Source organism: Leptinotarsa decemlineata, unplaced genomic scaffold (assembly GCF_025532065.1).
Source record: "Leptinotarsa decemlineata unplaced genomic scaffold, Ldec_3_MD MMD2_tig00001719_RagTag_RagTag, whole genome shotgun sequence".
NCBI classification, from domain to species: domain Eukaryota; kingdom Metazoa; phylum Arthropoda; class Insecta; order Coleoptera; family Chrysomelidae; genus Leptinotarsa; species Leptinotarsa decemlineata.
In genome coordinates this window covers 12,602,144-12,746,322 of record NW_027412569.1, presented here as the reverse complement: position 1 = coordinate 12,746,322, position 144,179 = coordinate 12,602,144, and the positions used below count along the sequence as shown (strand labels likewise).

At 35.8% G+C, this 144,179-nt stretch overlaps 1 protein-coding gene across 1 annotated transcript; it reads left to right on the top strand.

Moving 5' to 3' along the window:
* Positions 1-38,077: 38,077 nt before the first annotated feature.
* On the top strand, positions 38,078-96,461 carry mirr (iroquois-class homeodomain protein mirror). Its single transcript, XM_023163067.2, has 5 exons — positions 38,078-38,637; positions 65,770-66,084; positions 72,844-72,953; positions 92,886-93,190; positions 95,318-96,461. Exons 1-5 carry the CDS (start codon positions 38,599-38,601, stop codon positions 96,025-96,027), a joined length of 1,479 nt encoding a protein of 492 aa, XP_023018835.2. The 5' UTR covers positions 38,078-38,598; the 3' UTR covers positions 96,028-96,461.
* Positions 96,462-144,179: the final 47,718 nt, after the last annotated feature.

Genomic DNA, 144,179 nt, shown 5'->3' with positions numbered 1-144,179 from the left:
GATTCGAAGAGCATTCCTTATACTGTCCTGATTCCACGTAGAGGGGACTGTATACTTCACTAATGAATCAGAAATACCTTCAGGTCTTAGACAAAGGAAAAAAAACAGAGGAAATGACCTGCCTAGGATTCTGTACGACTGAATTTCAGGCAGATATCTACAAAATTCTAGAAATACATTTCGGCTCGAAGGTTTCCTTATACTGTCCTGATTTTACATAGAGGTGACTGTATACTTCGTGAGAGACACACTGAAAGCAGATACAGGTTGCATGGTTCACTAATAGATCATAAATACCTTCAGATTCTGGGATATGTATATGTAGCAGCAGAAAAAAAAACAGCATTGATTCAGTTGTCACTGAAAGTCACAGTATGGAGAGATTGAAGATGACCTATTCCATACTTCATCAAACTGTGAAAGTACAGAATTGCCGAGTATTCAAACCTTGAATATTTATATGTTCTTAAACAGTTCTCATGAACAATGCCGCTTCATTGAGTTTGATGTGGGTCTAACTTATTTTCCCCGTTCATTGAAGTTTGATATCGACTGTTATTGATGAGAATTATTGAAAGTTTAGCTACAGTTACATTTACATTGACAAAACAAATCATCTATCCTGGCTTGGGATATTGAACTAATCGGTAAGCTAGTATCACCATTCCAATATTGAGAATGGTTCTCCCGCAGAATTACAGACATCATCATTGATGTAATTGAGAGAAATTCACCGATCATGGAGAAGGTTTTTGATCAATTGAAATCAGAGCTGAATACAAAGCATTTGAGACTGAACACCAGAACTGTTCAGACCTTTGACTGTGTTTGACAAGGTGATGACATGTCCTCCAACAGATATGCCATCTATAGAATCGACAAAAGAATTGAAACAAGAATATTAATGATGTAAGAGTCTCGTATAAACCATTTGCTGTGAATTGAAGCTCTGACATCGGTCGTCGAATGAAATTCGTCTTCTGTCTTCAAGGTCTCCATTGGAAAACCCTATACTTAACTGCACATGAAAACTTACATTTTCATTCACAGATATGAATAAACAAATACATCTGAAACGTCATGACAAATTTGTTGTCTACACAATATAGACCCAAAGTTTTTCTGTTCTATATTTATAAATCACCCAGCTGTGTTGAAGAATCCGAAACATTCACAAAATTGCCAACAGCCGTTACTATTTCAAAACAAAACAATTAATTTTGATGATATTCTGCTGATCGCAAGAAGTTTATACTCTATAAATATGTTGTTCATCTTTTTGAAACATCAAAGCCAGCTGAGGAGATTAATGGATTAGTTTCCACATATGTGAATGAGAAGAAATGTATTTATTTCTAGTGTAGTTCAGTGAATAATAGCTTAGACTATTTTTGAATAACACGAAGCATTATTGTTTCAAATTCTGAGGTGAAAAATAATGAAAAAAAATATTTTCCAAGCGCTATGAAATCAAGTACAGGAGAGTAAGTGTTCTGAACTACTTGCAACGAATATACATCACAGAAAATGTATAAAAAACCAAAGCTGACTATGCTTGAGTTTAGGAATATGATCATTTCTACAATTGATTGGTTCTTCTGTCTTCAGTCTGTATCTCCAAATAGGAGTTTGGACCCTGTACCATAACACAGGCCAACGATGAAAAAACTTTTTTACTCAAAACACTTCACTATCCTGTTTTTAGGGTGCTAAATTCAAATATGACACTCATTTAGCCGTATCACCTACAATTTTTTCACATTTGCACATCAATATATTGATTTTTTTTATTTATTACAGAAGTTAACAACTTTTATATACTACAAATAAAATTGTGAAATTATTTGTGCTGGATGTAGAAGAGTTGGCAGTACATTTACTGTCAAGAAAAAATGGAATTATATTGTTCTGTTCACAGCTGATGTTTTGTTTACTGTCAACCTAACCTAACTGCCCGGTTTCCAGTACATGTGCTCATTAAAATGTCTAATCGCAGTTGTAAGAACTCTGCTGACAGTTCTTGTTATATTTGTGGTGAGTTTGTTATTGAAAAACATCAAAGAAACATTATAGACTTAGTGAAAAAGGTTTATTGTGCATATTAAATTTGGTGATCAGCATAAGTCTTGGGCCCTGTTTAAGGTATGTTATGTTTGTGTGGAAGATCTTAGAAAATGGTCAAAAAAGGAAAAAAAAAACCTTCAATTACGTTGTTCCTATGGTAAGGAGGGAACCTAGAAACCACACTGATGATTGCAACTTTGGTAGAATTATTATTACTGGCCATAACTCGAAAAACAAGAAGGTAATAAGCTACCCTAACCTAATTTTCGCCATCCGATCAGTAGGGCTCGATGTAGATTTGCCGGTTTCAGAACCTCCAGATGATTTCAATTCTGTTCAAACTGAAATGTTTTCTGATGAACTGTCAGATATAGATGAGCAGAAGTGCTACAGCAAATAAAGAGCCTAAACTGTTTACTCAGATCGAGCTTAACGACTTAGTTAGGAATCTTGGGTTGCCAGTAGAGCAAATGATCAACATTGGTGCAGAAAAAACTGGCCTGTGAGGGAGTCTTCAAAACCCGACGAGAAGAACATTCTCCGCAAAAACCTCGTAGATCCTAGAAACCATTCTCTTACCATCTCTGCATATGAAGTTAGGCCTCATGAAACAGTTTGTAAAGGCATTGCCTGAAGATGGACCTTGCTTCAAGTATATTTGTCAGAGATTTTCAAACCTTTCAGATGCTATACTTACAGAAGGCGTCTTTGTAGGACCCGACATTCTAAAAATGATGTTCGACGTAAACTTTGAAACCACAATGACCATACATGAGAAAGAGCATTTTCACCAAGTTATTGAATTGATGGAAAAACGTCACCAGGGCCGCTGGAACATCAACATGATGGAGGACTACTGTTGGTCACTTCACCCTAAAGCTCAATAAGCGACTCATCGCAGGAAAAGCTACACAAGAAACTTCAAAGAAAAAAAAGGAAGTATAAACCAATTCCATCTGTTCAAGAACAAAGACCATATTTGGATTCAGCACACAAAAATCTATTGAAATCAGCTCTTGAAGTTTTGAAAACAAATTTTTGTTGGTCTGTGTAATCATTCGCTTTTTTCTCTCACAATTCCATACAGAACTGAATTTTCCCTTCTATGGAAATTTCTCACGGTTGTTGGTATGAAGATAGAGGAGTGGAAAGCCAAAGCTTGGAAATATTCGGACTACTCACTTACATAATTTTAATTAAAAAAGTATTGTATCATTCTGAATGATTCTAAAAATGTCTAGTGGAACTTTTGAACTGGAATTCTAGAAAGTTCAGCTCTGTAACTACTACTTCCTTTCCAGAGTTTTTCATCCTGGATAACAACTTCATCGAAATTGTTGTTTACTCTGGCCCAACGTGGAAGATCATGGCCTTGGTAAACTCCTCACTTCGTGGGTTTGACCAGAACCTGTATACATACCTCGTATTATCCTGAGGAACACAAGGAAAAATCCTGAGGACCCACAGTGTTCCTTGGGATGTTCTACAATAACAAACTATATCGGAATTGAAATATTTTGCAGATCTCATTTGGACATTAGAAAAATATATTCCAGGAAGAAGCTGAAGTCGTCCTCCAGGATGTTCTGCGGATATCCTGTGAACCTTTATGGGATTATCCACAAGAATTCTTGAAGTACAAATGGATGATGGAACTGGAATATCCTGAGGATTGTATGTGCTAGTTTGGCAGCTATCTGTGCATCAAAGGAGGAGATCTACTGTCACTTCATCACTTCATTTGTGAAAAATGGTCCTGGTCGACACGTACATAACCTTAGATTTTAAACTTCATTATACAATGAAGAGTTTTCAAAAAAAAACATGCTCTCCTCCCTTTGTACAATGATGCGAATCTTCAGTTCGGAAAAAAATGTAATGAAATTGAGCGGAAAACAAAATGGATCCTGAACTCTCAATTGCCGCTCTGTCCGTAATTCGAACAAAACTAACTAGATCAACGGTAAGCAGATAAATCTGGCGAGACTTAAGACTTGAAATTCCCACTTTCGAGTCACATGATTGTTGATAAACCCACGTTATTGGATAAGACCGGTTGACAAGAACTTAACCAAGTGAGCTCGTGCATAAATTCCCGCAATTGCACCAGCCATCGATGTTCACTTGTTTATTACCTCGAGTTTTATTTAGCGATGATCTTTATAGGTGGCTCCACGTACTTTGTCAAGTTGACGAGCATTTTGATAGATGTAGCATGAGATTATGTGCGGTAATATTCATGATATCAGTATCTGTTTCAAGGCTTTGACACACTTGTACATATTACAAAACGTTAACAAAGTTCATACTTGTGGGGTTATGGACAAATTCTCTACTACTTCTTCTATCACTCTGAATTCGTCATTACACAAATCATTCAAATAACAGGTTGAATCCAAGTGTAATACTCGTTTCTCCAACCAAGTTGTCACCTGCTACTTCTGAATTGAAATGATAATCAGAATCTGAATAAACTCGGTTCTCACTCACTCGGTTCATACAAATCACTTGAACCCGATTCAAAATCAAACGGATTGTCGTTTTCCGATAATTCATCATTATCATAAACTGAAGTGTTTTGTTGAGAACCTAGAACGAAATCATAACCGTAATAACGGAATATTCAAATAGTTGAAGAAAAATGTCTTTCAGTACTTGCAAAAGACGTTGACGCTTCTGTATTTGTTACTATAGCCATTTCCAACATTTTCTTTCCTTTTGAAAGCATTTTAGATTGAAGAATACACCACATTAACCACTTAACGTAAGGGAACAATTAGTGAGGTTATGACTGCTTACTGTCACTAAATAAAGAACACAAATGTTGTAAGCGATTACCTATCACAAGTGCGTATCTAACTACATCCTTACTTATCACAGGTGTCAATGGCACTTATCACGATTGTGAGTCTATTTATAGGTACTTAACACTTTTAATCAACTCGACCACGATGACTTTGGCTTTGTAAACAATTACCACATTCGGGCACAACAAAGATACATCAACTATGTACTCAGAGACGCACTTAAAACAGTTTACCCCCAGACTTGTACTTAACACATCTGTGAGCTAAACCATCGATATATTTGTCAAACTCAGGTATATGGTAAATAATGAAGGACCCAACACTGATCTCTGAGGAATACCGTATGAAACAGGTTTCAACTTTGATGAGAAATTACTTAAGGCCACTGCTTGCAAATGATTTTTTCATATTAAATCATATTTGAAGGTATTCCGCGTAGTCCATCTGGAGATTCTTCGAGATCCTAGAGAAGAACGTATAATTTCAGTATGTCCTACTTTAATGCACTCGATCATGTCAGTAACAATATTCAAACAGCATCAAGCAATGAGTGATAGAACTGTGTTTCACTGGAATTTTTTTTCCAAAATATGAATACGATGTGTTTTAGTATGACTTCAATAACTTCAGACTTCAGTAGTTACACCATTTTGATCCACTAATGAGCTGTGTTAGAATCACTGCTTCTCCTCATTTTTGAATAAATATATTATTTTTGAAATTCGAGCATTCCATTCTACATCAATCCTCCAATATTGATCCACTGTTTGGTACAGTCGTCAATTAGAGATAAACTACAGATCAGTTGATACATTTACTGATTTTTCGAAGACTGACAGATTTTTCTCCCTCATATTGCACGTCTACAGCGAAATTTCAAACCTACACGGATAGTTGTAGTGTGCTTTTATCTAGTTATGATTAACAAGCGATTTATTGAAAACATAATCTCCATTTCAGTATTGATTCAATTTGAGTCCAATTATTGGAATTCAAAATGTGGTTTCGTATAATGGAAATTCCATGTGCAACTTATATGAAATAATAATATAACTTCACTTGGCATTTGCCATTGAAATTAAAGCTGTGCTCAGATTTACATTCAATCAATATTGCATATAGAGTAATACAGTCAGTTGTCAAAATGGGTTGAACAACTTCATTTAACGGATCGCATATTCTATATAAGTGAGCTTGCAATGTTCGCGTGATGATTATAATAATAATATTTATAATTCAGACTGGCAGAGCTACCGGATTTCATGATTAACTGTATTTCAATATAACAGGCTGAAATTATTATAACAATTATTATAATAATTATTTGAATATTGAAATATTTCTCCTGTCACTATGTATTCGGAAAACCTTTCAGTGAAATGAGGATAACGGGGAAATTTTAGAATGAAGATATAACAATTAAATGCAATAAAAATGGTGGGTTAGGTCAGGTAAGGTCAAATGTGAGTGGGTTTAAATCCTCCACCGCAACCCGCAAGGGTTTATTGTGGCCCACCCTACTTCCATTCGACCAAATAAACCAAGCTTCTTAACGAAGTCGATTAGCTGAAAATCTGATTAGGTCCCCAGCGAGGCAGGCACAAAGTATGTGCTCTGCTGTTTCCTCATTTTCCAAACAGAGGCGACACATACTGTCTTGGGGAGACAGTCCGAGTCTTTGTACATATGCCATATTTTCGAAATGAAGCTTGGAGAATTATGGTACAATCGATGTTAGTTACACAAATATGAAAATGTCCATATTATTTATACAAGGTGTCTTAGTTGGAAAATATATTTTGAGAGATATGCTGATCCTTCTAGTCATCTTCATTCCACAGTATGATTTTTATTTCCTTTGTCAATATGGAGCCCACAAAGTATGAGTAGAAGCCCTCAGAGAGATAATAGATGGATCCAAGTGTTTACTGTCGTTGTTAGATGACAGTTGAAATTACTGCTAGGGCTACGTATGGTATAGTCAGATTTCTGCAGAGAAGGTTAATATAATTCTCTTGTTGAGATTCAAGAGAAGGAAATACATCAGTATTCTCTATTTGGAAGAAACACGCACATCTGGTCGCTGGTAAAATCCGGCTCGAAGGACCATAATCATGTTGACTATCGATTTACGTGGACTATGTGTTCTGCGATATGAATTTGAATATTGTGCTTTTGCGTGATTTTGGCAAATAAAGGGAGTAAATATTTTGAAATGACTCCATCTGCACGTAGCTTGAGAATGTGAGCTACTTGTTTCTTCTCTCACACTACCAACCATTTTTGATGGAATATTGTATATTTACAAACCGTAACAAGGAAGACGTCCATGTTAAATTAAAAACAAATATATATATAAATATAAAACAACAAAACACGACAGATACTAAACTGTACTTATGAAGGTAATTAACAGTTTTTTAATCGAGAGTAATTGATAAAACTCGTTAACGGTGTAGCAGTTTTTTTCGATGAAATATTTTTTCAATTGTTTTTCGAAAATGCAGATGCTCAAGCTTGTTATACAGTTTGGGTCCAAGGTATAGGTGACTATTCTGATAGAGGGAGGTTCGGTGAGGATTCGCTATCAACAACGTAGAGACACATCTCATATGCAAAAGCTAATGTATCTCTGCAAAAGCTAATGTATTACAATCAGTGACCAAAACATTTGTATCGTCTGCATATGCAACTATATGTACCTTTGAAAGACTATTCAGGTATTGTATCAAGTCGTTCGCATAAATAAGAAAAAGTAATGGTCCGAGTATCGACCCCTGTGGAACTTCTTGCTTGCAGGCCAAGGACTGACTGTGAACACCTTAAATTATCACTGTTTGTGACCTGTTCTCTAGATAGGACCTCATCCCATCTTGGGCAGCTCCACGAACCCCATAGCGATGCATTTTCTGGATTAGTACATAGTGATCCACACAGTCAAATGTTCTAGAAAAATCGATGAACAAACCACAAATTTGTAGTTTGTTATCCAAGGCTGTTACTACGTGTTCTATGAAATCATACAAAGCTGTTTCCGTGCTTTCATTTTGCATGAAATCATGCTGGTTTGTCGAAAGTAATTCATTTTTACTCCAATTCTACTCCATTCCACTCCAATTCTACTACATTTTCACTCCAATTCTTTGGAATATTATTCACATGTATGGAGCTCCACCCCTAAGCATTACCTGAAGCTGCTGGATTCCATCTATCTATCCGCCTAATTGGAGACACCAACCTCAATTGCAATCTTGATAGTCTGAAACATTGAATATAGGTTGGAGATGTGTCTCACTCTTATGGATACTCTATCTATATCAGAAATATTTCTGTTTGAGAACTCATTCATTTGTAGAACTTCGTTTATATGGAATAACCTTCATAAGAACTTTTTTCCAAATGAATTTGATCTCCAACGATTCAAATCTATTGTGAATCGCTACTTCCGCACTGGCACCGCTCGTAGAGTGCATTAAGGATTTTTCTGTAGTGCTTGTGTTGTGTCTACAAAAAAGGAAATTAGAAAACCAACATGGCTGACATTCCTTGGCGTCCGAATTTACACAACGAAATAATTTGAGATGAATCGTTATCAATCCTACGCAACAACACATAAAATTACCATTTTGTGGAAACACCTGTCCCCAGCTGAGATTATCATCAATTAACGAAAACTAATGGCTCTTAATATATTAATATATTCACTGTTAGAGAACGAGAAGATATTCTCCAGAGAACAACATTTTATTGAAAAAGAATTAGTGAATATTATTTATCACTGTTATTAGCATTCAAACCAACGCCATAAATCGTCATTTCCGACAGGCAGACATGAAAATATTTTGTATCGTTTCGAGTATTCTGACTGAAATATCACCCAAAATACTAAATTATTTATATCGCCACCTGCCACTGTTTATTCAAAAACTAGTGTGATCATAATAAGATATATAAATCATTTGCCTCACCGGCAGAAAATATGATAAAAGCGATAAAAACATAGTGGGAGACGAAACCTGAATCACTCAGTATTTATCGATCTAGATAAGCTTCAAGGTGCGATTTTGTACTCTGGTATGGCATGATCATTCATCTATGAACCTTTAAGAAGAAAAACGAAACTTTGTTTTGAAGAAGATCTCTTCGAAACATTCACTGATATTCGGTGGAACTGTTGAATTCCTTTGCATTTTTTTTTGTTTTTGTAATCAGAGCACGTCGGTTTTTTATCTTCTCCTCTTGTGAAGGGATTCAGGCATTGTACCACACTCAGTTTGTTAATACCTTAGAGTGTGAAGAAAGAAAAATTTCAAAAGTAAATGACGGTTACTGATAAGTATCCAGATAATTCTACAATATTCTAGTATTCATTTTCAAATATGTCAGCTAGAACTTGTCTCTTCGGTCTCTGAATTGTTTCTTCGTTCATCTTTGTCAAGACTTGTGTAGCTTTCTCAGTGATTCTATGCAAAAAAAAATATTTCCACTGAGTTTGAATACTTACGACCCATTAGTGTACTTCCGACTGTATCTAAAATACTAGGGAAAGCTATAGGAGTACAACTCGTGGAGTACATTTCAGAATTCAACATTTTACCATCATCAGTAAATTGTTGTAGATAACATTGTCAGAGCTTCAGATAGAGGACATTTTACAGCTCTAGTACTAGTTACAGTTTACAGTCTAGTAATTTTACATTACGTTGGTCTGTCAACTTCAGCTATCACTTTGCTTGTCAATTATCTTGATGGAAGAAATCAAAGAGTTACGTTTGATGTAACTTTTTCATCTTCCCTGTCTCTTCAGCGCGGAGTTCCGCAAAGCTATATACTTGGGCCGATCTTGTTTGCTCTTTACTTCTCCAATCTAAAGTTGAATCACTGCAAAGTGCACTTCTATGCGGATGACATCCAAATTTATTATAGTGTCCCCCTCTGAATGTGAATGATTTTTGCACGATACTTAATAAATACTTGGATAATTTTTATAGGGCTGCAACAGAACACTGTTCACTCCTGAACTCTCAAAAATCAAATGTTCTATTATTTGGACCAAAGTCCAAACGATCTGATATTTTAGAGTACCTAAACATATCAATCAATGGCGTGAATATCGAGTGGGTAAAAAAAGCGAAGGATTTTGGAGTCATCCTTGAACACACTCTCGGATTCGAAAAGAACTTGAATAACTTAGTGCGACGTGCATACTCTTCTTTAAAATTGATATATGGAGTTAGGCAGTATCTCCCACTAGAATTGAAATTAGTATTATGTGAAGCAGTGGTGTTATCATATTTAAACTATGCTAATACTGTCTATAGACCACATTTGAGTGAGCAGTATAAAAGTAAAATTCGAAAAGTACAAAACTCGTGCTTGAGTTTTGTACTTTGTACCATAAAATTATTCTTTCCAGAAGGCCTTCCTATCTTCATAGCAAAATTTATTTTCAAAAGGATGTTCATAACCTCAATATCAGGTTCAGCGGAACACTTACTCCATCTTCTTTCAAAACGGAATTTTTCCGCAGTTGTTTCAGTTATCAAATATGCAATATGATGATTGAGCTTCTCCTCGAATTTCGTACAGCTGGGTTCCAAATATTCAAGTAAAATCTATATAACCATTTATTCAATACACGTCAGTGATATGATTTCAGAACTTCACATCGTTTTGCTCCTACTTCTGTAAACTTACTTGTCGTAGTGTGGGCGAATTTGTATATTTTTTTTGTTTCTGTATCATTTAAAGAAAATTCAATAAAGAGGTATTTTTTAGGGTTAAGTGGAAGAACACTTCAGTTATTGAATTTATTCAGGAACTGAACGGAATTTCGCCATTTATTAAAACAAATTCTGTTGATGTATTTTCTCAATCTTGTTTTTTTATATATATTTTTTGAAAATGATAAAGGCGATTATTATTATTATTCACTTCCTGTCAACTTCCCGAAAAAATCTGCGTTACGTGACACATAGTTTGGTTAGATAGTTGGATTTGACCCTCTATCACCACTTTGTACAATGAATCTACCGATCATAGTCCTTTGTTCCTTTGATCGAAGCATTATGTGCCTCCTCAACTTGCACATACTTATCGTTTGAACAAAAATATGCTCTGTCAACCCAAACATTCAATTCATGATGGAACGAGAAATCCAAAGGACTCTAGTATCCCAGAAAAACAGCACACACAGGCAGGTAGCTGAACCAAAAACTCAACAGAAAGAGGGGTAATCGAAACGTTGATTGAGAGAGAACAACGTAATGTGAACGTGAAACTCTTCCTACGGAAAGCAATCACCTAAAGACGGTCTTCAAAGGAAATAGGTAGAGCGAAAGAGAATTCGAGCGGGCCATACGGCTGGTCAAGGGGAAAGCTATCCTTCCCTATGTTGAAAATGTTACAGACCAGATTGGGAAACTCAGAGAAACACGACCTGAAACCAATATTGAGGCCAACAGAAACAACTACAAAAAAATTTAGGTCGGCTAAGAACCCCAGGGAATCTTTAGCAACACCCCGAGCATACCAGATTCCTTCTAGCTGCGGGTCGGTCTACATTGGAACCAGCACAAGAGAGATTGCTCGCAACAAATGGACTCACAATTATCCCAATCGAGATACTGTTGTATAGTTCTTCAGTTTGTTTCCAAAGATGTTAAATAAATGAACAAGGTTATAGCTGGAGCTAACAGTGACACACTGAAGGTAAATTGCGACGTCTCTAACACAACTGTCCCTAGATAGATCAACGCTTCGTGATTTGTATTCGACGCTTATTTCCGCTTTGAGAGGCATGCTTGACACGTCGTGTACCGCTAGGTGTTACTACCACCGGACATATGTAGCACTCACTTCCGTCGATTTCTTTGTATTAATATTTCGAAGGTGTTTTATAGGTATACAGTTACCGTGTTAATGTGCTCCTCGAAACTCATGTCTTGAATGAGGCAAAGAATAAAGAGTTGTATGACGCTTTAATGTTTATGATTGTGAATGGATATGGGCAGTAATGTCTGATTCTATTGTACTAGTTGTCGATGGTGGTAGTGGCTGAACTGAAACTGTTGAAGACCCAACTCAACCACTTTTACCAACCCACATAAACTAAAAATAATTGAAAATGGTTGAAGAATAAGAATTTTGTAGCATTATATTTTGTTTCTCTCATTGTGCATGGTTACCAGTCAGAGCCTGTTGTTACTACATCAGGTGTGCCACAGGGAAGTCACTCGAGACCATTTTACACAAACTGTAGTTATCAAAACCCTCAAAAATCACAACTTCAATATCGAACAGTAAAGATAATGATATGTCTTTGAAGGTTGACTGCGAAAGGTTCGAAATCTTGATACATTCACCAGGAACTGAAGGAACAACGTCGTTATCAAAAAAATATGGACTGATTTTGTCGCCAGCACAAAATTCACATCGAACAGTGATTTTCTCTATGTTGGAAGACTCTGCATGGTATGCAATTCCTCAGCTACGAATTGAAAGTGTTCCACAAGGTTCACCTTCCATTACTTGAATGTAATTGACTTTTATTGTGAATGTTTCAATGAAACCAGTAAGAGACTCACATTCCCAGGACAATAAAAAAACAATTATTATAACTAATTTTCCAATGGAGAGAAAACTTCCTTTTGTTTCGTCCTCCACTGCCAAACCCTGCCACCCTACAAAACAATGCAAGCCGCGCTCCTTCGTTGACATGTGCGCTAGTGAAATATAACATTCCAGTCACAGGACCAAGAAATATTAAGAAATATAAACGTCTACTAATTTAGTGAATCATTGGATCCCGGCAGGTGGCATACACTCACGAAGCATTTCGAGATATTAATTCCGAATACGTAAGCCGAGTTACACCCTTTATTCGGCAGCAGGCGGTCCTTTTGGCAGAGATAAGTTGTTGTCTTTCGGGTTTGGAGTTACACGACAGGATGCGACCTCGTTTCTTAAGAAAGACTTTGCCAATGAAATACTTGTCATGAATGCAAATTTTTCTAAGAACCCGGTGTTGAAAATGACCAAAACACGTCTAATGGTGTACAAAATTCACTATGGTGTTTGATTTTTTTTCAAATGTCTTTCTGCTTCTCCAGGAATACATATAATACAAATAAATGGAAAGCCAATAACTTCTCATTCTGATTCCAAATTACTGATGAAGCCAAGTTAGTGAAGCATGAGTCAGTTCTGGTGATTGAGAACACATTGAAGTGTGTTTTTTGAATTTGAAGTCTTGTTGCTGCAGCAGGATTTGGTGTGATAATCTATCCTGCACGTAAAAACAATCCCTAACTTGTTATCTCTGACTGATAGACTCACTCACTGACTGACACACGGACTGATCCACTGACTGACTCACTGAATGACTTGTAGACTGACTCGTTCACTGACTCTTTGACTGACTCACCGACAAACTGACTGATTCATATACTAACTCACCGACAGACTAACTGACTGATTCACTGATCGCCCGACTAATTGACTGATTGATTCGCTGACTCACTGACTGACTGACCAACAGACTGATCAACTGATTGAACGACCGACTGACTGACTGGCCGAATGACTGACTTACCGAATGACCAACTGACTTACCGACTTACTCACTGACTGACTGATTGACCGACCGACAGACCCGTTGACTGATTACCCGAATGACTCATCGACTAACTCGCTGATTCACCTACGCACTGACTGACTCATCGACTCAATGACTGACTCACTGATTTACCGACTGACTCATAGACTGACTCGCTGACTTTCCTTACGGATGTAAGGACTATGTACGGACTATGTACGATGTACATAGTCCGCAAAATTTGAACATTCGTCTAATTTTTTGAACATTCATCGTATTGTAATGCCACATCTAGTCAAATCAAGCTTCTCACATCATATTGGACACAATTATTGTTTGATGTTTCATATTTTGATTGAAATACCTGTCAAATCTTCATTTCTCGATGAAAATTTTTGTAATGCAAAAGATGGTTACCATAAAATAATTAATTTTAGCTTAGATTTCGCAAAAAGTATGATTTCTCGCTAGCAACAACAATAGATACTTTGCATATTCCACAATTGAAGTGATTGTTATTCTTTTCATTCGTTAACGCCATTGCCTTCCGACAAATTGGCATTAAAAACTTTCACGATTCCAAACTAATGACAAAATTCAAAAGGCACGTTAATGTCCCGACTGATAAGTGAAATATCCTTTCATTTCCTAGTAAAACACGAATTCCATTCGCTTTTTTTAACCACTCCTACATAAATTATGGCACCAAACTGTCAGCCGCAACACGAAATTTATTACAATTTTCGTGTAGTCGAAACAATTTCAAGATTGTACACATAATTTTTTTCCTACGGAACATATGCTCTAACAATGTATCATTTTCTGGGGTCCCTAAGACTATGGGATTCTTGAGCGGTTCTTCTTGGCTTTTTACCAGCAGAGAAGTGGATTGAAACATTCTTATAAACATGCTGGTGACTTCGTATGGTGACAGAATTATGACGTTTTGTAAAAGAGAGGTAAGACAGTGGTAGCGATGAATAAACTTCATTCTGTTTCCAAATAGTTGAAAGTAATAAATGCAAAACGTTAATAGCAAGCTCAAACTGAGTTTGTGATTTTGTTATGATTTGACACAGCTAATACAGGTGGGTTTATAATACCTCACCAGGTCGACTCCATGTTTATATCGAAAATGGCTGGCAAATAAAATAGTTTTTACCAATCGGGTCGTTTTATATCTGCAGAGGCGTACGTTTGAAACTAACTTATCGAAACTAATAACCATAATTATTCATTTATAAACAATTTATAATTCAGAATATTTACAGAATAATAAATTGTTATGCATATTGGAGAAGATACTAGTTATAAGCAGAAATTGTGTTGTGTAATCATCAGATGATTCCGATGAATCTTCTTCATCCACAATTTCCTCTACTAAATGATCTAGTTTTCACGTGTTCCTTTTCGATCATTATTTCAAATGATATGTTCTTCCGTCGATACTCAATGATGTCAGGTGTTCTCCGTGCATAGGTTGGTATTTGGTTAACTTTTCAGTTATGAGAACTTGCATTATCCATCACAATCATAGAGCTGGGTGGAATGGGGTCTAATATTTGCTGAAAATAGTCTTTAAACTCATCGTTGTTCATGTCTTCATGATAATTGTCAGGAAGTTTCCACTCAAACATCATTAAACTGCCCTCAACCAATGTGCTAATCCATGGCTTGAGGAACTAGACTATGAGTACATTTCTAGTATCTGCAGTGGTTACTGCGGATACCAGAGAAGCTTCCAACTTTCCCAATCTGAAAAAAATTGTAATGCAGACCTTCATGCAGGAGTGAAAAGGGTATTGTGCTTCAATTAAATATAGTTTTGCTTATAAATGTTGCTTCTGGAAACTATTGTATATCATAAAAAACTGAGAATGTCATGATTCTTCACCTCAACATATCAAAGCTTTCTTGCGGGTTTTCAACCTGCAACTTTCCATGCCTAATATTTCGTCTACAATTGGGGTAGACATCATCGAAGGTGACGAGACAATGCCCGAAGTGCTCTATTCGTTTCCACAGAACTTAAACATCATTCAAGGCTCAGGACTCGAATTTATTTCATCGTTCATAGGCTAGATTTATTTCCTGATACGTGTACGATTCAGTGGAGCTTCATTTATATATATTATTCGTTTCTTTCGGCTGAAATTACCTTCTGGTTTCTAAATCTCCCTTGTCTTTCTATATAGTATAAGTTCGATAGAGCACTTGGGCTCATGAGTTCCTGAGGACACGTTTTGCTAAAGCCGATTTGTTGGTATCCTCTTGAAGAGATAATTTTTCTCTATCGTATTGACAGAGCCGTATATTCATACTCAGTTTCGTGATTTAAATCCAGATCGATCTACTGCTACAACAGTTTCAGTTCATCCCCTGGTGTTGCTGGAGGCTCTCTGGGGTTCTGAGCTGTCAGATACCTCTTTGCTGGTTTTGCTGAAGGTTCTCTGGGGTTAGCAGACCTATGCCCCTCTCCTGGTATTGCTGAAAGTTCTTTGGGATTTGAAGTTGACCAATACACCTCTGGTGTTGCTGGAAGATCTCTGGGTTTTTCAGCTGTCAGATAACTCTCCCTGGTATTGCTGAAAGTTCTCTGGGGATAGCTGATCTATGACTCTCTCCTGGTGTTGCTGAGGGCTCTCTGGGATTCTGAGCTGACCTATGACTCTCCTCGGACGTTGTTGAAGGTTCTCTGGGGTTGTGAGCTGTCAGATAACTTTCCCTGGTGTCGCTGAAGGCTCTCTGAGGTAAGCGGACCTATGACTGGCTCCTAGTGTTGCTGAAGGCTCTATGGGGTTTTCAGCTGACTTACGGCTCCCAGCATTTTGATTGGCGTAGATATCGATTTCAGGTGTGTTTTTTCGAAATCCTACCAGCAGTAAAGCAGTGAAAATCAGGCAAGAATTTTTCCCTGATAGACCTATCTAGACTCACCTTGTCATTATATCTACTAGGTCATATTGCACGCTCAACTTCGATAGACACTGTGGAACCATTTCGTTGAGTTTAAAAAAAAATATGTTTTTCCGTTAATCAGCTGCCGACCCCATACGAACGACAACTCTCAGAAGTTGAGAAACTTGTGAGAGCTAAAGACTAATGAGGTCTTACCTTTTAACGTGTGATTCCTAACACGGTTATGAAGATACTTCGAGGGATGACCGTACGTAAAGAACATGTCACTGAATCCCTTTCAAATTGAACTCAGTATGGAACGGGAAACCCAAGGAACAATAGCCTTCATAGATTTACTAGTAAACAGATAGGAATATGGGACATTGAGTCATGAAATGTGAAAAATGTAGATGCAACCACATGAAAAACAACCACCAGCCACAATTGAAACATTAGTTGGGGGAGCCCCACGCTTCTGTGACCTGGGAATGCTTTCTGTGTCCTCTATATAATTCAGTTATCAGTTATGGTTTGTTCTGACTGGGATGCATTGTATAGTACAAGCTACAGCATTACCTATAACGAAATATCACCCAGTATAAGATCACTTCGTAAACTGTGCCCTGCAACCCTTACGGAGAAGGCATCAAAGTTCATAAATATGTATGACCTGGGAAATTATACGTGTAGATGTGCGACAGATATCAATATGCATGTAAACATTCTGCACCCTATGTCGGCCATGAGTTATTGGACTGCTAGATCTCTGAGTAATTTTCTGAATAGCTATCTCACTTGTTTCATCACAGTGTTACACAAAAATTTCGTTCAAAGAATATTTAGAATATATAATAATAATAATAATAATAATAATAGTAATGATAATAATCATCTTTATTGTTTCTCAGCTGTAGTTACATACAAATATTTAGATAAATTACCGTGCTAATTGCTGATGAAACAAAAGGCGAAGTCTGTTCTAAGAATGGTATTTTTTCCTTAAAAATCCTTATCCTACAACTTTTTCTGGAAGAAAGTTTCTCAAAGAACCGAGTAATCAACCGAAATGTCGATTAGCAAATGGGTGAACATTAAAAAACATTTTTCACTGCTTAGCCATTCTAAATTCCTCTTAAAAGAAGCTAGCTTTCGAATGAAGTTTTCCTTTGCAGCCTTGGCAAAGATCACAGAATGGATATTTGTTCATATTGTGTTCAAAGAATGTGAAACAGATGTTTTTCACCGAAAAAAATACATAGAGAGAGGTCTATCTCTGGGAGTTATGTCTTACCTGAATCATTGATGATTGTACTTGTTGTTTCTATTGGTAGTAGCTTTTAACAGAATCGGAATTTTGAAAAAAATGCACCAAGTTACATGAATATATTGCCATTATTACCGTTTCGAATGAAATTCAATGGTAACAGAATGGTAATATTCTATATTCTCTTTTATTTTTCTAAGAAAACGATTATAATCATTGCTCATTCTACGTTTTCATACTCAAGGAGGGAGCTTCAAAAAAATAAATCCGGCCCTTACTATTCACGTATCCGGGTTTATCGAGGAAATAAATAATGGTTATTAACATACGCGATACTATCAAAGTTATTCTCGAGTGTATAAATTTCATATTATTCCAGGTGTAGTTAGTGATATAATTGTTCTCGAAGAATTGTGACCAACGGAAATAGTGTTTTACAGATGTAAACATACTGACAATAGTCCTTAAGCAGGAAGTCACATCATTCACAGGAGCGGAAGGAGCACCTTAACGGAAGATTTGCACACTTGATAGAGTCACTTCGCGTATTTTATTGTGTTTAATGTGACTTGAATGTTGTTGTAATAAATAAAGCATAGTTATCAATGAACAAATCAGTGCTTTTAATCAAAAATAACTTTGTTGATATATGATGGAATTGGCTGGTACTTGATGAAAATCCATAACTGACATTTTCAAAAAGTACTTCATTGTGAGATTCCGACTAAATAGTTCTACAAAAAGGCAACACGTGTTTCGCCATACAATGGCTTCTACGGGCGTGTCTTTAATAACTTTATTATACATATTCAATGCCCAATATACCTAATTTTACAATTTGAAGGACCTACATTTCAAATACCTGAGTTTTATCTGAGTTTATAGTGAATTTAATTACCTGAGCTCATGTGCCTGTTTCAATATTTGAAAAAATATTTAGCAACGGAAAGTTATTCAATTCTAATTGAAAACACAGTAAATTACCCGAATTCCTGAATCTATTGATTTCTAAACGATTACAAAAGTGGAATTGGTCTTTCTATTTACAAAACTACTTTAATGCTTTTTAATTCTTGAGAAAAATGTTTCACTTGTTTCGCCAATATACAGTTTTGGGCAAGAGCCACAAGTCAGCTTATATACTCCTGATCTATTTGCCCCGAAGTCTTTATTGTTTTCAATAAATTTTCTTAGACTATTATTCATTTTGTGAGCTACGTTTACGCATTCTTTCTTCATAAAAGGGCTGTATTATTGGTTGATTCACCCAAATATGACAATGTACATCAACTGACGTTATCGCATCATGAATTTGGGTAGATCTGGTACATGGCTTGCTTTTGTAGGATTTTGGAAGAATATCTACCTCAAAACCGTTGTTGACCACGATTCGTTTGATCAAAGTCAGCTCCCTCTGAAAATTACATCAACCTTTCCGGAGTCGTTGATATGCGATAAGTCATGAGAAGTTATTGAAAAAAAATCAACATTCATAGGCTGGAAAAGAGTGTGAATGGTCAACAAAACAGCTGCTTCTTTGCTCATTTCCTTTTCTTTCTTCATATTTTTCTTCTACGCCACTGAGTATTGAAATCACTCCATAATATGCTTTGGTTCAATTAAGTAATCCCACGTGACTCCTGCTGGAGAGAATGATACCCATCACCCACAAAATATTCATCCTTACATCCTTACAAGAGACTCCATTGATAAGAACTATTTATGCCTTGGTTCCATCTTGTTCTAGTTCAATCTAGGGTATATAATACCTGTACCTCACAAATTATCACTCGGAAAGTTCTTAGCCTTGCATCTATGCAAGAGAACTCATTGATAAGGTCAACTGCTGATCCCATACCCATGAAAACTGAATGGATCACGGGAATGGATCACAGGAACGACTTCTTCCCTAGCAAAGAATAGTATCAGTCAATAAAGTGAGAGAAAAATCCATTTTATTCTCATACAGTTCACAAATGAGCAATTTTGGGATAAGTGGAGATATAAGAACGTGCATCATTATTCCTCAATGAATGGATAAACTGCCGTTGGGCAACTTGCGTTTCACAGACTAGACGACGGTGAAACTGAAGATGGTGAGCAAGAACCTAGACAAATCATCTTTGAATCGGCGTATTTCCGTTACAATGAGTAGGTATGTAGAAGAACTAATGAGTTGGCAGATCATAGCTCATGATTGGCAGACCTCTATGGTGGATGCTGATCATTGGAAGAAATAATTATCAACCACATTTTATTGTGGTTACCAGCTCAGACATTTTGGACTTACGAAATGAACTGACCTTCATGAACAAGAGGCGATTTCAAAACGGTAGGAATCACACTTATGAGTAAGTATGTTTGGTTCGGAAAATTTGAAATACAATGATCTGCTATCTCGATGATATCTTAATATCCATATATCAGAATCCATGAGAATTGCTGGAAAACAAACTAGGAGATCTATGAGGCAAATTTGGAAAAAAAGAATATACTCTAGGAAACCATCTCCCGATGTCACTAATGCAATAAGAATTGTTCAGAAGAATATGACTAACATCAAACAAGGACCTGTGCAAGGTGAAGCAGAGAACAAGATTATTTGAATAGCTGTTATAAGAAGCTGTGAGGAAAAACACCTGAAAGATGCGCTAAAAATGAAGCTCAACTTGTTGAACTGCACTTTAGAATGGTGGCCACTTGCAGAAATGGATGGAAGAAAATTACTAATGATAGTTTCACCCACACAGGCCCGGATATGTTTCATAGAAACTAGTTCTTTCTTTGTGAGGTTTGGTGGCTAAAAGAGAATATGGAACAAACAAATGAGAGATACCGAAACGACTCACATCTTAAACTCTTCGAGTGTGTCATACTTCCAGCAGTCCATCAGTCAATGCATATCAGTTTCCTTCTTCAAGCAGCATCAGTCCCTCATCATGACACTTCGAGATACAATCGTAGAATCTGCATATAGAAGAACTGAAGCCAGATGACAAAGAATTATTCACAAACAAATTTGTTTCAAAGAAGAACCAATAAGAATACCTAATCGGGTCCGGAGTCTTTGAAGAAATGGACAAATCAGACAGCTCCAAAGTGAGTAAATGTTGGAAGAATAATTTCAGCTACTGCTTCAAGGGTTGTTTCAAATCCTCAGAGCTCTAGGATAGATATTTCCCCAACAAAGACGCAATTTATTGCGTTTTATTCAACGAACATTGCATCAAGAAGCACTGAGAGCAGAGAAAACGAGTACTACGTTTAATAAAATAAATAGGAGTATACCAATGTTAGTTGTTTTCTCTTGAAACTTCAGCAAGACGGATTTATCCTCAAGAAATAACTTCTTTCCGTTTGGGAGTGTTATTGAGAAACATCCTGTGATGCCAAAAAGTATCACTCCACGAATATGAACGACTATTATTTCCTCATTTGATCCCTACATTCCTCCAGTCGACAAACCCCGACATCCCTATTTCGAAAACTCGCAAGGGTGGCAACACTTGCCTCAATCATTATTAGCTCCCGTTTAATTAATGCGTTTATGCGTTGATGTATATTAATTAGTGTAACTTATTGCTACTCCGGAGACGGAGTTCGAAGTACTCCTCGACTGCGTCGCCCCAACTTACAACTCCTCCGTCTCGCTACGCCTGCTTGATTTCCAACAAGTAAACGTAAAGTTGTCGTAAGTTTTACTTCTCGCACTATGGCAATATGTCTCGAGCGAACTTCACTGAATTAACAAGTTGTTTTAATAAAATCCAACCCTTCTTCGCGCTCTGCAGAATTGTCGCGCTGGGGAAATCTTTGGCATAAATCAAAACTTGGCCTCTACCGTCTGTTTCTTGTTTTGCTTATGAATTTGTTTAACTTTATGGAATATTAAATTTAATAACTTTCACCTAATGTGTCGCCTTCTGATACGAGAATTGTAACTTTGCCGTCTGGAAATCGTAATTAGTTTTGCTGGCGCCGTAATAATCCAGTATGTATGGGGTAGTATGCGTAAATCCGGTAGTTCTCATTTTTTGCAGACTTGTTCGTGATGTTGGCCTAATTAATAATCCGAGTTTGTGACCTCAGGCGCCAAAAATCAAGAAAAACATGGCACTGGTTCCTCAAGAGAAACTCTTGTCAAATGACAAAAACAAGATTCGTTTCATAAAGCTGCTGACAAATAAAAATGGGAAATAACATCATTCAAGTATTCCAAGCAGAGGAAGGTGCTGATAGGCTCATCATTACTACAGCTGTAACTGTCGCTTCGACCTATGATATAGTGGTAGTCGTTGGTGAGGACATTGACTTGCTAATCATCCTTACTGCGATCCCAAACTAACGTGAAATTTTTTACAATAAATGTGGAAGAGACAAAGTATCAGATGTCATGTATTCCAGCATCACTTTTTCAAAATCCTCTTTGAAACCAAAGCTTTTACTCTTCATCCATGCCTTCAGTGGACTAGACATCCTGTTTCTTTGGCTAAGGGAAGATGCAAATTATGTCTATAATCGAAAAAAATCTGGACGTTGCAAAGTAGTCTGCGATTTTTCTCGACACCAACTCTACACCTGACGAGATAGGAGTAGCAGGAGAGCGAGTTATAATTGCTCTATACAGAAGCGAGCTAAGATACGAAATATTTGCCAGGGCTGCGACGAAAATCAGCTTCAGTCTAGCCAGGTTACCTTCTATACAAGATTCTGCTCGATTTCACTCCTTGCGGACATATTTTTCCTTGCATCAGTTACATATCATTCATCATTTTCTATTCTCGTGTCACACTGAAACCTCTCTCTTGCGGCTGCAGAAAGGCAAGATTGAAATGTTCATCAGTCTGTAGGCACTGCATCGGGGCATCACCATCCCAATACGTCAATCTAGACAAGGTCCTCAACTGGGACCTTCAAAGAGGGCTAAATTAATGTATTTTTTTGACTTTTTACCCAACTGATTTACTTTTTTGATTTACTACTAATTTGATTTATTACTCAATTTGATTTATTTTTAATATTACTCAATTTCCTACAAATAAATTCATTAACTTTTGTTGTACTTATCTTTTTTTACTTCATTATTCGTAGCTTGATGAATAATAGACCAAAATAAAGATGAAATTGTTCAATTTCAGAATTGACTTTTATTTTTAAAATATGTGTTTCATTACATAAATAAGAATTTATCAATTCTTCTACGTTTCTCTCCTTTTCTCTTGACTTAAGTTGTTCATTTCAATGTCTTCCCAGTTCATTCTTCACTCTTAAACATCACCGTTCACACTTCTCATTTTTTTATCATCTCATCATAAAAAGATTCGGTGGTATAATCAGGGTGAAAATTAAATTAATCAGATAGACAGAATTGCAAAAAATTACGAAATTTGAAAAAAAAAAATGATAAACTTTGAAAGGCTTATTCTCGGAAACTATTGCGGGTCTACAGAGACGGTTCTAGTATGATATTGTAGCAAATTAATTCTAACTTTAAAAACTTACGAAGCATGTTTTTTCAAAAATTAATCTTTCAGGATTTTAATCGCCAACATTTGAAAAAACACACTTGGTTTATTCATTAGGCCAACATTATTAGCAAGTCAGCAAAAAAATCGGAACTACCAGATTAGACGTATGCTGTGATGTATAAAGTTACTGGACTATAATAGAATTGAGAATAAGGAGCTCGTTTGCTGACGGATTAGAGGAAATCGTTGTTTCATTTTATGAAAGAAAAAATTCACAAAAATACGTCGCGAAAACCTATACACGGGCGTTTCTGTCGACCAAGCTCGTCTTCTACCCTTTCAGCTGGCTTTTTTGTCGAGGAAACACTTGAGATCATACAGAGTGATCTTCCAGTGAGAATCTGCAAGATGGAACAGTTATCATAAAGAAGTTATCATAAAAGTACTAGGCAGTCGATTTCGCGTCGCTCACAGGATTTATTGTCCAAGAAAATATAATCTCATACAAGCTTTTGGAAAAATCTGGTATATATAGCACTTCAAAGAATAAATTAAAAAGAAACAAGTCAAAAACACGAATACCCAGAAACATAATTTGAGCAAAACCAAGTTCATATATCTTATAGTTAAATATAACCATTGAAAATGAAATTCAACAAAGTTAGTAGACAAAAAATTATGTATACAGAGTCTTTCAAACAATTTTGACATTTGAACATAAGTTCACATGTCATGGCAATAAAATAAGATATATCTCAGTATAAAATTCAATTTAAAATATAGGTGTCAATATAACCTCTTCGGTCCCACAGAAAAAATCTCTTTCAAATTTCTTTTTTCTGTATTATTCCCTCAAGAAATAATAATTGTCAATTGGAAAATATGAAGCAAAAAATCAAATGTTATTTTCACAAAAATTAACGAAGTCCAGCTAGCTGAACACCAGGGTCCAGTCTGACAATTATTATAGCTTCCTGTGTGACAAATGAGCAATACAAAACATCTTAAGAATGAAATTCATGAAAACATTGACGTTGTGGTTGAAACACAGAAACACATTACATGTACTACATATTTTTGTCTTCTACAGCACATATTGGTAAATGCTTGTTCGACGACTTCCTAACGTCAGCTGGAGGAATAGGTTCAGGCCTAGATGCGTTTTTTGATTGGAGATATATCGGTGGTACGTAATCAATGTCAATTTGATTGCTTATTGGAGAATCTGCATCCATGGCCAGACATTCACCTATGTAAATTTTAAATGCCAGTAGATCCATGATGTTGCGGTATTCTATTCAGTATCTATTCGGTATTCTAACTAGGAATCAACAGTGACCAAATCGATACAGTGAAAAATGAAACGGATTGGCCATTTTTTTGTTCTTTGTCACATTCTGTAGTAAGATACCATCTTGTCATTCAGATCGACCCCTCACATTACTCTATTGTATGCACCAACACAGTTTGGGCGAGAATTTGTTATGTATCGTTTGTTTATTTTGTCCCAACGTTGAATATCGGTAATTGGCGAACTTCATCACTCACTCACATCAACACTGATCTATTATCTATCCATTTGGCAATTGTAAGTCGTCCTTCACGCCTTACTATTTCTTGAAAAGCACCTCTACCCTCTTTCCTTAGATCCTTGTCAGACCGAATTATATTTTTGCCGAAGCAGGATATCTCTTATTCATGAGAGTTCCAACTGCATGAATGTCTCTGTCTTCCAAATAACCGAAGAGAGGACACGAAGTGGAATATCTATCTATGAAAATTATACTTCCAGGATTCACATTTTGAGTCAATCGTTTCACAATACTTCCGCCAATACCTAATTCTGGTTCAGGTTTACCGGCAGGCCATGTGCTAGCACCTTGGTAAACGAAGAAATCCAAGTCCCTGAGGAGTAGCCAAAACAAAAATTTTCAAGCCCGCTGGATTGAGCTTGTTTTTCACGTACTGCATCAAAACAGATTTTTCTATACTGAGGTACTTTTTATGCGGAAGTGTATTGCACTTTCTTTTTATTGCATCAATTATTGGTTGGACTTTCCATAACTTATTATTCCTTTCAGTTTCAGCAGTAATTTCTAAGTAATTCACCAAATGCATGTAATTACGGAGTTTGAATAGTCTATCACGTGGTAATACTGTCGCTACAGGTATTTTCAACGTATTTTTGTAGTACCTACGCACCCTAGGCATTTTGAAGCAACCCATTATGATACAAGGTAAATTATCTTGCAGCGCTCGAATATTGTTCTGATCTGCCATCAAGCTCCAAAATTCCTCTATTTCATCATCGGTGCTGAGGTCCACATCGCTTTTATCCCATATTCACCTTAGTTTCTCGTCAGTCAATGGTTTTTTCAAGTAAGCAGCAGTAATTTCTAAGTAATTCACCAAATGCATGTAATTACGGAGTTTGAATAGTCTATCACGTGGTAATACTGTCGCTACAGGTATTTTCAACGTATTTTTGTAGTACCTACGCACCCTAGGCATTTTGAAGCAACCCATTATGATACAAGGTAAATTATCTTGCAGCGCTCGAATATTGTTCTGATCTGCCATCAAGCTCCAAAATTCCTCTATTTCATCATCGGTGCTGAGGTCCACATCGCTTTTATCCCATATTCACCTTAGTTTCTCGTCAGTCAATGGTTTTTTCAAGTAAGCAGCACTGTCTGTGAAGTAAAATAAAATTACGCTTACCACACTGAAAACGATAGTCCAGCCGGCGGAATCACAAAATAAATAAGATTTCACCAAGAAAATACGTAGCTGTCAACATTACAACTACGTCTACCAACTCCAGAAAGCATGAATTTCACTACTTGTTACTCTTCACATTTGATTTTTATTAAAAACCAAACAAATCGTTACTTATATTTCGAGTTGCTGGGGTTCGCCATAACCTCACTTTGCATTCATGAAAGCCGATAACAATGTGCTGTTAACGGCACTGATTGCGGTGTAATCCCAAGTACATGGGTTCAGTATGCTGGACAGGTGGATTCGAACATCACAAATTATATACATTTTGTATTAGACCCAAATTAAAATGTGTCCAGTAGGCTGCAAAGATCCATTGTAATACTCATCAACATAGTAGTACGCTTTAGTTGCAAGGGCACCTTTAACAAGATTTCTGAACTTCTTATAGCTTTTTTACTTTCTGATTTCATAAGGTATGTGATTATACAGCTTCTCACTTTCATAAATTAAAGAATACTTTGTCTGGCTTCTTTCTGGAACAGGAAGATGTATTTTATTTTCTGTTACTGGCTGGGTTATGTAATTTATATGTTCCGGAGTTCCAACCCTATTATTTTTTTTGTAAATCAGGCAAACAGTTTCAAGTATGAGAATACAAGTAACAGTGAGCATTTTCTCTCTCAAACATTATGGTCTGCTTGACTAACGCACTCCCACCTTGCGTAAGTATCTAACCGCTCGCTTTTGCAAAACAAACACTCAATGAAAAAGACGTTTACTGCAAAATCCCCAGAAGACAACACCATATCTCAGATGGACTCAATCAGGGAATGATATACCATTTTTGTTGTTCATTTGAAAATATTTGAAGTGCATAACATCCTGATGCAAATTTTTTATTCAAAGCTGAAATATGTTGATCAAATTTCAGTTTGTTATCCAAGAAGATTCCCAGGAATTTGGATTGGATTTTATTCCCAAGAATTTGTCCGTTCGAGTATAATTTGTTAATATTACAGCTGAAGGTGAGTAGGTTTGTTTTTTTATTATTCACGCACAAGTAGTTTGCATCACACCATTTCTTCACAACTTCTAAATCACTAGAGATAGTTTCTTTCATATTAGATGTATTTTTTTCATGCCAACGAAGCGTAGTGTCATCCGCAGAACTCGTAAAAATTCCTTGAATTGAAAGAGTAACAAGGTCATTTACATAAATAAGGAAAAGAATCGGGCCCAGTACTGATCCTTGTGGAATGCCTCATAAGATATCCTTACTGTGTAATAGTTTTTCGTTTGATCTAACTAACTAAGTAACCAACTAACTTAAGTGAAACCTGAACCAATCATTACTCACTCCTTTAAACCTAAATTGGCCAATACTTGTTTGAAATCTACAACATATACAAGAAAACATTTACTTGTGAGATTTCCACTAAACAGGTTCACAGAAACGCAACACGTTTCGCTATACAATATCTTCTTCAGGTGTGTCTATATTGACTGACTGAAAAATATGAATTTCAAAAATTGTGTTATTCGGGAATTGAGTTCTGCAGAGTTCCAATCATGATCGTGACCCGTGGAACTGTTAGGCAACCCTCCACACAAAATACAGCACATCGTGGAATCTCCAGCATCAGACAAGAGATCGGAAAACCGGATTAGATGGACTGGTCTAAGATACTCTGAAATTTCCGGCGCTCTCTCCAGGTGATCAGTCACACCTGACGTGCGATCATGAAGAGGCGTACACAGAAAATGCATCCTAACGAGATGATACCTCCCATAATCCTACGCAACTTCGCGATTGGTCCGCAGAGATGCTGAGTAACTTTGAAAAAATTAACTCGTGCAGCTTTTACCATGTTAGGAACGTCGGGTTCGCGACATGGGCGTACCAACGATGTTGTTGGTTTTCGTGATCAAATTTCAGTGAGAGAACAGAGGCGTGGAAGGGCCAAGTTTTGAGAGAACCATCTTCAGTCTCTAACACGCTTTTATCAGCTTCACTTGTTTGTTTGTGACCGACTCCTTTGGACTCGATTTTGACTAACATAAAATACAATTATTTCATATGTTTATCTCATTATCCTGATCAGGATCGCCAGGATTGGATAATTTGTTTACACAATCTTTGTGTGAGAGTAATTGAGACAACCACATTGTCTGCGAATTCGTATATATTTCATATTGAAACAAGTGTGCATGAAAAAGCTAGTCAAACTAAAAAATGGAAATAAATGATACTTCAATCAGATAAAAATACACGCTCTATTAACAACGCAAACTAAACAATAATAAATATAGTTTTCAAAACTGAAAAACACGCTTTTAATGAACATCGAACTGAAAAGTTAGAGGGTTAGAAATAAAAAAATCCTTTTTTCAAATGGAAACATGTAAAATGAGTTCGAACCATATCAAGGAGGTTACTTACAGCGCCATCTGCCCGCGAATAGATCAAGTAGTCGAGCATGAGGGTTACATACAAACAAACATATATACATACATATGAGTGAAGCTAATAAAAGCGTAGTAAAAAATAATTCTAAACTGATTTAAAATTTTGTTCAACATCGATAATAATTTCTATGGCTACATGTGAATAATGACTTTCAAAAAGTTTCAAATTAGAACAAATCTTCTTACAAAAAAATGGTGGAAATGCTCAATATCCATTGTTGTTGAATACTTGGCTAGGAACTAATTTCCAGATTGGAGCCATAATGACAATAAAGTTCAACGCATTCCACGTTTTTCTACAACAAAATTGTTTTTTTAGAAAATTGATTCATTCTGTCATTATTAAGAGTCATTGGTTACATCAAGCCATAGGACTTATTATATATATGTTGAATAAAACTTCAAATCAGTTTCGAGTTATTTCTCATTCTTTAGTTTATGTTGTTATCAAAGCCTATTTTCTCAGTAAACTTCAACTATTATTTATTCCGTAGTTCCAGAGTATACCGTAATGAAGTCTTCATTATGAGCGTTTATTTTTTGATCATAAACCGTACTGACTTCATTCAATTTCGATACTTTTTCCCCCTTCCAAGTAGCCCCCCTCAGATATAATACACTCGTGTCAGCGTTTTTTCCAATCCTCCAAGCACTTTCTAAGCTTTCTTACCAATCGGATTTTATCTCCACAATCGTCACGAAACACCGTCCTTCCAGGGATCTCCTCAATCGTGGGAACAGAAAAAAGTCGCACTGAACCAAATCTGGTGAATACGGTGGCTGGGGCATAATTACGGTGTTGTTCTGCATTTTGTGGAGGAGACGTGGCTCCCCAGCTCGAGGTGCAGGAGACTTAGGAGCTCTGGTCTCCCGAGACGTGGCGGCTCCCTCTCTACGTCTGAAAGCTCCATTGGACTGGTGCAATTTGGCCTAAGAGCCTTTGTTCCTATCAGGAGCGAGAGACGTGAAGCTCTCCGTGTGAAAGTGCGCTTAGGAACCAGGTTATGTTTTGGTAATCAAAATCTTAGGAGCTGATGAGTCAACCGTTGCTTCAATGACATTTTGAAATTTCTTCAACGTCAGTATCAGGATATATGGCGACGAATTTGTTCTCCATCAATGCTTTTTGTATTTTCCAGAGTGGATTTCAAAGACTTTCCAACCAGAAATCGTTTACCAGAATCTCTTGGATCAGTACATAGTCCAGAATGGATAACTGTACGATGTTTCTGGAAAATCCAGATGTATGTGAATACGCCTGGCGGTCGGTAGCCAGGCGGTTCGACGTGGGTGCTTTTTGTCACTCACACGAATTGACTGCCGTGTTGGTCGGTGGTTCAAGCCCTAGTCTGAACGATCGATTTTCACTTCCCATCATCCAACCCGTGTTAGGAATCACACGTTGAAAGGTAAGACCCCGTTAATCCTTAGCTCGCACAATTTTCGACTTCCGAGGGTTGTCGACAGCTAGTTAACGAAAAAACAGATTTCTCTTTGAACATCCTAAGATAACTACTGATATCAATGAAGAATCCCTTGTCTAATCAGAATAGTAATTTTTGTAGTCTTTCTTTTTTCGCCTAACATAACCCGTCACTTGTTTTTCTGCGTTGAATCTATCATGATCATAACTGTCACGAAATTAATAGTCTTTTACACCTTGAAAAATCTATTTGAAAGTTGAAATAACTATCAAATGTTGATCAGATGTTTTTCTGGTACGCTATATTTAGAGATATCTCTGAGAATTTTTGTCACCATTTTGGGTCATCCATGGTCTCATTGAAAAACTTGTTATGGCCAGACTCGAACGGATAGAATCAACAACTTCAACCGATATAAGCAGAAATAATGAAAATGAGTCAACTGTTTAACAGTATAGTATATGAAAAACAACTCGACAAAAATCTCGTATATGGCGACCTGCGAAAATAATGGTTTCCGGTCATATCTACAACCTACTTTCCATGATATATCTTTTTCTGCTGATACAAAAAAAATCCCAAATACAATGTAAACAATAAAAAAAATTACAAAACTCATCACTTATTATTTGAAATTTGCAGTTGAATCTTAGCATTCCAAAACACTCGACTCAACATTTGATATGGAAGGATTTTATTGATGAAGCTGTTCCATTTGGAATCCCTGGACATGAGATCATAGTTTGAGAAAAAGCAAAAGAACTTTATTTTGTTCCACGCTAGCACAGAAACTGAAATTACTGAATACAATTTTTCACTTTCATTAAAATGATACAGAGTTCCCCTTAGTGATAACTCTCTTCTGATATTATATGCTTGCTAGTGCTTCTGATATCGGTTTTCCCATCGCTTTCAATTCAATTACACCTTCAATAACCCTTTCAATCGCCTTTTTGTCCACTTTCCCATATAACTCACGTCAATCAAGCCTACTTTATATCACACTAATTGATATAGTGAGGTTTCTTCCATAGAATAGTTGTGAGATAAATTTACAGTGACACCAATGCTTTCATTCAAGAAACTGTAAAGAGGTTTTATACAGATATTTATTGTATGCATAACTACCGTTGGACTCGATATTGAAGTGAGATAACGTTTGTCGATTGTAAATGTTTGGTTGTATTGAAATATTATGTTTATTGATTGAACTATAATCTAAACCACAGATATGTTAACTTTAACATATTTTTTCACGTTTATTTTTCGAATAAAATGCGTAATATTTCAATGAATTATTATAATACCATTTCCATCTTCTGCACTCTGTCTATGAATATTGAAACTAGCCCCTACTTTGTTACCAGCTGACAGGCTTACATTTTTTTATTGAAATGCTTCATTATATCGTATTTGAAGCATGGAATCGCTCGTTGACTCGGACTGATTTTAACATAAATGAAATGAACAAATGAACGTTTTTCTGACAATAGTGATTTGAGAAACAATTCCAGAAAATACTGTTTTTTTATGAGTAGACAACATTCTGGGACGACCCGTAGGCGGGCATGGAATTAACACCCTCTTCCCTCACAACTAGCTCAAATTTTTGAAAAAAAATCCTGTTGAATTTTCAGCATTATCAAATAAAAATCATCTGGTCCGGAGATTTTTCAGGATTTATAATAATTCATTTCTAATATTTATTACTCCCTGCACTTGAACTTGAATAAAATTCGCAATTATTTTGTGCTTTGGAATAATTGAGGTTTGGAAAATATTGGTAAATAGACAGATCCACGTTGAGATTCACTTTTTCACATATTTGCAGTAGTTATTCAAATGAAATGTATTTTTTAAGATTATTGGCTGTAAAAATGCATATCCTTATATCTACATGGTTGAGCTGTATTATTGAATATGTATTAGTATGTAATGAACCTGATGAAACTATACTAGATGAAGATGCAACACCTGCGAGGCGATATTTAAAATAGTAGTTCTTTCACATATTGTGACTTTGTAATACTGGACAACACAAATTGCTAAACTTATTACTATTTAGATTGATAGTCAGTCCATCAACTTTGTCTCTCATTTCATAATTCCTTCAGTTCAGTAAAATTCCATGATAGTCTCAATACCCGATTCAGGTCCAAAAATAATACAAGGAAATATTTGTTTCTTATTTTCAATGTGTTAGGTGTATAACAGTGAAGCTGATTTAATATTATGGCGAAGGTGTCGGTAACCAATAAAATAAAAATCAATACAGACTCTTTCAAAGCGATTCCATTTTTGAATTACTTCAGAAATTTTCTGTCTCTTAAAAGGAGTGGAAAGATTTTCCAACAGTTGGACTTTTAACATTTATTACTTATAGTACTGATTGCAACATTGTCATATTTTTTACATTTTATTCTCAATAACTATGAATTCAAAATACTGAATTTGGGAAAAGAGGTATAAGGTCTTATTTTAGACCATATTTTGATGATGCCTGCTTGGTTGAAGAACCGCAGATCAGCAAGAGTGATACAGTTCTGGTGTATACGGGAAATATTATTGTTGAACTTGAAATGAAAACATTCTAAATTATTGTTTGGGATGCAGATTATCATATATTTAGGAAAATTAATCCATTTGACTACACTTTCAGTTATATACTTTATTTGGGTGAACCTTTCAAAACATTTTAAGTAATAATTTATGTCATCAGTTATATGGATTTCACTCCTTTCTATATACATAATTTGGTTTTGCACATGTCATATGTTTTGCACATATACTGAATATTTAAATGAACCAGAATTAACCAAAAAACTGAGGTATCAAAAACAATCTGAATTTATGTATTTTAGGATTTCAATACAACTCTTTTTTTGTGATCAACATGCAAGGCCTTGTTGATGTTCAACTTGACTTTCAAGCTTCTTTTTCGTAATTCGTTGAATACAGAATAATTGAATACAGATGACCGTCTGATAGCTTCTCTAAATTATTATATGCATCATTTTCATTCGATGCAGTAAATGTGTTATTCAATTTTTGATTCACGGAATAATGACCAATATATATGTTATTGTTTTTCATCAACAGAACTGAACCTAAACAAATAATCTTTGGTGTAATATAAATCCTTTGAAAGGAAAATATATTTTATGAGAAAACCATTCATAAAACTATTAAAAAAGTAGTTTGCTCTACTGGTAATATTGCGAAGGTGTTTGATGATATAACAATATCATCAAACACCAAAACTTTAAAAGTACTTTTTAAAAGGTAAGACCTCGTTAATCCTTAGCTCGCACAAGTTTCGACTTCTAAGGGTTGTTATTCGTAGGGGTGCGACAGCTGGTTAACGGAAAAACAGATTTTAAAACAGACTTTTTTTTTGAAACAATATAATTGTAAAAAGTACTTTTACCATCCTCTAAAAAAATGTTTGTTTTTTCAGAGGCCATTATTGCTCTTAACATCTTACAAAAAAAAATCGAAATTTTGAATTGTATTGTAGATTTGTCGTATTTCCTTTGAAAAACAATACCACAAGATAATAAACTCTAAATAGGTTTTCCATATAGAAAATTTTAAATGAAATATTTCAGATTGGGCATTTGTATTATTAATAATATGCATAAGGGTCTCGAAATCGTCACAGCAGGCCCTGTATATTGTGTCAGGAACCTCAATAACCATCACGCGACTGCGGTGGACTAAGGTCCATCTTGGCATGCCAAGATGAACCCCTCAGTTTCCGACTTCAGCCCACTTGACCTGAGGAAAGCAAAAGTCAGGCGCTTTGATGAGCCAAGGTCTCCAATGTTATTGAAGAAGACCCCATGCATTGGCTTATCCTTGTGTTTCCGCAGAAGTAAGGTAATCTCTGCGGCTTTCATCTGAACTTTTTGCTGAACAGGTTCCAACTCGGTGACAGAGTTGTGGTCACCTCGTTCAGTGTCAAGAACAATATCGAGTTCATCAGCTGCTCGGGCAGCTACCCTGAAGAGAAATTCTCCAATTCCTGCTCTACAGGCCATATCCAGTACCATTCTGTCATGTAGACACTCCAAACTCGAAATTCCACGACCTCCCTGTTGTTGGGGGAAGTACAACCGTGGAACGGACGATTTGGGATGCAAACCCCATTTAGATAAACATCATTTTTTGAATCTACGTCGAGTTGATATAGCTCTTCCTGAGTCCACTTCACTACTCCAAACGAGTAGAGTAAGATTGGATTATTATTACTACTATCATCACTAATACCAAATCATTATATGATTTCTCAGGGCCGGATTCGGAAGTCTTAAGGCCCTGGGGCAACAAAGGAATGGGGGCCACTAATTTTTTTTGTAGAAAAGAATACTTGTGATGCAGTGTTTGGAACTTCTGGTGTAGTAATGAATATCACTGTAGTTCCATCCCAACACCACACCGGGTTTTTTTAATACCTCGACACGTGTTTCGATCACCAAGTGATCATCTTCAAGATGTGTCGAGATGTTGAAAATGACGGTTTGGAGTTGGGAGAACATTCCAGTAATATTTATAGAAAAGAGTAGTTGTTCAAAACATATACATAAGAGAAAGGGAACACGATGGGCCTTTTAGATTTTTTTATAAAAGTTGAATTCCCAACTTCCCGTTAAAAAAAATCAATAAAAGATTGCTACTGAATGGGTTTTCTGATAAGTATATTGATAACAATATTATTATGTTTGTGTCAGTATTCTTAGTGGAACTGCAGAATGGTGTTTGGAAGGAAAGTAAAAGTTGTTGACCTGTCAAAATTTGGATATGTTTTTTATCTTTATTGTGGGGGCCCCAATTTTGTTCAGGCCCGGGGTAGTAGCACCGCCTGCTCTCCACTAAATCCGGCCCCGTGATTTGTCATGTTAGTTGATCTGCTAGTAAAAATATCATTTAGTGACGCAGTGAATGAAGAACCATCTAACTAACTATTTTGGGCTAATTTCGAACAGAGCTAACTCCTTTTCTTAAAGAAAAAATACTGAATACATCACGTTATTCGTTGACGTCACTTACATTGTATTCAGTTTTTCCTTTTTCCCCTAAAACTTTGGAAAACCAATTCAAGCATAGTGACGCCAGGTTTCTTGCAGCCCAACAATAAATACATTAGCAGAATCACTAAGTAATAGACACTTTCATTCAATCTCATCATCATCACTAATTTTAGAAAGCGTACAATGGAAGCTTTTTCCAAATGCTCTATTTCTTCATGAATTTCTCTACTCAGTGATTCTACTCATGTACTTACTGAAGTTGAACTGAACCTGTAAACATCAAAAACACCACCAATTTTTTCCCAGGTGCAAAATTCAGCTCCTATCCCTCCAACCAACCCAAAACGACTGACACTGCCCCAATTGTAACAACTAGATGAGGTGAAAAAGGAGAAAGAATCAGACACTGGATCCCCACCTCGGCAATTTTTTATCCCTACTCCAAAGGTGAGCCTCAAACGTTCGTTTGTACGGTGCTGCTATCGGCGAACGATTATCGCGGAATTATTTCGAACCTCGGAAAAAGCTCTGACAGAATTTTAACGTTTTGAGTCAGCTTCACACGTTATTCATGGCTAAATTTCGTTTGCGTGCTAGTCAGGCAAAATAGGTAAAGGAGGTAGAACTATTAGTGAGCTGATATTTTCAGAGACTTGAAACTGTGCTCAATGAATGTAATAATAGTAATAATGGTGGATGATAATCTTTGATGCCGAACCATATTATACAGATACAGATTTATGCTGTTCATTTCCTTTGAAACGATAAAATGATGAAAAAATTGAAGGTTAGAGCACCAAACTATAGTTTTATGACGATAAAACTAACAGTCATGAAATCACTATCTTATCTTTTAGCTCTCTCAGTCAAACGCCATTCTCTCATGGGTCTCTTCAGTGCTGGGAACAGAAAAAAGTCGCAGGGTGGCAAGTCTGGTGAATACGGTAGCTGAGGCATGAGTGCGGTGTTGATTTTGAACTAAAAATTAGGAACGAGCAATAAAGAATGAGCAGCAATGCACAGAAGCCAAAATGACTCTTAGGGCCCACGTATTATTCTCACTATTTCAATCATTGCCACTGTCCTAATCAATTTGAACCAATTGAATCAAATATTCCATGACGATTGAGATTGAATATTACAATTTTGCAGTCTCAACACATTTTCGTTGATGATTTTTGACCTTAGTTATAGTTCCAACACAAAAAACTCCTTTTTGGTGAGTAACTTCATCATTACTTTTCACAGCATAAAAATACGATAATAGTAATGAAATTTGTGGAATGTTCTTTAAAATTCATTGTTACAGAGTCCTGAATACGATATCAATGAAATACGAAACGTTGCGTTGGCAAGAAAACAATCGTTTCTCTTAGATACTTTGATCTGTAACTCAAAAAACTTACTGGGAATAATCTAAATGGATTACTAGACCATTCAACCAATAGACTATGAAATCAATCGTCAACATACAGTTGTTGAATGAAATCATCCTGAGACTTTTAAAGTTTTTGATCCAAAATTTGGGTCGCTGAGTTTGACAACAGGACCACATTGTTTATTGAGTTTTCGTTAACAAAAAAAAAAGATGCATCAGGAATAATTTGACTATGGTCAATGATTTGCAATATTCAAATCACTGTGAACTTATTTTGCTTACAATACTGTATACTGGTGAAATTTGGAATAAAACAATAATGAATGCAAATTTTGTCGAAAACTGATCCATGTTCAAGAATTTTGGCAAGGTTAAATACGACGAAAACAATGTAGCTACTCAATATTTCATTCAATATTAACTAGGTGTCTGGAAATGACGATTTCGATTGTAATTTGTTTTTCGAGCTGTTAATGATAATACCAAAAAGTCAATATTTTCAAGGGCATTTGAGTAATCCAACTGAATTTTTACTGTTCCAGCGAGTCTCTTTAAAAGTTGTGAAGCCACACTCTCTTTATGATTTGATATTTTCATGATTGTGTTTTGAATTTTTTGTTTAGCTACAATTGCGAAATAAAGTCAAGATCTCCTGAAGAGACAAGAATTCGATATAAAAAACTTGAGATGTGATGGAAAAAAATGTAACCTTCCAAGGCTTCAAGTTTTGGTTTTCAGTCAATACCATGAGGTTTGTCATACAACTTTGTGCTCATAACCATGAGGTTTGTCATACAACTTTGTGCTCATAACAATTAAAGGAGAAACGTGAAGAGTAGGAGCTCAAAAAGTTATTTGAATTCGGAAAAAATCCCCAAACTATGTATGTATACAGTTGATCGATAGGTTTTCATATCAACAAAATGATATTACCACATTTAAACACAAAAAATACAAGATTATTGAAATGAACACAGAAAAATTTCACAAACATTTCTATTTAGGAGTGTCAATAATAAATACAGTGCTTTCCATTCAAAACGAGTCACGCTGAATAACTTTTGGTACAATGATTCGCAGAAGAAATTAAAAAAAAAAAGTCAGCCATAGTCTACAGGAAAACACATTTCGATATATTTATATTTGATCCCTATCGCACCCCCAGGGCATGTCACCATTTTTTTATGGATCACCCTACATTGTTTCGCAAATCTTCTCAGGATCCTTCATAAGTACTAATTGCATCCATATAAGATTAGACTAGTTCATGAATTTAACGAAGAGGATTTCGATAGACGTATTGAGTTTTGTGAAAGTTTCATTGGACGGAACAACTTGCATCACAATTTCTTGAATAAAATTTGTTTTTCGGATGAATGTACATTTAGACTGAATGGAGAGGAGAATCGACTGATTTGTCGATATAAACATGACAGGAACGGATGCCAATTTTATTGCTTATCAGCATGAATTTGCAAATGCCGTATATCCGTATAGTAGTTCCATTTTCGAGAATCCCCCTGTATAAATGATTTTCCTCAAGCAAGGGCAGTTGCATAGATCCACATTCGTGACGCGCCCTGTAGAAGAGAGCACAGTTCAATTAATCGCAGTTATCAATGGCCAGAGTTTTCTAACTGTCGCGACATCATCAATAGCGTAAAGCAGAGTAGCGCTGTAAAGTAGAGCGGTGAGCTAAAGCGGGGACATTTAGACAAGAGAGCACCGGTTAACAAGCGACGAGCGGACAGAAGAAAGAAAAAGAGCGATAGAAGCGGTGAATAGCGCTACGGTGGCCCGTCCGTGTCTGTAGGTGCGAACACAGTTCGGCGGTTAGCTGTCTACACGCGGCCGATCCATCACGATTGGGCGAACCCGGTGGGCGGGGCGAGTCGCTCTGCCGCGGGCCTGCCCTCGCAGGGGAAAAATGCGCCGCGGGAGGGGACGGAAAAAGAAGTAGGGCGCATTTTTAGTGGTGGTGGATCGATCGGTCCGCCGAGGGGAGGCCGCAAAAATGTATCTCAGAAAGAGCGACACGGTCCCAGGAGAAAAGTTCCCCGCCACTACGCGCGATACGACGATTTTTTACGGATCGCCGCGACTACTGCGCTTGTGTTGTGTGATCGCGACAATTTGTCGCCGTTAAAAGAATTCCGTGACATCAGTAGTCGCGTTCTGTCGGTGGCAAAAACAGGACTCGTTCGGGACTAAGCTCTGACCACAGGGCCCCCTCCCACCACCCCACTCCGCTCCACCCACTGGGCAGACTCGCAAAAATCAGGCCGCCAGAAAGAAGCGCACGAGGAAGGCGACCGCAATTATCACCTGGTGCTCGACGTTTCGAACCGCTTCCGAATTTCTCGCGCTGCTGGCCACGTGGCCCTTCTCTGTGACAAGTGTGACTTGACGTGCGGGTGTGCAGGAAGCCATGCTTCCTTTGGCGACGACTCAGTGAGTGCAGCAGGGACTGGTACAAGCCATGTCCCAGTTTGGCTTCCGAACATCTCCGAATACTCAGGTACTGTACCGTTTGTACTCTTTTCCAGTACTGCGTACTGTTTCTCCGGCGATCCTGCGCGGTCTTCTGGAACGGTCAGGATCATTTCCGGCGTTACTGCCCTTTTGTAGAATTCGAAAAACTAGAACTTCTTGTTTAATGACCATCATACAGCAACTTTGTTGAACTCCTTCAACGGTATGTTTGGGGATTTAGGATTCATAACGAAAATTATTCTACATTGAATTGATACATTCAACAAGATTTGATACAATTTTGCTAACTTTACTTTGAGTGAACGATTGTCGATCAATGCGGACAATATTGAAAAGGTTATCTATTTTGATTTGGATTCGCCCCAGCTATAAAGAAAATTCCACTTTTAACGCTTTTCAAGGCATTTTGAAAATGACAACAGTAATGTAGTACACAGGGAAGTAATTCAGTTCAAAACCAAGTACCTCATCGTCAATTTTAGTAGTCCAAATAAAAAGACCATTTTTTTCAGTATAAGATCATTGCCATCTTTCATATTTTATCGGGGTGACAAGTTTGATAATTGTAAACTAAAAGAATTGAACATGCTTTGCATTCAGTTGAAATTATGATATTCGAAACAGATGTAACTCGTTGGGGACGTCAAATATCTTCGTACTTCCCTTTCCATTCTTCCCATATAATAATAATAATGATAATAACAATAATACGTCATCATTCATTTTAACAAACTGAAATTAATAGGCATTGATGTAGAGGTGAAAAAGCGGGGTATTAGTCGAGGCTGTTTTTCAACTCAACCATCACTGAAATGTGATGAAAACACAATTATGATATAATTACTTTACTAATTAGTAGGTCTCGTCCTACAGGAAATTACTTTTTTTGAAATTCAATGAAAAAATATTGATTCAAGATAAACGTTATATGAAGACTAGAAAGTTACTCATAAAATCTTTGGAGTTGTCGGTGTTGAAAATATTAATTTCATACATCTTCTTTGAAAATATTCATCAGAATGAAATGTGTTACTTTTTGGGAAGTTTGTTGTTGTTTACTGGTCTGGATGAAACATTATTTGTAAGGTTGTTTGATACATTTTCTGTAAAGCATCAGGACAATATTGCTTATTACCTATACAGTCGTCTTTTTTATTGCTTCGAGTATTTTATGAATATTGATCGTTGTGTCTTACTTTCGAATTAATTTTTTCATCCCACGAAAAATTTTGTGTTTATTACCTATTTTTTGTCATTGATTTGTCTTCATTTCTAGCATCTTTTGAAATAGAACCTAGATATTTGAATTTGTTTTCATTTTGTGCTGCTGTCATTCCATTATTACAATTTTTGTGTTCTTGCCGATCATACATTGTGATTAAACTGGAGAAATATCAACAGAGACTGCAGGAATGAAAATGTGCGAAGGTAGTTTTTGAAATTATTCATATCCTCTCAAGATTTTCCCTGCTCCATGGGAGAATATGATGCTACACTTCATTTTTGAATGTTTCTGTAATATTTCTCTTTACCCTTGCGATTCATTGTTGATTTTTTTCAGTAGATATACCCAATATCCCAAATATCCACAATAAAAGCTTGATGTTACAAAAATCCTCGAAAAAATCACATCATATGGATTACCTGTTGATAAAATAATGTACCAAAGTAGAGATTTTCGTGTTGTGTTCGTAGATAGATTTGTTTAAATCAAACCCATTATAGATATAGTCACAAATAATATTTTCGGGGTTTGCATAGATTGAATGAGTCAAGATCTGTATAGCTTTTGTTAATGATCGATTAACTCTAACAATAGTTCAGTTGATCCATGCGGCAGATGTTCATTATTATCACGAAATAATGAAACAAGCTCGTGTCTCAATACGTGGTTTTCTTTTTCTAAATCTATGATAAAGTGGGTTTCTATCAACTCTATAAATTTCCTGGTAGTTGTTTATGTCAAGTTCGATTAGTACCTGTTTTATCGATATCAACTGATATATTCATAACCGGACCTGATAGTTTGAATAAACAGTTAATTATTATTCTGTCAACTAAGATATCTACATAACGGTTTCATACCATTTATTCAAGTACTCGATATTGCATAATATTAATATATAGTGGTATCGACTCCAATTAAGACTTATTCGAAATCCAGTTCTTCGGAAATTCCATTCCTTCCATCTCCGAAAAAAAGCGAACGTACAATATCTGGTAATATGCAAATGTGTGCAAACTAGGACTCACTTTTGCTCATTTTAGATTCAATATTCGTCTTATATACGTCACATATTGAAGAAGGTGCTAAGGTGTTTAGGAAGATACATCTGATTACATTTGGGATATTCGATGAAAGCACATGTAGAATATAACTACAACATAACACAAATCCACTTGTTAATGAATATAGGCTCAGAAAGGTTTAAATGACTCTTAATTTTTCTGAAGTCACCTTTGATATATGATTTTCGTCTCCTAAGTTAAGTATAATTTTCCAAATATCATTTCATCATTATTTATGAAGCAATTTGTTTTGAAACATTTCATAGTATCAGTGCAATTTAATAACAGGAAATGTATGAAACATGATACTTAACAAAGCCTTCAATTAATTTGTAGGCGGTTGGTTGGAATTTGTATTCAACTGACTCATCAGTTACTCCATTCATTCAGAGCTGATGAATGTAAGTATTACCACCCACGTCCCGTTTCAACTAGCGTCAGCTGTTTCACCTTCATTGATGGATTTGTTGAATATTCTAGGAAAAATATTATTTCCAAGTTTAGCTTTTATATGTTGTGGCTATTTCATTAGGATCTGGTTAATGTGGAGCTAATTTTAGCAAAAGCTTCGATACAAGTTGGTGTAAGGCCTTCAATATCTGTTACTCAGGACGAAGTCAATTTTCGGTTTTGCTATTTTGAATATGATCAGGTAAAAACTTTTGAATCTTATGGAAACCAATGCTACAAGGTTTTTGCAGTATTTCATGAGCATGCTAATGGAACAGGAAAATTATTTTCAAGTCATTGCATTTGAAATGAAGCCAATGGCTTCAAAACTGCTGAAGTTGTTTTAGTTTCAAGCCACACATCTATTTGGTCATTGCAAGAGTAATTAACGATTTGTTCCTTGCTTGAACTATTTTTCATGAACTTGTATATCTTTTTCCTCCTATCTAGTACAAAATCATTACAGTTATTTCAGATAGATAATTTTTTCTCGTTCAAATATGAATATTACCTGAACACATTTTGAAAGTATATTGTACTGATTGATTTTTTTCTAATTTATTTTGCAAATTTTGAGATTTGCATTACTTAAAGAGAACGGCAAAAGCAACTTCTAAGGAGGTTTTGTATTCCTGAAAATCAATTTATTGTGACTCTACAACACCGCAGCAAATCATAGAGAGTGAAATTTATTATTTTGATAGTTTCATTAGTTATGAGGTTGTTTATCAAATCAGTTGGAATAAAGGACATGGCAGACTTTTATATTTTCATGAATCTAGATCAAAAGATTAAAGGGAGCCTTTTGAATATTTGAATCTCAAAATAACCTCAAATTGTAGTTCTATGTTTTCAAAAGACGAAACTTTGCCTCTTTCTGTTACGAGCTCAAGTACTAAAAAAAAATGATATTTAGATTTTTCTGTACATATTTCATATATATGAATCATTTCGAATGTTCTTGTCATTTGTAGACAACTTTGACAAATTATTAAATAAATAATTCATTCATTATAAAAATGTATTTACAAAAATGTTATAGGTATATAAAAAGTAAAAATAAAGAAGGAAAAGAAAAAGAAAAAATTCTTCATTTTGACCGATTTTTGGGATGAATTGAAAAAAAATGACAAAAAGTGTTTTTTTTTCATTCAGTTTTTCTAATGAGGTATTTAAAAAAAAAATAAAAAATTTAAAAGCAGAAAAATGCAAAATTTGGGGGAATAAAAATATTTATTAGAAATTTTCAATGTAGAAAACAATTAAGATTTAAAAATTTTGGTAAAAAATTTTAAAAAGGAATTGATAGAAAACTACTGAAAATTGAAATTTGGAGAAATTTTTCATTTATTAGTATGAAAATCTAAATTATTAGGGGAGTTTCTTTTTAAAGTAAGAATTGATAGAAAATTACCGAGAATGAAAATTTGGGGAAATTTTTATTCATTGGTATAAAAATCGAAATTATTAGGGGAGATACTTTTTAAAGTAGAAATTGATAAAAAATTACTGAAAATAGAAATTCGGGGAAATTCGTATTTATTGGTATAAAAATCGAAATTATTAGGGGAGATACTTTTAAAAGTAAGAATTGAAAGAAAATTACTGAAAATAGAAATTCGGGGAAATTTGTATTTATTGGTATAAAAATCGAAATTATTAGGGGAGATACTTTTAAAAGTAAAAATTGAAAGAAAATTACTGAAAATAGAATTTTGTCAACTTTAATCCTCATCTTGTTTGATCACCAATTTTGACAATCTGTCAATTGAAAAACGAACTGTTGCTAAAGTTGCAATAAGTTTTGAAAACTGTAAATCATTGATGGATAAAAATATGCAATATTCCAATATCCTTGCCAACTTATAATATGGGTGACAATCTGACTATTCTAGAAGGTGTCGAAAACATTTCGATATAATTCTGAATATTTTTGACACTATTACCATGTTTGAATTATCTTCCATTGTTGTATATGGGTATTATGAATATTCGTTGCTTACGGTTTCGGTTTGTTCCTCATGAAACTAGTATATCTTATCATCGAATGTTTCGCAAACCAGAACTTGGCGAGTTTTGCGTCCTGATTTGAACTTGCACCTGTACCAAATTCAACTGAACCAGGAACTGAAGGTAAACGACCATATACAATGAAGTATTTTTGCTAAATGTGCTCTGGAGCAGTTGGCAACTGAAAAAGTCGGTTGTATAATTTTTTGTTGAAAAGATTTCATAACGAATAGAGTAGGAGTGATACCAAAAAGAAATGGAGAAACATATTGAGCAAAAGAATAAAATTGTCGACTTCAAAATAGATGAGTGAAATACAAAAACGAATGTAAGGTATCTAAAGAAAAACTCCAGAATAAGTCAAACTCGAAGTGTAACTGTGATAGTATCGACTTATTTGTGAAGCTCATTTTCAAAATGAGTAGACTCTTTGTGGTTTCATTGTTTTTGTCAAGTATAACCACCAAATCTCAAATCATTGTTCGAGATATTCAAAACGTGTGGAAAAAAAAACAATTAATCTTCGAACTGGCCGTTTGCTATAAAAAACATAACCTAAAATTCAGTGAATGTTACTCACTCGAAATTATGCTTTCGAGAACAATTTTCAAAGAAGATATATCATCAATTTTGTCACATAAACAAAACATGTATCTCATTCTTCCAGAGAAATATAATTTTATGTGTCGCATCGAAATTCAACGACTTACAACCTATAAAAAGAAATCTACTAGACAATTGTTTGTTCAAATTAACATATTTGAATATTTTGTAAGACCATGAAACTATAATTAAAACCTGGTTTTGAAGTTATTCATAGATGATAACTGGTGTCCCAGAAAATGGTACCAAGATAATGATGATGATATTACTTTGCTATTCGACAGCATAATTAATTTTTGATTTGGTCTATTTGTCTATTTGCAAATCCAACATTGCGTACAAAGGGTTACCTGCAGTGTTACGTACTTGCTTTTATTAAACGTTTCTCTCACTTGTCAGTGAAATTTATCTCAACTGTGAGGATTATCACTATCATTTTTGAAGTATAGATCTTCTGTTATACTCCCAGCAATATTCCCAAAGTTTTTTTATCCGCTTTTATTGTATAAACCGACCGAGTTCTTTGGTATATGTCACTATGATTTCGATATCTCCTTCATCAACCAATTCGTCACCATATAACAAAGTCACTGATAGGAAGATTGTGAAATACATTTTTTATTTTAGTGACTTTCAACAACTGACTTGGAAGTCCTGATATAGTTTTCGGGTCTGAAAATGAGTTTTAGACTTCCCTCGCCTCTTTTTGTATAGATTTTGTCTGCCGAATTTTTCCAAATATATTTCATTGTTTTCGTTCATTGTTTTCATTGTTTTTTTAAATGTTTTCATTGAGTGCCCAAACCATTTCGTTGTTGTTGTTAGATATTGTCGAAAATTGATTGTAATTTGTGTTCGTTTCTTATTGTTCCATTTGTCTTGTTATATCTTTGATATTTCATTCGGTTGATCCTGTTTGGCTATTTTCATTTTTTGCAAAAATGCCAGTTACTTTTTCTGTTTTATCTACTCATGATCTACTACATGGGATTTCATATAGTTTCGTACTTCCACTTTGTGTGAGTGTTTGTGGTTGAAGGATTTGTTTGTTATCGTGTTATTCATTATACGGAAATTGATAGATCTTCAATAGTTCACTTTGATTTTCAATCATTCATTCCACAATGCCACATATAACTGGAAAATAATTAACAGCTCATAACTTTATTATCGTTCCATTTTAAAACGATAATAACACAACTATGAAACTCAGTATCACGCCACTACATGCAAGAAACATAGGAACACCCATGTAGTTGGTTGATAAAATATATAAATGGTAGAACAATTAGGTCTAATACAAGTAAACAAAAGAATATTGACAAGGCCAATGCATTTATGCTCGTAATAATTTCTTGGTCCTGGCTTATCTCTAACAGTACAGGCTTTTAACTTGTACCTAGTTGTTGCCGTTTTGTTGAGGTGTATTATTTACAGTAGTTTAGATAGCTTTTGCAGTGATGATAATGAAACGAAGAACTTGACGGATAGTACAAAATATATTTGTTCGGCTGAAGACCTATTTATTTTGTAGAAATTCATACTGTAGGTATATAGAAAGAAAAAATTATTTTGGTTTCACTTCTACTGAGTTTTTCATTCGTTACGACCAGTTTCGATGTCTTTAATCATTTTCAAGTAAACTCTTATACATTTAGTCACAACAAACTATATTAATTCACTTGTCCATTCCTTCAACGCTATTTTGATCATCTCCGATGCAGGAACATGCAGCTTCACAGTGTCTCACATTCCCTTCTTCAATAAAAATTGTCTCCACGTATAAAATCAATTACGAGCGCATAAAATGTCGTTTGAGGTTCAATTATTTTTCACGAAAGTAACACATAACGCCAGCTGTCTGCCATCTCGAATTTCACCTGAAGTAGTTCTTTGTTACATGGTGAATATGATTATGAAGCACTTCCTGTGACTTTTAGATTTATGATAACTGAACGCACTATGTATTTTTATGAATATCTTAGCAGGGTTGGTTTACTCTGGTACTCGTTTTTGTTTTCTACAATGATGTTCTTTACAGTATTGTGTGAGAATATCATTGATAAATACTGAATGGATGAAATGTGCGATATGCTGCTGAAACAGCATACTTACATTTCCAAAATTTCCACACAATTCAATTGAAGCATCCTCTTTTGACGCCAAATTGATTTTAATCAAATCTAGACTTATAAATGCGAACATCATCAAACTCAACACTCACTCATTGATCTTTGTTTCTTCGTACGAGTAAGTCAGAGAAAGCTAAAATTTAGTATATTGGTGCTTATTAGGTCTTAAAATCGCTGTAAGAAAAAAAAATTCAAATACTTCAATAAGGGATCCCCACGTGGGGGCACCATTACCTATGAAAATTAGCTTTACATCACTATTTCTCTGTACCGCTATATTTTCGGAGGCTAAAATTTTTGAATGTAGGTTCGTTGTATGATGTAGATGTGCAATATGGAAATATTTTTGAATATTCCAACTGAGGCGTCTCCTGGGTATGAAAGGGGCACGTTTACATATGGAAATTACCTTTTCATTACCGTTTCTCCTTACCAGCATACTTTCGAGAGCTGAATTTTTGTATGTACGTTCCTTATATGTTGTAGACGTACAATATGAATGGATTTTCATGTATTCCAACTGAGGCGCCCCCTTATATGTAATTGATGTGCAATATACACAGATTTTTGAATATTATAACTGAGGCTCCTCCTGGGTATGAATGGGGCGCGTTTTCATATGGAAATTACCTTCTTGTCATCGTTTCTCCTCACCACCATACTTTAGAAAGTTGAAATTTTGTATGTAGGTTCCTAATATGTTATTGATGTGCAATACGAACGGATTTTTGAATATTCCAACTGAGGCGCCTTCTGGGTATGAAAGGGGATCGTTTACATATGGAAATTACCTTTTCATTACCGTTTCTCCTTACCAGCATACTTTCGAGAGCTGAATTTTTGTATGTAGGTTCCTGATATGTTGTAGACGTACAATATGAATGGATTTTCAAGTATTTCAACTGAGGCGCCCCCTTATATGTTATTGATGTGCAATATGCACGGATTTTTGAATATTCCAACTGAGGCGCCTCCTGGGTATGAAAGGGGCGCGTTTACATATGGAAATTACCTTTTCATTACCGTTTCTCCTTACCAGCATACTTTCGAGAGCTGAATTTTTGTATGTACGTTCCTTATATGTTGTAGACGTACAATATGAATGGATTTTCAAGTATTCTAACTGAGGCGCCCCCTTATATGTTAATGATGTGCAATATGCACGGATTTTTGAATATTATAACTGAGGCGCCTCCTGGGTATGAAAGGGGCGCGTTTACATATGGAAATTACCTTTTCATTACCGTTTCTCCTTACCAGCATACTTTCGAGAGCTGAATTTTTGTATGTAGGTTCCTGATATGTTGTAGACGTACAATATGAATGGATTTTCAAGTATTTCAACTGAGGCGCCCCCTTATATGTTATTGATGTGCAATATGCACTGATTTTTTAATATTCCCACTGAGGCGCCTCCTGGGTATAAAAGGGGCGCGTTTACATATGGAGATTACCTTTTCATTACCGTTTCTCCTTACCAGCATACTTTCGAGAGCTGAATTTTTGTATGTAGGTTCCTTATATGTTGTAGACGTACAATATGAATGGATTTTCAAATATTCCAACTGAGGCGCCCCCTTATATGTTATTGATGTGCAATATGCAAGGATTTTTGAATATTCCAACTGAGGCGCCTCCTGGGTATGAAAGGGGCGCCTTTACATATGGAAATTACCTTTTCATTACCGTTTCTCCTTACCAGCATACTTTCGAGAGCTGAATTTCTATATGTAGGTTCCTTATATGTTGTAGACGTACAATATGAATGGATTTTCGAGTATTCCAACTGAGGAATCCCCTTATATGTTATATATGTGCAATATGCACGGATTTTTCAATATTCCAACTGAGGGGCCTCTTGGGTATGAAAGGGGCGCGTTTACATATGTAAATTACCTTCTTGTCACCGTTTCTCCTCACCACAATACTTTAGAAAGTTGAAATTTTGTATGTAGGTTCCTAATATGTTATTGATGTGCAATACGCACGGATTTTTGAATATTCCAACTGAGGCGCCTCCTGGGTATGAAAGGGGAGCGTTTACATATGGAAATCACCTTTTCATCACAAATTCTCCTCACCACCATACTTTCAAGAGCTGAAATTTTGTATGTAGGTATGTTATATGTTGTAGATGTACAATATGCATGGATTTTTGAGTATTCCAACCAAGGCATCCCCTGGGGTTAAAAGGGGCGCGTTTACATATGAAAATTATTTTTTCATCACCCTTTCCACATGCCTGTATATATTCGGAGGCTGGAATGTTTTCTGTAGGTTCATTTTATATTGTGGATGTGCAATAAAAAAGGATTTTCAAATATTCCAAGTGGGGAATCAGCCATGGGAGAAAAAGACGCTTCCATTAAACAAAATTACATTTTCATCACTGTTCCTCCATGTCCTCAAATTTTCGGTGAGTGAATTTATATTTATGATCAGCATTGCACATGTGCAGAGCCGGAGCGGCTCGATATTAGGTTGTACTTGAATTTTTTCTACTGCAGTTATCAAAGTATACCTCAAGAAAACGGTGTTATCGGAGACAAATCATTCATTTGGTGACTTATCAAAGTGTATATTCACCTAAATGTCACTAAATATAGAAGCTCATACTGACTTGATACTGACATATCAATCGGTCCCAGCTGAAAACCAAGTGAAAAGCTGATCTATCATGAAAGTATCACTACTAGGTTCGTGTGACAAAAGGTCCAGAAGTTCCACTTTGAAAACGACACCATGTTTGTTTGGAATTATTGTTTTAGCCAATACTGAAGTGAAGAATCACTTGAATTTCACTAGTTTTTGACCAATTTCAAGATACTTTTTGTCCTCAACTTGGGGGTTGAATTTTCTAAGTATTACAATTTTCAACGTGTACCATCATGCATCTATTGTTCTCCACATGCGTGAATATTAGGTAAATAAAACATGAATTAATTTTCCTACAGAAGTGGGGTAATTTTGATTCCAATATAAGTTGGGAAGTATTTTATTCCAGGGCAAAAAATTTTTGGTGTCCTTTAAATACTCACACACGAAGCCTTTGTAATTGAAAGATACAGTAGTATTCTTTGACAATTTCGGAGAGTGTTAAATGGTTTGAAGATATATTGAGCCTCCAAAAAACTCATAGAGAGAAGCTGTTGGTGGTTGTGGTTAACATAATGAAAAATATTGAAATTTCTCTCAGAATACGTATTAATTCATCGAGATAGGCAGCAATTATACAATTCACAATGGTCATCTGCAGATCATCCATTCACGGTATTTCTATAAATACCTCATCTTGATGTTGAAAACTGCTCAAAAGATTACTGAACTTTTCACGAACAAACTTGTCCTTGGTTTTTCATTTTCTTCACTGAAAAACGGAAAGCTTACGTGTGCAGCAAAATAATCACGAAGATGTAAAAAAAACTGTTGGAAATTTACACTTTCAGTGGTATGTAGTATTCGAAAAAATCTCGGAGTTATTCACCATGGAAATATCAATGATAAAAAGTTAAGGAATATATGGAATTCTCATGATATGCATTGGAATGTTAAGAGTTTTTTAGAAATCAAGTAGGTATGTCCATATTGCTTGCAATACGACCTTGACAATAAAATATTTTGGTTTGATTGGTGAATGTAGTGTTGAAAATTCCAATTTCAAAATAGTATCACCATGATAAGTATTAAATTGCACCTGCCTAATTGTTTCTGGTTGTCAAAGTAGTGGAATGGTTGCTAGAGCTTGTAGAGGAAAATATTTATGATAGTATCTCTCATAGGAGAGATGCTGTGACTGTGACTGATAATGGTAAAAAAGTTCTGTAACTCATCTTCAAGTTATGCTTGAAGCATAGCTATTGTATAGCGAAATTCGTGACGCGGTTTTTGTAAAATCCTCATAGAGAAAATCATAGAATAAACTCTATTGACTAGTTTTTTGAAAATACATATTACAAGACAGAAAGTTTTCTAGCGCTTTTGACACATGAAAGACGGACCACAAGTACCTGTTTCTGCTCAGTTGGACCTCTTTAGGTTGTTTTTGATCGGACTACTCCATTTGAAGAACCAGAACGGTAGCAGTATTACATTTGTTGAATGATTCACTGGCCATGCATGTTCATTTATGGACAAGACCACCAATTATGAGAAATGAATCCAGATCTTCAGCTCTGAATTTGTAATTCGAGAAATGCAAGAAAGTCTGTAGCAATTAATGTAACATTCGTCTTCACCACTACGGGACAAACGAGTCATCACTAACATTATATCACGTAGCAAGTTTTTAAATTCAAGTCAATCGTATAAATTTCTCGTTATCATTAATTAAACCTCAAAAATTACTCATAAGGAGGTTTAAATATTAATGAAAGTATACAAGACGCGATATGTTTTGTGCAGATGTTTCTCTGCTGAAACAATGTTCTACGTATCTCATACTATTTATTACATATATAGATGTTGGAAGCTTGTTGAATAATTCATTCTTTCATCGTCATCGTTGCTTCCAAATATTGGTGCTGATGGCAGCGATGACCTTGAAATCAAGTGGTTTACATAACTGAGACCGTTAAGGAAACCCATTCGAGAGCTAAATTCACGACGAAGGTGAATATGCGACTACAGGCTAACCACATGATTAACATATGTACATCTATACACCAGTTGAGTTCGTTTGGAAACTGTTCAAAGAAATGCATGAGGTTAACAGAGACAAAACTAGTGAGTCAAGGAAAAATACTGTATGGGAGCAAATGAAATTCGATTACGATTTATATTGAGCCAGTGGCCCAATTGATAAATTTCCGTCTTCTTTCTAACATACAAAAATACAGAATCACTGTTCACTGTACTTTATAGTGTTCTTCGAGACTGAATTGAATGTTCTCATGAAAACTCTCATCTAGGTTTAATCCTTTTCTGCCAGTCTTCTTCGGTAATATTAGATACTTCTTCCTTAAATGTGTTCATGAGGTTTGTTCTTGACTAGTTTCAGATCATCAGCATATAAAAGGAAATATACATCTACAATATCGTTAATGAAGATATTAAGAGCAGCGGTCCCAGATTTGACCCTTGTGAAACACCGGAAAAAGCACTATATTCGGTAGATTTGAAACCATTGAGCTGAACATATTGTTTTCGATCTCGTAGATAGGACTGAAAGAGAGCGATGAAGGATGGAGATAATCCAAAGGCTACTAGTTTGTTTAGTAGAATGCCATGGTCAAGCCTGTCGAAGGCCTTAGAAAAGTCTGTGTAAATAACATCAGTTTGGGCCCTATTGTCAATAGATTCAGCAATATGTTGGGTAACAGTCAGAAGGTTGCTGACCGTTGAACGATTTTTCATAAAACCGTGTTGGTTTATACCTATATTGCAACTTACATGCTGATATATAACCCGCTCCAGAAGAATCTCAAAAACCTTTGCAAAGTTGCAGATAATAGAGATAGGCCGATAATTTGAAATATCTCGTCTATCTCCTTTCTATACAATATTGGTAAAAGAATTGGGAAAATACACAAGTCCATTCAACGCAGGTTATTTACATACCACGGAAATAGTACAGGCTTCAGGTTTGATCCTCGAGGAGCACCTGAATCTACCTTCAAAATATTCTGACAGGAAAACAAGGTATTTCATCAATGCAAATATTAATGGATCTCGCAAATATTTAATTTTTTGAACATATCATATCCGCTCATTTTGATTGATGGATCTGAGGGAGATAGCGTGACAGACACAGTTAAAAAACACAAGGCCTGTCTGTTTCTCTCTTTCTTCAAATTTGTTCCGGTTGAAGTACCAAATACTTACCGTAGAGCAAACAGAAGTTCAAACCTAATTCTAAAATGTTCACATGTATTTTTTCCCAATTATCCTTATCAAATCCTCTCGAATTTGCATCAGAAAACAATTAATTAAAAAAAAGGAACCCAACCAACCCACATCGAAAATTTTCATAAATTACAATAACCTGCCCGTAGGCCGTGACGTATCGATACAAAACTCATTGAACATATAAATAACTGACAATTTTTTCGATAGTGCGAATAGTGGTTGAGCGTGTTATGTGTTCTGTATGAAAATTAAATATTACATATTCGAAAATATGTATGAATATGTTATTTGGGTCTATTAGTAGAAAATTTTCAAATGTTTTAGATAGGCATGGAAATTTTTGGTGGTGCATATTTTAGCCATTCATTTCGGAAAAGTAATTGGGGTCCTTGGAAACTTGTGATTTCGTTGACAAAATACAAAATGGCAGTTATATAATACTATTCAACTAATTTTCTTCGCTTACCAACTTTTTCTGATGAGTCCCTGTAAAGGGTGGTTGTAGGAGTGTCATAATTCAATTGCATTAAACAATGGCATACCCCAAGGTTCAGTATTTGCTCCGAACCTATCATTAACTCAAATAAAGGTGGCCTCAATACAACAGTACATTTCCTACTGTCTGGATGTCAAAAACTTCACCACCTACGCACCTTTCAACTAGACCAAGCAATACAACAAATTTAACCGTATCAACTAGAGGGGTTTTATCAAATTTGTGAGTGATGAAGATCACAAAACACCAGATGAACCAAAAAAAGCAAAATCACCCATAGCTTGATATTGGTTGTATTGCTCGATAATGAGTTTTGGGCCTTCAGACTACAAGTTTTCCAAAATATTTCACAAAATGTGAAGGGACACAAATTTTTGAAATTCACGGTGCTAAAGTTTGATAATTGATAATATTTGCAATACAAGACAACTTTAGATGAACAAAACAATTTTTTATTCTTTCCAGCGACATGCATTTAAGATTTGTAATGAATAATTTGTTTGTGAGTCAAAGAAACAAAAAATCAAAGGACCAGATTTGCTCAGAAAGAAATGAGAAATTTCAAAATGATTTTCAAATCAGGAATGACCACTAGTCTCATTGAAGTGATTTAGTCCAAATCCCGTTCACACTCAATTTCAAGAAAAAACAAATGATGTTCAGAAGGAAATTATTCTTTATTTTAGGAGATGTATATTACGCCTCACAAAATTTTAAAAATATGGTAGTTTAAATGTTGAAGAATTCAGGACATTTGTTCATAGGAATTGTTTCCTCCAAAACAACCCAAAAATAATCTAGAATATTATCAAGGACAATTCAAAAGAAACCATAAACTCAGTCGAATACAACACAAAACAGAAAAGTTGAGAAAAGAATAAAAAAGATGAAAAGGATGAAAATTCTAACATATATGTACACTGACAATAGTAATAAAGGAATTCCCTGAACATAATGCATGTATCCATGTATACATACACAGGCAGACGCACATATATACATATACACAATATAACTATGCATTCAAAAATTTGTTGCATCTGATATACCAGGTAAATATCAATTTTGTTGTAATACATCAAAAAATAACATTTTTCCACTTCAAAATCTGTTGACAAAAATCTGTTTAAAATATGTTTTTCCGTTAATCAGCTGTCGCCCCCGTACGAAAGACAACTCTCAGAAGTTGAGAAACTTGTGCGAGCTAAGGACTAACGAGGTCTTACCTTTTAACGTGTGATTCCTGTGTTTAATAAAAAGGTTTTGGAACATTTTTTGAGTGGACGGTAAAAATTTATGGGGTGAATGTATATTTTGTACATTTCTGGTAGAAAATTTGAAATTTTGAGTGGCTCAATAATTTTTTGGTTTTGTTAATTTTGACATATTCGTTAAACTTTGATCAACATATTAACATATGAACTTGGGATAACAAATAATACAATTTTTTAATGAAAAACCGTTTTCACTTTTCGAATTTATAGAAAAGTATCCCAATTCCACGATTTTGTATAAATTTCGAGTATTTCGTCAGCTTTTTATTCATGAGTTCGTCAATATATTATATCTAGCATTCCATATTCCAAGTCCGATATCTGTCAATGCAAATATGAGGAAAATTAGGGGAAAATTAGGCAGTCATTTGCGATAGGTCATCAAAATTCATAATCACGATGTAACATTTACTTTTACAAAAATACGAAATGATCGCAGAAAAAACAGAAATATTCTTTTCAATGACAATGTGTATTTTATATTAGTAGTTTGAGAAAAAAGACATAACAAAACATATATCAGTCAGAAGATGAACCTGAACAAAGTTTTCAATGGAAAAACGTCAATTGTTTTGAAAATCTAAGAAACTATCGATGAATAAAAAGTCTCTGCAATTGAACGCAAACATTTTGTTTTGTAGAAAGAAAAAGCTTCATAAAACTGAATTTCATCGCAAATTTCATTATTAATGCATGTGTATATTCATATTCAGAGCCCACATTCTTTAGCACTCTTCCCAAGGAGTTTTGGAACTTCTCTTTATATAATTTCAAGAGGAATTTGAAAATCTTACTTCAGTCAATGTAGATTTGCTTTTGAGACGGACCTGTTCATGATAATCATTTACGCTATAGCTACAAATGAGGTGAAAATCTTTGAGAAATTTAGACACCGATTTTATTTAATTTACATACTTTTATAATAACACTAGTATAAATTGTTCTAAAACAAGTAGATCGAGTATTTTTCAGTATTTTTGATTCCATATACGCTAATTCTGAAATATTCCTTGTCTAGTTTTCTCTGATTCATTTATTTTGTTCGCTAGGTTGAGTTGAAAAGCAGCCTAGGCTGATACTTCGCCTTTTCGTCGATACTTAATTATTGTTCTGAATTGTTGTATTTCATTTTCATTATGTTGATGAATAAAGATGCTTATTATTATCATTATTATTCTCTCATTGCCACGACTGTACCTGTTAAAAAACCAGCTAAATTCACATCGACTGTGACATTTACATTTAACGGTCGTACATTCAAGTTCTACTCAATATTTCAGTGTTGAATCGCTCACGGAAATCTATAAATCCAAACATTAAAACACCATTCTTCCCTCTGAAACGGAAGCGTCCATCCGTGTCCCAAAGCCATAACATTAAACAATTATTATAAACAGAATTAATTTACCATAATGGGGATGTAAATAAACACAAATCGAATTCTCTTCCGCAAAATAAGTCTGAAAACAATTCAGTAGCTTCGACCGTCCAACCGTAACGTATCTCTCAGTCCTCTCTTGTGCGCCCTTTTGATTTATAACGATTTAATATTTATTTTGATAGGTGAAATTCGGCGTTACTAACGCTCAGGGGAGGGTTCAACCATCTGCTGAATTATATTAGGCCTTGAGGGGAAAGTAGCCTACAGTCAGGGGTTTGTAGAGGACGAATTCGCTCGAGCTTGTGCGCGGAGACTAATACAAAAAGGTATATAGGCTTCAGCTTTTGTCATCTGGATTGGGTTTTTACTGCTATTCTATGAGACAGTAAAAGATACCCTTACGATTTTCTTAAATATATCAATGTAAGGGGTGTGAACACGCAATTTATTGGCACATTAGGGGATTAACAGTGAAAGGGAAAGTAAGATGTAAAAAATGTGAGACAGTCAATAACAATTCGCATATTAATTGCGTCTTCCGGAGTATTGATAAAGAAAAATAAATTGGATGGATGTAGCCGTTATTACTCATGAAAGTGAGAAATAAAACTTTCTATGAATATTACTGCAGTTAGTTACAAATACAAGTGATGAAAGTTTTATTTGTCAATTTTCATGATAAAGAAGAGATTATCAAAATGAATGTTATAATCGATAAATACTATGAATTGAATGACAGTACAGAAGATATCTAAACAGTGAGAGATGGAAATTCGATCATACATCATACCTTGAAAAATACAACCTAGGTCTTAAGAAAAAGAAATGAAATATGAACGAATTTAATAGTAGTAATTATTATCGAAGGATTTGCCAGAGAAAATTCTTCAGTATTTACGAAACTAATAACATATTGGATTTATGTTGCCTGCTTTTCAGAACATGAATCTCATTTTCTCAGAAACTCTGTACACTTAGAAAAGATAAATTCATTTACAGCATGGAAACAACTACAGATGATCTTTTCCCAATAATATATATATCAAAAGGTTGTGGTCCAAACAGAACTAGCTGGTATCTCAATCGCTACAAAAGAAATAAACAGGAAAGGAATCTCTGGCACAAACATAACGATTTGCACTGACAGCAAACAAGCCCTAATAGCCTTCGACAGACAATGTGGTACCTCAGGGCTAGTACTAGAGTGCCACCAAGAAGTTTCTCAACTTCTGAGAGTTGTCCTTCTTATGGGGGCGATAGCTGATTAATGGAAAACAGACAGACAGACAAATATGGGGTGTATAAAAGCAATGTATTGGTATATTCGAGGATTTAGAGCAAACATAAACTCATACATGGTGTAGAATAGGATATGAAATAGTGATTATTAATGAGACTTTTTCAGATATCAAGATGTAAATATATTATAGCAGATATATTTTCTTCTTCAAATTCAGGATGTACATTTTTTACAAACATTCAACAATGAAACACATGTTTGACACATTTATCATCGTGGGGCCCTAATATAGAGTAAAATACCAAAATGACGATATTGAATAGCAAATACACAGGGCTATTGAAATTCAACTCTGTGCGTGGGGATGTCATAGACTCAGAGAAAAAAAAATCAGTTATGTTTTGGTGAAGTGGAGAGTACCAGTAAAAAGAAGAAAATTTCAAACACTTTTTTCGTCCTCATCTTCCTCATTCGCAGATATATTTCAAATTTGTTCACACTTTGCTGCGAGATCTTTCAATAGGCCACCAGGAAATAAAAAAATAGACTACACCTACATTTTGAATAAGAACTTAAATTGTCACAAATTTGTGATCTGCATTTTTTCCATTTCATTATTTCATATCTAACAGCAGCTTTCGTTATCGCCCTATGGTGTCACTTTGTTCATGTTGATGACATCATGAGATAGTATCCATATAATGAAACTGTTTTGTTCACCTATGGATATATGACGTTGAAGGATTACTTGACTTTTGCTAACTTTGAACCATTATCGAGGCAATACGAAAGTGATCCTAGAAGTTCTACGCTTGGAAAATATTACTGTGTCAGGAAGTAAACAATCTTCAAAGCATATGTTTAGAATTTGAAGACGCTGCGTTTAATCCAGTCATTTAAGCTTAAATTAGGAAATAATCTCGGAATTCGAGATACTCAACTGTAAGTCTGTAAATACTTGTATATTGACACCCTAAAAGTTGTCTCAAAGCCTACATATGGTAGGGTGTAAGCAACTATTAAATTTCAAGGTCAAAGATCACAAAAATCGGTTTTTTGCGCTTCTTTTGGAAATATCTCATTTCCTATGGGTTTTTTGCTAATTGTATTTATTATCAATATTGTAGAATACAAAATTCTCTACAAATTTTGTTTGAAAAAATTTTTTATACGGTGAACCGTTTTCGAAATAGAGGGCGGAGAGCGCGTGGTCACAGCATCACTTCAGGTCAACCGCTGCCTCCGGTCGAAAACGCGCCATATATAGATGCAGATGTTCCTATTGTTGAAACTGCAATTGAAGAATCAAAGTCTTAAAAAACTGCAGTTATAATAGGACAAGATATTGATTTACTTGTCATTTTAATTGGGCGTACACTGTCTTACGAACAAGAAATTTTCTTTAAAAAAGTTGGGAAAGGTAATGTAAAAACGGAGATATACTCCACTAAAAGTTTTGATAATTATCCTCATTCTAAAAAACATATTTTATTTCTGCACGCATTAAGTGGCTGTGACACAACTTCTGCGCTTTTTAAAAAGGGAAAAAAATCATTTTTAAAAGTTTTTGAGAAACTGACAAATTTTGATGAACTAGCTGCAGCATTTGAGGAAGAAAATTGTTCGGTCCAGAGATTATTAGAGAGTGAAACTCAAACCTTATTGGCAGTCTATAATGCTCCGAAATCTGTGAAAAGTCTCGATCATCTTCGTTATATGCATTACGTCAAGTCTACAAAACTCAATAAACCTGTGCAGCTGCTCATCAACATTTCAACCGTGTATATTATCAAGTTCAAACTTGGTTAGGACATGATTTGGAACCCCAGGTATGGGGTTGAGCAATGCGAAACGATTTTCTGGAGCATATCATGACAATTTTACCACCTGCTCCAGAAGATTTGCTAAATACAATTTTCTGCAACTGCAAGAGTGGTTGTGGTTCGCGATGCGGATGCAGGAAGGCGGGCTTGCGATGTTCTTTAGCTTGTGGCCAATGTAATGGGCAAGCTTGTCTCAATGCTCTACCATATCAGAGCGACATTAACGAAGATGGAACCTTTGACCCCGAAATCATGGAAGAACTTGAGACAAATGTCGTTGAAGACGATAATGAAGACCAGTTTGAAATTCACCAGCAGCCAGAAGACGACGATGAAGAGGAAGAAGATGATTAAAATTATAAATTGAAGTTTTTGTACCCTTTATTCCATTTCTTTACTTTCAATAAAAATAAATGTATTCAATGATATTTTTTAATAAAAAGATTAATTCATAATTTATTTGTTTTTTTTTCATCATGTAAGAAGTTATGAATATTAATTAGGTTAAAATTCAGATATAATTCCTATATTTTCAATAACAATTCTGCAAATACATGGGCAGGTAAGTGTTGTTAAATAAATTAATACTGAATAAAAAGTGGATAAGTTACGAAAAAAATGATAAAATATAATATAATAGTTAATAAAAATTGACAAATATTTATAATCATTGATTTATCGATAGTTCATCAACTATATATGACGCGTTTTCGACCGGAGGCACCGGTTGACCTGAAGTGATGCTGTGACCGCGTGCTCTCCGCCCTCTATTTCGAAAACGGTTCACCTTATTAAAAATTTTTTTTAACTAGCTGGACTAGTTGTTTAGTATTCGTTTGGCAGCCATCAATAACCAAAATTTCCGGTGAAGTTGTGAAAATGGAGAAAATTGGTAATCGTTATGTGGTCAATACTTTTATTTGAAAGGTCACAGCCCAACCAATATAAAAGCTGAACAGGATTCCACTCTGGGTGAGTCTGCTCCTTCAGTTACAACAGTAGCAGAGTTCAAATGAGGCCATACGAGCTGCCAAAAGGTGTAAATGAGGTGGCGATTCCAAGAACTGTATATCGTACATCATATGAAAATTTGGACACGAGAAAGCTGTGTGCAAGATGGGTGCCGCGGTTGCTCATACTCGAGCAAAAACAGTGTTGAAGATGTTTCAATGGAGTGTGAGGTATAATTTTCATTGACTATCTTAAAAGAGGTAAAACTATCAACGTGATACTCATCAATATCATTAACCTAGTGGTGGAAATGCCCTCATGTCCCAATTTTCGACGCTTCATCTACTTGGTGAATATGAGGTGGATATAACGTAGAAATGTCTTCTTCAGGAAAGTTCGCCTATCTAAGCGAAGATCAAAGTAACGTAGTTCTACCTGAAAACAGTAGTTGGGCAGTTATACCCTCACAAAACGCAGCAAATATATACGGAAGCTTCAAGAGAACTTCACCATACCCCTCGCTTCTCATGCATTTCAATTAATTCGCATATAACCCCGAAAATTTGCGTGAAGGGCGTGCGAGCAAAAGTACATTCCTTCTCGATTGCCGAGCAGAAGCTACCCCAATTCTCCCTTCACACCTATCATTATCTACCCTCAAACATCTTACCCAACTGTACGAGAGAAGACGTAAAATTATCTAAAATTACGCTGATGTGTCGGCCGCGTTTTCATCCTTACGCTAATCCACTTAGGGGTGAAAACCCCGTGCTGCTGCTTTGCCGTTGCCAGTAGTTGCATTTCGGAGTGAAATTCGCTGAACTGTAATAACAGCATTATTTATTTACCCCAGAGATGTGCAGTGGTGCGATCAACTATTCGTCCGCCATTATTAAAAATAAATCTGCTTCTCGAGTTCGCGTTATGCTTTACAGTTTTCTCCCTTTTACGGAAGCTGGCTGTTTTTAATCCTGGCGAGCCTCGTAGGATTGTTTCAATCAATTCCATATTCTATAGCTTCTGTAGAACTGGTCACAACGTAGAAGTAAGTTAGAAATAATAAGAATAATGATTACAATAATAATAATATAATAATAGTTGCTCATTCATTATTAACCACTCATGCTATCACCTATCCTTCTTTCGTTTAATGAACACAATAAAAAAATAGAAAAATGTTAACTAATAATATTGGCCTACAAAACGATAATGAAAACTAGTAAAGAAACAGAAAAATGTTGGCTAATTATTTCACCTAGAAACAAATATTTGCATGTATATACACATAGGCATTCATATACACACATATACAGGCTGATTCACGATGGATGGCACATTAGACGTTTCTGGTGAACCAGACAACGGATCACTTTGAAAATTTAATGGAGGGCATATTCGGACATTCCCTAGCCAACTAAAATATTTTCGAGAATGCGGTTTTGCCGCTTCTATTAGAAAACAGTAGCAACTTTGATTTTTCAAATGGAACACTCTGTATATAATATTAGTTTTGGAATCTCCAACAATTGCCCGACAACTTTTCTTGATATTTCCCTATACCTATCTGTTACCGTTTTCGAAATAAAAATTAATTTCAATTTTTTTCTTCGAAAATCATGACTTCTAAAAATGCCGATATCTTTTAGTTAAGAAGTACTATGATATCGAAATTTGGTTTGGAGTTAGGTGATACTTGGACACTTCCCACACGTCAGCCTAATCTCCGTTACTTCAATACAGGGTGGTAAAAAAATACAGTTTTTTCGTTTGTTTGAAAAAGTTGCTGAAATTTGATTATTTCAAATGGAACACCCTGTATATTATTGAAAATTCGGAAAGCTGCTGAAATTTGCTTTCTTTCTATGTATATCATACCTATACCTAACTAGTCAAGTTTCGGACTTATGAACATTTATTTGTGAAAATGTCCCTTCAGAATGGTATTTCCATTCGGTATTTGGTAAGCAGGCCATGATTACTATTTGACAGTAGCGTTGTGACATTCTCCTAATAATATCGACATTTTCGTCACTTCAGAAGTTGCAAATACCTTCAAAACGATGGAACAAAACTATTCAAACGAAGTTCTTATGAATTTGTTTACTATTTTTGGACAGTGTGACAAAATTATCAGCAGAACATGTAGAAAGTTCGATGAAATGTATCCGAATCTACCGCCAATGAACCTCAAGAAATTTATACGAATTCAGAACAATTTCAATGCATTTGGATCAACTTTAAAAGCACCAAGAAACTTGCCTCGACCCGTAACTTTCGAAGACAACCAGATTAATGTCTTAGCATATTATCACGCATTTCCCGAGTCATCGATAAGAAGTGCTGAAGAAGATTTGGGTATAAAATATTCATCGGTTCAAAGAATCTTGCGAAGACATAAAATGCATGATTATAAATTCACCAAAATTCAAGCAATGAAGCCTCAAGATCCTCAACAGAGAGTAGAATTTTGTGAAATGTTGTTGACACGCATTCAAGAAAATCCACTTTTTTTAAATAAAATTATTTGGACTGATGAATCGAAATTTTCGAGAGAAGGGATTTTCAATAGAAAAAATCGTCATTATTGGTCCAGTGAAAATCCTCACGTCACAAAAGAAGCCGGATTTCAAGAAAAATTTAGTTTTAATGTCTTCTGCATGTTGATGGACAACAAATTGAGGTACGTGATATACGAGGAGTCATTAACATCCAGAAGCTACCTGAATATTTTGGAGAATACTGTAGACAGTTTCGTGGATAATCTGCCACTCGAAGATTATCGAAACTGTTGGTACCAACTAGACGGAGCTCCTGCACATTGCACAAGAGAAGTGAGCGCAGAACTGGATAGACTATTTGACGATCGGTGGATGAGGCGCTTGGGACCATGGAATTGGCCAGCGAGATCACCCGATCTTAATCCATTAGATTTTTATTTGTGGGGAATGTTTAAAGAAAAAGTTAATAAAATACCCGTGCGTTCGAGAGATGAATTGTTAGAAAGGATTGCCCAAACATTTGAAGATTTGGATCCCAATGAAATCAGATCTGCCACCACGAAAGCAGTCAACACCCGCATTTTAAAGTGCTTGGAAGTGAACGGCCAGCGATTCGAACGTATTTTGAAATATTCCACATGATTGTTTTACTTTTTTATAATTATTCATATCAATATTTCCAATTTCAAGTTTCTTGGTGCTTTTTTAAAGTTTATCCAAACATATTGAAATTGTTCTGAATTCGTATAAATTTCTTGAGGTTCATTGGCGGTAGATTCGGATACATTTCATTGAACTTTCTACATGTTCTGCTGATAATTTTGTCACACTGTCCAAATTCATAAGAACTTCGTTTGAATAATTTTGTTCCATCGTTTTGAAGGTATTTGCAACTTCTGAAGTGACGAAAATGTCGATATTATTAGGAGAATGTTACAACGCTACTGTCAAATAGTAATCATGGCCTGCTTACCAAATACCGAATGGAAATACCATTCTGAAGGGACATTTTCACAAATAAATGTTCATAAGTCCGAAACTTGACTAGTTAGGTATAGTTATGATATACATAGAACGAAAGCAAATTTCAGCAGCTTTCCGAATTTTCAATAATATATAGGGTGTTCTATTTAAAATAATCAAATTTCAGCAACTTTTTGAAGCAAACGAAAAAACTGTATTTTTTTACCACCCTGTATTGAAGTAACGGAGATTAGGCTGACGTGTGGGAAGTGTCTAAGTATCACCTAACTCCAAACCAAATTTCGATATCATAGTACTTCTTAACTAAAAGATATCGGCATTTTTAGAAGTCATGATTTTCGAAGAAAAAAATTGAAATTAATTTTTATTTCGAAAACGGTAACAGATAGGTATAGGGAAATATCAAGAAAAGTTGTCGGGCAATTGTTGGAGATGCCAAAAATAATATTATATACAGAGTGTTCCATTTGAAAAATCAAAGTTGCTACTGCTTTCTAATAGAAGCGGTAACACCGCATTGTCGAAAATATTTTAGTTGGCTAGAGAATGTCCGAATATGCCCTCCATCAAATTTTCAAAGTGATCCGTTGTCTGGTTCACCAGAAACGTCTAATGTGCCATCCACCGTGAATCAGCCTGTATAAGTGGATCATTATTTACAGCTAGACAATAAATTTAGTAGAAGAAATTCATTCAAAAGTAAATCATCTTTCAGCTTATTTCTGAATTTTGCAAGCGACTGTGACTTCAATGAGTCAGGGAGTCGATTATACAGCCGAGATATATTACATGAAAAGGAGCTCAAAATAATGGAGTTTTCTAGAATGGAGTGGCTAAATGATGTTTGAATCTCAAGTTCAGGTGATGAACATTGGTGCGGAAGCTGATCTTTTCATAAAGATAACGCGGTACTTTCGTAGAGATTAGCATTAATCGGGATAACATTACAAAATGAAGCTTGTGAAGGCATGGTTAAACACCTACAGCATTTTTGTAACCCTGTTTAGTGAAAATCTCACATCATATATCATGAGCGTAGGTATATTCTCCTATTATTGTTCAATTCCTCAAATAGGGCTGTACAAGTTTCAAAATTGTCAAGTGATTCTCACAAAATGCTGTCCTGCCAAGGTTATGACTCCTCCAATATAACCTCTAGAAGGACCGTAAAACATCAACAGTGGTCTGGAGCAGAAGAAAAACCCAAAACCAGAAAAAACTCCTGCACTGAATGCATTACACCGTTTTCCCACAAGTCACGCATCGTGAAATGATTTCTGCTTTCGAAAACCGCAGAAAAAGTTGTTCCTAAAAGCGGCTATAATTCATGATACACGTATAAATTTAGCTATGGAAAAGCGATTCAAACCTCAGATCAAACGGTAGCAATGACGGCGCATGATTTATGGCAGGATTATACAGAAGGCTATGCCCTGAACGATAGTCGCTTATTTCGATTTCACAAGGCTTCGAAAAAACTGACTCCCGGTAATATGACATGCGATGATTTAGGATCAGCAGGATTCTTGCTACGACTGAAGCTTGTCTGAGATTTCGTCAAAGATTTTTTTGTTAATTGATGTCAGATTTTCAAGTTGAACTTGAACGAAGAGGTAGCGTTATTTCTGTTTTTTCAGATATATTTGCGAAACGAATTTTTCATTATTTATGTGGCGGAATTATTGTTCGAGAGAAATGAATATTTGCTCCAATACTGGGATTTCTGATTCATCGTCAGTCAAGGGAACTTTTCTTATTTGAAACTTCAGTTGGGCTTGGATATACCCAGAGAGGATTTGTTCATGAAAGAATACCGTATCAGAGCTGCCTTTATAGTACCGACTTTATTCATTACATTCTGAAATTTTTTTTTTCAAGTGTCTGTATCCAAAGGAATTAGTTTGTATTTTTCAAAACGTTTGTATCAATAATGTGTTATACCAATTCAGTGAAGGTGTCAACTATGCTCAAATTGCTGAAAAAAGAAATGAAATGCCCACTTTATCGTGACTTAACCGCCAAAAATTCGTTTTTTCTATGATAATAATCATCAATCAAAATGTTGAAAATATCATTTTCTTTTTTACACTTTGATTCACGCATAATATTCGTTCTTTCAAAAATCGCAGTTGGCAAATTCAATCAAATATTTCTCACAGTTGAGTGTAAATAGCGTGGGGTCCAGAACCGTACCTTGAGGTATGCTATATTCAATTTCTCTTTGATTTCTCTTCATTTCGTTGATTGAGTCAAACCTGCTCATAAAAAATATTTTCTTGCTCATAAGTAATTTATACTTGAGAAATAACGAGATAAATGAAACATCTTAAATTGATGTGGAATTCTTTCTTTTTACAATATATACATCTGATTGATGACTTGATTCTTCATCAAATACATACATACAATAACCTCCAAGAGAGACTGCATCGCTCATGCGTTAAACTGGGAATCAACATTCCAAACAGTCAGTTGAAAGAAATGGTTTTAGAATCGATTTTGCTTACATGGATTCAATTGAATAAAAGAAATAAATTTGTTATCCTAGATACAGCGTTGCCTTGAAGGAGGTTCTTTGAAGTATACTACTGGAATATCCTTAAGAAACTTACATATTGGGATAATTAGTTATGAAAACACCTTTTTATTGCAGACAATGAAATTTCTGATATTTCCACCACTTTTGTGAAATCAACTGATTTTTTTCTGTCTTCATGGAGAAGCTTTGAGGTGAGCTGATTTCACCATTATTGAATGTAGGAGTATATTGATGAATATGCAACTTCTGTCTAGGCTAAGAGGCTTGTCAAAAGACTCACTTCAGCATAAAAAGCTGGAAGAATATACTTTGAATGTTGTTTTCCATAATTAATAGATTCTGTTGAATATATCTTGCTTCAAACCAAATTCAAACCTAATCTAACCTAACCAAACCTAAACTAACATAACCTAAGGTGAACTAGATATAACCTAACCTAGCATAACCCAACTCAACTTTACCTAACCCAACGTAACCTAAAGTAACCTAACCTAACATAACATAACCTAACCTAATCTGAACTAACCTAACTTAACTAATCTATCCTAACCCAACCTAACCTGAGCTAACATAACCTAACATAACCTGACCAAACCTGTATTCCCATTTTCTAGCCATTTAACTGACGACTTTTTTTTTCCAGAGCGCAGTATCTTCGGGTCCTGGTCAGTCGTCCTCTCCCCCAACAAGTATGGCAGTTACATCTTCAGCACCAGCGGGCAGCCCCCCAACTCCATCTCAGAGGTGTTGCGACACCGGAAGGCCCATTTTTACCGATCCGATCACAGGTCAAAGTGTTTGCTCATGCCAATACGAACTATTAGGTTATCAAAGGCTCGCAGGAGCAGGTGTTCCTGGACTTCCCGCGCTTTCCATGTACAGCGCCCCCTATCCCGAAGGGATGGCGGCGTATTTTCCCGCCCTTGGAGCTGATCAGGCGCCGTTTTATACGTCGACGGTGAGTAGTGCTTTTTTTGGAATATTCAATTAGGGGATTTTATGTCGCTGTTAGGATTTTAGTGACAGTATATAGGTCAAACGTGAACTCGATCCAAAAATCGTAATGAAGAACATATGAAAGAAATATTTTTATTTTTTGAGGCAACGTTTAAAACATCATTATAAAAACCGTTACCCCTCTGAAAGGTAGAAATACATGAATACGTCTTTCGAAGGTTCAAACTTTCAAAATCAACCTCCTAATTTTTGAGCATGGTAGGTCAGGGTATACATCTTTCATGATTCAAAAAATTTTTGGGGAATAGCTATGACTGTCCCGAAATATCTCTAATAATATGAAGAAAGGTTTCCTTGTATGGAACTCCACTACATGACTTTTTGTTGTAATATCAATAAAATAGAAGAGAAACTATTTGTTGCTTGCGGTTTGAAAAATCTTCAAAAGAACAGATCTCTTAACCTCAATTATATGGCTCGCTTTGGCCTCTGTTCAGGATAGATTTTCGACGCCTTCTCGATGTCAAGTTGGGCAAGACAAACTTGAGATGTGTTTGCTTCATTTCTAGATGTTGTGGTTCTTGTCACCAGAACTTCCAGAAATGCTGATTGTCGTGAACTGTATATTTGGGTGTTGACCATTCAGATATACTGGGAAAGCAATTGACTTTCCTCTCTGCAAAATAAAATAAATTCGGAAAGGCAATAGAGACTTGTCAGAACGACTTGACAGACAACCGATCAACTGCAATAATTTGGCTTCACTGTATTGAAAGAAAAAAATAATATTTCAACAACTCTGCTTGTGAAATATTCAAATTTCAGTATTTATTGAGGGTTAAACAACTGTTTTTAAATAAATAATCATACGTAGTAGAAGAAAGTGGACATATAGCTATTGAGTATGCAAATTATAGGTGTTATTATTTTGAATAAGTGGAAAAAGTTTCACATCTATAAATATAAAAAACGGCTTCTTCACTGATATTTTTTGATATTGTTTTCTCAGAAGCTCTATTTCAAACTATCGTTTTCATCAAGTCAATAGTTTTCTGGTAGATTTACAATCCAAGGCTCATTAGTGAACTTATACAGGGTATTTTTTGAATCATTTCGGGATATTGTAGGCTTCATCTCATTGAAACATTTGATTCGATTTCCTCTCAACTTATTAATTGTTAGTCATCATCATAATTTGAAATTTGTTGAATAGTACACAGAAGGAGAAAAATTATTCGCATATTGTAGATAGAAGAATAATTGACGCAATAATTAGACGGTTATTATTTGAAACACAGCTAATGAAGCTAATTAGGAAAATAAACACGTGCATTGTGAATTATTGCCAATTTATCAGGTTTTCCTTTTGTTATGGTATCTTGTTAACACTATCTAATACAGTTACTGTCAGTTTCAGAAAAGTGTAATTATGTGTTTTTCTTTGTAACGGGGTTGTCCTCAAAGTTTGAAGTTACAAAGTTCAAAAGATTACATCTTACAATTTTCCTCTCGACAGTGTGTTGTATAACCATTCAATAATTTGTTTCGCGGAAGGAATGAGTTTATGAATGGAGGGAGATTTTCACTTTCCACTGTCAAAAAAGTGAAAATTGCAATGGAGAATCATATAGAGGAAATGTGTCATTTGAAATTCTTACCTCTGATGCAAAACTACTACTTGGGAAAGGACTTACTCCATCAGTAAAGCCAAAAATAATTAATATCTGGCGATTAAGCCAGATGGAAGAATTACTATTAAAACTGAAAATTGGATTGGGGTGAAAACTATTCATGTTCAGTTTTTGTGATAGATAAATCACGTCTTATCAAAAAATTTGGCTGAAATTTCATTCCAAAACGATATAAGAGACAAGCAGGCAAAATTCCAGCGAATGCAGACACTTTGGAAACGCGTGTAAATTAAACGGAACATTCGGATAATTTGGCATCACTTCAGCACATAAAAGTGATAATTAAGATCTCTGAATGGGATCCTGTGGTATGCTCGGCTATATCACTCCAGCAACATGACAGTTAAAATTTAATAACGTGGCACAAGGCTTTATGAATATGAATGTGGCCATTGTCGATGGTCGACTGCAGCTTGGACTTAAAAGAGACTTGTATATATTTATACACGCAAGATTATTCAAAAATGAATTTGTCCGACCATAAATCAGGATAGAGACGTGTTTCTATAACTTCATTATGGATTATCGGTTTAATCGTGGTTATGACCCCTACAATAAATCTGACAGGCCAGGATATTTTATGAGATGTCCGAGGTATATTTCATTAAATGATATGTACAGCATGTTGGGAAGAAGTTTCAAAATTTATAGTTAGATCCGTGAATTGTATAAAAATTAAACTGAAGCAAACGTTAAAAACGAAGTAAACTCAAAATTATTATTGACAGGGTTGCAGTTAAATGAAAATTTCAAATGAGTTTGTCTGCTAACAGTTCACAAACTTTGTTAGGCTCTATTTATTTTTTTATGCTTTTGATCCATTTGTTTCAACGAACGAAAATCGCTAAGCACACGTTTAGCCTGCTGGAAATTGTATCATACTTCAGTGGCAAGACCAAGTCAATAAAAAAAAATGACAAGCGTACTCACTAAACCCCATAAATTTGAAAATTCCCTTCATTTTCAGACCATACCCCGTATATTTAAAAACGTATCAATCAGTGACTTTAGATATGAAAAAAATACATAACATCCCTGGTTCCTTCTCACTAACATTAGGAATCATTTCGACAGAATTCAGTTCAGCAATTACGAGTATGAAACTAATCTACAAAGTTTTGAGTGGTTCAGAGGACAAATGCAGCGACCGCAACAACTAATGTTAAGTAATGTTATGTAACTTTATGTGGGATAAAGCAATTTCAGATTCTCATGTTTACATGTGTTGTCTGCTTCAGTGAAACTTTCATATGAAGACGCACACAATAGATTATTTGTAACGCGATGCGGGGTCTTGTATTTCGAGTTGCGGTGAAGAATTTGCCTCATTTTTACTTTCATATGAAATTGTAATTGAGGACATAAATATCAAAAACGATTCTAGTTTACTGAGCTGGAAAATGCCAGCATATGAACTCAACAGACTCTCCAATATCTACAATGAGAAAAAGCTTTTTTCAATGTGAAATTTGTTAATGATGAATTTCATTAACAGATTTCTTCATTCCATAATCTTCAATAGTGAAGAAAATGTTGGTTATCGACGTTAATTATTGAATATATCAAAAACGATTCTAGTTTACTGAGCTGGAAAATGCCAGCATATGAACTTAACAGACTCTCCAATATCTACAATGAGAAAAAGCTTTTTTCAATGTGAAATTTGTTAATGATGAATTTCATTAACAGATTTCTTCATTCCATAATCTTCAATAGTGAAGAAAATGTTGGTTATCGACGTTAATTATTGAATATTTTGATGAGTAAATAATATTGAACTGATATGAAGTAATCGTATGCAAGTAACTGTAACTTTGAATGAACAATACATTCTTTAATGATGAATGAATAAAAAATTCTCAGGTTTGAACCATTCACTTGAGGGCACTTGAAACTGGTGAAAAATTAGTAAAATCAAGTAATTTTTCACTTCCCCAATATATATTTGCACTATAGATGAACATAGAGGTTTCATTAAAGAGATACATTCTACTTCAGACTCTTGTAATTTCGTAAACATGAAGACAGCGTTGGTCTACGATTGTAATAATTGACAGTAGCTATGAAATAATGACACTAAAATTGCTTACACATATACTTTCTTCCTAAAGAGTTTTCTTCGCGACATACATTTTATGTGATTCAATTTGGAAATTGATAGCATTCATAATTTCGCTGCCAAAAGTAATATTTTCAAATGATGTATCATTCAATATCATTCATAACAAATACTTTAGTAGACCAGAAAGTAGAAATATTCCCAACTGAATCTTTTGGAATAATAATGTGTATGCAAATAAGTTGATAACTATAATTATTGGACCTTTTCATGACCGTTTTGTTTCCTGACCATGAGGATTTATATTTAGTTTCATTTAGGTGAAAATTCACTTCGAAAGAATACCAAAGAAATGCATGAGCTCTGATGTCATCAAAGAGGTCAACCAAGTTTGTTCTTGCCAAAATAATTTTTCTCACGGAAGTTTATGGAATTTAAAGCTGATTCGTAGACATGTGTAACAATTGAAATGGTACATTTGGAGCAACTCTTTTTCATGTTGATTCATGAAGATTCTCATTTCATGAAATGAAGTAAATTGAAAGGGTTTATTTTCAGCAGAGAATAATTTTTGTGTAAGAAGGTTTTGGCGTTTTAGTTCTCCATTTGGATACAACTCTATACAAATATGTATAGATCATGCAAAAAAGTTACTTTCAGACACATCAACTTTGAATCACACGGAGAAACTGTTCGTTATGGAATCGAATCAGATATCATACAAAGGATGCCTACAAATCTCCGTATAGAGTTATTCTTTTGAAATTATTTGCTTTTTTCCTTTCTTTGGAAGATTACCACATTTTTGTATGAAAATGGAGAAGTAGAAATTCAAAACCATTTTTCTCATGCAATTAATTACTTTTATTGATTTCGTTACTGTATCAAGTAATGTTTCATTAATGTAACATTGAAGGAGCCTCAATTGTCACCGAAACGTTAGTATTATAAGTGTAAACACGCAGTACCGCTTTTGAAATGTTCAATTTTTTGAATGAAAATATGTAGCAACGTAATTTGATTCGACTCATTACAATGTAACAAACTCTTGACTTTTAACCCGTGTTTATTGAATTGCATTCAACAACAAATCGGAACATTGTCATAGGTTAACACGTGTAATAGAATTTGCATTGAATTGACCATTCATTCGTTTTTTTGATTCCGAACAAGTCTGAGGGGTCACAGGAAAGAGAACTCTAATTTTCTTTGTATACTGTTTACATTACCTTGTGGTCAATAACTTCAGTGAGAATTGGTCGAACTCACAAACAAAGGAAATTCGGTCGAAAATTATCATGTTCAATCAATAATAATAATGATGATAATGATAATACGATAATAAGTACGATGAAACTGGCAACTCAGCTTCAAGGTGAATGAGGAGTATCTTCTTCTACTTCTACAACAACAATACGCTCAACGATAACAAAAAAAAACAAAGTAACAGAGTTACTGTGATGACAAGATCAGCAAATCAGTTTATGCATCCGCTGTAGAAAATTCTTTGGTATTGCCAAGGTCGGGAACGGACAAGAGACTAGACAGCTAAGTTAGTCTCAAGTTTTTTTGAAGATTTTGATTGTAAGAAATCGAAACTCACAGGATAGTTGTCTACAATGTTTGGATGCATTATATGAGAAGCAGCGAATGAAAATGGAAGATGACTCAAAGTGAAACTGATAATTGTTGGGAAGTTTCTCCAGTGAATAATAATATTGACGAGATATCAGCACTTTATGTTTGTTGATGAATTAATGCAGTGTTCTGAGCTTCTCAACTTCAAACCATCATGATTCTTGCATGGCTGAGATTCATATTTCCAGATACAAAACAAGAAACTTAGACAATTACGAGTAATGAATACTCGTAATTCATGGTTCATGAATACTGTTGCTGAGCAAAATACGACTTGAAAACAGCTGCCTGAGAACGTTATAAGAAAATTGATTCATTCTTCCAAACGTGTTGCAGATTCATTAGAATTGAGCTTGAGCTTATTGGCTGTGAAAATATCAGAGATCGCTAGAAGATCGTTATTCGTTTATGACTGAACACATGTGGGATCGACAAAAAGAGAAATATAACTGCCTGTCATCTGCATAGTGATGTTTATTGTATTTTTTCACAAACATACATACAAGCTAAATAACAAGGACCCGAGGATAGATCCCTGTTGCATTTCTTTTGCTACCGGTGGAGCATCCACAACAACTGTTCGAGAACGATTCTTCAGATAGTTTCCTAAGAAAAACCAAAGTGGACAAGTTTGTCACACAATATCTCGTGAACAATAGAGTCAAAGGCTTTGCTATAATTCAGAAGTACTGAACACCTCAAATTCTCATCATCTATGGCTCCACAAATGTCGTCGGTAATCGACAGAATAGCCGTGGTGCTAGTACCAAATTATGTATGTTAAAATCAAATCTTATTCATAAATGTGATGCTGAGAAAACCTTCTTTTCAACTGTATTCTCTTCTATTTCCTATTTCTACCATTTGCCCCCTTGTTTATTTTCTTCATAATTTTCAGTATTTTGTTTCATGTACATTTTTTTCATTATTTCCCAACGGTGTTTCACATTTCTCATTAAAAAAAGTCTTGTATCTTGTTTGACCAATGTAATTTTTAATGGGTTCATTCATTGGGGCCGTTTACAGTATTATGTAAGCAAATACTTCACAATTATTCACCCCCTATCCCCCTGGTCAGTAAAACTAGACCAACAAACACCAACTGGACCCCCCCGCCCCCCATGCCCTCAAAAATAACCGCAGCAAAACCCCTCCCGCCCTCTATAGTGCTTACATTATACTTGAAAGGCCACATATACGTTTTTTGTAATGTGGATGTTTCATTTACATTGTTTTTATTTCATTGTATTGTGTTTTATTGTATGTTATTGTATTTTATTTCATTTTATGTTATTGCATTTTATTGTATTTTGATTGATGTATGTTTTTCGTAATCCTGAATGAATAAAGATCTTCTCAATATTTTTTGCAGGCTGCCGGTTTGGACCTGAAAGAAAATTTAGCGGCCGGCGCAGCTGGATGGCCCTACCCCTCCGTTTATCACCCCTACGATACGGCCTTCGCAGGATATCCATTTAATGGGTGAGTTCACTTTGTTATTATATCGTAAGTGTCTCTTATCCCGCAATAAATTACTAGAAAAAGTAATATCCTACGTGCGGGTCGGCGCAGTGATTCGATTGTTTTTTCGGTGACGAAAGTACAGTTTGTCACATCGGCTTTGAATACGGAATACTGTGAGTGGATTACAGGGAGGGGAGATAGGGGGGTTTTGCCAGTAACTATGGGTCTAGGAGTCTGAATATATGTCTAAAGCTTTCCCTCTTTTGAAAAGATTATTGTATTTTATGGACACATGTTTGAAATGGTTGTTCAACTAAGCCACAATACAATCCTTAGAATGGTACCATTTACTCAATAGTTACCACCACAAATTCTATAATTTGAAACTGAATTATATAATAAGAAACAAATACAAATTATCTAAAATATCGTCTTATCAAAATTTGTACTACTAAAATTGAATGTCATTTATGTTATGTACAAATGGATTGGAAAATGGGAGAAAAACAATATAAAATAAACAAATAAATAAAAAATATAAATAAATGAAAAAATACAGAAAAAAAAGTAACAAAAACCGCATAGAACGCAAAAAGGAATTAACAAAAAGAAAAAACACTCAATTAAAAAGAAAAAATTAAAACAAATAGAAATGAAAATGCAAAAAAGGAAATCAAATTATCTAAAAAATCGTCTTATAAAAATTAGTACTACTAAAATTGAATGTCATTTATGTTATGTACAAATGAATTGGAAAATGGGAGAAAAACAATATAAAATAAACAAATAAATAAAAAATATAGATAAATAAAAAAATACAGAAAAAAGTAACAAAAACCGCATAGAACGCAAAAAGGAATTAACAAAAAGAAAAAACACTCAATTAAAAAGAAAAAATTAAAACAAATAGAAATGAAAATGCAAAAAAGGAAAAAAAGGAAATCAAATTATCTAAAAGATCGTCTTATCAAAATTAGTACTACTAAAATTGAATGTCATTTATGTTATGTACAAATGAATTGGAAAATGGGAGAAAAACAATATAAAATAAACAAATAAATAAAAAATATAAATAAATAACAAAAATACAGAAGAAAAGTAACAAAAACCGCATTGAACGCAAAAAGGAATTACCAAAAAGAAAAAACACTCAAATAAAAAGAAAAAATTGAAACATATAGAAATGAAAATGCAAAACAGGAAAAAAAGGAAATCAAATTATCTAAAAGATCGTCTTATCAAAATTAGTACTACTAAAATTTAATGTCATTTATGTTATGTACGAATGGATTGGAAAATGGGAGAAAAACAATATAAAATAAACAAATAAATAAAAAATATAAATAAATAAAAAAAATACAGAAAAAAAAGTAACAAAAACCGCAAAGAACGCAAAAAGAAATTGGACAAAAAGAAAAAACACTCAATTGAAAAGAAAAAATTAAAACAAATAGAGATGAAAAGGCAAAAAAGAAATCAAAGTCAAAAATGAAAATGCAAAAAGAAGAGAAATTCAAAAATAGAAGAATTTCAATGTTAGAGCTATTGAACAATGTTACTTTCAAATGGATTTTTATTGACACAATCTGGCTAATTGGTTCTCCAAAAGGGAAAAAATCCAAACCACACATACACACACACACAAATACAAAAAATGATTTCATCGACAGAAGGAATAATATCAATAAAGAACAGTAAGTAATATCGATAACTCTTATGAAGAAAAGAAAAACATATACCACAAGCCTATCACTAGCAGAGATAATGATTTGAGCTGATCCTCAATCTCGATTGGACGTTTCTGAATGCGTTTCGCAATGCAGATGATGCCTGTCTTCACTTTTATGCAAAATTATAGAGTGTATTTGAGCGCTGCGTGCCAGAATTCTCGATAAAATCTAAAAATAATTTTCCAGCCTACTTTGATGGTGCATCGATAAAGAAAATTCGAAGTGGAGCAAAATACAACATAAACGGCAACATTCACACTTTTCATGAATTCAAACGTCTTCAGGCAGAATAGCTTATAAAAAATTCATTCAGAAAACTGAGAGCGAGGTTATCCATAACCCCAATAAGTTTTGGTTATTCATTAACAGGTCAAAACATACGAATGGAATCGGAATGTTACATGAAGGCAAGCTACTCGATAATCCCTCAGATATTCTTGATGGTTTTGCAGATTTGTTCAGTGGTTCTTATATAGTGTCAACATCAAATGACCATGCGAACAACAGTAGTGATATTCTCAGCTTGGTAATCAAAAACTTTATTATTGAAGATGTTTATCATACCCTAAAAAAATTAAAACCTACATTTACTGCAAGACCTGATCATATTCCAGCATTCATCATTAAAAATTGTGCCTCACTTCTGGTTGAATCACTAACAACTCTAATTAATAAAAAATTACAGACCAATTCCTATCATATGCAACTTTCGTGAAGTGTTTGTGATGCTTGAGAAGATAATCTACTGTCATGTTAGCAACATTATTAGCCCCAATCAACACGGTTTCATGAAAGGACGTTCAACCACCACCAATCTTGTAACAATCACTAAATGTATTGCAGAGGGTATTGTCAGCATCAGACTGATGTCATCTCCACTGATTTTCCTGAAGCGTTCGACATAGGTGACCAAGCTTTCTACTTTTGGGATATCCAATGAATTAATCACCCTCTCCAAATCGTATTTTTACAACCGTGAGCAGTCCGTCCAACTCAAAGGCCTCAAGTCTATCGAATATATAGCCACATCTGTTGTACCACAAGGATCAAATCTAGGACCCCTACTGTTCGATATGTTCATTAATGATATCGGAGGTGAGATACGCAGATGACTTGAAACTCTATCACTATTCAACATGTTCTATGGTTTGCGAACGTCTCGCCCTGAATTTGAATCGCGTTGCTACATGGTGTCGGAAGAATAATCTATCTGTCAACATATCCAACTGTAATGTAATGTCTTACTCACACTTCTTAGTTAGAAATACAAAAGACTTCGAAAAAGCTTCAACATTGCAATCACAGAAACAATTCTTTCACTTGGAACTCAATGAAACAGGCACTGTTGAACAACGTTGTTATTTCAAACTACGATTCTGAAATAACAATTTTGTTCACTTGTAACATGAAACTGCTTATCTATGATGAATATTATCCGCTGAAAAAATACCACAAACGTCAACATTACTGTACTATCTCGATGTAAGTGAAATGAAAATTATAGTCTACTCGTATAACCCCAAAAATATCCCCCGACGTCCGAAAGTTAATGCGGTTCACCGATCAGTCGGACTTGGTTAAAAGGGCTCGCGTCCTGAAGGACTCGCATCCTGACGAGACGTCATTTATTATTTAGAGCGATAACGAGCTGGGACACCCTCGCCATGATAGCCCCTCTCGAAATCTCTGGGGGTACTTAGAGCGACACTTATTCACTTGAATAAAACATCAGATATAGACTTTTAATTGAAATGCAACCTCTGTACTTTTCAATCCTCTCTGGCGGAGTGTTTCGTTTAAAAGAACAGGGTTGTAGCGGAGGAAAATTTTATCCCTGTAATTTTATGTTTTTGACCAAGGAAAAATGGTAATTTGTCACTGAAAATGCATCCACTATTTTCAAAATATTCTCATTTATACAAAGAAATATTTCAAAGAGACTCCATAGAATAGTTTCTGGAAAACTTGTTAGCTGCTTTTTCCCCGGACTATTACCGTATTTCTATTAAACAAAGAGAAAGAAGTGTCGCTGCACAATTCGAAATTTTCTGTTACCACAATCACATAAAAAGAGTTCAGTGAACAAATATCGAGATTGATTCCATTCCAATCTGGTCGACGTAATGCATCGGAAATATGTCAATGAAATGAAATATTATGATCTCCTTGACACTTATGACGCTGCCGTTCTTAGCGATAATTTATACACAAGTCGATGTGTGTGGTAAATTCTGAGAAATTTCTGTAATTAATTGTGGAATTAGTAATTCGCTATCTTATCGTCTTGTGGCATTATTTCAATTACCATATATAAACAAAATATTTTTATTGGCAGAGAGAACATGCAGTGATCAATTATTATTAATAAGCTCTGGAAGTTGCGAGGTTTCGCTTGAAAAGCCGGCTGTGCCCTCTAGAGTTTTTTCTTGGAAACATATACACGGTGTGTATGTTAGAAAATTATTCAGTATTGGTCACAGATGGTGTTGTATAATAACAGTTATCTGCAAACTGAAATTTTGAATAAAAATTCCACAACTTTCTCTCTTTCAAAATCTGTTGACAGTTAGGTTAGGTTACTTCTAAAGTGAGTGGGTGTATTCGACTCTCCACCGCAACCCGTGAGGGTTTATTGTGCCTCACACCCAAATAAACCCAGTTTCTTAAGGAAGCCTATGATAAGTGGTCCTTCAGGTCAGATGAGAAGAATGCGGCTCTGTCGAATTCTAAACACGAAGTATGTGCACTGCTGGTTCATCATTTCCCCAACAGAGGCGACACACACTGTCTTCCGACCGTCCGAGTCTCTGCATATGACGATTCAAATGACAGTGACCTGTAAGAAGGCCTGTTGGACATCGTAGTTCATCCCTACTGTAGTCCAACAAGTAGTTGGTATCAAGCTTCAAAGGGTGAATAAAGGGTCTTGAAGTGAGCCAATCCTGGAAGTCTATAAATCTTCTTGCCATACAGGTGTTCAATCTTTTTTTGGCAGAGCCTGAAGTGATGCCAATATCAGGTTCTGGTCCGATGTAGTTGCTTGTAGCACCCTTCTTTGCAAGGAAGTCAACAGCCTCACTGCCTTCCAGGTCAGTGTGTCCAGAAAAACATACCAGAGACAGTTTGTTGAGTTTCCTTATTAAGAAGAATCGTTTTTGGCAATTTGCTGCCTATTTTGACGTTGCTCTGTAGGAGTCAAGAGCTTCCAGTCAATAAGTCAGAGATGTTTTTGATGCTAGAAGTAATGAAATTATTATTTTTCTCCTCTGAGAAATCTATACGCACTACCTTCATATACAGTTATAGTCCTGACATTTTAAGAATGAATTTTCTACCGGAAACGCTCATGAACTTTTTTATATTTTCTCACGGAAAATGGAAATTGCACCGTATCTCCTGAGATCAGTTTTGTTTTTCAATGCCCAGTTCTTTTTACCTCTGATCATCTGTGAATCAATTAATTCCTTCAAATTATAACCTGAATGTAATCAAGTTTATTACATAAACATCCAAACGATGACATTGAAATTCTAAACAAGTCCCAGTTGATTCAATTCATCCAATTGTTCGTGACTCATCAAAACGCTTATTCGATATCGTACACCGAGATTTCATTAGGTGGCATTGAGTTTGTATTCTTGACACCCAGTCTAGCCCCAACAATTTTATTGAGGAAGCAGCAAAAGGCGTTCGACTGTCATTCACATTTCCTGTCTGACAAACCCGTACATAAAATCAGCGGCAAGCAGTTGCGGAATCCATTAAACTATTAAGGCGATTGAGTTTATCTTCGATTTATGTCCACACCAGCGGTAATCCTCCTCTTGCACAACCTCTAGTCGGAATCAATCACGTATGCAATAACACTAAATTTGCATGCCGGTCGTGGTCATGCCTCAGCGCTAATAGACGTTCTACATGCGTTCGCCATCGTCTTCAGGCCATTATTAATGTACTGCGTTACTAGTTCGAGATGGACTTGTACTGGGTGACCACAATTTTGCCAGGTCTGACAACTCGTCTGGTTTGTCAACTCCCTTAAAATTTGTTATTGTATCTTTTTCTTCACCCATTTCAACAACAATGCTAATAGACTTTCTATAGGTCTCCCAACAAGGACTTACGAACTTTGACAATAGACAACGGTCATCTTATTGAAGCTACATCTGTCCAATTAGTACGTGAGACAACGACAGGTTCACTAAAAGGGCTCTGAAGCAAGTGGCCTCATCTTCAACAATGAGGCAAGTGTCTATAGTGTTGGTATTTCATACCTACTAAGTATTATTCTTCCCGGCAGAACAGCCAGTTTTGGGTTCACTAGTAGTTGTCTGTTGTTGGGGCTGTTGTTTAATCTCCATCTACGGATGATATTCTCAATGACGATGCGGCAATGAGAAGTTCACCAAGTTCGCCAGTTCACAATTTCTGAATGAAATAACTTGTAGAACTCTTGAATATTAGCCGGTTGGTACATCCTGGTGGCTACGATATGTTGATGATACTTCAGAGTTTGGAGTCGAGAGCACAAATCTTCGAATTCCTCGATCTTGAAAATCCAGATCACCTCAGTGAAAAAGGCGGTTTAAAACCATATTTTCTGGATCTCTTGGTGAAAAGATGGGCATTGGGCATATAAATCATATAACAGAGGAGGTATTCTGACTCTAGACGAAGAGGAGAACCTAGAAGATGAAGAATACGTAAAGCAATATATTCAAGAAACATTTTGTTGAGAGATTTTCATTGAACAGTTTTATAAAAACTCAATACGTGTTTCACTCTGAAATAGCTTCTTCAGGGGTATCTACAGTGTAGACACGCCTGTTGATATCTTCTACCATTAGAAAGAAACAAAATAATTGTGAATTGATGAGATAGAACAATGACGATTCGTACCTAAATAAAGAAGACACGGTGAACCGAAAATAATCATATAGACAGTTTCTAGAAATTCTAAGAGGAAACCACATTTCATTTGTTTATGTTCCTTTAAGTATAAGTACGTAGGATACTTAATTTTTTTACAAAAATCAATTTGTCCTCAAGTGTTACATTTCTATTGAAATTTCATTTGGGAAATAAATATTATTATTTTGAATAAAAGAGAAATGAAACTTTCTATGTTTTTACAACTTGTGTGAAAGTGGTGAAACACATAGACAGTTCCATTTCTTTTTCTTTATTCTTAAGAGGATCAGGTGTTTTAGAGCAGGGGTCTCCAAACTACGGCCCGCGGGCCAAATCCGGCCGCCAGTGTCATCAATCCGGCCCGCGAGAGCCAATGATTTACTGTCATTAATCTGGCCCACAACAGCCAATGATTACCTAATGGTTGTTAATATTGCTGTGATAAGTTGAAGAAGAAAACACAGAATGATAATTATTCGGTTTTATTTACTTGCAAGGTAAACTTAACGACAGAAATTATGACAAAGAAAACTTAACTTAAGTATCTAAGTTTAAGCATATTATTAACTAACAAATAATTGAAATGAATCACAGTAAATCAAAAACACTAATGAGATTTATGTAATTGTGATTTTCCACCGACAATACTTTGTAGTTGTGGATCAATTTTACTTGTACCAATTATCAAAAGAGATTTAAGATGCTCATCGGTTAATTGAGATCTGTAAACATTCTTTGTGGACAGAAAACAACCCACGAGCAAATTTATCAATTACGCCTAATGCCACCTAGCGGGTAGCTGAAAAAGATAGTACATATTACCACTACTCGCCACTAGATGTCATTAAGTGTCACAATACACAATAATAATTGAAATGCAAAAAAGCGTAAGTTTGCTTAGGTCACGTACTTTGCGACTATCCTAGTCTAGAAATATAGTTAAGGGCAGAAATTGGCCCTTGGAACAAACTGAAAAAATCATTATGGCCCGAAGGCTTCAAAGTTTGGAGACCCCTGTTCCAGAGGATCAGGTGTTCTAGGTGATTTTCCCATCTTCAGTAGTTGCTTGCATGTCGTAGACTTTCAATTTCAACCATCCCCATAAAAAGTCCAGTGGATGTGAATCGGGAGATCCGGTTGAACATTTCTGTAGTCATACATCATTTTGTGAATATACTGTGCTCTTCTTTTAACTGTATTTTTCGTTGCTACTTTACTCGATAGTATGGGACAAAGCGACCACACTGCAAGTCGAAAATGTCAAAGATATTACTCAAAATTCAGTTGATGACTGTTGATTATACACATTGAATATTTGTTGTGATTAAATTTCATCATATCCAGTTCACTGATGACGGTTTTTTCAAAATTACATTCTCCCTATAGTCTTCTGGAACATATTGTAATGATTGATGACTCGTTTCGGCGTGTTGAAATATCGACTTCATCATCGACGGTTTTGGCTGTTCCATGTCACTGATACGACTTTATTAGTTTGTTTTCATTTTCTCGCTAATTGAAATTTCCATTTTCCCTTATCGCTCCGGGTCAAGTAGAAGCCATCGCTATTTATCAGCCTCAAAAGCATAGCGCTGTGTTAAATTTGTTCAACTGTTTCAAATAACGTGTCCCACTTCCATTAAATGAGGCCTTATAAAAACAAAAGTGCGTGCTGTGGGGCATTTCCAGGAACATTGAAGGCGAGGAGTAGGTATATTCGTTTATGGAAATATCTACGTTGTGTAGTATTATTGCTATTCCGTTTTTCGTGCGATTTCGGTTGATTTATTCCCCGACACGTGGAAAACCCGACAAAAGGGTGGGAAAAGTGGTAGCCGGCTTCCTATCGCATGAATATCAAGCCGTGTTTTGTTTTGCTTTCGCGCCATTAATGTCAGCAGTAGTATTTCCTTCGGCCACCCAAACTTGACCTTCATTTGATTGGAAATGGAAAAAATTATTATGATGGAAAATATGTCGTTTGCCAAGTACCTGCTTTCTCAAACTTTCTCTGTTATTATTATAGTTTTTTGTAACTGATAACGTCAACATGTCAGATATCAAGTTTTGAGGAAATTTTTACCCGAGCGGGGAAGGGCCACATATTTTTATTGTTCGTTTTTTGGAAATTACGACTTTCAAAATCTAAATTATGACTTATAGTTCAAAATTTCGACTTTTATCCTACCAGAACGATGTAAAACTCAATATTTCAACTTCATTCTCGAATTTTCTACCTCAAACCTGAGATTTCGATTCCACTTCCGAAATTTTGACTTCAATTTTCATATGACGACATCTGAAAATTTCGAGTTTAACCCAAAATTACGATTTTAAACCCGAAATTTTGACTTGACACCCGAATTTTCGACTTCAGTCTCGGAATTCCCACTTTGATCTCGACATTTTGAAATCAATCTGGAAATCACGACTTCAAACTCGAAAATTCGACTATATACTCGAAGTTGTGTCTTTAAACTCGAAAATTTGACTCTTATCTCAAAATTCCAACTTCAGACTCGTATTTTCGACTTTGATCTCAGATTTTTGACATTCAATTTGAAATTTTGTTTCTTATTCAGAAATATCAACTTGAGACTCGAAATTTCGACTTTCGACTCGAGTTTTCGACTTCAGACTCAATTTTTCGACTTAAGACTCGATTTTTCTACTTTAGACTACAAATTTCAAATTCAATCTCGAATTTCTACTTTGATTCTAAAATTTTGATTTCAATCTTGGCATTACGACTTCAAAATATGAATTGCAACTCCAGTGTCGACTTTGATCGAGACTAACCTAGTAATTTCGAATTTATTCCCGAATTTTTGACTGTAGACCCGAGTGTTTGACTTTAGTTCGAGTTCAATTATTACGAAATTTCAACTTTAATTCCGAAATTTTGATTGCAATCTTGAAATTACGACTTCCAATTAAAAATGTTTACTAAAGACTCAGAATTACGCCTTCGATCTCGACATTTTGATTTCAATCTGGAAATCACGACTTCGACCTCGAAAGTTCAACTATATACGCGAATTTGCATCTTTGAACTCAAAAAAATTTTTTTTCACCTCGAAAAGTTGTAATTTCGAGGTAAGACTCAAATTTTTGACTTAGGACTCAAAGTTTCGACATTCAATTTGAAATGTTGTTTCTAATTTCGAAATATCAACTTGAGATTCGAAATTTCTACTTTTGACTCGAGTTTGCGACTTTAGACTCGAGTTTCCTACTTTAGACACAAAAAATCTCGAAATTTCTACTTTGATTCCAAAATTTTGATTTCAATATTGGAATAATGACTTCAAACTATGAATTGCAACTCCAGTGTCGACTTTAATCGAGAATAAGCTAGTAATTTCGAATTTATTCCCGAGTGTTTGAGTTTAGCCCCGAGTGTTTGACTTTAGACTAAAAATTTCGATTTCAATTCCGAAATTTCAACTTTTATTCCGAAAGTTTTTGATTTCAATCTTAGAATCACGACTTTCAACTCGAAATTTTGACTGAAGACTCGAAATTACGCCTTTGAATTCGAAATTTTCACATTAATTTCGAATATCCAACTTTAGACACGAATTTTCAACTATAAACTTAAATTTTCGACTTGAAACTTAAAATTTCGAATTTCACTTCAGACTCGAATTTTCAACATTAGACTCGAATTTTGAACTTTGAAGCCAAAATTTTGATTTCAGTGTCTAAATTACAACCTGAAACCGAAATTTTAAGGTCTTGTGGAATACTTTTTGATAGTTTTTGGATTACATTTTATGTAAATGACTCTATTTTGAAGTGTTAATAGTACAAAACTGTGTTTTGGACAATTTCCAACGCCAAATCATCCATTATTTGGTTGATAACTTGCGACTTTGGTATTTTGTCCAGATCGATGTAGCAACAACTGCTGAAATTGTTAAAAACAAAATGTTATCGTCACCCACCACATTCAGTTACAAGTTTTTCATAAATGAAGTAATTCAAATGAAAAATGGACACATTATATTTTAGCACTGGAACAAAAATTCCATCGAATTTGTTCATACCAGCACCTACGCTCTGTTCAAAAGTAGTTCTTTGACACAACTTTGTATTCAACCAACGAGCATCATGCACTTGTAAGGCTAAAGCCTCGCTTTCCAATCGTCACCGCTGGCCACAATAACTTGTAAATGTTGGTCCTTCCGTCCACGTGCGGGAGCATCGGCACGGCCCCTCCCCGCTGACCCCCAGGCCGTCGTACTCTGGACATACGCGCGAGACATTTTGATTAATCAGCTGGACCGTTGACCATCAGGAAATGACAAAAGCCACTTCCGAAATGACAGATTGCATAATAATCACTTCTAGTTCAATAGACAGTATATCGAGTCGGATCGTGTAGGTAGTGTACGTTCGGATATTAACAATTGCCTACAAGACTATATAAGTCGAAGGAACAACGTGTGGTGCATACAATAATAATTATGAGTTGGGTAACTACTGCTTGGTGATACGCAAACATTTGTTCGTTCAAGTGTGGCACCGTATATCAACCTCTTTGTCAATCAACTAATTATAACTGATAACGAATCGGTGATCTCTATACTCACTTATAGTCATATTCCATAGTTCCCTGATACCAAAGCCTGTTATTGCACCGCCTTAGGTTTTGGCAAACAAACACTCAATCGACCCGTTCCAAGGAATCTGTACGACTTTGGACGATTGCAACCAAAAACAACTGTGAGACCAGTAAAGGTACTATACAGATCCCAGCTCAAAATCTCATGCTTTTCAATATGGTGCTTCATTTCAGTCATCAACGATCCGTTCAAGGACATTCGAATGATTGGCGAGGAAGGTCGTCAGCCAATCAGGATGGAGGGTATAAATATTGGTAAGGTGGTTGAAGGTGACGTCTTCGGGCTTCTATCGGGCCTCTCGGCTCGATAGAACAAGTATTTATTTGGAAAGATGGCAACCTCACCAGATAAATACCTGTTCAAAGCTGTTCTTGACTTGTTGGAGACCTGTTCTAGAGACCTGACCATCTAATACAACCACATAACCGATATTCGTTCCTTCTATCCTGTTTGGCTCAGGACCTTCCTCGCCAACCAGTTCAAATGACTTTGAACTGGTCAGAAATGACTGAAATGAAGGAAAAACATGGAATTTTGAGCTAGACTGTATAGCACCTTTACACCACAGCATAAAGCTGCTTTTATCGACCATCAATCAACCAAAGAACCACACCAATATCCACCAATCTAGAAGCTTGTCAGTCGGCCATTGTGAATTTCGTAGAGAATATTCCAAGGGTGTGATTCCAGAGATGCATATTCTGACCAGGGTAGTATCCAGTGAGGGATTCTGATATTAAAATAGATGATAGCTGTTATATTCAAGCGATTGTTCTGTTGTTTTTCAGACTGAGTAATTGCAACTTGTTCAGAATACTTATCAGTTCTTTCATTGTCTGTAATTCCTGGTTTTTCTGGCGGCACGCAATGAAGTATCGATTTTCGTTCAACGTAGACAACGTATAACCTCAGGGCTAATACTAGAGTGTCACCAAGATTTAGCCAAAGCCTCGGTAGATAATAACATCATCCTGAGGTGGGATGAAGGGCACGACAGGAGTAAAGGTAATAACATTGCCGACACTTTAGTCAAGGAAGCGGCTGGACTAAGAATTTTAGGACCCAATGGCACCTACGGCCTGAAGACTTCGACAATTGCGGAGCTAGCCAAAAGTCACACCAATGCTCAATCCCTAAAGAGATGGAACGGAATCAAAGTATGCAATCTTATCAGGATCACTTTGGGTGAAGAAATATCTGGCGATGACCAGGAAAAATCTACGCTCAACAATAAGGTGGGCCCAGCCATTGTCAACTAAGGAATCACCTCCATAATATGGGGCTAGTGAAGACACTTCTATACAGGATGTGTGAACAGGTAGATGAGACTATCAGGCATGCCCTATAAGATAGTGTGTGTTCGGCAAGTATTGGCCTACATCTGCCGATATAAAGGAGATGTATCCAAGTGACCTGTCCACTTTTCTGGAAAGGACAGGATGGACGATGACCTAGGAGGACAACTCCTCAGGACGATGTACAATGTGAGCTGTGGGCTTACACTCACCCTCCCTACTCTACAGATACAAAATTCCCAGACCAGTCTTAATGTCACTTCTGGGCTCGTCAGTGCTCTTCATCTTCTTCGTTTTCAACTTCATTTCCATCTATAGTGAAGCTAGCAGATGTCATATCTATGAAGGCTTGTGTTAATTTCTCTTACTTCTTCTTTTAAAAGCTTCAGTTTGCTTCTATCGGATGAAATTCAAATACGTATACCAATTAACAGTATATTATTCAGTTGTGAGTGTTGAGGAATGCATGTGACACGAAAATTTCAAATTTTTGAAATCGAGTGGCCTACGTTTCTAACCCCTTGATGGCATTACCACTTGTTTCCATAGCAATTGCTAATCGTAATGCGCCATACGGATCACTTCCGCGCCGAAGACTGCCAATAGGAAGCGTTGGGCTTCGAGCGCGAGCGCTGTTTCCCTTTTTCCTTTTATTTCCGCCGTCGCCGATTTGATTAGTACGGTTTTCTAGGATGGAGTACAAGAAAAACTGTAGTGGGAATATAATTCCCAAATACTCAGTTGAAACGAATCGAAATTGATAATCAAAACTAAAACACTAGGAAAAACATCGCTGTAGGGCTAAATTTGTTGCTTTCGGCGAAATATCACCTAGTGGTGCTTCCCGATCAAATTATAGTATGTTCACAACTATCAATTATAATTTTATAATTGAAGGGTACCAATCATCTTAAAAATGCAACTTTTTTAGCCTCCGAATTGATTGACTAGTTGATCCAAAAACCAAGGCAATCGCAACCTTTCTCTATCACGCGTGTCGTATTAGTGAGTGGAGCAGCTTGAGTTATTAGGATAATTTTAGTAAAGAACGTTTTCGGCCGTCTATTTCTACATCTGGATACAAAAATATGGGAATCTTCCAAAGAGTATTTTTCATGATGTTATCCGTGTTTGCTACTGAAGAGCCGATAAGTAGGTGTCTTTCGCCGAAAAATCAGATGTCTAGCAGTGGGGATGACAGAGTTCCATGTAAGTGAAATTTTACTGCTTTCATTGACTAAATTGTGTAGGAATCCCGTAAGTGATATCTGATTTGATTCCATTACGAATGTTTGGAATACTTCTTTGCATAATCTACAAATCAATTATGAGGCACTGTTTGGAACCTTTGGTGTAGTAATGAATATTACTGAAGTTTTTTCCCAACAACAAATCGTTATTTTTAACAAGATTAAACTTTGATCCTCCTCTTGAAGATAATCACTTGGTGATCGAAACACGTGTCGAGGTTTTGAAAATCTTCTTTGTCTTGAATTAATTTTACAATATTGTCTCTCTGTCCCCAAACATACGCTGAAGTTGCTGGATTCTATCCAGAAAAGAGTCATCCTTCCGACTGGAGACGCGAACTCACATGTAACCTTGATAGCCTGGAACATCGAAGAAAGGTTGGAGATTTTGTCTCTCTTCTATCGATACCTTAACGGTGTTCAAGTGACTTGGCATATTTGATTACACCAAGAGCGGTACGTATCAGAAGTACGCGACGGACTGTGACTGCTGATCGTTTTGGGGGTCAGAAAATAAGCATTTTTAACAAATAATGCACTGGCTATGTTGGTATCGAATTGATAACACAATCCAAACTGTGACCACTTCATAAAAGGCTTTTGATTCCGGTGTAAAAAATTCTGCTCGATTCCTGGAAAGTAAATTTCACTACGTTCACTTCCTCTAACAACTACGAAATTTCTAGGTTGAATATAGTCACTCACAAGATCTGTCAAAGAAGTACACGATTTTGATTCCGTGCCAATCGTCTCCACTGTTGCCACAGCTACCCCGTACGGGATAGTTCTACCCCTCTTGAACTCAATTTCACCCTCTCGCTACCCTCAAGTAAATCTACCCCGCTCAGATATAAAGCAAAAGAATGTGAAATAAAAATTTGGAAAATGAACAAATATTTAGGTTTGATTTTAAATCTACTGCGTTTTTGATGTTTATTTGATGTTTGTGACATGACATTCTACATTTTTAGTTCAAGTTGAGAACGTAAATGTGGAAATGTTTATGTTATGTGCAATCTCAGTCAGTGATGTTATATGTGTAGTCAAAGTAACCGATATTGTACACTATTAAGGGCGACGGCTCCCTCAAAGGTCATAAAAACCAACACATTTCTGTGTGGACTGTACACACGTTTCGTAATTGATAATTTTTACTAACCGTGTTTTGTGATTGACTGAAGAGTCATAAAATTAAATTTGAAGTGACGAATAGAGTGCGGCCTGTGGTTATCGCCGTCGTGTTCATTTCAGGAACTGATTGCGATTTGAGTGTTGAAATTTGATATTGGTGCAGTTATATTTACTTAAAATTTTTGTTATCTATTTAAAATGTGGCGACTTTGGACAAGTACTCATAGTAATAATGAGTGTGATAACAACGCAGACCTTTTCCTGGGTAGTGATTCCAATAGCGCTGGTGAACAATGCGTAAAAGAGATACCAGTGAATAAGATTCCGATGCATTTGAATATTGAAACACAGAGAGTATGTTTCAATGTATATAAGAATCCACATCTCAAGTTTGGTTTCGAGGGAAAAAACTATTACAAGCAACATAAGATTTGACCGAAACTCCTTCCTCAACTGTGCGTGAAATAGTCAAAAACAAACTTTTGGACGCAAGACGAGATGTGATACAGGATTACCACAACCTTCAGATCTTAATCCAATAAAATCATTGAGAAAACATTATACGACTGTCACAAAATCAATGAGATTCCTACATTGAAATCATGAGGAATGAATTGAATACTTTCGGCCATAACGTGAGCTGCTGTGACAAAACTCTTCAGAATTGGGTAAAGAAAGTAGGATTTAGATTTGAAATAACTAACAAACACACAGTTGCGAAAGGGTGGACTGATGGTTCGAGAATGTGTACGCCAAACAAGCCTACAAACAAAGGATCGCGACTAATCATTTGGCATTGCGGAGGAAGTGAAGGATATGGAAGAAAATTGAGGAATGCAATGTTGACTATCATAAGAACATGGAAGCTAATATTTTCGAGGAATGGTTTGAAAATACATCGATCCCAAATTTGGATGCAATGACATTTGACATGTTTTTGATTACGATTGTCGAATTTATCATAGAACAAAGAACGACAATCATAGGTATACGTCACTGTGATTGGTGTCATCATATGAATGCGGATCACCCCGGTTCTACCCCGGTCCGTGATATTGCTAACGAATACTGCGGAAAATGCGGGATTTTCAGAACCTGTAATCAATCTGTTGATAACGTTAAATCACATCACATTTGAAACCGCCAGCAATAACTGCTTAATCACATCAAATTAATTGGACAATTATATACTCAGATCAGCCCCAATTATCCATCGATTGGAACAGAAACAATATTTTAATTCGCCAATTAATCTGACGACGTGCATTGTGTTGAGGTTGAAAAACGCCTATCAACGGTGACACTCAAGGCAACATTAAGTATTTTAACGATGGTTTCGATAAATTCGATCTCCTCGCCGATAAGCCAGTTTGCTGTTAACGAGACTACGGCCAGGTGCAATTCCAGTACGTTTTTCCACACGAATGAACCTGACATGGGCAGCCATGATGGGCGTATGGGGAAAATAATATTGAGCGCGACCGTATGTGGGGCTTCCTACTGGTATTCCAAAAAGTTGAACGATTTCATGTCACGGTTAAGTGGTAGATTGACTAACATTAGTCTCGAAGTGTTTTTCATTTGGTACTTTCACAAATACGGAAGAACGACCGTAAGTTGTACTTTTTTCTAGCTCCAAGTTCTATGATATTAGAATTCAGAGACTCAGTATTCAAGTAACGCTCTATTGTGACCAAGTAACACGTGTTTCGCTATATAATAACTCCCTCAGTTGCGTATGCTTTCAATAAGTTACATCATTTGATCTTCTACCTTCTTAATGACTGAAAATTTTACAAGAATTCAAGTATAAATTAATAATAAATTCGAATTTCACCAATTCGTCAAATAGACATGTAATAAACTGGTTAACAATTTCCACAATGAAAATATGATTCAACAAGGGAGAAGAATTGAAATCTGATGATTTTCAAATCTTGAATCTGATAATTACCAAGCATTTCAAAGGTTCGAAATGTCGAAAATGGGGAATAGATCATTTGAAAAATCACTGAAATAAACTGCCATAATGGAGATGAGAGGAAATAGTGATGTACCAAATGCTTTGCGAATTTTTGAGCTCTGATCTGCAAAATACCTGAGCTCTCTGAAGGAACATACAATAACGCTGTGATACCAAGGGATTACCCTTCACAAAATTGATAAATTTGATCAGTAGTTTCGGTATTCCAAGGAAAGTAATGCAGAAAATATCTCACAGGCTGCAGTACTGAGACAATATAAGGCCTTGCGACTCACTGCAATCTACAATAAATAAGATAGTGATTCTCTTTCTAGAGGATCAATATTCCAGTTTAATCAAAATTGTATTACTAAGACGACATGCAGCCTTGCAGTGAGTCGCCAGGCTTCATATTCTCGCAGCGACTCGCATAAGGCCTTGCGGCTCACTGCGATCTACAATAAACAAGATAGTGATTCTTATTATAGAGGATCAATATTTTGGACTAGACAAAACTGTAGTACTAAAACGACATGAGGCTTTGCAGTGAACCAACAGTCTTTATATTGTCGCAGTGACTCGCGTAAGGCCTTGCGACTCACTGCGATCTTCAATAAACAAGATAGTGATTCTCCTTAAAGAGGATCAATATTTCATTTTAGACGACTGCAGTACTAAAAGGACATGAGGCCTTGCAGTGAGTCGCCAGACCTTATATCGTCGCAGTGAGTTGCGAGAGGCATTGCGATCTACCATGAACAACATAGTGATTCTTCTGATTGGCATAAGACCTTGCGACTCACTGCGATCTACAATAAACAAGATACTGATTCTTATTAAAGAAGATCAATATTTTAGTCTAGACAAAACTGCAGTACTAAAACGACATGAGGCCATGCAATGAGTCACCAGTCTTTATATTGTCGCAGTGACTCGCATAAGGCCTTGAGACTCACTGAGGTCTATAATAAACAAGATAGTGATTCTCCTAACAGGCATAAGGACTTGCGACGACATGAGGCCTTGAAGTGAGTCGTCAAGATTTATATTGTCTCAGTGACTCGCGTAAAGCCTTGCAACCCACCGCGATCTACGATAAACAAGATCTACAATAAACAAGTGATTCTCATTATAGAGGATCAATATTTCAGCCTAGACAAAACTGCCGTACCAAAACAACATAAGGCCTTGCGGTGAGTAACCATTCCTTCTGTTGTCGCAGGCCTTGCGATCTACCATAAACAACATAGTGATTCTTCTGATAGGCATAAGACTTTGCGACTCACCGCGATCTTCAATGGAAAAGCTAGTGATTCTCCTTATAGTAGAGCAATAGATGTTTTTTGAGACATAGCTTTGCAATGAGTCGCCAAGGCCTTACGCAAGTCACTGTCACAGTGACAAGATAGTTATTCTCCTTATAAAGGAGCACTATATATTTTTCGAGACAGAGTTGCCTTACCAAGACAACATAAGGCCTGGCAGTGAGTTGCCATACCTTTTATTGTCGCAGTGACTAGCGTAAGGCCTTACGACTCACTGTGATCCACCATAAACAACATAGTAATTCTCCGGATAAGCATAAGGCTTCGCGACTTACCGCAATCTACTATAAACAATAGACTGATTTTTCTTAGAGAGGAGCAATATACATTTCAGAGACAAATCTGCAGTACCAAGATGACACGAGGTCTTGTAGTAAGTCATCAGGCCTTACATTGTCGCAGTGAGCTGCGTAAGGCTTTGCGACTCACAGCGAACTATAATAAACAAGATAGTGATTCTTTTAATATATTTTTGAACAAAGCTGCAATGCTAGGATGGTATGAGGCCTCGTAGTGAGTCGTCAGGCCTTATATTGTGGCAGTGAGCTACGTAAGGCCTTGCGACTGACTACGATCTACAATAAACAAGATAGTGACTTTTCTAAAAGAAAATAGATTGATAGGAAATTGTTTTAGGCAACGTTGTTTAGACGAGAAACAAATATATAACGAAACTAATGAAACATTCAGGTACAGAGTCACTATCAAAATCATTTTCCTCTGTTGAAATTCGACAATAATTTTCTTTGACCGTGCTATCACAGAAGCGCCATTTGCCCTCGCAAAACAGCACGGTCGCAAGCTCATCAGATTGAAACGTTCCGCATGGATGCTCCGCTTCGCTGATAACTGACAGCTTTATTAATTTCCCATCTATAAACCTCCCCTTTTCGAGCCTTGTCTGTCTCTTGTTCCGCACAAAAAATTATCAAATGCGCCGTGTATCTTCTGTGATACGCCTTGACAGCACATTTTAATTTCGACTCCTCTCTCCCAAGGTGTATGTACAACGCATCTGGTTCTGGGAAGTTATTGACGTTGAGAGATGAATTTTTTATTGGATTTCATATCAGATTTCGATAGGAATAAGAGAGATATTTTTTATGTGGCTCAGTTTGGAAATATTTCTTTTTTGGTGTCATTGCTGATGACTCCTGAGCTCATTAGAATGTACTGAGTAGGCTACGTTGATAACTCTCCAACCCACCAAGGGAGCAATATGTTACTCGTCACCTATATTGCGTGTAAGGCCAGAGATGACTGTGACTAATCTATTTTTAGTTATTTTTGGCCTGCTGGTCTGCAGGTTTGTATGCCTGACGTTACATCTACTACTGCGGTAGCCTTTATAAAAAGTGACAAGGAAATGGTTGAAGTGCTTGAGTTGTTCTTAACGAGAAACCTGCGTTAGATCTGAATCCTTCTCCCTACTGTCAAAGAGAATGCAGGAACTTTCCAGAGATGTCAAGCTACCCAATTGATACCCTTACATAGACAAAAGGCACGTTACTTCGATTTATCAAAGGTTTGATTTCATTGACATACATCACCAGCAACTTAAATTTCCATCAAACATTGTGGCTTCTCTTCAACAGCCCTCTAAAGTTGAAACTCCAGCGAGCTAAGCCAACCGACGACCGTCACAACAACCAACCGAAAAATATATTGTTATTATCACACAAAAAATGGTTTCCCTAAATATTTCTCTTTGTTTCAGATATGGAATGGATCTCAATGGAGCTCGAAGGAAAAACGCTACTCGTGAAACGACCAGTACCTTGAAAGCTTGGCTTAATGAGCACAAGAAGAACCCCTATCCGACCAAAGGAGAAAAAATCATGTTGGCGATCATTACGAAGATGACTCTGACTCAAGTATCCACTTGGTTCGCTAATGCTAGGCGAAGACTCAAGAAGGAGAACAAAATGACGTGGGAACCAAGAAATCGAGTGGAAGATGACGACAATAACAATGATGATGATGACCAAGACCATAAGAGTACTGATGGAAAAGATATACTAGGTGAGTGAATCGACATGGGTTATATTGTTACTCTCAACGAAAACTTTGGTTATTCTGTACGGTAATGACAACTGATGCGATCAGAGATCATAGCAGAGGTAACTTTGACTAGTCATGGATGAAATCTAGCAAAATTTTGAATTTGAAAATTCTTGAAACCATCTGTATCTGTAGAGTAGGGAGGGTGTAAGGGAAGTAGCAAGTTGGTCACCTTTGGCAGAGCCCCGCATTACCAGAGGTAGGCTGATTACCATGTCGCCCAGTTCCCCAATGGGATCGTTCTTAACCGCATACCACCCTGCGGCCATTTAGCTGTCGGTACGATTCGTTACACCTTAGTTTGGGTAGGCTGGTCTACGGTGGCATGTTTTGTAAAGACTTTTGGCAAGTTTTAGTTCTCCTCACCCCGATCGTAAGACCACATTGGCTTCCCGGACAGGGCCTCCAGTCCTCTGGCCGTTTCCCTATCCGCCACCAGAGGACGCGCCCGATAGGTAACCCAACCCACGGGTTCTTGAAACCATTTACAGAGGTTTTTGTTGAAGGTGGTTTGATCTAAAGTAAACTTTTTCAACAAATAACCTCAGAGATGTTAGAAAATTGTTCAGTCGGTCAAAACGCTACAGTTGCGGCGCCAAAAATATGAGGAGGATAATTCATCAATGAATTTTTCGAAAATAGCTTTATGGAAATGAGAAATTCAATGTCGATTATGGAAAAAAAAATTTATGATTAGAGGAATTCACAACAAAATAATGCTGTTTGGTTGTTGTGGAACTGACCAACAAAATTATCTTGTAAGTCATATAATGAGAGTAATTATCGTATTTTTAAGTGATAACAAATGATCTTGCACAGTTTTTTCCTTGTGATATAAAACTCTCTTGGTGGTCTGATAACATATTATGTGAATGAAAAATGAAAAAACTGTCTTCAAAATCAAATCATGACAAACAGTTTCAAGGCTATGAATGTTTACTTCTTCGAATTCGAATATTTCTTCTCATGATGATCAATTATAGGATGAAACTCGTAAAAATTGAAAATTATATAAGCGTATTTTCAATCATTCAACTGATACGGAAATAAACACTGCGGAATGATATATGTATAAAAATGTTCTGCAGAATCTACAACTGTTTTGGTTAAGACCCAAACTATTTCTAGAATAGTCTGCGATGAAGATATCTGTCACCATCAGATTGTCAGTAACTGCAAGTTTGATACTGAATCAGTATTTTGCTGGAATAAAAAATTATCGAGGTTACGAATTCTTTGATATTTTGATACTGCAAATGGGCAAAGGGTGGCAAAGTTTCCAAAAATAATCAGTTTTTCAATAATAACTGAGATAATTTTGTAGACATCTTTGGCATATTTGGTACATATGTTCCATGCCTCAAGGCGCATTTTCTGATGTACACAAATTTGTATTTTTTCAAACAGTGGCATCCCTACGGGTTTCGCATTGAATATTTTTGGGGAAAAAGTACTACGCCAATGCTTTCTTTTCAAAATAAAATCATTTTTAAATTTGATCTCCTGGCATTTCTTAGTCCGACGCATGATTTTCACTCAAAAAATAAAAATCGACAAAAAGCAAATTAAGAAATTAGATCAATTCTAAAATCAATGAGAATCTGAAAATTGCTTCATAACGCATTACCAATTCCCTAATAATATTTGAAAACATAATCTGCAAAAAAATAGATTTTTCACAAAAACAAAAAATTATCTCAGTTATTATAAAAAAACTGATTATTTTTGAAAACTTTGCCACCCTGTATCTCAAAAGTTAAGGCGTTTAGGACATAAGTCCATAGGGCGTTTTTTCCTTGAAATAGGTCTAAGAATTACCGTCTTAAATATTAGCATGTGTTTAAGGAACACCCTGTATAATACGAACAACAAAAAAATTACCCATCCACTTTATACTGGATTGAAATGTATGTGAACTCTCAAAAATTCTTCCTCAAAAATAATCTCTCCTTCCATGAATCAGAGCAAAATCTCGTATCCTCTTCCTTCGTTTTCACTCAAAATTTGATGACTTCAATAATTTTCGTTCAACTACTCGTAATTTCTTCTCAGTGGGTGGAATGAAGCTCACCAATCACTTTGTTGCAGATTCCAAAGATTCTGGCACCGCCTCCAGTGAAGACGGCGACCGACCGCCCCACTCCCGCTTGGCCGCAGACACCGCCAGCGAATGGAGCGAATCTCGTCATGACAGCGGACCAGACAGTCCCGAGATCTATGACAGACCACCACACCCTGCCTTTCTTCCTCCGAGGTCATCTGGATCACCCCCTCACCTCTCCGCTTCGGTCACCACCAAGCCTAGGATCTGGTCGCTGGCAGATATGGCCAGCAAGGAAAGCGATGGTCCTCCACACACTACTGCCTCCTCCCTGTACTCCACAGCAGCAGGTAGACTGGTGCCCCCTCTAGGGGCTCGACTGCCTCCTCCTGGGCTGCATACAGCGCCTTACGCTAGGCCCCACGACTTCTACAGGAGCCTATACAGTCCAGCCGCGGCTGCGCAGCATCTCGTAGCCGCCAGTGGGGGTTCCCCTGACTCGTTGCTGGAGTCCTACCAAAGAACCATAGGCGCTAACCTCATAGCGGCTCAGAACGCTAGCATTGCGCATTCGTCACCAAGTACTATCAATTCAGTGTTTACCAAAGCGAGCTTGGCTGCTGCGACGAGCTCCAGCAGCGCGATGGGGCTTCCGCTGGGGCTGACGACCTCTTCGAGGATGTCGCCCAGCTCCACTTCTTCCTTGTCGTCTGGGTCGGAGACCCCTATCAAGCCTGTGGCCCTGAACAAGGCTTGACCGTCTCTGGCGATGGCCTCTTTGTGGCCCTGATCTACCTCTACTGATGTGCAAAAGCAATGTGGACAATAGTAGTATGTTGTACAGTAAATGTGATATATGACCTTTCGTTCCTTAGTTTTCGACGCCAGGACGTTTCTGCATTGTAAATATCTCCAGACTGTAACCGTGCAGCAGTATAAAATTTGTATCTATGTATGTACTTAGTGTAGAGCTGTAAGTAACATATTTGTTATCATACTGTGTAATAAAATGTAATAAGATTAATGATATACACGGAAGATTTACATATTCGAGGATTTAGCGTTCATTGTACTGGAGTTGCAACAGATACAGACAGTCACGTTTGTTTTCGTCAGACATATCTATTTAAATATTTCCACCCTACTGAGTCGTCTGTTGACTCTGCAATAAAGTGAATCGTTCATTATTTATCAGCTTGTTTCATTTCTGAAATTCTAAAGTGACAACTCACATGAAAAATTCACATTTCATTGAGCAAAGTGTGTTTATGCTGAAAAGAAACAGTATGGCAATTCGAAGAATTTTGATTGGTAGTGACAAAAAGTTGAGTTGCTGGAGTGGAAATGCGTTGAAGACTTGAGAGAAGTTTTTATTGGTGATTTCAATCTTCTCCAGTGGCAATGAAGGGAGATCTTCCAGAAGAAGAAATTTCATGGAGTAGATGAGAACTAAGGTAAGTTGATCATTACAGTTTCATTATGTCATTTGGATATTCATTCCGATATAAAATAGTTTCTGAGAGAACTGCCAACTGCTTCGTAGAAAAAAACATTTATACCAACTTGAAAAATATGAAATGAGGTAATGAACTATGATTTTCTGACAATATGGCAAACAAAATGTTCATTTACTCTTCAACATAGTATATTAAAGAAGAAAGTTATACAAATAATGAAATTATGAAACAAACTGGCACTCCGGGGCGACTTCATTGATTCCAGTGGCGCATTGGCTGTTTCAGCTGCAGGAAAACCAGGAAAAACCTGAAGCACCACATCATCTGAAGATCTAGATCTGCCGATGTCCTCCCTTTTAAAAACTCCAATGAATTCAAGACATCGCCAGAACACTTGGTGATACGACTATCGCCAAACTTACACCAGTCCACCAGACTTTGAGAAATTCAACAATATTGTTGGTATTGGTATTTTGGAAAATTTCACTTAGTTTGGAGGGAATTTCATTGTTCAGTCTCTTAACTGTGAAGAGCGGGCACTCTACCAGAACATGCTTAACAGTCACAAGCACACGCGAAACATTTTGGTGGCGGTTTTTTCCTCAATAGATGTTCATGCGTAAGGCGAGTGTGGCCCAGTCAATCTGGTAATTATGACTTGATGGAAGTGGTTTGTTGCTTTGTTGTTCCAAGGCCTTGATTTCCTTAAGTTTGGAAGGTTTTTGAGACCATTGGTGATTCCACATTTCTACAATTTTGGATGGAAATAGGATTTGGGATCTATCGGAAATGCTTCCATACTGATATTACATGCTGGATGTTCTACAGCTTCTCTGGCAAGTTTATCGGCTATATCGTTTCCAGAAATCCCAGTATGTGAAGGAACCCATAGAAGGGTTACTGTCCTCTTATCTAGTTGTTTCATCTCCTCTTTAATCACATTTACCAGTACGTGATGGGTATATATTTTCAAAAAAAAATAAGGGAGTTGAGAGAGTCCGTAATTATCAAAAACTCTTTATCAGGGGTCATTTTAATGAAGGAAAGAGCTTTATTGATGGCATAAAGTTCTCCAGTGAGAATAGTAGCAGATTCATGTAAAGAAAATTTACAGGCGGTCTCGTTCGTTACGAATGCACATCGTACACCACGAGTTGTTTTTGAGGCATCAGTGAAGATTTTCTGGTGAAGTGGGTATTCAGATATTACAGTTTGGTAATCAACTTGGATCAGCTGGGGATTTGTGGTTGCTTTGCTCATGGATAGTAGCTGAGTATTTGTATTCGGTAAGGAAATACGCCATGGAGGAGTTCTTTTGAAAGTTTGGATTGGATTTGTGAAAATTCTTGCATTTGTGTGAGGTTGAGGGAAAGCATTTTCCGTTCATGAAATGGAATATTTGCTTTTGTAGTGGGAGTGACTGGGACGATGAAGGGTTGTTGAGTTTGATGGTCTTGTCGCCTGGCTGCATATGTCTTAAAAGGTAATTCTCCAAGTTCACAGAGTAGGCTGTCAACCGGGCTTGTAATAAATGCTCCAGAGATGATTCTAAGTGCGTTGTTATATACTGTATCCAGAGCTGTGAGGGTGGTCGCGGAAGCAGACGAATAGCATATGCAGCCGTAGTCTAATTTTGACCTTATTAAAGTTCTATATAAAGTCAATAATCTCCTACCATCTGCGTCCCACTGTTTATTTGTCAAGCATTTCAACAGGTTTAGCATTTTTTGACACACTGTGACAAGATATTCAATATAGGTTTTCCATGACAGTGACTGGTCAAATGTCAATCCCAAATATTTTATTTCATTTGTGTATCCTAGTGTTTCATTCTTGAAAGTTAAGTTTGGTGGATTCTGGGTTTTATTCGGTCTTTTCGTGAAGATAATACATTTAGTTTTATTGGAAGAAAATTGAAAACCGCTTTTCCTTGACCAGTCTTCTAACTTATTTAATTTCCCTTGCAGAATATTGACCATATTTTGAATATTTTTTCCCTTCACAGATATTATTAAATCATCAGTTTCTGGTTTCTGCAGATTTTGTAGCACATCATTAATGTCCACAAGGAATAAAGTGGGGCTGATTACAGAGCCCTGCGGTATCCCATTCTCTACGTATCTTGGTGATGATAACACACCATCCACTTCGACTCGAAAATATCTCTGAGAAAGAAAATTTTCAATAAAAGCCAAAATATTGCCCTGATATCCCCGGGATACTAAAGTTTTGATAATTTTATGATGCCATGCTATGTTGAATGCCTCACATAGGTCAAAGTATACAGCGATATATTTCAGATTATTTTTGAAAGAACGAATTCTTCTCTGTCAATCCATCTATTTCATTTTCGGCTACTTGACGTCCCACAAATCAGTCATAGCCATAGCAAAAGTATAGTATACACTCCTCCTCGCTCACCACAAATCATCACCACCAACGCTGACCGCACCTTCAAAAACGACCTCGTTGACCCATTCAATCTTCTGAATAATTCCAAACTCGTCTTCAAGATTCATTGCCCTACTCTTCCAAATGGTTGTCCTTTACCGGTGGTCCACTTTGGGATTTGTTCTCCCGACCATCGAACGTATTGTCAGCACATTCTGCGACTTGACGATCGAGACCGCACAGGTGTGGATGTCCTTGAATTCGGCGCAAAACCTATTGTTGAAGACTAAATTTCGAAATGAATATGGTCATGAATAATTCCCAAAGCTTGGGCCGGCACAGGAAAGATACATTTGGATGGAGTCAGTTTTGAACATGTGACAAAATCCCGGGCGTTTATAGAGGGTGTCCCAAAGGTAAATGACCACTCGCTTTGGAAACTCGATTCGGCAATAATGGCGTACCTCATTAGTTTTGTTTTTTTTACATCTGACTTGCAAACTTTCAACCTTATCAGAAATGTGATACACTGATAAACATAAACAACGAACTTACAATTTCCTCGGTGTACCGAGGAAAACTTCCTACTCCTGAACCCTGCAAAAAGCCAACCTATTCCTATTGGATCATCCTTCAACTTAAGAAGCCTCCTTGATGGGTTCCATATATGCATTGGCAATGAATACATTCCTTCTGAATCTCAGTGTTATTTTTGACCAACAATCCGAAATCTCCAAGCAATTAGGTGTCGTTGCAAAGAGGAACTACCTGAGCCTTAAAAAATATTCACCCCAAATGCAATCTTGATACAACCACTGGAAAAATGCTTGGCAATTCCCTTGTCCTCTCGCATACTAGTTACGCTGACATAGTATATTTGGAGTTGTGTATAGTAAATGTGATTGTTTCAAAAAATTGACCTCTAGTTTGTGAGGATCATAAGAATACATAAGATACATACATAGGATACATAAGAAGCCAAAAAACTCGAAAGTACGTACAAGATATGATGGTAATTTTGAGTCTGGTGAACAACGTCATAATAACATCATGAAAAATATGCATTAAAAGTGGATGTATATACATCATTACACACATCTCGTCAAACTTACATCACTACTTCTAAATGTCTATACCTCTTACAGAACTTTGCTATGCGTATAACCATTTGACATTTGACATTTAACAAATAAACGCACTGCGCTTCAAACCCACATCTACGTATATTGCAAGACTCAATATCTGACACATGCTAAGAACTCGTGCCATTTGGATAACGAAGCAAGCCTCTACTTTATCAAAGCTTGGGTATATGGAAATGTGTTACAAGGGAGATCAAATAGGAACCGCGACAGAATATAAAATATATGATTTGGTGGGTGAGTATTGATGATTTATTGTTCCAGATTCTTCAGATGTTGGTTTTGATCATGGACTTTGAAGATAGTGATGCTTGATTACTATTATTGTGATATTGTTCAAACTATGAATATTCATTTCCTTAGCTTATAGCGGAGTCTCATATAACATGTGTTTGCGGTACAATGTATTGCACTTCATTTCAAGTAGAACTCATGTGATTTTATTCCATGAAGAATGTTTGGAACACAAACTGAGTAGAGAAATGTATCTTCTGTATAATTCAGTGTTCATATAAAAGTATTTGTTTTGAAAGAAAGTTTTTCTTTCGTGTAATTCAATGCTCATATGAAAATAGCTGTTTCAGGAGGACTTTATTCCAGTTTGTGTCTGAAAGTTACTTCTTTGCATGTATAGAGTACTTGTATGTATAGAGTTACTTATTTTCGAATTGATTACTTCCTTCCTCTCTTTGGAAGATTCCTACATCATTTTTTGTATCAAGATGGAGTAGTAGAAAGCCAAAAACTTTCTTTCCAAAAATTAATCACTTCTAAAAATATAACCCCTTCAATTAAAAAAAAAAAATTCCACTTTGAAATATTTACCTAATACTTTATGGCAATGAAACAATCTGTTTATAACATTTTGAATACATCAGTAGACATACAGGATTTTCAATGACTGAAAAACTACTAGCGGAAAATATTTTGAGATATACCTTTTGCACATACGGATAATACACAACCCACTACAGATTATTCTATAAACCTTCACAAAACAACTCGCACGGGCACTATGTACCTGCCCAGAAATAGATCGAGAATCATCAATAAAATACCTAGGAGTGACTCTGAATCAGCACATTCGCTGGACCGAGCACATCTCGAATTTAAATAAACGACTGAGAGCATTACTGCACAGATTTTACACTTTATGAGATATTCTCTCACGCAAAAGGCTACTAATGCTTTATACTTCCATAGTAGAATCCATTCTAAGATACAGTATTATTATATGAGAAGGAGCCTTCGTTAACAACTTACGTCCTTTACATATCATACAAAATTCCATCATAAAAATCATATTCAGAAAAAAGAATCAGTATTCCACAAATTTACTATATGAAGAAACAAAAATCCTACCAATCAGTCTTTTGTATGTTCATCAATGTATAATTCGAGTTCACACAACTAAATGCGAAGCAGATCTGTCCAACCAACCAAACAAACTAGTAATGAAGAATTAGCAATACATACATTCAGAAAAGCTATAACCCAGAGAATGAATTTATTTTTCGGTACAATGAAATACCAGTACATTTAAAAAAAATAAGAAATTTCAAAACTGAAATGAAGAACTATATCCTGAAAAACAAGGACACTTTCCATAAAATACAACGATAGTGAATGCACCCACCTTTTGTTGCTATCTCTGTCTTCAACAAATCGTCGAATGTCTTTCAGAATTTTGGTAAAAATACGTGCACACATTAAATATACAGGTGTTTTGAAGTTATGCTTTACATAAAAGTTAATTACCTTCCTTATTTTTCAAATTTTTTATTTTGTAAATCTTTGCCCGCCAAAATTTTTAAGATAATTTTATGTACAACACTAATATTTTTTTTAGAGAAGCCTTGGATAAAACACACACACACAGGCAATTATGCCCAGTTATGTTTTACTCAGAGAGCAAATCCAACCCCATTTTGTAAAATTGTAATATTTTTTTTGTACATGCAATACTTGAATAAGAAAACTTGAATAAGCTGTTCAGTATTTTACTGGGTAATTAAATCCCAAAAAATATTCATAACATTTCAAAACAGACGGCTTCTAGAAGACGGTCATGAATTCAAGTTGTTTGAAAAGAGATCGAAATAATCGATTTTTTTTACATTTCTGAAATGATGTTTTCACAATGAGCCTGAAATAACGTAATTTCAAATTACTAACAATTTCCGACAAATGATTGTTGAGTTCCAGTACTTTATAATACCTACAAAAATATCTTGTGTCTTACTATTTTGTTTCATCACCTGAAATAAAAATATTCGTCCATTGAGAAAATACGAATTTGCATCAACCTAAAGAAAATGATTTGATATGAGGCACGAAAAAGATGTATATATGACATCTTCTCGTCATGAACGTAATTGTTCAGAACCATTTTGCAATTACCATGCTTATGGAGTTGTCACCATAACCATGAAGTACTTCAAAACTCTGAATGTTTGTAATGTTCGTTTTGACAAGTTTTCGAAAGATTCACGTCGAATTAACACCAAGAACATGTGAGAAACGAAAGAAAGTCGCTATTTCACTGAGTTGTCTCCCAGCCTTTGTTCGATCCTTTCACAACCGATCCATCCTAGCCTTTACGCATTTGTTATTAGCGAATAATTATGACCGTTGGAATCCATAAGAATGCGCTACATGAATGTTTCATGCATCTAAAAACTATGTCTCGGATGGGGAGTCCGCTGATGATGTTGTCATCGGTTGTCAGACTGGGCCAATTTAGCCCTATAAGGCCTCGACCCACAGCATAATGAAGATGCCAACTTTCTTATATATCAATCTATACGTTGCGATTTATCGAGTCAGTTTTTGCCGATAGTCTAGAAGCGCCCCCGCTTGCAGCTAATTGAGTATCTTCCAGAGATCGGCGTTTTCACAAGCCCGAAGACAGACGGTGAACGTCTTCTTCAGCTGGGAACTTCTTGGAAATTCATCTGCTCGATGAGTGGTCAAAGAAAGGCATCGACGGTCGTTTAAGCAAGGAAGTGAGACAAATTTTTTTCATGACAAAATAATTTGTATAGGATACACTATAAAAACTATAAAAACACACTTTTGTCTATTTTTCACGATAGTTTTATACAGCGTGACTCACGGTCGATGGTGGGTTAGACGTTTCTGGAAAACGCAAAGCATGATTTTTCTGAAAATTCCACCTCTCACATTTCCTAACCTGTTCTATCGATCTAAAATATTATCAGCATTGCAGCGTTGCCACTTCTATCAAAAAGTCCTAGGAATTATATTTTTTTAAATGGAACACCCCGTATATTAATACATTTTTGGAATCGCTCTGGTATCTTAATACTTTTTTGTCAAATGTCCTATATCTATCTCTATCTGTTTTCGAGATTGAAAATAAATTGTGCTAAATAGAATTCGTTATGATTCACATGGTGAATATGGTCCAAAACATAGCCTTAATTGAAATTAAGTACATCAGTACTCTCAATTCATGAAAAGTTTATATTTTGATGATAGTTTGAGCAACTTTGAAATATTCAAATAACACCAAGAAATCGACTCCATATCATACAGGGCGTGCTAAAATTACTATTATTTCCATTGTCGAAAGTTCATTTTTTCAAAAAAAAACCCTATATATTACTCGGTGAATTGAAAAATGCTTCAAGATGATATATCATGTCCCTATACCTAAATCGTCAAGTTTTCTCAAAAAAGTCGCTTCTTCTAGAAACATTATTTTTTTTTAGAATTTGGATTTAGGTAGCAGTGGAATTATCAAGATTATAGCAGTTCGGTTACTTTTATAAGTAATTTACAAAGAGTTATCGACGGTGTTTCGAATCATCTTCCAAAATGAATGCAAATATCGATTATTCAAACGAAGTTTTTATGAAATTATACAAGGACAGTGTGATCAAATCATTGCCAGAACTTGTAGAAAATTCAACCAAATGTATCCTGAATTAACACCAATGAACGAGAGGAAGTTTGTAAGATTACAACGTAATTTCCTTAACTATGGCTCCGTGTTAAAAGCGCCTTCAACATTACCAAAACCTGTTACTTCAAATGAGGACAATACTGTTAACGTTTTGGCATATTTTTATGCAGATCCAGAAGCTTCCATTCGCAGTGCAGAAAAAGATTTAGGTGTATCACATGCTTCAGTACAACGAACTTCGAAAAATCACGGAATGCATCCGTATAAATTTACCAAAGTTCAAGCTCTAAAAGCAGACGACTTCGAACGTAGAATGCATTTTTGTGAATTCTATTTGATTCATACACAGGAAGATCGGGAATTTTTGTCAAAAATAATTTGGAGCGACGAATCACAATTTGCGAGGGATGGTATTTTCAATGGGAGGAATAAACATTTTTGGGCTGATCGTAATCCTCATGTTACAAAAGAAAAGGGTTTTCAAAATAAAATTGACCTGAATGTTTTCTGTATTCTGAAGAACAATGAAATTAGCTTTTTTATTTATGAAGGCACACTGAATGCAGAGAGATATCTCCAAATATTAGGGACGACTGTAACCGATTTTTTTGAAATTTTGCCTTTAGAGGAATATAGGAATTCGTGGTTTCAACTGGACGGAGAGCCAGCTCATTCCACCCAGGAAGTTTCCAGGAAACTTGACGAACTCTTCGACAATCGTTGGTTCAGACGTTTAGGGCCGTGGGATTGCCCACCGAGATCACCCGATCTCACGCCACTTGATTTTTTTTCTGGGGTGTTTTAAAATGAAGAGAATACAGTACTCCAGTGCCTACCAAAGATGAATTGCGACGGCGAATAGTGCGGAGTATTGAAGATCTGGATCCCCAGGAATTTGAAAAAGCAACCACAAGTCGTGTACAAAAAACATTTTGAAGTGTTTATAATGTAATGGACAACATTTTCAGCATTTATTGTGAAAATGTGATATTTTGTTTACAATTTTGTTATTTTGAATCATCCTATTCTGTTATTGTCTGTACTTTCACATGTTTTAGCCCACAAAATCTTACTTTTCACCTAGAAATGACTGATTTTTGGTACAGTTGTTTCCTGAAAACTTTGAGCCATAGTTAAGGAAATTATTTTGTAACCTTACAAACTTCCTCCCGTTCATTGGTGTTAATTCAGGATACATTTGGTTGAATTTTTTACACGTTCTGACAATGATTTGATCACTTTGTTCATGTATATAATAAATAATTTCATAAGAACTTGAATAATCGATATTTGCATTCATTTTGGAAGATGATTCGGAACACCGTCGATAACTCTTTGTCAATTACTTATAAAAGTAACCGAACTGCTATATGCTTGATAATTCCACTGTTACCTAAATCCAAATTCTAAAAATAAATAATGTTTCTTGAAGAAGCGACTTTATTAAGAAAACTTGACGATTTAGGTATGGGGACATGATCATCTTGAAGCATTCTTCATCATCTTTCAATTGATCGAGTAATATATAGGGGGTTTCATTCGAAAAAATGAACTTTTGACTACTTCTATGCACAATGGAAATAATAGTAATTTTAGCACGCCCTGTATGATATGTAGTCGATTTCTTGGTGTTATTTGAATATTTCGAGTCTGTCCAAACTCTCATGAAAATATCAACTTCTCATGAATTGAGGGTACTGATGTACTTGATTTCAATTAAGGCTATGTTTTGGACCATATTTAGCACAATTTAATTTTTATCTCGAAAACAAATAGAGATAGGTATACGACATTATCAACAAAATAGTATCAAAATTCCAGAACGATTCCAAAAATGTGTTATTATACGGGGTGTTCTATTTAAAAAAATAAAGTTGCTATGACTTTTTGATGGAAGTGGCAACGCCGCAATGCTGAAAATATTTTAGATCCATAGAACAGGTTAGGAAATGTGAGAGGTGGAATTTTCAGAAAAATCATGCTTTGCATTTTCCAGAAACGTCTAACCTACCATCGACCGTGAGTCACGCTGTATTTGTTGACTAGTTTCGGTCATTACACCATTTTCAAAACTAGAGAAGATTCCCACATTTTTTGTATCAAAACGGAGTAGGAGAAAGCCAAAAATTTTCTTTCCCAAAACTTTTTCCAGTGAAAATTTTTTCAATGCTAATTTGAATCATGTCAGTTCAGGAATGGATTTTATAGCCAATAGTAATTTATTACAAATCTTTTCGCCAATTATGGATGGAGAATTGAAAAGTACCTGTTTCAAATTACAGTATACAAACATACAGATCCAAAAAAGATACCGATTCCTGTTCAACTTATTTCTCTAGCTGAAATGATGTAATGTACGGAAAAGCTATGGAAGAATTATAGATTTGACCCCTCGACCTTCAATTCCAAGGACAAATTATCATTTTTCCAATTTTTTCAATAAATCGTGGAAATTTGCAATGATACAAGTTTTCGCAATACCCTGAATAATATAGAATAATTTTTATTTGAAATTCAAAATCAACCTTCACCTTGTGATTTGAGAGAACTCCTTATTTCATGCATAAAAGTAGCATTTATAAGGATCACTCAATAAAAAGAAATATCGAAGAAAACTTTTTTCGAAAAAAAAAAGAATTGAAAAATTTGAAGTCGTTTTCCATAGAAACTATGAAAAATTCAAAACATTTATTGGGTTTATTTTGATAGGCGTTGCTGCCTCCTGCCTAAAAAATTTCTGGATGTCCCTGTTTTGACCATCCTGCATTTTCAACTCATTCAAGACAATTTCATGAAGTTTGCTCTGATCCCATCTGCCAAAGTACGCTCAATAAATCACCAAGTGAGACAAGATCCTTGGCGAAATCCACTTTGAAACACATGCGCCAAATTCCAATTGTTAGACGCCTCATCGCGCATATCTCAGCCGGCTAATTGAGGATCGTTTTCACGGCTGACGCGACTGTCAAACAACTACCGCTCCGCCACTTCATTTTATTTCCACGACCGTTTTAGATCGCTAAAAAACACTCCAAGAAATGACAAGTTTCTCTGTGCTAGATACAATTATACGAGCTATTTGCCGCGGTCTAAAATAAAATTCATCGAGATCTGGAGAGAGCAGAGTTGGCCTTGCCCAAAGGCTTGATATTTTTTCATGATTTTCAACGATTTGGAAAGTTAATTTTGGGAAAGTGGCGACTATTTTCAAAAATTCATTAATTTACAATGTAAAAGAGAAATCCATGATAATAGTCAAGGTCGAGCAGACATTTTTCTTTGTTTGCTACTCGACAGTTGTCTTACTTTGAATTTTTACTCATAACAGTCTTGTTTCCTGTACTGGTCTTCGTTGGATCTATGAGATATTTTTCTGGATTTAAATCGCTGGAAAATTTATTAGGAAAAACGTTTTTAGCAAGTTTATTCCACATCAACACAGTTCTCCAAATGGAAAAGTTCTTAAACAGTGAAGATTGGGGTTTACTGAGTTGGACTTCAAAACGATGACCAGCCAACCTAGCGTTGATGGTAAAAGTATGAGAGAGATATCCATCGACGGTTACTTGCAAGTAACGTTCTTTAGGAAAGCTGACGAACACAAAAATGATCGACAAGCCATACCATTAAAGTTTGTCTATGTTTCTTTGGTGCTATTTGGGAAATGTTCTTAGAAAACCTCTGTTATCATCCGGTGCTGATCCCTGCTTTGTTAAAATAGTTTTTCTTTCAATGGATGCTGTCTTCATGCAGGTCTCTTCCTGTTTTTCAAAGTATACATTCTTCAAGTTTTACACATTTTGTGACCTTTCTGCAGCATCACATTGTCACCTTCAAAGCTGGTTCAAGACCCATATATTGGGATGGTCTATGTTTAGCACACTCATCAGTTGTTCTTCTGTAGTTTTTCTTCTGGGCGCCATTGAACCACTGGAGCCTTTGATTTGTTTATACATTTTGTTGCATACAGGGTGATATATTATCTGATTTGGTATCCAAGTCACGAATATTGCCTGGTCTAATACTATGGAGTATAGATTTCACGCAACCTCATTATAAGAATTCTAGCAGGCCTGTTTAAAACTTCGTAAAACAGCACCTACCCGGTGAAGAATACGTATCGAAAAGGATACAAATGGAATAAACTGTTTATAAAGACTAATAACTTGCAAAAATGCAGAAAATCTCAAAAACTTTTATTCTGACAATTCTCATTTCAAAATCTGACAAATGATTTCATTTATTTGTATGAATCAGAACACAAAATAGCCAATACTGGGTGCTTCAAACTCCATGAAATCTCAACGATTTTCAATAAGGACATTATTGATCCTTCATTGTCGTTTGTTTTATTGTAAATTCCAAGTTGGTGTATAAGTTTTCTCACAGAGTTTGGTGTTTTAGATTACATTACTGCTTACAGCAATGACGAAATGTATTCCTCATAAACAAGGAGCATCTACAAGACTATCCTTTGTGACATAACTTTTATAAATGTCTCTCGAATATAATTCAATGTCCGTAGTAATATTAGCCGAGGAAATAGTTCTAACAGGCAATAACCAGATACTACAGCATAGGAGAGTTGGAAATATTCATTTTCTTTGCTCTCTCCACTAGTTATCTGTTATAAGTCATTCCAACTATTGTTCGCTGGAATATTCAAAGGAATCAACAGAATCCATTTGTTTGGAGCCGCCTCTGATGAAGAACTGAATGAACATCTGTTTTCGAGCGGTGTTGCTGTTGCACATGTATGTAATTAGTAGAATTTTTTAAGCGTTTTGTCACTTTTTATAATTGTTCCAAGTGAAATGCTTTTGATGTTGAGGTTCATTTATCAAAGTTGAAACTCAAGAAATGTTTTCCTCCTCCTCTTCGTCAGGTATTATTCGTTGTTAATGAAAGATGAGCGTCACTTTCTTGTTCCGAAGTTCTCTACCTACACGTGATTCTGTGATCTTGCCGGTGAACACATTGTGAAATTTTGTGGAAAACAAATTATTTTTTGGCATCTTGTCGATTAATGATGAAGTGTTTCACAATTTTTTGGAAATTATTTCAATTAAGTTATTCATCGTACAAAATGGAAAGAATATTGATTCCTCCGGGCAGAGATAACCAATTTTAATGCAGTTTCATCCCAGAATAAAACCCCTTCTTCAAAGTATCCCTACTTGGTCTACAAATCTCTCGATTTTTATTTCAGTTTGATGAAGAAATACTTTATTTTTTCCCTGAAAACTCATAAGATATATATCAAATATATTGTGTATCTGACTTCGTTTCACTTTTCGACTTGGTCAAGGATTCGGTTTTGTTTAATATGAAGAAATGAGAAGATTATTTTTTCGTACCGTCAACAACCACTTTTTATTTAGAAATCTCCCTATCAATTGTCTTTAAACAGGTTTAAACAGGAAAATTGATACAAACATACTATAAAATTAAATGAACAAGATTAACAATAACCAACGTGTTGAATGAAACTTCCGCAGGAACATATTGGCATGAGTTTCCAATCATTGCATGCATTATCATGCAAATAGATTTCAAGATGTTATTTCTACTCTTCTATCCCGCACACAGTAACATAATTAGTTGTTACAGCTTTTGATAGTCAACCAACCACACTAAGAGCATTACTAATTCCAATAAACTTACTAATGTAAGGTTTCTTTTAACCGCATTAGTGCAGTGTTCATTGTTTGCATCATTTGATCACGTTACAACTATATCTGGGTTAAGAGAATCCTGAGCTTTATATCAGCCACCAGAAAGATACATCAATGTGAATATCAAATTATCTAATAGAACAATTCGTTCGGGCCAGCCTCAACCCAATTAAATTGTAGGGTAATGGACTGAAAACTATCAGGAAACAACTGATTCCTTGGCTAATACCACGAAGGGCGTGAACATGTGGTTGGTTACACCGTTCACAGGCAGATGGAGCGATGGCAAATATGTTGCTTGTTGTTCGCTTCAGCCTCGTTGAGGAATACTCTGAAAGGAATTCGATTTTCGATAATGGGAAATTATCTGCTCCATGTTGGTGATACCAAATACCCTGAAACCAGTCTGCAAGTGTGCCCGTTCCAATAATTTAAAATCGATTCCAACAGTTGTATCGCCAACAACAGATGCAGGAATTAATTCTGTGGAGAATCCTGCACTGATACTTGTTGAATATAATCCAACGCCCTTCCTGGTATCAGCCAGGGAAGTAGTTGTTTTCTGTTAGGTTTTAGTCCATTAACCAACAGTGAAGATGAGTTGTTACTGGCCGGAACGAATTGTTCTTTCAGATAATTTGATTCACAGCCAGTATGCCCCCTTACAAATGATTTTATGTATTGCTTCATGGAGATTCGTGACCACTTCCAAGTGAATTGAGTTAGCTCTTTCATCTTTCCCTTTTGGATAGTACGGTTTTCTGGTTCAGTACCGTTCAATCGTTTCCCAGTTCAATAAAGACCTCCCAGATGGTATAAGGGATGTCTTTGAACTTTTTTCTACTAGTGTTCCTTCTTATGGAAGATCTGAGCTTTTGATCACCTGTTTCATATTTTTGATTTCTCACATCCTTCACCAATCCAGATCTGCAGATCTCTTCAAACAGTCTTTCATTCAATTCGGGTAGATGTGAATATACCGCCTTCTGTAACAAACATAACACTACTGATCACAATTATTATCTATTGGAAAATACAGGCAGCTACAAAGACTCAGGAGTATTCTGTGATACCAAACTCTCATTCGCTCTTCACATGGAGAAAAGTGTAACTGCTGCGAGAAGAATGATAAGACTCATATTTAGCAATTGTAAAGATTTGAAAAACATGGAAAATTATATTACTCTCTTCAACTTATTTGTTAGATCCCATGGCTTAAATCTGTTCAACGACGGTTTGAGAAATGGGTCGTCTTCAAACTAGATGTTTGCCACAGACAGGCAATAGGTAAAAATATATTGTTGAAGTGTTTTCATTACCTTTCTCTTGAAGACAGAAGAACTTATCATTCTTGCGTATTCACATACAAACTGGTAAACAACCTTGCCAACTCACCTAAACTTCAGTCTCAACTATAGTTTCATGTGCCAAGAATTAATGGTAGAACTGAACAATGTTTTTACCTAACAATACCGATAATCAACAGACTGAACAAATGACAACTTATTTGAGAAATGTAGCTTTCACAAGATGGCCGAAAGTCCCTGTTGCAAGACCCCATGTTTCCTATATTCGACATTTACATACCAAAATTGTATACTATGTCCTGTGATTAGATCTAGTACCTGTTTGGACAATAAAAGTTTTTTTGCTTGCCAAGTCTATGTAGACTTTTAATGAACTCTTGGTTACATCAATGTAAGACTTTATCTAGGTGTGGAGCATGTTCTATTATTATATCTACTCATATCCATTTCTTCTTAAAGTATCGAAAGAATAATTGCAAGAGATTCCACTCTATATTCGGATCTTGTCCTCTTCTGATCTATGTTAGGTCTACTAGCCAACAAATTCTGGTAGATTGATTGGTGGTTGGATCCATACTGTTCTTCTTGAGTTTGTTCCCCACTTGTTATTCACCTTTTTTTAATTTCACTAGTTCGGACTTCCATTGTCTGATATTATATAAAACGATTTGAAATCCCTGAAGCAACTAAAAAAGAAGAATTGAAAATGAATAGCTGAAAATAAAAATTATATTAAGCAAAAATAACCTAAAATGAAATAATAGTGAAATAAAATACAAGTAAAAATAAAACGATTATACAAAAAAACGAAGAAATAAAATTGAAGATAAAAATGAAAAGTTGAGAGCCTGGATTTCGTGAAGCTGCTACGTATAGTGTTACTGGATCTGAAGCAGGTTCTGATGTTGTTGTGGAAACCAATTCTTCTTAACCTCTTCGATAATCCTCCGATGTAGGGAAGTGCAAGCACTGGTTGTGATGGCATCTCTTCCTTGCGAGGCTCCTGCTGTCTTTCAGTCAAAGTATTTTCTACCACCGCTTTGAAGTAGCCATTCCGTTGAAGATCATTTTTGATGACGTCTAGTTCCTTCTCGAGACCTTCCTTCCGAGACCAAAAGCACGGTCTAATAGAGTCTTGATGTTTCCTCCTTTAGTCGATAATTGGTGGTTGGATTCGTGGTTCAGAGACTGGTCCGTATGAGTGGGTTTTTGGTATATAGATGTTTCCCACTTAGTGTCGATCTTCTTCACCAAAATGTCTAAGAATGGCAATTCATCTTGAATTTCTCCCATTGTGAGAGTGATGGAAGGTCTAATGCTGTTGATGTGTTTCAGCAAGGTGTCTAGTTCAGTATTCCCATGGTTCCATATTACGAAGGTGTCGTCAACATATCTCAACCAAACCACTCCATATATATGTTGCCTATGACTGGTGAAAGTGGCGATCCCATTGGCAGTCCCTCATCTTGTGTAAAGAATTCGTCCTTCAGTTGGAAATAACAGTTTCGTACACAGCATCCTAGTAATTCCATAATTACTTCTATAGGTAGATTCCTTCTCTCTTTCAGGTTCCCGTCTTCGGATAGCTTTCTCTGTATGTGCTGTTTCGACCGGAACGTTGGTATAAAGGCTTTCCACGTCGAAGCTAATTAGTTGATCTTCCTGTATGACTACACTTGACAATTCGACAAAATGCACCTCGTTTCAAATGCACCTTCTTTGTTTTCACATCCAGAAATTCAGAGATTATTTTTGTATTGCTGATTTTGTGGAAGGTCTAGTCCCCATTAGAAATGGCGACTAGTTCTGTGTTTCCATAGTTACATGAAATGCAGGTGTCGTCACAGTCAGACTGTATTCCACTAACTATATCACCAAAAATGCAATACTTTTCTCCTCAGGCATTACCAGCAATAAAGCAAAGGGTTCATGAAAGTCTTAACAACCTTCTTCAAATTCTGATAGAAGGATTCATATAACTTTCGATGTGTGTTGTCCACTTTCCGTAGATTCATCCTACGTTGGACTTAAAAACCTCGTCACACAAAACGGATCCACAACTTTGGAACAACATCTTCAATAGAGCATTCGTAATTTCGGTGGAAACTTCACATCTAAACTCGCAGGAGGCGGGTGGCAGTCATCTGTTCTTAGAGAAGCGCATGCAAATTGCGCGAGTTAGAACGCCTAATAGACTTAATCTTGTCGTTTATGTTCGACACTCACGCGGGATAATTAGCAACGACGCAGATCTTTGCACAAAGAGCTCCACTGCCGCTATTGAATCCCGGTGTTTGCGACTTTCTAATTACCAACCCGCAAACGACGTGAAATTAAACTTTCATCAGCCATTACCATATGAGAGAGTTCTAATTAAGGTGGAGTACGCAGCCATTGTTGACTGCCTGGGGCAAGATTGCACCAGGAGATAGGTTGACGATAGGTTGTTGCTCGTAATACCGGGGGAAAGAAAGGAAAGCATGCTGAAAGTGGAAAATATTCAATAGCAACCGATTTCATAGTCAGATGAGTATCAGCAGTTTTGAAATGTAATTACAGTCCACTCTAATTGGACGCTCAGGGAAAGTTCTAATGATACACATAAAGGAGCAGATAAAACATCCTCTTTTCATTCAGTATTCTGTACAAACCTCAGAATATTGGGAATTCTAGATGAGTTTAATACTTTCTTGAAAATTTTTCCAAGAATACAAACCGTTTGCACCAGAACTCGAACAGATAATACTGGGTTGGTATATTTTTTTCGCTCCTCAGCAGCCGTCTGACTTACCAGAGTTAGTATCTCAGTTGTTCAGCGGCTAGCAATAATTTCGCTTGTCTAACGAGTCATACCAACAAAAAAAACACAAAAATTCTGGAAAAAAATTTATTAAGTTTCCAATATAATCTTCTTGCATCTCTATACACTTTCCCCAGCGACTTTCAAAGAGTGCGAGACCGGTTTTATAATAAGAACTGTCTTGTTTCGAACTGCCGAAATAACTTCTTCATCGTTGAAAAATCTTTGATGACTGAGCCATTTTTTCAAGTTTAGGAACAGAAAATGTCTGAAGGGGTTAAATCTGATAAAAAGTTAAATCAGGTAGCAATTCAAACTTTGATTCCTTGATTTTGGTCATTGCGATAATGAATTTGTGAGCTGGTACATTGTCTTGATGGAGAAACACTTTTTGCTCAACCAAATGAGGCCGTTCATGCTTGATTTCTTCACTTAAACGATACAATAAGTTCGCATAATACTCGCTGTTGATGGTTTCACTTCTTCTAAGACATTTGTTGGACTGAGGCCTTCCAAATGAAAGGCCTCAGCCCAACAAATATTTGGTATTTTCTGCCCATTCTTCATTCCAGTAACACCTTAGTTTGTTTCGCGGTGACATCAGCTTTCATATCTTCATGACTGAGAACATACATCAAATTTACTCAACTGGTGTTTCAGAGAGCATCTATAATTGGAAGTCAGCTGATCAAACTGATCATATCAATGGTTGCCCTAACTTGGCAACCATTGATATGAAATCAACAAATTTTACCCACATTCTACATAGCGAACCATTTTTTCAGTTCCCATGAAAGCTTTACTAGAGAAATTATCAGGAATATCTGTTATACTGGATCAAATAAGATAACAGTACACCTACTAGTTGATCTTACTGAGAATATAGGTCGAATTCACATAGTTTTTTATCATAATGAAAATCTGCAACTGTTTTTGAGGTTAGCAATAGGAACCCGCTTTTTTCGGGAGTGGAAGCGCATAGCAAGAAATATTCTATATGACGAGTAGTAGTTACAAGTAACTGATACTTTCATTACGAAACAAGAGGTTTCAACCGTAGCAGAAGCAGTATTACGAAAGTTACCACCTTTGTAATACTGCAGAAACTCTCAATTCTCTATTATGAACAATATTTATAATGTTTGTTTTAGTACATTAGTATAAATATGTTTTATTGCTATTTTATTTCCATTAATTTGAAAAGCTAAAAGAATTATTCTTAGCACCCATGGCAAACGTTTGAAATCGTTTAATTTTTTTTATTCAAACCAACCCTTTTGTTCTGTATATATCTTCGTCCACAAATAATATATGAATTATTCTCATGTTGTTAAATTTACTACGCCTACTACGACAGTAGAATATAAAGATCACTAGCAAAGAAATCGAATACTGAAAGTTCGACTTCTGTTGTAGGCACCGTCTTTAACGTTAGCAAACAAATCAATTCAACCGTATATTTGTTTCTTTTTCGTTGTTGCATGTACTCATCACAGCCCTGCAAAAACACAAATTACTGTCTTTATTGTTGATGTATGCGACAGTTTGATGTTTCATCTCCTTTTGTCCAGTTTCTTTTTGTGAGTGGATGTCACAGGATGATTTCATTTCAAAAGTCAACTCCGATCTTCAATTCATGATGGATGTTCTATACTTATAGCATCGTTAGGGATGTCATACGGAAAATCGCGAAATTTCAACTGTTGTGACAGTTTGAAGTAATTGATTACTTGTTTCCTGAAAATTGACAATATTTGTATAAACCCTTGAAAAAAAGTTTTCAATACTCATCAATATTATTATATTCTTTTCAAAAATTATTTGTAGAGTCAATGTTATATACAAGGTGTTTATTAAACACGCGGCAAAAATTTAAGGAACTACTCCTTGGACTATTCTAAGGATATTCTTGATAGGGCGCTTTGTTTCGAAGATATAGAGCGAAACAATTTCGACAAAAATGATTTATTACCAAAAATTACATGTTATGAGAATCCCTAACCCTTTCAAAAACACCACGGTCATTTCTGACCGCGTTACACAAAGCAAATTGAATGTCTGCAGCCGTTTGTATCCGACATAAATTGTACACTTTATATTTGTGACCTTGAGCTGAAGACAGTAGAAAAAGGAAAGACAAAACCTCCACTGGAACAGTTTTCCACTCAACCCTAAAAAATGCTGCTCTATCATCCCATCCAAGTATTCGTATCATAACACATCATTCCACGAATGGATGGTTCAAGTTTATATACGTAGAAGAAGAAAAACAACGAAAAAAGACAAAAGAAAAGTTGAGAATGACCAAAAAGATATTTCTTGTATTTCAATTTGGAATCTTTGATAGATAGCCTGGTGAGTCGTCGTGGGTTCGCTCACTGACCCAATCAGTGAGTATGGTGCCGTTTTGATGTAAAAAACAACGTTTAAAAAATTCAGTTTTCAACTTTGGTAACATTAGTCTGCTTCTGAATCTTACATCAACATCATGAATATCAGAGCGACATGAGATTTCACGATGCAAATAGAAGGGTTTTTGGTAGTTATAATTTTGTGGAACAAACAAGCAGCATGAAAAAGTCTTCTCGTTTCTATTCTCAATCATACGGTGTTAATTAGTTAATTTGGAATTATTTCGCGTCTACGAATACCATATATAAGTCTTGGTCAAGAGTTCTGAACTTTTTGTACTTTCGTACACAACTTTTGATACATATTAGGGCTATAGACGCAGTCAGCAAAATAAAAAATATCAATACTATCGATTCAAATGGGAGTAGTTTTATATCCGTTGTTAAAAAATTCCTGGCTCCGTATACTGCTTTCAGGAATAGATAAGATCGCTGACCTATTTCATTTATGTGTTTTCTGAACTTTAAATTACAGTCTCCACAACAAAGTTCGTCGTGTGATCTACAAATGCTTATTAGACCAAATGACATCATATTGGATTTACCAGAAATTATCTGAAAACAACGGTTTGACGCCTTCTGCATTAATGAAATGAAAGGCCGTTTCAACATCTTCTTGATGAAAACTGTAATAATCCTGTGTATTATCAGCATAGCAGTGAGCAGTGCAATGTTCAAAGGATTTCAGAATTATTGGAGTATATGAAGAAAACAGAAGTGGTCCTAATAGGGAGCATGGTGGGACACGAGACTTGAGGTTCATCTTTTGTTTCCGCCCAAGTAAATATGCTACAAGTAACTTAATTATTGCTATTGATAAGCTTAAATCAGTTGATATAATTGGAATTTAGAGTCAAATACGCCGGTGAAATCCAAAAGCACCAGCAGTAAACACCTATCAATTTCAATTTTGAAAAGAGTATGTCGACACCTATCAATTTCACTCTGTCCATTGGTGAAAACTCTTTGAAAATATGCACGGTAGTATATAGTTATAGAACAGTGCTTTAAAAAAATTATTCTACAGCGCCATCTATTGGCGAGTTACAGAAAAATTGATAGCCTAAAAACCTTCTCTATGAAAAATTACTTATACATGTCAAGTTTCATCACGATCGGTTGAGCGATGTAGAAGTTTATCACTTATTAACCAACCAACAAACATCCATTTTTATTTAGTAGATGAACAAAATTTCTATCATCTTTCTTCATTGTGGATGACAGTGTTCCATGCAATTCCAAGCTTTTTTGTAGCTTCACATTGGATGTCCTTATTGCACATAAGGAATTTCAAATAATAGTGAGTGTTTATTTTCCAACTAGTGAGTCGGTCGTTTACTTTTCCCTTCGTTTTTCTCAGTGTAATCATGTGCTATTTTTCAAAGCACGCTGCCTCTGGGATGAATCATAAGCTCTCGAAAGCCCTCAACACCAGCACGAAATTGAATTAGAATAAACTCCACGTATACGTCAAGAGACCGAGATACATTTTGATAACAAGATATATCCTTACGTCACTTCTCGCAAGAGAAATGAAATATATTCGCCAGGCTTGTATTATATATTTCCATATTGTAGAACATAAATATATGAATATACGTTGGTATACATTTGTGAAGCGGGCTCTTTATGGACCCAAGGATACACTAAATAGTCTCGGATCTGCAGAGGAGAGTTCAGGGACGGATTCGTCCAAGAGAATTCCAATATCCCAACACCAGCGTTTTCTTGATTCCGCTAATGGAAAACTTATTTGACTAATTTGACAGATATAGCTCCAAGATGGTCATTATCAATTGTCAAATTTGAGAAATCCATGTACGATTTTTCATTACTACTCGTTCAATTCCGTTGTTATGTTTGTGGAAAAGCTTTAAACTGGTTAGATAGTCATCTTGAGCAAAGAAGTCAAAGGACTAAAATTTGTGCTGTAATGTCAGATCAAATTTTAAATGACATAGGTGTACCACAAGGCAGTGTTTTGGGACCACTGCTATTCACTATCTATATAAATGATGTCAACTATGTACCTGTTTCACACCATATTGATTTATTTGCTGATGATACCCTAGTATTAACAAAAAACTGTGATTCAAAAGGAGCTGTACAAAATGTCAATATATCATTTATGAACAGTGAATTATATCTAAAAGTGAATATCAATAAATCTGAGGCAGTGATTGTTACATCAAATTCGAATCAAAGGGAGATTGATACTAATGACGTCGATATTAGCATATTCAATAATCAACTCACAAATGTAAAAGAAATTAAGTACCTAGGATTTATTATAGACCATTAATTGAAGTTGAATAAGCATGCTGAATTTACCAGTAGAAAGATATGTAAGAAAATGTATTTGATCTCTAGAATTTCAAAATCTTAATCAACCTTTGCTAGACTAACATGTTACAATTGCATAATAAGGCCACATAGTGACTAATGTGCTGGACTGGTGTATCTATTTAACCAAAATCAAACGGGACAGTTGCAGAAACTATAAAATCGAGGTATGAGATATACTTTGTGATGCAACCGGTATATCTCTATTGAATCTATGTTGAATACTCTACAGTAGCAGGTGGTACATAAAAGACTATATTAATCGAGCAGGATTTTTATTTTCCAAATTACGAGTGGGATACAACCAGCCTATCTTAGCAGATATTCAGTTCGAAATAGTGACCGTCATTCATATAACACAAGAACATGTCATACATTTTATATATCCCGAACAAACTATAAGAGTGGAATAAATTCATTATTCTTTAAAGGTCTAGATATCTTCAATAAGTTACCTGATGAAATAAAACATGTAACATGTATTCAAAAAGTTATTATTAGTTATTTTCATCAAACTTTATACGCAATATACCCGTACAGACTTCTTCTAAACCGAGCATTATCGAACTGCTCATTCAATCCAAATTAAAAAAATTGTCAAATTCAATTATTCAATTAGACAGTGCTACATTTCGGAGTTTGTAAAAAAAACAATCGGAGAAATATTATGTTATTTATTAGGAAAATAAACATATAAAAATTGAACGAAGCAACTATTACAACAACTATTCAAAGTAACGACCTTCAACAGTAATACAAGCTTCTGCTCTCCTCATCAAAGAATTCCGCACCCGTTGAAAAATGCCCGGAGTGTTTCTCATCGTTTCACAGCAAGCTATGATGCGATCCCTCAACATTTTCTCGTTTTCAATGGGGCTAGCATAAACTAGTGATTTTAGGTGTCCCCATGAGAAAAAAAATCGACGGGATTGAGGTCCGTTGACCACGGGGCCAATTGGGGATATGCTACGTCTAAAAAATTCCTTGCTATTACACTAAAATGAGCAGGAGCTCCATCGTGCATAAACCAAGAGTGATTTCAGAGACTAATGGGAACATCTTCCATGAGTTGGGGAAGCTCGTGTTCCAAGAAATGTAGGTAGGCATCTCCATTCAAACGTGAGAGGAGAAAAAAGGGCCCAATTGAATAATCCCCAATTATGCCTACCCATACATTAAAAGAGAATCTGTTTTGGAAATGAGTTTGCGTTATCGCATGTGGGTTATCTTCCGCCCAGTTGTGGTTGTTATGGAAGTTCATGATACCATTTCTTAAAAACTCAGCCTCATCTGTGAAGAGGATTTTCGATAAAATTTGCGGATGTTGTTCGACTTTTCTTTGAAGCCATTGCACAAATTCGATACGTGGTTAGAAATCACGTAGCGTAAGTGCCTGGACACGCTGAATATGATAAGGATATAATTGCTGTTCCTTTGAAATTCTGTAAACTGTCATGTGATCACATTTGAAGTTTGACTAACTTTTCTTGTACTTATCTCTGGATGTTCACTAATTTTTTCGAGAAACGCCTCCTCCAATTCTACAGTTCTAGTCCGTGGCCGTCCTACTGCAGAATTTGTTTCAAAGCTACCAGATTCGGAAAGTCGCCGGAAAAGTTTCGCAAATGTCGCTACACAAGGAGTCACGCGTTGACTGATAGATGCGTCTGGCCACGCTTGAATTTCCGTCAGCCAAGTCGTATGCAAAAACTATATCAGCCATTTCAGCATTCGTAAAGTCGGGCATGGTAGCAAAAAATCACTTTATAAACTCCGAACTGTAAGGTTGTCAATTAATAGTTGAAAATATGACAGCAAACTTCTATTTTTATAAACAAACTTCCATAGCCTACTCGATTTAATTAACTTAATTTTCAAGCGGAGAGTGACAAAAATTATTGAGATCAAATTTGGCAATAAAGTAATATGCATCGATATAGAAAATTGTGAATATCTCGGAAACGATCACCTTCAGCGTTGTTGAGGAAGTGTACCTTTTTTACTTGGAAAAGGTGTGGATATTAGGTTTTTTCATGAAAAGTAGCAAAACGTAGGTACTCATGTTATATTATGGTATGTTAGGATTGCTAAAATAAAGTCTACTACTACTAATTTTGTGATACATAACTTTCTGACGAAGTTCTAAAAAAACTGTGATATCTTAAAATATTCCACCATTCACCGTCACAGTAACTATTGGGCATTTAGGAGATCGTTTTCTTGAAGAAGTAATGCAACAGTTGAATGAAACTCATTGACAAGACATCTGTGAATCAGCTGACATACAGAAAATTACTTTGTGTTCTGAGCCACACACATGTAGTATCGATCAAAGACGAAGATCAGTGGTCCTTAATTGTAATAATGTGGAAAAGCACTGTATTGAATGAGGTTAGATCCAAGAGGTGTGGAAATGTGAAATATTTGGAGGTTATTAATTTTTCAGAAGTAAAGGATCCAACCTCTACCTCCGAAATTCAAAACAACCAACTCCGGTCCTGCCCACTCACGTTAAATCTCACCTTTATTTCTCCTCAAAATACGTTCGCTAAAACGTTTCCTTTACGAGAGAACGGCTGAGTTAACATCTACCAATGTTTCTGTGTAAACGACTGCTTACTTTGGTTCTTGAGAAACAAGTACTTTCTGCAGAAGAAGTTTATTGGTACGTGTCTGAGGAGTAAGGATGTGGGAGATGGTGCTCAATTATTTATTGCACAGTTGCTCAGTGGATGCTTCCAATAGAAAACAATTGTTGATTTTGTAATGTTACTGATTCATGATCAAAAATACATTACCGATTATCATATTGCACTAACAGAATGAATAACCCTAGTATTCTCAAAAGCTTTGTTTTTTTCAAGAACGAAACACAAGCACTACAAAAAGTGCTATGAGAGCGGTGCCTGTGCGATCTGAATCACCTTGGATCTGAATCGCTGGAGATCAAATTCATTCGAGAGAAGTGTACGGAAAAAGAGAGATCATTGCTAACAACGCACCACAGTAATAAATGAAAAGAGGGTTGGAGACAATATGGATATTTTTTTGACAGACTTCCACACACTATACTTTTTCTAGTTTTTCTGATTCATGCTACTATATTCAAAAAAAATCATCCTGTCTTTAAAAAAAATATAAAATTTCACAGAAAACTACGCCTTATTTTCAAACCAATACACAACCATAACATTTTGCTGACCTTGACAGAACTTATATAGAAAAGGTAAAAATCTGAATTAGATAATATATTTTTTAGATTTCTGCCAAGTAATAAAAAACAGTGTATGGCAAAGTGCTGTTGAGATGTGAGTTCAGGAATCTTCGGGCTGGATAGCAACGCCACAGATCATTTGTGTTCAACAAATGTCGATCAAGATATTTTTTCAACGTAATATAATGAAGTAGTCATCAGTTAACACTATAATATGAATACTTGTTTTCTGGACTTGCAGAGTTTATATATCCTTGGCATAAAGAAAAAGACTATGTATGAGTTCTCTGATCCTTCTGGAGAGGGACTTATGAATACATTTGTGATATTGAACGAAACACATTTGGAGTCAGTTGGAAGTCGAATATTGGAGATGTTTCAAATGAGTTCCTATGAGTTTTGGATTCAGAAGGAAGATGAGTAAGTTATTTGGTTCTTGATAGTGTTAACCAGGAGTTTGGAAAACTTGTGCGATTGTGCTGTTGGGAACGATATTACTGGTATGATAGGCTGGTGTTTTTTATTAAGCTTGATAAATGTGTTATCATGAAGTTTATCCATTTGACTTGATGTATCTGTTTCCAGGTTTGATGAAGGAAGTTGTTTGTTGGCCGGATCAGGTGTTCAGCATTTGGTAATAATTGGACCACTTCGAGAATCTGAATGTAGTTATTCAACTCTGACTAGTTGGGAGTATCAATAAGCCTTTCCGTATTGTAGTGAAGGTTGAATAGACTCACCAACACGAACTTGGAGTTATTTGGTTGAAGCTTCAACGATTTCCAGCTTCTTGCTCATCATAGTAGTTTATAAGCGACATTCCATAAACATTTAGATCCAACTGCACTTTTCAAAATTACAGTTGTCCTCAGCAAGGGAGCGACTATAAATGATTGTGCCATAAAGGGTTATCGCAACATGAGAGCCGAACACTCCTGAAAAAATATATCGAAAACGTCCACGAACAATACGGACTCGAATTGAAAATGGAATGAAAACCATCTCTCTTATCTCTGGTGTAGCAGTGGTAGCAACTTGGCGGAGACAAAACGAACAGCGATTTCCCTAAAACTCAATTAACGAGTCATCTTACTAAATGAAAAGTGATGGGACGTGTCACTGCAATCAAGGAAACAATCCGTGTGCTATTAAAAGTAACGATTGAGATGAAAATTACTCCGGCTGGTTTGCGGAGATAAACAGCAGAGTGGGCCTCGTCAGAGGTTGGGATATGCCTGACCCCTCCAAGCCGTTGTGTTCACAATTAATCAGAAGAGAATCGGAGAATCGACAGAATGGGTTTGACTATTTCGCGAAAATTGTGGCTAGGAAGTCTGGATTGGCCATTTCGGAGTTTTATTTGGCATTTTATAATGTGTGACAACTGAAACTCTTGACATTGATCCTCATATTGGGTCAACAACCAGAATACTTATATTCTGTAGTTAGTCAAAACAGATGATACTTTGAGTAAGTACAGGTTGATGGAATTTGGAGTTCCTCAAAGCACAATACTTGGTCCAATTCTATTCACAGTATACCTCAATAACATATAATGAACTATGCTGACGATAAAAAACTTTTTACGGTGTTGAAAACTGGAATTCTCTCATCACAATAGCACAAGATTACTTTCAGACAATTAGTACCAGGCCTAACTTCAAACTGTTGATCATAAATATACAACTTTCTCAGTGGAAAGAAAAAATTTGCACAGTCTCCAATTACTCAAAATCAGATGTGAAAACGCCATGTTATAAATTTTAAGATCTTCAGAAATGAGAGCTTCTCCTGAGTCATTTTCTGTCAAGCCTTTGGTCACCAGGCAATTGTTCCATAAGTGATCATTGGTCTAACAATCATCACATAAATCCAATTGATTTGTTCGGGACCTAAACTCCAGATTTAACCATCGAATCAAATCAAATCAAATATGCTTTATTGACTAAAGTATAAACTCGTTGACAAAGCTATTCATGTATAAATGAGTTTCACTATAATAACTATACATTATACATATACATTGGTTTAATGTATGTGTCATACTGAAATATGGTTACGATTTTTAGTGCACAGCTAAAACAATTACAGATAAATAAATGAATATGCATATATAAACGCACATAAATACCACACACATACATATTTATATACATCTTAAATGAACGAATAGTCAGACATTAACAGGTAAATAAGGAAGTCAATAAATAAAATATATAAATAAATAAGATGCACAGACACTGTTTTCAAAATTGCAGGAGCTATTAAAATCAACATAAGCAGTGCTTGAACAGGAAATAATTTTATTTCAGAATTCCATCCATATCTTTATCAAAGTACACTTGAACACTATAAAGCACCTGGTCAATGAGAACTTACTTTACAGATTTCCTGAACTGATAGATCAATGCGTTTTTAATCAAATTTGATGATGGAATAGGCAGTCTTAATTTGTCGCTTTGGCGAGTGAAACCAATAACAACATCGTAAGATAATTTGTTCTTATGTACTAGGCACACAGTTTCGAGTATGAATGAAAAAGAAGGTGGTAGTAATTTTTGCTTCTTGAACAAGGGTTTACATGACTCTCTAGGCCCAACTTTGCGCAGATATCGGATGGCACGCTTTTGTGTGTTCATGTCCATTGGGACAGTCTGGATTTGTGTAACACTTTTTCCACCTGAGCGTTTCAGATGAGTTTTCCATAAGAAGCCTACTCTTCAAATTCGAATTTCTGAAAAAAAATCCAGGAATTTACTCACAATAACTGTTGAGTTTCGAAAACTTTGAAAAAGATTTTTCTTTAAGGAAAGATTGAGAGCTATTCGACATGAAATTAGTTGAGATTTTGATTTACAAAAGTTTGCATGGATTTTGTTCATAACTATCGCAATATACTATGGAAAACAACAGTGATGGTGAGTTTCAAAATGTGTGTTACGAAATTTACAATGCAGCAGCTGCTGCTCCACCACAATTATTGCCTGAAAAATCAAAGTCCAGGCATGAAAAGTTTATGATTTCTTCTTGAAACTGATGGATATGAAGAAATGCAAAACTAATACAGATATTGCAATTTTGGCTTCTTTGGCGCAAAAATATAAAACTATCTAATCATCTACCTTGTGGAGCATGTACTCTATATTGAAAAGTAACATTTGAGTGAAAAAAAATCTAAACAGAGGGACTTCCCCAAAGATTATCGCACTTTTCGAATCTAAAGAATGTTGGTTATAGAGTGGAGAGGTCAAACGTCTTCAACAGTGAGCAGATCAATATATTTATCAGAGAAGCAAATAATGAAACATATCTTATGCTGAAGGTCATTAAAACAATGTATCACAGCTGTAGGATATACAAGTATCAACTAAATTTGCTACACGGGGCGTGTAGACGAGAAGAACTAAAAAAAATCTCAATTGATCCAATCAACGACAAGAAAGACATGTTGCTTGCCTCACAACCTTACGGTTGTGGTCTGGCAGGTCTTCCGTGAATCTGGACGATGGTTTGTTTATGAACTTTCTCGCCTGCCTCTTTTCTGGGAGCATATTCCACCAATCTATCCATTCGACTTGCATCCATGAGTTTATCGATTACTTTATACATGTTTTCGCTACCCCGCAGAACATCGGCCTCCTCGTTGCCAACTTTTGTTGTAATTAGCCATGAAAATCTGTTGTTGAATAAACAATAATCATCTCCAATGCCATCACATACTCCACGTAGAATCGTAGAATTTTTAAACTGAACAAAATCCTCAAAATTACATTCACACATAGCTTACACATATTGTCAAAAACTACACCTTACAATTTGATTTCCACAAACTTTTTCAAAGCTATGGATCTTCATCAAGTAACGGCTGGATCAATCAGGAAGCTTACACATATAGCATTGAAGGAAACATGAGCAATTTAAAGAAACACGGTGGCTGGAAGTCTACCTATGTGGCTGAAGGATGTATAGACACTCACAAAGAAAATTGAAATTGCCGAAACTATCCATGAAATAATCAGATGGAAACGGTCAATGTGAAAACAAAACTCCACCTTCTATTTCTGACTCCAACAAAGAGTAGGACTCGCCTATGGCTAGTCCTAGAATTTCGTCTACTCGTAAAAAATTGTATTTTCCGGACTTATCACGTAAATTACTATTTCAATGTCTAAGCGTTAAAAATAACTTTCTATTCTTCTGTGTGAAATCCTAACATCGGCAATGAAACGTCACTTTTATGATCGATCAATTTCACTAAAATCGAATAATAGCAATCAGAGAAAAATAAAATTTCGTCATTTCCTAAAAATTATAACTGAAAAAATAGGAAAGCATTCAAAGTAGATCTCGGATCAGTTTCAGATTCCCATTAAAGTTCCTTTTATACTTCACGATCGCCATATCTCCCGAAAAAACCACCTCGTAAATTGCTCCGCATCCAGCCTATGCGTTAAATATAGTCGTTTGTAAATACCATCAAAACCACTTATAAATGTGTCATCTTCCGATAAACATTTGGGCCGGCTAAAAGAAAACACCAGTAAATTTTCTGTGGAAAAACAACTACCATCCGGATTCTTCAATGTGGCGTGGAATATCAAACGCATCCGTAATAAAGATATAGTTAACACGTGCGCTCTGCCACTATTTATGATGTTTGATATTCTTTTAATTTTTTACGGCGGTGATAGAAAACACAGACTAATTTATTAAATAGTTTCAACGCCGCAGCACTGCAATGGCTTTGATGAATGGCTTTTGCAGTGAGGCTTACCGTTTCAAAGGAATAATTGGGTATGTAATTATTGAATGAGGAATGGTACTCCAAGAAATTTGTGACATAATTTCGTTCAAACAGATCAAGACAAAGTTAAGCCGGACTGACTGAGTTTCACATGACAGACGAAATGTTTAACATGCGGTGTCCCACAAGACACACATCTGGGACCGCTTTCATTTTCTATTTTTAGCAATGACATAAAACAAAATATTGAATATCGATCTTACTGTTCGCAAATCCCAAAATCTTCAGGAATAGATGTGATAATAATAATAATCGACTTTATTTAGTATTTAATATTACATAATAGGCGAAGTTTAGCTATTAGCTACTCTTACATTCAACCTAACATGCATTATAAGGATGTGTAAGTTTTCGTTAGTTCGAAGATTGAAAGGATGGAGCTCTAACCTCTTTGTCAATTTATTGAATAGAGAAACAAATATTTTAGATTTCAGTACTAAATAGGTGACCCAACCAAGGTTGACACGAGCTTGTGAAATGTGTTCAAATTTACGTAATCCCAAAATGAAGCGAACACAAGAATTTTGTACACGATGTTTTTTGTATTGATTAGCGAAATCAACTATGGAGACCCAGTCTATGGGTCTCCATAGTTGATTTTCGAAAGTATAAGCGATTGTGAAATTAGCTTTTTTGTGCTGAAGGATAGGCTCTGTCTATATGGATAAAGAAATATTTTTGATCATAAGCTGTTTTACATGTGCGTTGAATTTTAAATGTTGATCGAAAGTGATTCCCAAATTTTTGCAGAGTCAACCGGTTTGAGTATTTGCTCACCTATCTTGAGTTCCATATGATCTTTAGCATATTGTCTTTGGTTTATGTTGCCGAAGAACATGATATGGCATTTGCTAGGATTCAGCTTCGAATAGTGTTGTGCTCGACAGAGTTTTTATGACTTCAAGGTCATCATTTTTTTGATTTTGGGATACTAAGATGCTATTAGGTTCGATACTATGATATAACTGGGTGTCATCTGCAAATACTCGTACCTGACAATGCTTAATTTGAGGAAGAATATTCGCAATGTATAACAAAAATAGGATAGGACCAAGAATTGAACCTTGAGGTACTCCTGATCTAAAATTTTCAGTGGATGGACTTCTATCATAAACAAGTAGCTTTTGATATATGTTGTTCAAATAATATATTGAAAAATTTTATGACACCAGCTGAACAACTATAGTATTTGAGCTTGGAAAGTAGGAGTTTGTGGCTAATTGTATCGAACGCCTTAGAAAAATCTAATAATACTATAGCGGTGGGTTTTTTTCCATCAATATTGGCAACAATACTATTGAAGACTGCATTAATGTGTGAACAAGCAATTAAATCGATATACAGTAAGCTCATGTAAAGAGTTTTGAAAGCACGACCTAGACCTAGACCTAGATCTAGAACCCCTTATATGATTCACATAAAGCAAGGCTGGAAATCACTCAAAATAATTTCATACGATTCATGTATTTTAGAGTAACCTATTATAATTATCGATCCAGTCTTCACTTTGAAAATTTCAAATGTTTTCGATTCTCCTTCTCTCTTTATCTCTGATAAAGAGAGAAGGAGTGAGTTTTACTGGTAGTAGAAAGATATTTGCTTCTGTACATCGATAATGAATAGAATTACTGAAACTTTTGATGAATATTGTAGTTACCTAGACATTGAAATCATTCAGAAGGTACATTTCTATGGAATGATCGTATTGATTAATTTTTAATAACTCACTGAATTTGATGTCAACCAAATTCATAGTATAATGATTTATCATCCTACTTTCTTATGAGAAATATTGTTGTATTGTCAATTAGATTTAGCTATTATTATTAGTCATCACCTCACCATTGTTTTCAGATAAGAGTATTTCCTTTCGTTGTAAATGGAATCTCTGTAGTTTATGAACGATACTGTTCTGGGTTTTGACCTGTTTGTACCCCGAATTGTATGAATAAATGAATAGATGGATAAAAAAAATGTACATCCTTTCTGAAAAATGAGAAATGAAACTGTCTATGGTTTTACCACTTTTATTTGTTACTTTAGTTTCGTCCTATGGTCAAAACTTAGAAAGTTTCATTTCTCATTTTTCATCAATCAATGTTTACCCCTTCCTTCATAGAAACGTTATTATGTATGATGTTCTGTAACGAAAAAAGATAATAACAAAGCAAGAGAAAAGTAATTGCAGAATGTTAGTCAAGTTTTATTGGAGAAAATGTGGAAAAACTTCAAAAAAAACGGAATCTGAATTTTCAATTACTACGAAATATTTTTTCAATTCATTCATTAAATATTGATAAAAAGAATCAACACTTTTGTGTTCTGTTTTGTTCTGTTCATTATCTGAAAGAAAAAGTAAGTAGAGAGGTCTGCTCTTTCATCCAGTTTTATTTAGTGAAAGCATTTGTGACATCTACACATTTTCCCGAGATTTTTGTTGATGATTTTCCTTTACTAATTTATGTATTTAAAGTAGAGCAGAAATTTTTGAGAATATTCTTGGTTTTGGACTGTTATCAAATGTGCAATTTTATATTTCGAAATATACGCTACAAGGTTTCAAAAAACTATTGTAACAACTTCAGTATAAGACTATTCTGCTGTGATGAATGGATTCAACTCAAAATTTCTAAATAACACTTGAAAAAAAATGTGATTCCATAGAACTGCAGCTTCAATGTTCAGACCTCTGTCGTCCCTGAATCTTCACAACTCTAATAATTTTTGGACTCCTATGGGGTAGGAGAGCCATTTTAGTTAAACTATACTTTTAGGGCAACATTCTACGAAATTAGGTTTCAAGCGGACTTGAAATAATAACAATGATCTGGGAAAAAGTGTGATGATTTTGTATTCTTCCTTAGAGATATGAAAAAAAAACAGGAATAAATCATTCTAACGCATAACTGTAATACCATCTGGATCATATGGAGCATTCTTCAGTGAAACGTGTTTCAACTGCGAATGCCACTATAATTCACAAAACAATACAATAAATTATTCCTGAAAGTATCATAATCACATAACCATTCATTACTAGTGCGTTTAACAGCACACCATTAGAGTTAGACTGTCAGGTGAGTATCAGCGATAAATAATGTCTATCGACAAAACCTTGAATACAGTAATTTTGTTCTATCATCTAGGAGAAATAGTCTAGGTACTGTGTTGTTTGAAGTGTGGAAGAAATGTAAATTATTTAAAATGACAAATGACGTTATAACTCTCAAAATTGCTGTAGATGACTCCTCACTAATATTGTTCTTCCTGAGGCTGTGCATTATCAACAAATGATCACTTCCCACACCGTGGGAAAGGTGATCATTGGGTCGGAGAATCATGTGTCCCAAGCAAGCGCAGAGCTAAGAATGACAGCCTTCTGCAGTTATCCGGCTAAGATTTCTGCCTCAGTGCGGCAAGCCGGCATGATCTTGAGATCCTAGATTTAAGAAGGCATTATAATTATTAATATTGATTGGTGATACTGAAAATGTTTCAATTGTTTCGATATAAGCCAATACTTTCCTACATAGATTCCATTACACTGTCTTAAGTAGAAAACAGCGTGGATTATGAAAGATTATAAATGATCTTTACACAAGACGTGCGGCGAAGCAGTTATGAGGCGAAATGAATGTGTCACCTAAATCAACCGTCATATCAAAGGAGGAAAAGCGATGAATGAAGGCGGACACTTTGATTTGTTGCTTTGAACAACACTTTCCAGCTAATGAAATTGCAGTCCAAACGGTTAAATATTTGGAATCTACAAAGGAAACATTTAGAGTCAACAAGAGTACCCGGATGTTTATTAGGATTGTTCAGTGGCGTACATAAATCACAGGGGATAACAGTAGGTATAGAAATGTGAATCGATAATTTTTATAACATGCGAATCGATCATTATAGCCAGTATTTCACTAGTTCGGACTTCCACTATATACTATATAAAATGATTTGAAATCCCTGAAACAACTAAAAAAGAGGAATTAAAAATGAGATAGCTGAAAATAATAATTATATTAACCAAAATAAACCTGAAATGAAATAATAGTGAAATAAAATACAAGTAAAAATAGAACAATTGAATAAATAAAAATTAAGAAATGAAAAAAGAAAGAAAATAAAATGTGAAGAGATTCCAAGTCACGTTAGTTCACGACGTTTCGATTGTTAGTATCTACAATCGTCTTCGGGTGATGACTGGACTGATTCCTCCGAGAGATGACTATTTATAGGTCGTTCGAGTACTTTCACTTATCCCCGCTTTCCATTTTCCGCTTCACTGGTTCCGTGGGAGATGACCGTTTTGGCGGGAGTTGGCCATTTTTCGCTTGATGATGGGTTTCCAAATGTTGCGTATTTCTACGCTGGCTTGGCTGAATACGTTGTTGGACAACATGTATGCGGCTTCCTTGAATTTTCTTCTAAACCAATGTTCCTCTCTGTGCAAGATCTCAGCTTGGGACCACTCGATGTTGTATTGATGGGTCCAAACATGATCTGCTATTCCTGATTTGCTGGTTTCCCCTCGCTGTGTGTGTTTCTTGTGCCCGGCAATGCGAACATTCAATGGCCTCTTAGTTTCACCAATATAGGATTTTCCGCACTCACAGGGTATCCGGTAAATGCAATTCTTGGAATCGCAGTCCGCGTTTGGTGGCCTGGTTTTCGTGAGGCTGCTACGGATAGTGTTACCGGATCTGAAGCAGGTTCTGATGTTGTACTTGGAACCAATTCTTCTTATCCTTCCCAATTATCCTCTGACGTGAGGAAATGCAAGCACTGGTTGTGATAGCTTCTCTTCTTTGCGAGGCTCCTGCTGTGTTTCAGCCAGAGTCTGTTCCACCATGGCTCTGGAGTAACCATTCCGTTGAAGACAATTTTTGATGATGTCTAGTTCCCTCTCGAGACCTTCCTTCGTATTACAAAGCCCAAAAGCACGGTTTAATGGGTTCTTAATGATTCCTTTTTCACTCGATTGATGGTGGCTGGATTCATGGTTCAGAATTCTTGCGTCGTTTCATAACCATAGATGAAACATCAGTCCTCCACTTCACGTGGGATGATTCTCACTGACCATTTCAAAATAAATTTTTTGAAAAACCAATATCCCTCAACAGAGTGGCCCACCAAAGATATTTCAACTATTTCTGGATCAAAACTTGCCACCCACCCATTTTCGCAATGAGTTCTTCTGTCAGTTGTGACTTGCTGCCTGAGATGCGCGTTATAAGACGGTGAAGTTTCTTCCTACATTCGACAAGCTGTACTTTTTCAATGTATTCCGTCGTATCGAAATGTTTTGACAAAGACATGTTCGTTTTTAAATCGGCCCGTCCCTAGGACACGGCATTGTCCTGGCTTCGGTCTTGAAGCACCGCGACGAGCAGGATGTCGCGAAGCATTGACAAACGCGCCGTCGTTTATCATCACAAAATGGCATCAAAGAGGGCGACGTTTCAACTTGTCCTAAAAATGTTATCGAAAAAGATGAGGCGCAGGAAATGCCTGACAAATGCTTGCTTAATTATTTTTCATGCAGACACATTGATGTCGAGACCGGTCCCCAGTAATTAACGATAGATCCAAGGTGAGGTTTTCTGTGACAAAAGCTAGTTGATAAAGTTAACATAGGAAAAGAAATCGAGATCATCTAGGAAAAAAGACATTTTGAATAGGAGTTGAACAAAACTTTCTACTTCGAAAATAATGAAGCTTATAAGCTGAATAGTATGAGATGAAAGTGAGAGTTCTTCAGGGACTGATTCTGGTTCCGCTTTTTCTGTTATTATTCATAAACGATCTACCTGACCATATCAGTTCAGATTTTGTAGTTCTCTATGCAGATGATACAAACAGACTTACAAATCTTACTTACAAATAAAACAGGATAATTTAAAAATTGTTGTGAAAGAAATTTTTTTATAGTGCATACAGAGAAAACCTGACGATGCCCAATAGTTGAGTAGAACTGGCCGATACTTGTTGAATATCCATACTTAAAAACTAATCATAACAGTTAACTGCATGATTTTCATTATAAAGGGTTTAACAAGACCCGCGAAACACGTGTCGCGTTTTTGCAGTTGCTCAATAGGCTGTAACAGTTGTTTGCCGGTTGCTCTTGAATTGAAATCAACGTGGGAACTATCAGATCTATTGGTTTTCATGAAATTTCAGTATCTTAATATCAACATAGTTCACATAAAGAATTTGAAGCTTTACAACTTATATTTATTATGTGCGAGCGCTTTCGATAGCTGACTCAAACTGGACGTTTTATCTTCTTGTTTGTTCTTTTATGCGGGAATGTATACATTCCTAGAAACAGTGAACCTAGAGAAAATCCGACACAAAGGATATTACCTGATATAACCCAAATACAGGCAAATTTACCTGCATTACCTGCACTGAGACGTTCTTACCGCATAAAAAAACAAACAAGAAGATAAAACGTTCAGTTTAAGTAGAGCCAAGAAGATGATAGGACAGACAGCTATAGTAAGCTCTCGCATATAATGAATAGAAGTTAAAAAGGTTCAAATCCTCAAAAACAACAATGTGTAGAGATATTCACAACATCACAGAAAAGTTCACTGAAAGAAGTACGGCGAGGACACCCTGTACATGTATTGAAACCCACAGACTTGACAGGAAACAAGTACGAAAGAGTGAGAAATTTAAATTTCAAGATTTGTGCACCAAATTTCATTAAATTTGCAAAACAGATAACCAATATAGGTTATAAATGAATTTCAAATAAAATTAAATTGATATCTGTTATGAAAAATTGGAAAATACATAATGAACTAATTGTAATTATTTAGGAATGATGAAAAATTCGAAAATTATTGTTGTGAACCATTCCTTTAGATAGGGACATCAAGTGATGCTTTGGAAGAATATTGATATCTAGACATAAGTGAGGTTAACTATTTTTCTACAAAATTGTTAAGTAAAAATGATTTTAAATTGAGGAACAGTTATGAAAATCGTAGAACAGATAGTTTTTCTGATATTGAAGTTGAAAATTTGTAGTTATGAAAATTGAGAGGTGGTAACTAAGGGAAGTGAGAATTTTTAACTTTTTTGTCGACAAGAGGATTCTTCTCAAGGCGACGAAGGTGAACGCAACGTGAATTTTCTGCCTCCAAAAATTTAAAGAAAAATTATAAATAGAATATAATACTATTGTATATGGATAATTAAAAGTTATTATAACAAGAACCAACCTGATAAGCCCATTTCCAGTGAAATTTCCACGATTCAGCTCCGAAGTTTAGAAAACTCTCACCACACACCAACATTGAAGGAAAACCAGGTATTTACCGATTCCACTTCAAATAAAATTAATGCATTTATGAAATAAATTGTCCAATTATAAAAAAACAGGGCAATCAAAACAAACTTGGAATTTATAAATTACGTTTGCAAACAAATCACAGTGACCCTGAATAATCAACTGATATTTTACAGACAAAGAGTGCGTTTCGATATTCACACTAAATAAGTTCGGTGTACGTTTAGAACATGTCTACCAACTAATGGTTATGTCATGCTGTATGTGATCTGAAAGGGTTGAATGAAGAGTATTATTATTATTGTTACTGTTCACTGAAATATCACTAAAATTCAGTGAATATTTTCGAAACAAAAATCGAGTAAAAGTTGCAACGAAGCTTTTCTCCTCTTCCACTCGGCATGGCATCACCAATAAATTAATAAGAGAAGATACCCGATGAGAGTTCAAATATTCCGAAGTGTTGTTGAGATCGACGGTCAAAAGGGCCGCTAGATCTGTGGCGCTTCTAATCAGACGGATCTCGACACTCGGTCAAAATCACGGCCTTATCTTATTTATGGTACGATGAGTTGATCTAACATTTATAGGCTCCTATCTGCTTGCCGGCGATTGGAAATGTTAAGTAGATATTTATAGTTATCGCCGTTTTTTGGGACTACAGGGGCGTATGATCAAAGGAAGAATGGAGACGCATCCGTTGTGACAATAATAATGACAAAAATACGTGGGAGTGCTCGAAAAACTGGAAATTTGAAATGTATCCATTCAACACGCATTATTTTATTAGTTTAGTGGTTTTCATATTCGAATACGGCAGCATACAGTACCTTTCAAGTCTTCCTTTTAAGGCATGGCGTTCCGCCAGGGTCTGTTTTGGGCCCGCTCTTATTTGTCATTTATGTGAATGACTTTTGCAACTATACGATGCCATTCAAATCGGATCTCTTTGCGGACGACACCACTTTCATTCTGTGGGATACAACTAATGATATGTTACAGTCTCATCCCGACGAGGTAGCTAATAGTGCTAATCAGTGGTTTCCATCTAATAAGCTGGAACTAAATTGTCAGAAAACACAATAGATCTAGATTTCTGCTAATTGTGAAACTAAAAAAGTTAAATTACTGGGCATTACATTAGATAATGGACTCAACTGGTCTGCACATATTTCTTAACTGAAGAGAAAACACTCGAGTTCTCTATTTGTTCTTCGCCAATCGAAGTATATCACTAGTGCAAATATATTGTTAAACCTCATATTTTTCACTGTTTCACTTTCATATTAGTTATGGTGTACAACTTTGGGGAAATTCATGTCATTCCATTCAAATATTAAGGATGCGAAAGAAGGCATTGAGTGCTGGCTAATATTGAATACAGGGATAACTGTCAAGAATATTTCAAAAAACTCAGGATTATGCCATTGCCAACTTTATTTCTCTATTAAGTTTTGATTGAAAATCATTAGAAGAAACCATCCTTGGCGAAACAGTGTCATATCCACAAACATAACACACAAAACGCTCAACACATTAGAATAAATCGATTTCGTCTTCACTTATCGCAAAAAAATTCCATAGATTACTTTCTGTACGATATTTTGCCCTAAGATTTCAAAGAACTCAGTCTGAACATTTACAAGTGAAAATTGAAAAATTATTTACTGAGGCATTGATTCTATTCTGTCGATGACTTCAGAACACATTTTTGTGGTAACACACAAGTCACTACATCTTTTTGATTTTCAAAGTTTTTACATATGTGTCTGTTGTTATTTGCGTGTTGATTTTATCTTGTAAATTTTAAATGTGAAGCCAAACATGATTTACTACAACCATATTGCATTATATAACGTAGTCAAATGAATATTATTATTATTATGCAGGTGTTATTATTATTATTATCCACACCCCGTCACATACCTTCAGTAATTAGGGTATGGAATTATTTTTATGGTACCATAATTTCACCTAGTATGATCTCAAATCTAGTTTTTCATACAGTCACATGCTTTTTAATGAAAATTAGAAGTTGCTTCTGTCTATTTTATGAGTACAAGGGAGAAAACAGGATGAAATACAAATATTGCAAAACTCAAAAAAATTTGCAGCTATAAGATATGAGTAAATGTATTCCAACTCCATTGAAACCTAGTACCACCATGTAGATACGAATAAAGTTGCTAGTGGGTGCAGAAAAAGCTACAGCGAACAAAGAAGAACGAATCTCCTTCAGCGATTGAAGTAGAAGATTGACTTCATTCCTCACTGTCTTGTGATTTGTATTTGTAGTTGTGGTTCTGCCCAGCACCACTGGTGAGACCGTCGAAGGTCCAAACAGCGCTTTCTGGTATTTGATAACGAAATATTTGTTTTTGGACTCTGGTTTATTCTGGTTGGTTTGCTTTGGAAGCTGCATTTCAAAACAGAGAACAAATATCTTTTGGCAATCGTTGTCGAAGCTTTGCTTTGCCTTGTGGAGATTCATTCATCAAGATTTGATGAAACTAGATCCATTTGAAGAAGTTTCCTGCATTTTATGTTCAACTGAAACATTTTCTATGTGATAAATCTGCATTTTTAGGAACTCACACAGATAGAAGCAGTCTCTGGGGACCATTCTTGCGTAGGAAAAAAGTAGGGAAAAATCCCTACTTCTTGAAAGTACTATCGCTTTGAAAGTGAATGTTTTTTATAGTCTTTGTCAGCTTTGACCATGCCCAGTTGTGGAATCCAATTCCAACCTGTGAACCAAACCCAATTTCAATAATCGAATGTCCACTTTTGACGCTATACTCAAAACATGGTATCGCAACATTGATTTTGCCAATTTCCTGGTGCTCAATGAAATTCCATTCGAATATTTTCCACAGTTACAATTGAACCTACGACTCTTGAACCTACGACTCTTGTTCCAAAGAGCAAACAACTGCAGAAACCACCCTCTTGAAACCATTGCTACTGATGATGATGTAATGCACACAGTGATGAAAATCATGTATTTCCAAAGTAATAAATCTTAGGATTACTAACAAGACAATACCTTGCAGAGAGGTTAATCTGTCAATAGTGACAATCATTCAATGATTTGTTTGCTTTCCACCAGTGCCTTTATAACTTTCTTCTAAAGCAATAGAAACGAACACGAAGACAGAAGAACTTTCCTCATAGATTTGACGGTTTCGTGGTAGTATGTATCTAGATTACGATTTAAGAAGATTAAGTCCGTTGCTGACAATGAGAAAAGTAACCATATTTATAATTTCTATCTCAACAAAACAAATCAGAGTGAAAGTGAGTTTTTGAGCATGCTCATGAGTTCGGAACTGTTGAAGAAGTCACACTTGCTTGCAGAATCATCATAATGGTCGTCGTTATCATTATTATTATTGAATCTGAAATAGTAATAGGACTCTTGGTCTAATGCGGTTGAAAGCTTATGGTCACATAGTGATCAGTTGGTCCATGAACTTGTCTCGAAGCATCATTAGTATCGCCAATTTCAACCAGCCTTTTGACATATATGAGTGATGTGATAAGCAACTCATGGCAATAATAATCAATGAATGAATGAACGAAGAAGTGTTTCCAGATGAACTGAAACATGCAAAAGTTATACCAGTTTTTGAAAAAGGGGAAGATATCCCAAATAATTTTAGACCAACTTCAAATCTACCAGTGATATCAAATATTTTCGAAGTGGTAATCAAAAAGAGATCAGTTGACTTCTTTTCTTTATAAAATATCAGTTTTTTCAACAGCTCTCACCATATATATCAGAAAGGAAAATCTATAATGATGGATTGATAGAGAATTTTCAAAAAGCATAGATATAACCAAGTGATAACCAAGACCACTCCCAGATATCAGAAAGTAAAATCTACCATTTCGCATTTATAGAGATTGTCTGAAAATTCAATAAACAAAAGGACTCCCAGATATTGAGATGGATTTTGTCAAATTTTGATACTGTCAATCATGATAAACTGCTAGATCAAACAGTTTGATCTTCGTCTTGAAGATGATCACTTGGTGATCGAATAACGTGTCATGAAAATGACGGTTTGGTGTTGAGAAAAACTTCAGTATTATCCATTTACATTACTTTTACAACTATGCATAGTTAAAATTATTGTTTACTATGAAGCAGACACCGCAAAGACCTGATTTGTAATACGTCGAGCAAGAAATCAGCAAGAAATCAGACCATTGGGGGGATTATTAGAATAGAATAGAAATGTATTTATACTGAACAACAAACAGAATGGTTTTCACTTAAATGATGTACAGTTTTTTCAAAAGTTCCTTACATATATCTAGTATTCATTGAGTACCACTGATACAGTTGAAATGGATATAAAATATTACAATATAAAACAGTAAATAATAAAATGACCGTAAAAAGATTCAGACACATTTGAGCATTCGGAGGAGTTGTCCCTCTGTAATACTGAATATATCTAGTTCACAGTTCCTCGCTATTTTGTTAACTGTTTCGAGACATTGTTGAAAAGGAGAAAAATTGTTTGAGATACGAACTACAGTCTTACGTCAGGTATAATGAAATCAATAGTACAGAGAATTTGAGGTAAGGATTCAATGTGCCCAGAGAAACTGAACACACCAGTAAAAATGATCCCGAGATCTTTCATCTCATTGATTCTCTGTAAATTGATATTATAATAAAATAGTCCTTGATAGTAGGTGACTTCTTTCGTGTGAAACTCCTTTTTTGCATTTAGCTTCGTTGAGAGATAGGACAGATACTGAAAAGTAAGTAGGTAGATTATTGAGATCATCTAGAAGCATATCAGAATATTTTCGCTTTCAATTATTCTAAACAGCTTGAGATCATCGGCAGGCATATAGGAGAAATTGAGAATGCCTGATATACAAAGAAAAGTCATTAACAAATAACACGAAATGGAGAGGTCCCAAAATCGAGCCCTGCGGAACTCCCGAAGTAGCGGTGAATTTGAAGCAAGATACGTTGTTAAACTGTACGAACTGTATTCTTTCGGATAGATGGCAGTGAAAGAAATCAAGTGTGTTTGTGAAACTGAATGCTTTTAATTTCAGGATCAAAACCTCGTGGTTAAATCTGTCGAATGCCTTGGCCAGGTCAGTGTATATAACGTTTATTTGATTGCCATTTTTATTCCATCCATAACAAAGTTACTAAATGTGCATGAATTGGTAATGGTAGATTTACTACGAATAAAGCCGTGCTGTTGGTCGATTATTACTGAGTCCACGTGATTGTATACTCGATTGTATATTACCCGTTCAAATATCTTCGACAAAGCTGGTAAGACTGTTATAGGTCTGTAGTTTCTGTTTCTTACATTGTTATTATTGCCGCTTTTGTGTTTGAGGGTAACTCTGCCAATTTTGGGAAAGCTTAGAAAACGATTTTCTTCCAGAGAAAGATTGGATATCAATGTCAGTGGTTGCTTTAACAAGTCACAGTAAGCCTTGAAAAAGTAGGCTGGAATGCCATCGATTCCAATGGCTGCTTTGGGTTTCAGTGTCTTGATAGCATTTTCAACCTCTTGTTGCTTAATATCACCAATTTCAGTGATGTCCAGGTCATACTCGTGAACTAGTGTGGGGTTTACCGGCATACCGCTATTCGTTAAAGTTGATTTGAAGAAAGTAGCAAAACCGTCTGCAATATCCTTATCATTGAATAATTCATTATTATCATAAGTGAATCTGTTAGCAACTGCACAGTTTCTTTGACGTTCCTTGGTACAAGCCCAGAATTTTTTGTGATCGCTCTGTAAGTCTCCCTGCTGCCTTAATTTCATTCATGTTCTTTACGCTTTTTTAGTTCGAGTTCAATGCCAATTTCTTCCTCTACAAACTTTGGGTTGTCGTTCTGTTACAAAAACAATGTCCGCCACTGGTTTCCCCCAGGTATCTGATAACTCCACCACCCGTTTCTCACGGCTCCTACCTTTTTGCACCAAGTTGGGTCATTTTCCGATCCAGAAGGTATTTTTAGTAGACGGTAGCGGAATCCTGGTACACCACTTTTAACTTATCTCTCACGTCATTAATGATGATCTTGCTCGGGCCTTGTTAAGAGTGTTTCGATATCGTAAAATTGTTAGAGACCGGATTTTTCGTTAATGGATCGAGTGGGATGTTTTCAGATGAAATAACGCGTATTTCCAAGAATACCGCATGTCTAGGATAACTTCGAGATTTATGTTTCCTTCGTGTTTTTATTAACCTTGACCACTCCGGTTGGACTTATCAGACCGCAAGAGGTGTCGGGTTATAAAGTAGATGTAGAAAAGGGCTTTTTTTGAATTGAGTAGTCTAATCAATGAATTGAAATAATATAGTGAATGAGAGTAATTTCTCAACTGGTGGAAATCAAAGATTTTGTGATCTTTCTGACAATTTTCACCTTCCACAGATCGAAACTAATTTAAATCAAAGTCTTCCCTTCGATCATTTGATAGAATAAAAATAATATCCAGTGAAAATCTAACTTACAGGTAAGACGATATATATCCCGTGAAAATTTTTCCTAACATGAAAAATACAATGGAATAAAAAAACAAAAATTATATTTCGAATTCGTCATCAGTTGTTACACTCATTACAGGGTGTTTCCTAACTATGATATATCGTTTCGAGGAGTTACTTCAACCGTTGACTTCCTCTCTGTCGAAACAAGGCTGGCCCCTTTCTATTTCTTCAGCGGATTATGCATTCCACATGACAGGATTATTCAAAATATCATAATTTATTCTGAACTATTATTCCGAATTCTTTCTCGTCACTAATTAGATGGGTCGCGTTTCATAACAAAAAGCGGAAACGTTCATTTTCTCATAACAATAATAGGAATCATCACATCAATATGCTCTACTTTTTCAACAATTCCGCAACGATGTTAAGCTGCGTGTCAAAACAAGCTCATATTCAATGCTAATAACTGCGAAGACATATCTCACGATCAGTTCCTATGTGAGTTATTACAGACAAGTGGGTTTCTCATTACGCGGATTCAATAGCGGAAAGCTGAGATGTCTTTGTTGGACTTTTTTGGCTTGTGCGTTCTTTTTTTTTGACATGAGAAAGGTGAAAAAACTGTGGAACTCCGATTGTTCTAATGAAAACCTTTTGTATGCAGTTTTCTCTAGAAGAATCAGTCAACTATATGAAACAGAAAAATCTTCTTTCGAAACAGTAACTTTTATATTAACATTGAATTATACAAAAACACGTTTCTCTATTCAGTTTGTATTCCAAACACTCGTACGGAATTGAATCAGATATTATACACAGGATTTCTACACAATGTACTGAATGAAAGAGGTAAAGTTTATCTTGGATGGCCTGTCTGCTTGAATTATTGATGTCCACAGAAAATTCAATTCTCCCGCCACGATGTTTTCAGATGCAGAAGCGTGCGCTCCGATTAGTTGGCTAGCTGAGTAACAGTTTGAGGACGCTACGTGACAATTTGATACACTCTGGATGACTGGGTGATCTGTCTGTCTTGTCTGACGAGCTGAGAAGCAACCTGACTGTTATCCCCAATGGTAGACATCCGAAATTTCGAAATAAGACCCTTGCTTTATTACTCCTACAGCACCAATCTGTATAACATACCAAGATGAAGCACCCAAATCATCCATGAAATTACAACTTCATGTCTGATTCAATTGAATCAGATTCCTTTGGCTGGGATTGAGAAAATAAGCGAATGAATGTCATTACATACTGTAATAGATGACGTTAGTAGATTCAACTCAATCATGACATGTCTGTGAAGAGTTTCGATTTGGACAAGATTCCTTTGTCTGGGATTGAATCCAATGAAGGAATGAATTTCATTGAGGTATATCCCTTTTCCAAGTTTCAAAATCATCACTATAGCAGAGGAAACTGCAATCTTTGATGATAATGATGATTTTACTGTATGCACCATTAATTCAGTTCATTTGAAGGAATGAAAAGTACACTGCAGAGACCGCTTATCCATAGGGGCTGTATGCGAAATGGAATAATAAAATCAATGAATTTTACTTTTGAACGAGTAATTATAGATCACCATTATATTTAGTTGTTGTCCATTGATATCCAGAGATCTAGGGGAGAAACTTTAGGTCTCACTGAAAGACCTAAAGTTTGCGCTTGAATTTTACTACACCTCTCATCTCATTCAACATACTTCCGTTTTTACAATCCCTAATCACGGCGAACACAATATATGTTATGTTTGTACGCTTTCATAATTGAATGATGTATGTCAATACTAACTATTTTTCTTATATTCATACTTATATTTGTGGTTTCATATTATCTTGAGTGTTCCTGATTTTATACATTTACTATTTCATTTATATATGCGAATCCCATCTCCATGATTCGTTCTCATACTTCTGCCTACTCTTCAGATACTACTGTATCTGTAGAGTAGGGAGGGTGAGTGTAGATTTAGGCCACAAGTGATCCATTGTACATCCTCTCGAGGAGTTGTCCTCGTAGGTCCCCTTAGGCCACATGTGACCTATTGTACATCCTACCAAGGAGTTGTTCTCTTAGGTCATCGTCCATCCTGTCCTGTCCTCAGCGACATTACTGTCGTTGAGCGGCTTCCTATACCTTCTTGGGGTTTCCTCCGTGTAGGTGCACAAGCGAGGGAGTTTTCTTGCAGGGGCAGCTGTTTCCTTGCCTTTATTCAAGGCGGAGCTTTCGACGCCTGCCGCAGAAAGTGCTCTTGATGTTGAAGGTGGAGTGGAGGAAGAGAAGGGTGCACTTATAGTTGCATCATAGCGTGTAGTTCACCATATAGTGTGTTCTGTGTGTGTTGAAGTATTTAGACAAAGGTTTCAAGGTAACAAGCCCTGTTCCTATGGACCTAACTTGCCTATTCCTTCACCTCCGGATACCTTGGACAACATTTCAGACGATTTAGATGCAAAAACACATAGTAGCAGTAGCGACAGTGATGACAGCTACGATCCAGGTACCAATGACCCCGAACTTTCCTTTCAATCAGACTTGAATGATTTAGTACGAGATCTGGACTTCTCAAAGGACTCAGCAGAAGTTTTAGGGTCTAGACTCAAAAAAAGACATATGTTACCCTCCGGTGTTTCATTTTAATGGTACCGATTTAAAGAAAGGAAATTTGTCCCTTTTTCTGCAACAATGTACCCGGTGTCATGGAACTGTTCAACATAACGTATGAACGAGAGAAATGGAGACTATTCATCGATTCATCAAAAAGAACTTTGAAAGTTGTACTTCTTCACAAGGAGTACCAATATGCTTCTGTGCCTGTTGGACACTCAGTCCATTTGAAAGAATGCTACGAATATCTTGAATTTGTTCTTAATAAGCTCAGCTACTCTGAATACAAGTGGACCATTTGTGGAGACTTGAAAGTTATTCCAATGTTACTAAGTCAACAAAGTGGTTACACTGAGTTTCTATGTTTCCAATGTGAATGGGATAGCCGTGATAGGAAACAACACTATGTCAATCAGGTGTGGCTAATATGAAAGAGTCTTATTCCTGGAGTTGAAAATGTTGGAAAACAAAGTTTAGTGGATCCTATAAAATCTTTCTTACACCACTCCATATCAAATTGAGGCTAATGAAACAGTTTGTGAAAGCATTAGACAAAGAAGGAGATTGTTTCAAGTATCTGTCTGAAAAGTTTTCTGGTCTATCCGATGCTAAACTAAAAGTAGGAGTCTTCGTTGGGCCTGAGCAAGAAGAACGGTTCCATCGAGACATGAAGGAAATGGAACGCAGATACCAAGGTCGATGGAATGTTAACATGATGGCAGATTACTGTTGGATGTTAAAAAGGGAAAATCCACAAGAACACAGCTGAAAAAGTACCAAAAGAAGCTTTGATGGAAAAAGAAAACGTTTTTACAAAGACTTATAATCACTTTGCAAACACTTGTGTATCACTATTATGCTTAGTTCAGCTATGTAGCATTGTTTTTTTTTGCTTTCACTTCATGTTAAGATAATAAAAATGAATGGATGGAATTGAAAAACCGACGTGTTCGAAATGCAAGGAAAGGAGAAAATGCATAAAGTCCCTATCAATCCACAAGTTTCCCTATATTTTAGTAATACATTTAAAAA

What these genes read in the sequence shown, in the direction of transcription:
- mirr (XM_023163067.2), top strand. Translation starts at nt 38,599, where the DNA reads ATGTCCCAGTTTGGCTTCCGAACATCTCCGAATACTCAG. An exon ending in GAACATCTCCGAATACTCAG is followed by an intron (nt 38,638 to 65,769) that starts GTACTGTACCGT and finishes TTTTTTTTCCAG; the next exon opens with AGCGCAGTATCTTCGGGTCC. An exon ending in GCAGGATATCCATTTAATGG is followed by an intron (nt 72,954 to 92,885) that starts GTGAGTTCACTT and finishes TCTTTGTTTCAG; the next exon opens with ATATGGAATGGATCTCAATG.